Source organism: Ambystoma mexicanum, chromosome 1p (assembly GCF_040938575.1).
Source record: "Ambystoma mexicanum isolate Mex_15411 chromosome 1p, UKY_AmexF1_1, whole genome shotgun sequence".
Lineage (NCBI taxonomy): Eukaryota > Metazoa > Chordata > Amphibia > Caudata > Ambystomatidae > Ambystoma > Ambystoma mexicanum.
Window position 1 is genome coordinate 805,439,188 of NC_090921.1, and position 141,369 is coordinate 805,580,556.

At 44.8% G+C, this 141,369-nt stretch overlaps 1 protein-coding gene across 1 annotated transcript; it reads right to left on the bottom strand.

Moving 5' to 3' along the window:
• Positions 1 to 21,318: 21,318 nt before the first annotated feature.
• LOC138581118 (uncharacterized) lies at positions 21,319 to 120,377 on the bottom strand. The gene is made up of 6 exons (XM_069652209.1): positions 120,313 to 120,377; positions 119,574 to 119,915; positions 89,961 to 90,263; positions 60,479 to 60,593; positions 58,891 to 58,943; positions 21,319 to 30,956 (listed from the first exon to the last, which is right to left on the bottom strand). Exons 1-6 carry the CDS (start codon positions 120,344 to 120,346, stop codon positions 30,925 to 30,927), a joined length of 879 nt encoding a protein of 292 aa, XP_069508310.1. The 5' UTR covers positions 120,347 to 120,377; the 3' UTR covers positions 21,319 to 30,924.
• Positions 120,378 to 141,369: the final 20,992 nt, after the last annotated feature.

Below are 141,369 nucleotides of genomic sequence, written 5' to 3' on the forward strand. Positions count from 1 at the left end.
TTTCCAAATTTCTTCCCGAGAGGGGGAACTGCTCTTCCATGAGGCACGATTTTTCAGCTCCCGAGTCCACCATAAAGATGAACTGTTTGTTGCCTATCTCCGCCCCCACTAGTGGTTCCTCTTCTGCACGTAGGATAATGGATAGGACTGGACATGCAAGTGCTGTCTGTGGGCTGTCCTAATCTGCATATGTCTCTGTTCCTGGAACAGAGAATACATTGTCCCCCTCCACTGCTACACCGGGGAAAGGTGCCGGTGCACCGGTGCACCATTTACAGATGTTGCAAAGATATTCTTGTTAGCATTGCCCATAGTGTTCTGTCTTGCCGTTTGTTATGGCGTACCTCTCTGCTGTGGTTGTGGTTGAGGCGGCTGTCTTTGTTGGATTTGGGGCTTTTTATAGCATTGCTCGTTCTGCCCACTCCCTCCCATCGGTAACCCATAAGGACTGTCTGGGTGTGGGTGTCCATACTGCTGTTCGTTTCCCATAGGGGGCTGTCCTTGGTAATACCCCATTGGCCTCATCCTGCATTCTCGTGAATAATGGCCCCATCTTCCTCAGTTCCAACATGACCCTTACGGACCTCCCCTCATCCCAGGACCTCCAAGCCCTCTGTTTCCCATTCCTCCGAACCCCCCTCTTGGTCCTCTGTACCCACCTCGTCCTCTTGTAGGCCTCCCTTGCCATTGGGGCCCTCAGTACTGTTCCTCTCCGTCCCACTGTTCCTGTCCATTTGCTGTCCAGGTTGCGGCCATCCTTGCTGGTGTATTTCCTCCCCCGTCTTCTCCTTAACCCTGTCTGTCCGTTGATGATGTGGCATACAGCGCCGCAACCTTCACTAATTTATTTTGTACTAACTTTGCCTCGTCTGCCAACCTTCACTGAACTATCTCTTTTTCTCTTTCTTTGATCCTCCTACAATGGTGTACAATTATGCTCTGAATCTCAGGCCAGCCCTTGGCTTCTATCCCAGCTATTTTATCCAAGGCCTTCTGTACCTCCTTCGGGAGGACCTTTTTTATTATAAAGTAGAACAAGGCGGTGGATTGGTCCCACGCCGTACCCGTTTCACTTCTCCACAGGTCTTGCACACGGAGGATGAATTGAGAAGGCTCCTCCTCCTCTCCCATAGTGCATTGCATCACTAAGTGTAAATCTGGAGTGTCTGGAAAAGTTCTCCGCAATGCATCCCATACTTGCGCTCTAACATTATTAAATTCTGACCCATCATGGTGGTCGCAATTCGTTGTTCCTCCCGGGAACCCCGCCTTCACCCACACTGCGTCTGCTTGGTCACCAAAAGCGGACACCAGCAAACTTTTCATGTCCCCTATAGCTAAGGGCAACCCTGCTGTATGTTTTTCAAAACCGTGCATCCACTTCCCCGCCCCACCCGAAAGTGGAGGGAGAGGTTTCAACAAGTTATTTTTGTCCATCTGAGCCCATGGTATATAGTGGGGCCTTCCTGCTCCCTTGTGTATCAGAAGCATTTGTAGCTTTGCTTTTCCTCCTTTCTTACTTACCGTTCCCTTCTTTGTTTTACTTACCAGCATGTTCCCTACTCTTTGTCTTAACCTCCCTTGCCACCTTGGTGCAGCCCTTTCGTCCTCTTGGTCGAAGTGGAATGGCAGCGGAGATCCCGCCGCTGCCGCTCCTTCTTCATATTCATCTAAATCACTCCATACATCCTCTACCTCGTCCTCTGACTCCCTTTCTCCTTGCCCCTCCCCTCTCTGGCTATCTGGGGTTGCAGGTCATATTATTCTTACAGGTTTGCCATTTAAATGGAACAGGAACTCACCTGATTGCCACTCTTGTTCCTGGCCTTTTGGGATTTGCGCCGGCGGTGGCGGGGATGGTGGGCATCCCCCTGCAACGCTTGCCGGAGGTGTGAGGTCAACTGTTGTTAATTGTAATATTTCCCCTCCCCCTGGCAACATCTGGCCCTTATCACACAACTCACTTAAACGTGTTATCTCCATCTGTGTGTGTGCAAGCTGTCTGTCTAAGTCCCCTGTTAACCGCGCTAAATTCACTGGAGGGGCACTGGAGGGGCACTGGTTGGTCCGTATAGCCCTCCCGTTTCATATGGAGGTGGGGCGGGTACTGAATGTGGTGCATTCTGGCACATACAGTGGCTCACTATATCCTACTGCAGGCCTTGTCAATAATGGGTAGATTTTCGTGGGGTCATTCTTTGTTGTGGTCGTCGTACATTCCCCCCATCACTTCCCTCCAGTGTCTTCTCTTTCTCAATTACTGTGTCTTTACTTACCTCACTGCTAGGTGTTACCTCTTCGAACATTCGCCACAAATATAGCACCTCCCTTTTGTTCTGCAACTGCTTTCCCCTGTATTTCGTTAGCAGGATATTAGATCCACTACCCTCTTATCAAATGACCCTCCCTCCAGCCATATAGGCTGTACACTGTCTCCTTTTATTTCCACCACCCATTGATCATGATACTTTTGAATTTTTTCACTATACAGAGGGAGATGTTGACAAATATGTGCTAATGGTGTGATCCCTCCCATAATTATGTATCTTTTGTTCTTACGATGTTCACCTCCTTTTCTCAGTACAAATACACACTGTAGATTACTTCTCGTTAACCTTATTTAACTCTCAACATCAGCAAGTTTCAACAACCTTTGTACTTACACCCTTTTCTTGGAACCACAAATTATTTTTCAACATAGAACAGTGATAATTTACCGATATTTCAATTATCTTACACATATACATAAATACTTACTGACAAACAACATGTAACACTTAGACACATTGAACATGAAACACAAACTACCTTTCAGTTTGTCCCCCCTCTTTTCAATTACTTTAGTTTATTGTCCCTCACTCCTATTATCTCATGCACTCCCCACCTCTGAGCCCCCTCAGGCTACCTCTCCAAGACCTCTGCTCACACAGAAAAAGAATAATCTAAATTAATACTCCGAGTCTACTAAATATACGAGACTCCTACTTTTTTTTTCTCTTTATCTTCACTTGTTTCCTGCACTGGACGAGACAATGCTTCTACCCCATTCGGGCTAGGATCCCTTACTCTTCTTTTACCTCTTTTTACCACAAAACCTAATGGCCATATAAAGGATAGATAAGAAAAAGCCTCAGTGACATTGACAGACCCTGAACTCTACCCTACCTTTTCATTGTCCCCCACTCCTTAATCTTTTCCTCTTTCCCCAAACCTTTTTCCTCCCTTGACAGTCTTGCAACCCCAACTCACGTGTTCAGTCGGGTGGTCCGAGAGCCACCGTTCACGGTCTATCCACAGTCTGGTCTGCACCCCAAGCAAGCCATGGCCCGCCTTGACGAGCAGTTTTTAGTTGGGTATTTGGCAAACGGCAACCCTTGCACCCTCTCGTTTGTGCACACAAACTGGTCAACCGCAGAGGCGATGGTTTCGATGGGGGGCGTACCGGATCTCGCTGCACGGCACAGGGCCTCGGGGCACCTGTCCCAATCACTTCGCGGGGGTCACCAAATGTAAAGGCCCATCCCGTCTTAAACGTGCTATGCAAAGAAATAAGACACACCCCAACAGGGATTGAGACTAAGAGAATAGGCTGCAAGAGTTAGTTGTCTTTTATGTAAAATTGGCATCCAGTGCCAAACTCGCAGACCTCACAGCGAAAGTAACCACCTTAGAAGACCGCATGGAGGGAGTTGAAAACAACCAACCCTCCACAGCGCTCCTGAAAATCCAAATGGAGGCAAGGTTCTTGGAGGTACAATGGCGTGAGGAGGAATTGCGATTCAAGGTGGACGACATGGAGAACAGAGGAGAAACAATCTACGCATCTTCGGCCTGGTGGAATCTGAAGGAGAAAGCCAAATGGGATTAGAAGGCAAGGTACAAGACATCATACGGATAATCTTGGGGCCCGATGCAGACAGAGAGATCAAACTGGACAGAGTTCATCGTGCTGGGGGGGCAAGGGCCCCCACTCGGTGCTGGCACGATTACATTACTACAAAAATAAGGCTAAAATCTTGGACAAAGCCAGGACTCTTGGGCGCATACAATATGGGGACTCCAAGGTAGCCATTTTTCAAGATCTCTCGGCTCTTACCCTCCTAATGAGGAAAAAGTGTGGTAATCTCACCAGATGGCTTCAGGTGAAAGGGGTCAGGTATTTCTGGGGTCACCCCTTCTAACTGGAGTTTGAATGGAAAGGAGAGAAGCACCATCTGGTGTCTGAGGAAGACATTCAGAGGACGAGGGAGGACCTGGTGAATGATCGGGCCGGCTCTTCAGGCGGCCGTGAGGGAGACGCTCGGGAATCGGTCCGTGCCCCCAGTGGCCCAGACATGTTCAGAGGCAAAGCAAAGGTGAAGGGACCCGCAAATTTAAAAAAACTAGACATCCCTCATCGACATCCGAGGGACACCATAAGTGACTCAGAAACTATTCCCTACTGAAGGAGCAATGCTTCTCTGAGTTTGGTGACAACGCATGAGGGCACTGGAGATGTCGAGGCTACAAGCCTCAAGGCACAGTGACCAAGCGCCATGTTGGTGCCATGTTTGGCCTCTGAAGTTGAGGGGCCGGTTTGTTGACTTCCACCGGTTGTTAAGTTGTTGAAAAGGCAAGTTAAATTATATGGGTGGAGGAAACAAGTAAGAAGTGAAAAGACCCATTTGGGGACCCCAATGCTAATGGTAAAGGGGGGACAGAAACGTTCTGACACAAAGACAGAGATGGAAATACCTTTAATTGAATCACCCGGGGCTGGGACAGAGTCCTTGATGGTTCATTGACTAGTCCTAATGAGTGTGGGGCGACGTGAACGAACGCCTTGAAAATGGGAATGGGAGGGAGGGAACAGTGGACAGGGAGGGGGTGGGCTAGGGTAAGAGGGGAGGGGAAAGGGGGGGGAATTCTTACAATTAAGGGAAAGGGAAATAGCCAGATCGAGCCGTGGTCTTTAGCATTACAATGGGCCCGGGACCGGAAACACACAGAGGCACATAAGGACATGAGATTAAAGAAAATGGTTGAAGGAAGGATAGGCACACTGAATGATAAGTGCTTAAATTCTCTGAACAAGAGATCCTTGACTAGCAACATGTTCCGCAAACAAAGGCTGATTGTCATCTTCCTGCAGGAAACCCACTACAAACAGGGGAAGGAATCGGCGATAAAGGTGAAGGACATTGGGAGTCATTTCTGGGCCTCTGTAACGCTCACCTGACTCCCACGGAGGCGCTGGTCTAGTCTGGGTTGCTGTGGCCTCTTCGAGCGTGATGCGCAGAACTCGGAACACCGACTGAACAGGACCCTCAAATCTTGCTTGTCTGGCCCGTAGGAATATCCTTCTGCAGATGAGAAAGGGGATTAACAGTCTGCAGAATAGTGTGCTTGCTCCCCCCATCCCCCCTTTGTTCTTCTCTAACTTCCTCCAAAATCCCCGGTTGAAGCTCACCTTATGGTTTGAAAGGATGAACTCTCGATCCTGCTTCTGGTGCAGGGGCGCATGTTAGTCCAGTTACTTCACTGGTTTTCAGAATGGCGCTGGCAAAATCCACTTGACTTTTCCGAGCGGAACGCCGTAAGTATGAAGATTACAAAAGTTCAAGTGTTTAGCCTCCTTTTCTGTTGCCTTCCTAACCTGTGATCTGTCCTTTATTTCAGGTGCAGAATGAAGGCGATGCGTTGAGGGATTGAATTGCCGATGGTAAACTCAGGTGAGTTAGCGATGGATGTCTTTATATTCCTCCAGTAATGTCTTTTGTCTTTTGTCCTTTCCCCATAGGGGCCGGGGTGCGGTACCTGCCAACGAAGCGGCGCCAACCCGAAATGAGGAATGGTCCACCAACAGAAGACCGGTAAGTGTTATGGCAGAAAATTAGGCTTTCCTCATATGTTCCTTCTGCTCACCTTTTGTCTCTTCTTCTCTCCCCTAGGCGCAGAGATGTGGCAACCGGTGCAGACAGTCGCGGTGGAGCCAGAAGAACTTCCGAGGACAGGTGAGTGAAGCGCGGCGCTGCAGCGAGCAACGCAGTGCTTTTAAATGAAAGTCTTTTCTCAGGAACAGGAACGCTGGCGTGAAGATTCCGGATGCAGGTAAGAAGTTTGATAAAATTCTTGGTTTTCACCTTTCTCTTCTCTTCTTTCCTTACAGGTGTTCCAGGATCGAGGCGGGCGTGGCTGGAGACCAGATGCAGGAGCAGACACGGTGAGCGTTCAGCTGCTTGGATGCAGAACAACGCGAAGCGTGAGCTACTGTCTGGGCGTGGCTTAAATAGCCCCCGAAGTAGTTCCAGGTAAGTATCCTTCCCTGGCAACGCCCGAGTGGCAAAATAGTCCCAATGAAAAAATAGTCCCTTTCAGGTCTCAGGGAGGCCTGAATCTTGCAGCATGGTCTGCATCAGGTAAGGGCACAAAACACCTTCCTTTATGAGCCTGGCGCCTATGGCGCCAGGACTGATGTCCAACATGAGCCTGGCGCCAACGGCGCCAGGACAGAGTCCAAAGAGCCCCTATAAGGGGCCGCTGGGCTTTTACCCGGGGGCATGATGCCTGCTCCCGGGGGTGCTGGGCCTGGCCTGGTGCTCCGGGGGTAGGCATCATGACAGCCTCTTATAGAAGTACTAAGAAGGAAGCGGTGGGCATCCTACTGAGCAAAACATTCCACCTCATGGAAATAGAAACCAAAAGGGGCTTTGGAGGGCGATTCCCGGGGGTTAAGGGTACCTGCAAGGGTGAATGAATTACACTGGCCACCCTATATGCTCCAAATTCAGGCCAGATACGGTTCCTAACTCAAATCTTCAGGGTAATGGATGAGTGGGTTGAGGGGGCCATGATACTGGGTGGCGACTTCAACCTCATAATGGATCCACGACTGGACTGGTGGTCAGCCAAAGGTGCGGGGACAAAGGGAAACACTAAGGACAATTTGGCACTACAGACTCTCCTGAAGGAACATTATTGGGCGGATGTATGTCGTAGAGCATGGCCAGCCCCAGGGGGATACACTTTATTTTCACCCCCACACCACACATACACAAGGATTGACTTGCTACTGATCTCCGAGGAGGGGGGAGGGATCGTTGAGCTCCTCTAAGTCGAAGCAATAACGTGGTCAGACCACGAGTTACTGGTGGCAAACTGGTCACTCCCGATTTCCCCGAGGTCATCCCGGTGGTACTGCAACGATACGCTCTTGAGGGGCCTGGTCTTTCGGGAGTTCCTAAGGAAGGAAATGACGGCCTACTTTGAAACGAATGATAACGGGGAGACAGACATGGTAATGGTGTGGGAAGCTGCAAAAGCCACCTTCCGGGGGCTCCTGATAGCGGAGGGCTCTAGACGCTAGCGAGAAAAAGGCCTTATCGAAAGTAAGATCCGAACAGAGTTAAAGGCCCTGAGAGCTAGGCTCACCCTCGATGGGGGGGATCGGGAAGCCCTCCTGGTGGAAATGCAGGAAAAAAGACAGGTATTACACACAGTCCTAATAGGGGAGGTATTTAAAAAGATGAGATATATGAGACAAAGATACTACGAACAGGGGGATAAGGTGGGGACTCTCTTAGCACATAGGGCAAGGGGATATAGAATGGACAGAAGGGTGGGTTCTTTTAGGGACAAAGGGGGTAACGTATGCAGAAAAAAGGAGTAAATAGCGGAATGCTTCGCCGACTTCTAGAGGGAACTTTACACCAAACAGGAGGACGAGTCACTGGAGGAGGTTCAGGCTTACCTAACCGATCACCCCCTACCCCGACTCACCAAGGCCGAAATTGAGGCCCTTGAGGGGGAAATATCAGAGGAAGAGGTGGAGGCCGCCATTAAGAAGTTGAAAGCGGGAAAATCCCCGGGAGGAGACGGCTACACGACAGATTTCTATAAACAGTGTCAATCCATCTGGGTGAAGCCACTGGCCAAGTTGTTCAATCAAATTAGACATCGAGACTCAATCCCACCGACGTTCTTACAGGCTCTTATTACTGTAATACCCAAACCAGGTAGAGATCCGACAGACTGCGGCTCATATAGGCCCATCTCCCTCCTGAATCTAGTTGCTAAAATCTTAACCAGAATCCTGGCGATTAGCCGAGAGAGATGCCTCCCCCGCCTAGTTCAGCCAGATCAGGCGGGATTCATCCTGAACAGACAAGGCTGGGACAATATGCGGAAGACCCTCCATGTGCTTAGTTCGAGAGTGGTCCGAGACGAGGGGGCCCTCTTGTTGGCCCTCGAAGCAGAGAAAGCCTTCGACAGGGTCAACTGGGCTTTTATGGGGGAGGTCTTCTCGTCAATGGGGATGGGCCCAAGGTGTCTAGGCTGGATATCGGCTCTATACACCACCCCCTCAGCTGCGGTGGTTGTAAATGGGGCGGAATCAAGGACCTCTCCCCTGGGGAGGGGCATGAGGCAGGGATGTCCCCTACCCCCGTAATATACGCAATGGTCATGGAACCCTGGGCAATTTCAGTTTGAAAAGATGAGGGAATTACTGGAGTACAGGTAGGGGACACACACTGCAAGATCAGCCTATTTGCCGATGAGGCACTACTTTATATTACAAGACCTTCCCAGACGGTCTCCAGGGTCCTCCAGGGCCTGGCACACTATGGAAAACTCTCTGCGTTCAAAGTGAGCTTTGGTAAATCAGTGGCGTTCATCAGCGGTAATCTACCAGACCCAGAGATAGACTACGTGGGAGGGCTCCCCTTCCGGTTGCAGAGGGATGGGTTCCGATACTTGGGGGTTCAGGTGACACACAGCCTTGACAACCTCTTCCCGGGTAACTTCCTCCCTCTCTGGTTGAAAATCAAGAGAGACATAGAAAGATAGTCTAGATCGAGTCTCTCCTGATGGCTCGTCTTAACCTGGTAAAAATGGTGGCTCTCCCCAAGATCCTTTTCCTGTTCCAAATGCTCCCGGTGCAGGTACCCAAGACATTCCTCCCGGAAACAAAACGAGTCCTCCTGAGATTTCTCTGGGCGGGTAAAAAACACAGGATCCCGTACGAGGTACTAACCAAGCCCAAGGAAGACGGAGTGGTGCGATACCCAGACTTAAAGACATATTTTAGGGCCAGGGATGGAAAAGCAGTGGGTGGCAATGGACAACCTAATCCTCGCCCCTGTCACATTAGATGAATGGCTATGGGTCCCAAGGGCGCACATCCCCAGAAGTGTCCTGCACCACCCGGTGCTGAAGGTCCTGTGGCCACAATGGAAAGAAGGGGGCTACTATCGATGGCTCGCCGAATATGCATACAATAATTCAGTACACTCTGGAACTGGACAAAGCCCCTTTTATATCTCATATGGGCACAATCCTCGAACCTCAGACCTTGACTCACCCCAACACTTAGAAATGCCCGCAGTGGTCCATCTGCACGCTACGATTACACAAGCCTTTAAGGAAGCAACTACACATTTAAAACAGGCGAAAGAAAAATACAAGAAAGATACTGATCGGCATAGAAGTGATACTCCACAATACCAGATAGGGGACCAAGTATGGTTAGCCACAAAACATATACCTCTAAAGGGAACACGGACCTTTAACCCCAGATATTTGGGACCTTACTCTATTAAGGCCATTATCAACCCGGTGGCTGTCAAGTTGGACTTACCTGCTAATATGCGAATTCACCCCGTCTTTCATGTGTCACTTTTGAAGCCAGTGCAACCAGGGACAAGACTAACCAAGCCACCAGACCCTATCCTTGTAGACGGAGAACCCGAATTTGAAGTTAAGAACATCCTGGAGGGGGGCGTGGCTTGGCGCCGATGGCGAGCGGTAGCTGATCCGCCGAGCTCCGGCCGAGACGCCGTTTCCTGATCCTTTTTCTCCGGCTCGCGTGCGACCCCGACTTCTGAAAAGGAACGAGCGGTTGGGCGAAGCAGCCCTGCACCTGAATAGTTGCTGGGCCCACCAAATTGGACCCCCCTGAGACTCCGGTGGCCCTGAATCGGTTCTCCCCCCCTCCCGTTCTTACTGGATCCAAGATGGCGCCCCGCACAGCATAGCGGTGCCTGCGAGGGGTACCCCCTCCCCCAACGGATTCCAGGGCCCGGCGGGGAGAGGCAGCAGCAAAAGAGAGGCTCCGCTCTTCTAGAGACCACCTCTACGGACCACACCATCACACACGGGGGCAGACCACAGCTCACGGCCCGATATTTGGCCAGGTGAAGGGCCCCACCAGTGATCTCACAAGTGAACTAACTTTTGAGGCCTAAAACACCCGCAACCATCGCCCCAAGATGGCCGCCAAGAACAAGACCAGAGCCGCCACCATGGACTCCTTTGTTTCCACCAGGGCGAAGACCCCCACTCAATCCAAGGCCAGCTCCTCTGAAGTTGCCCAGTCGAGCGAAGAGGTGGCGGCCGATAACCACTCTCAGATACTTGATGCTATAGCCTCGCTAAAGACGCATATAGACTCCAAGATCGACGAATTCAAAGTCGATATTCAACTGATCCGCCAAGACGCTCGCAACTTAACGGAGAGGGTCGCGACCGTTGAACAGTCGGCAGAGGAAGCCTCCACGGCCATCACAGCCATAAAGTCCGAAGTTGTCCTCCTGAAGAGGAAAGTCACCTTTTTGGAGGAAAAGGCGGAGGAGGCCGAAGGTCGGGCCAGACGGAGCAACATCAGGATCCTGGGGGTCCCGGAGGGGAACGAGGGAGTAAATACCACATCCTTCGTCGAAACCCTTCTGCTACAAGAAATAGGGGCCGGCAAATTGACCCAGGGATTCTCTGTCGAAAGGGCCCACAGATCCCTTCAGAGGCGCCCTCCCCCCGGATCGCACCCCAGACCCATAATCGCTAAGATACTGAACTTTCAGGACAGAGAAACTATCTTACGGCGATCCAGGGAGGGGGGCCCCATCGAGCGAGGAGACTCCAAAATCTCCATTTATCCGGACTACACGCAGAAGGTACAAAGAGAGCGGAACTCATTTGTCCCGATAAAAGCCCGGCTCCGACAACTGAACCTAAAATATAGACTACTTTATCCATCGCGCCTAAGGGTTGTCTACAAGGAGAGAGTGGTATTTCTCGAGAACCCAGATGCGGCCAACATGTGGCTTGAGGATAATAACCTGGCGGATGGCAAGGACAACTCACAGACTGAGACCTAACCCCCCAGCGACCCCCATGTAAGAAACATCGCACGTGAGACCGGAATACAGAAGATAATCCAACTACAGTTTTTTCACTTGGAAACGGCCTCGTTCGGCTCTGCCGCCAGGCCCTTGCCCCACCCCCAGCGTAGTATTTACCCGGTCTGGGCACCCGCCTGACCCAGCTCGCGCCCGACTCCCGGATGGGCTCCGACGGCTCGAGAGCGCCTGAGCACCGCGACAATGTTGTAGTTGCTGGGCGCACCAGTTTAAGTTTTGTTGTTAGTTTTATTAGTTGTACAGTCTTCATGCCTCTTTTGCCAACGCAGACCGAGATGGGTCTGGGACATGACACCGATGAACGAGATGCAGTGGTATCCCCCCTGCAGCCCACCCGAACAAGACTAAAGTGGAGTCGGACCCCAGAGTCCCACACCAAATCTGAAACTCGAACCGGATGGCGGCACAGCTTACTGTAATGACCTGGAATGTGCGGGGCATGGGCTCATACCTCAGGCGCAATCGTATACAGTCCTACCTCAGGAGGAAGAAAATCTCCATTGCACTCCTTCAAGAGACTCACCTCACGACGGAGGCCATGTCTAAAATTGCAGACCGATGGGCTGGGACTGTTAGAGGGTCCCCCTACTCTAAATACGCCAGAGGGGTGCTAATATGGATAAGCCCGGACGTCCCCTTCCAGATTGAGGGAAGTGAACAAGATAAAGAAGGGAGATTCACAGCGATTTGGGGCACATTGGAACAAACCCCAGTCTGCTTCATCAACTCTTACTTCCCTCATCACGGGATATCGGCGTACCTCGCCACATTGATAACGAAGCTGACTCGGTACCGGGACCGCACCTTCATATGGGGAGGGGACTTCAACTGTGTTGCTGACACGAGTGCAGACAGATCGCTGCCCCCCCCACGCCCGAGCAGCCTCACATCCGGTGCCTTGAGGGAAACTCTGGAGCAACTCAACTTAGTGGACATCTGGAGGGAACACCATCCGACCGACAGGTCCTACTCCCACTACTCAGCTCCACACGGAGTTCACACAAGAATTGACTATCTGTTCATCAATAAGGAACTTACCCCACACATAGCAACCACAGAATACCTGGGGCGGACGATCTCCGACCACTCCCCACTGACCATGTTATGGCAAATGAGAGGCCCCAGACCCCCGATCCCCATGTGGAGGATGCCGACCGCGGCACTTGCGGACCTCGAGTTCAGGGAAACCCTTGCCGAAAAATTGGAAGAATACTTGGAGAACAACATCGGTTCGGTCCCCTCCTGGGGCACATTATGGGAAGCAATGAAGGTGGTGACCAGAGGCGAAATCATATCGAGAGCCGGCGGAACTCGCAGGCAGTTGCGGAGAACCCTGGAAGCACAGGAAGCTGAGATCTCCCGACTGGAGTCCACATGCGACAACTCTATGGAGACAGAGACCAAGCTGAAGGAAGCCCGCACAGAATGTCAGCAGGCATGGGAAAGACTGGAAAAATTTGATTTCGCCACGCACACCGCCAGATCTCATAAAGAATCGGACAAACCGGGAAGACTACTAGCATGGCTCTGCAAACGGGAACACCCCAAACATCTCCCAGTGGAGATACGGGACGCTAATGGGTCATCCCACTCGACTCAGCTAGGGATCAATGAAGCCTTTGCTAAATTCTACACAGAACTGTATACCCACAAGACCCAGATTCCTGCTGCAGACATCATAGACACACTCGAGGAGATAGAACTTCCCCACATTTCGCTCGAGCAGAGAGAGGAGCTGGAAACCGAGATCACTCTTGAGGACGTTCAAGGGGCAATCAGGTCCCTCTCCAACAACAAAGCCCCTGGCAGTGACGGCCTCCCACCTGAGTTCTATAAAGCGTATGAGTCCATCCTTGCCCCAGTTCTCCACGAGGTCTACCAGGAGGCACACACGGATGGGATTCTCCCCAACACCATGAAGGAAACCATAATAGTCCCCATGCTCAAGCCACACAAATCGCCCACCGATTGTGAGTCCTATCGCCCTCTGGCTATGCTAAACTACGATGCCAAGATCCTCACATCCATATTGGCCCGCAAGCTAGCCAGGGTGGTGGGTTCCATCGTTCACGAAGATCAGAACGGATTCGTTCCTGGGCGCAACACCACTGCTAACCTCCGGAGGTTGCAGCATGTAATGGCCGAAACATATGACAGGGACGAGGACCTGGCGGTGTTGTCGCTCGACGCCATCAAGGCCTTCGACTCCATATACTGGGAGTGGATCAGGGAGGTCCTGAGAAGATTTGGCTTTGGAGGGGGCTTCATCAGGTGGGTTGAGGTCCTCTACAATTCCCCGACGGCGAGAGTAAGAACGGGAAGAGTGGTTTCAGCGGCTTGGGATATACAAAGGGGAACAAGGCAGGGCTGCCCGTTATCACCCATGCTTTACATACTGGGCCTGGAACCGATTGCATTATACTTCAGGCAGCAGCTTTTCGATGCTGGCATTAAGGTGGGCAATGCACACCACATAATATCCTTGTATGCAGACGACGTCCTTCTTTACCTAAGCTCCCCCGAAGTTAACGCGCCAACCGCGTTGGAGATACTGGACAACTATGCGAAGTACTCAGGGATCCGCTTTAGTAGGAATAAGTCCTCTGCCTTCCCCTTGGCGGGCTTACGCAACATTCCGGAAAACAATCTCCCAGAGATAGGAATAAGCTGGCAACTGGTCCAGTTCCGTTATTTGGGGATCAACATAAACCACACCCCGCTACTCATGCATGAACACAACACCGAGGCCGCCATCACGAGTCTCCGAAGTTCTATAAAGTTTTGGTCCAAGCTCCCATTGGCCATGGTGGGCAGGGCAGCGATTGTCAAGATGATCGTACTCCCCCGATTCCTGTATTTCTTCGTAAACATTTGCCATTACATTAGACCGTCCTTCTTCAAGAAGCTGGAGGCCATCATCAGGGACTTCCTTTGGGGCCCACACAGGCATAAACTGTCGCTGTCCGTCCTCTCTCTCCCACACAAAGAAGGCGGAATAAAGTTGCCGGATCTCCAGTTGTACTACCTGGCTGCCCAGCTGAGTCACATAACGAGATGGCTCTCGGATGAGCCTTCAGCAGAGACCGAACTGCTGAGGCAACCCTTGGACAATGTGATCCCCAAGGAGATCCTATGGCACCCTACATGGCAACCCCCGGTCCCCTCCATGGTGATTGACCTGGGAAGAAAGATATGGGCCAGGTCCTGCTGCATCAGGCGAATACGACACCCATACTCTCCGGACAATCCCATCCTAGCAGACACCTGTCGAACGGCTGCAGACATCTCTACGGCAAGGAGGTGGGAAGAGGCCGGCATTTACACATGGAGCGACATGTATGAGGAGGGAGAATTCAGGGATTTCGAATCTCTTAAGGCTGCCGATGGAATTCCCCCGGGCCAGTTCCTCTGGTACCATCGCCTCAAACAAACTGCTAAGAAACAATGGACCGGATGGCCGGAGGAGCCCTCCCCTGACCCTCTGCTACAAGAGATGCATGACCTCTCGGACGGCTGGAGACCTGTCTCCAGGCTTTACAGCAGACTATGTGATAAAACCAACCCTAAATGCGAAGATCTGAGGACAAAATGGGAGGCGGACCTTGAGACCCCGATTTCAGATAAAGAATGGGAAAGAGCGCTGATATTTCCCAAAAAAGTATCCAGGAACACCAGGTTTGGCCAGATCCAATTGAACGTTCTCTACAGGACATACATGACCCCACATAGGGTTGCCTCCTTCAATAAGACATCCTCCCCTGCATGCCCCTGGTGCGGGAATGATAAAGCAGATGTGATTCACATGTTCTGGACCTGCACCAAGGCGATGGCACTGTGGTCCAAGGCCAAACAGACCTGCATGGACGCCGGAATGACAAGATACGAATGGACTCCTGGCGAGTGCCTCCTGGGGACCTACCCCAGACCTAGCAAATCCAAGCACGCTGTTAAATTAATGGACATATCATGTATCCTGGCTAAAAGAACAATAGCGATGGCCTGGAAGACGCCGTCGGGCCCCAGGCAAGAGAGATGGCTCAAAGAACTCGAGAGATGGACAACAGCTGAAACCAGGGCCTGGCAGGAAGGAATCACGAACAGTGGCGAAACCGAAGGTGGCACTTTGGAATCATGGAAGGCCCTCCTCAGAGACATACGCTTCAGCGCTGACTACAAACCCCCCTGAAGTCCCACACCACTGCATTGACACTGCTCGGATGCCGGCATTGGTGGAACCACCCCTGTGTTTGACCCCTCTTGCTTCCTGAAACTTTGGGTCATTGCCCCTAACCCACCCGTCCACTGTAAGTTTGCTACAACATGAAGACTGTTGTTGATTTGTTCGTTCCCCTCCCCTTGTTTCCCCCTCACCGTCTCCTCCCCAGTTCAAACCAATGTTGATTTCTTGTTGTATTGCACGTCTTCTTTTTCTTTTTTCTATCAAAACCAATAAAATACGTTTTAAAAAAAAGAACATCCTGGACTCCAAGCTGATAAAGTAAAAACTCTTTTATTTAATCGACTGGAAAGGTTACGGACCACAGGAAAGGTCATGGGAACCTAGTGACCATGTTCATTCATCCCGATTGGTGAAAAAATTACACCGAAATTTCCCAGACAAACCGAAACCACAGGGAAGAACGACTTTAGGAGGGGCCTTGGGGGGGAGTGCTGTCATGATGCCTACCCCCGGGGACCCAGACCACGTCCAGCAACCCCGGAAGCAGGCATCAAGTTATCCTAAGCAAGCCCAACAACCCCTACTTGGGGCTATTGTGTCCAGTCCTGGCGCCTATGGTGCCAGGCTCATATGGAGAGTCAGTCCTGATGCCATAGGCGCCAGGCTCATAGATTAAAACTTACCTGATGCAGACCATGCTGCAAACTTACCTGATGCAGACCATCCTGCAAGAGCTCCAAGCCAAAAGAGGCTTGGAAGGGACTACTTTACTTAGGGACTATTTTTTACTCGGGCGGGGCTGGGGAGGAATACTTACCTGGGACTACTTTGGAGGCTATTTAAACCATGCCCGAAGAGCAGCACACGCTTCACGTTATTCTGCATCCAGCAGCGTAACGCTCACTGTGCCTGCAAGTCTGCATCCAGCCTTCTGCCACGCCCGCCTCGAGTTTGGAGCTCCTAGAAAAAGGGAGAAAAAAGGAGAAAGGGTTAGAACAAGAGCAATACCTTTAATCCTTACCTGAATTCCCGATCCATCGTGCCTTCGAGCTGGAAGAAAGAAGTTATTCTATGCGCGTCGCCTCGCCTGCTGCAGCACCGCGCTGAACTCGCCGGCCTTCGCAGCATCTTCACATTCCACCGCATCCTCCTGCATGTTCCCGCCGCACTCCGGCACCTAAGGAGAAGACAAGAACAGCAAGGTGAGCCAAGGGAATACACAGAGGAATATTAGTTACTATTCCTCTTCACCGGTCGGCGCAGCTTCCACTGCATCTTCGCCGAACCCCGGGCCCTAAGGGGAAACAAAAGGACAGCAAGGTGAAACAAAGGGACTAACAAGGGGAACCCTCCTCACCACAATAGACTTACCTGATTTTACCGCCGCAGGTATTATACCCCAAGACTTCATACTTTCTCTCAGCGCCTGAATAAGGGAGAAAGCAACAGGTTACATATTGACATTATTTTATCAAACTGTGTTGGAAAATACAAATCCTTACCAGAATACTATCGGTTGCCACAAGGAACTCTTCATTAGGGTCAAGCTGCAACCTGCAAGGAATCGGACAAGAGTGAAAGTCAGGCATTTGAACTCTTACCAACTTTATACTTATGGCGTCTTGCCGAGAATCTCGGAGTCAATATTGTTCTGGAACTCACCAATTCCTTCGAGCCAGTGAAGCAACTGGTTATCAACGCGCCCCTGCGCTCAATGCAGGATGGAGAGCTCATCTTTTCAAACCATCAGGTGAGACTATAAGAGGGGACATCAAAGGCGATCTGTGGGGAGAACAGCGGGGGAGGGGGGATTTACGCTCAACTCCACGGGTGTTTAATTCCCTTTCTCCATTTGCAGAAGAATATTCCTACGGGCCAAGCAAACGAAGCTAGGTGTGCAAGTCCAGTCCGTCATCTTGGCCCTACGCGTCACATTGGTGGAGACCGCAGCTGTCCAGTTCCGATCGACGCCTCTGTGGGAGCCAGGTGAGCGTAACAGAGAGTTGCTGTATGCTAGTGGCAGAGGTGTTGAGGTACGCCAGGTGTTTCAGTGTGGACGGCTATATGCGCTGCTAGACCGGATGAGCATAGCCATAACTGCATCGTACAGTGCATGGATGCTTGGCCATGCCTGCGGCCTGTGTCCACAGACTTGGTGTAAGGTATAAGTCCTGTAGTCTTCAATGTTGTTCGGCTGCATCAATCGTTGTCCCATGTGGACGGCATGGTCTCATTATTCATGGTCTCTCTGGTGCGAGAGTCTGAGCGGTGCGGGCGAGTGAATTTACAGCGGTGTGCCACAGCAAGACTGGCAGATACGAACACACCAGCACCATAGTTTCTTAGATCATGGGAGAGGGGCCTATGTTTAGCAAAGTTGCAGGTCTAATAGGCTGTTATATGTGGGATAGAACTAGATTTGGGAGTTCTGTATAGTGGGACAGAGGCCTGAATCTCACAATACAATTTGGGTATGGGAGAACAGACCTAGATTTGAGGGTCTTGTACAATGGGAGACAGGCCTAGGTTCCACATACAGTAGGTTTCACAGTACAGTAGGCTGATATGGTCTAGGTTTCACAATACAGTAGGTTTTACAATATTATAGGCAGATATGGTGGATACACCTAGATTTGCGAGCCCTCTATAGTAGGAGAGAGGCCTAGGATTCACAATACAATTTGGGTAATGGGGAACACACCTAGAATTAAGAGTCCTGTACAGTGGGAGAGAGGCGTAGGTTTCACAATACAGTGGGTTACGCAGTATAATAGGCAGATAAGGTGGAGACACCTAGATTTTAGAACCCTGCGTGGTAGGAGAGAGGCCTAGGTTTCAAATACAATTTGGGTATGGGAGACACACCTGGTTTGAGAGTCCTGTATAGTAGGAGAGAGGCCTCGTTTCAAAGTACAATTTGGATATGGGAGACACACCTGGCTTTGAGAGTCCTGTATAGTAGGAGAGAGGCCTACGTTTCATAATCATGGATGAATTCTGGTCTAGTATAGTTTCCATTAGAGCAATAGCATTTATGAATGTAATTCATCAACTTTGGAAGCAGATAATATTGAAACGGCTGTCAATTGAAATTAGTGATTAACACTCAATTTTAATTGAGGCATTTATTGATGAGCAAGGGAAAATGTTCTGCAGAATTGTGATTATGTTCAGGTATTATGACAAATGTAATGACTAATGTAATAAATGATTTATATTTCTAATGTGCAGAAGGTTGATTAACTAAAAATCCATAATCAAATTAAAAAAAGCATGACGTTGTTTTATAGTGGCAATATTAGCATATATTTTGGAGACCGAAATTATCGAAATGTGCATGGAAATGCTCCTATATACCTTTGGTCACAGGTTTCTATTGGATATTTTCATGTGTAATCCTACAGAACTCAGTGTTAATTATATGACTTTATACCCATTTGTTCTAAAAATCTGTGCCCTAAAATTTACAATTTTAACCCATTATTTTAAAACATTTCTCGTCAGGAGAACCTCCTCCTCATAAACCACTTTGGTTGGTTTGCCCGGTCACTCAGGCCAATTCAGGGCAAGGATCAGTCCCCCCACGACTTCCAAAATTCAACAACTGACTCTCTACATTACACACTCACACACCCACTGAAAAAGTGCTAATGGGTGCCCGAAAGTGGACTTAGCCATGGGGAGGGGAGGCAGGAACGTACAAAAACTTCAAGGACCACATTGATACCCTGGCGCCTGCTCTGGCTGTCTTCTGCAACCATTCCTTTGCCTTCAATCCCTTGTGCACCCTGTTCTTAAGAAACTCTCAGCGGACCTCTCCTGCCCAGCTAACTATCGCTCGATCTCCCTCGCTCCTTTCCTTGGCAAACTCCTGGAAAAGCTGGCCATCTGCCAGCTTAATCTTCACACTGAATTTGTTGGTTGTTTTCATGACCATCAGTCTTGCTTCAGATCTGATAGAAGCACGGAAACTGCTCTCCCAAACATCTGTGAAGACCTGCTCTCCAACCTCGATTCCAATACCCCCTGTTTCCTCATCTTACTTGATCTCTCTTCTGCCTGTGACATGGTCAACCATGCCATCATGCTCAACTGTCTTCGTGATAACCTAGGTATCACCGATCATGCCCTGGCTTGGCTGAACTCTTTCCTCTCTGATTGACACTCCCAGGTCCAACTTGGGTCCTTCCTCTCCTCTATCTCTCTCTTTACCTGTGGTGTTCCCCAGGGGTCTAACCTCTCTCCCTGTCTGTTCAACCAATAGCTGGCACTTCTTGCTCACTGGATTGCCGCTTTCTGTCCCATCTTTCAGTGCTATGCGGATGACACTCAGCTAATTTTCAGGCTCCCTTCTGCCACCTCTTCTCCTTCTATCATTTCTGACTGTCTGTCTGCTAACCAGCAGTGGTGTGATATGATATGATATATGATTTGCTGCCAATGATCTCTGCCTTAATGCCAGTAAGACTGAGATTCTCCTCATTGGCACACATGCTCCCTCCTTTCCTGTCACTCACTGGCTGGCCTCTTTTGGCCCTCTTCCTGCTCCCACCTGTGGGGCTAAAAATCTCTGGTTCATCTTCGACTCCGCACTCACCTTCTCTCCTCACATCTCTGACGTCTCTAAGAAGTCACACTACCAGCTGCACCTCTGCAAAGGTATTCTTCCTTTCCTCTCCTTCCCCCAGAAGCTCACTTTCTCCAGAGCTCTAGTTCTCTCTAGGCTGGGCTACTGCAAAAGCCTCTTTCTAAATCTGCTTGCCTCTACTCTCTGCCCTCTGCAACTCATCCAAAACAGGACTGCGAGAGTTGTCCTTGGCCTCAAGCCCAGGGATCGTATCCCTCCAGGACTGATATCCCTGCACTGGATCCCAGGGGCGGCGAGGATTAAGTTCAAAACCCTCTGCATTGTCCACAAGGACATGTGGGGCCTTGGGCCTCAATATCTTCAACTTTCTCTTTATAAATATATTCCTTCTCTAGCTCTATGCTCATCCGCCTCCAACTCCGTCAGGGCCAGTCACTTCTCCAAGCAAAGAGTTGGTGGTAGATCTCTTTCGTCGGCTGGAGCCACCCTCTAGAACAGCCTCCCTGCCTCTTTGAAACTTGAGAAGAACCGTCTCTGGTTCCGGAAGCACCTCAAGACCTTCCTCTTTGCGTCTGATTTCTCTCTTCCTCTCTCCTGCTTAACTCCTGGCTGAAACTGAAACTGCACTGGTCACCTGGCAACCATCTGATCTTGGGCACAGGTCCCCTCCCCACCAGATGTATACCTGCACTGCCCCCCTGGAAACCTTTGCACTCTGGGACTGTTTCTGTATCCCTACAGTCCCCTATCAGCACCTGACACTTGATGTCTGCACTTTTTATTTATTGGTTTTTATTTATTTTTACTGTTGATCCCATGTACTGCACTGCCCCCTTGGATATGCAGAAAAAGGATGGTTTCCAATTTTGCACTCAGGTAAATGAACTGACCAGGACTCACAGTTGAGGGAAATATGTTGGCATTGTGATCCAGATCCATATCTGTAGATATATAATAGCTTGCACTTCATATGCAGGCAATTTTTTTTAAATCTATATGAATCAGAAAACGCATGTAACTACCAGGTGTGAATGCGTTTGTGAATCAAGGCCTTCCAGGCATCCGAAGGCTGTTTCACGGCACCCCGGAAGGCCAGAAAAAAAGGGGCCGATTCACAAAGAAGTTTCCATGAGAAACTGCCTTAGACTCGACCTACTCCTACCGAAGGCTAGGTGAGTCATAAAAAGGATGTAATATTATTAATTCTGGCTTGCATCTGAATTACACTCATATCTAAAGGTATGTAATACGTGTGTTGATATCTAAGCAAGCACAAAGCATATGCCCAGCATTAGGCCTGTTTTATAGGTATATAGCGGCCCCACAACAAGTTGTACGTCAACTGAGCTGAGATTAAATAGACCATTAACCTTTGCTATATTACTTTATTTAACGTATTACGCATTCCAACAGCCAGCATGTTCCAGTTGTACACTTTAAGAAAAACGTTTTACATTTCAAGAAAAACCTTTAAATATCTTTTATATAGCCACTTTTATAATGTCTTCATTCCACAAAACATTTTCAGATCAAACAGTTTATTCTGAACATTATTGATTCCCTAAATGCAGTTAATATTGTTTTCAAATAGTATCTCAAAGAATATTAGATTCATACGTCACATAGACGAGTAATCCAAAGAATGTTGAGATATCACACGGGTAATCCCAAGAAAGCTAAGATATCACTTTGCACATATTACACTGGTAATCCAAAGAATGCTCAGATATCACTATTCACATATCTTTTTTTAAATTTTATTTTTATTGTAGCTTTAGTTTTACAAGGAGACAACACACCTTTTCGCTACATTACCTCAATACATTTCATCTAAACCTCATTAATACTAAGTACACTTCATAAGAGACAATACGCAGGTAATCAGCTCCCATTCATGTAGAACAAATTCATTTCTCCACGAGAATTGTGCCCATGAAATTAATTAATACACAAGTTGCAAGCACATTTTGTCCATTTACTAAAAAGAGCCACCACTCATCCATGTTTCCATTTACTGGCGTGTATTTCTGTAGATGTGTGGAACGATGAGATGTTATTTTTCCACATTCTACTACTGTCAAGGATGGCACTCTGTCAAGAGTGTCACCGGGCACCCAGGTAGGTTTTGGGTGGCTGTGCTGATGTAAGGTGACAGATAATCACACACAGCTGAAAGCTCAACAAGAAAGAAGAATAGGTAACAGTAGCTAAAAAACAAAAGGGGCAGAGAATACAAAGGTAAAAACAAACTGGATTCCATCTTTGGGTGTATGCAGAAATGGGAAAGAGTGTTCCACGGACCTTTGGAAACTCCAGCCTTCTGCACAGATTGCTATTACAAGAGCCCACTCTGTATGCTCATGGCTGGGAACAACAGCTGTGGGTGTCTGTACAGAAACAGTATAACTGAAATGGATAACTTAAGGGAGGACCAAAGACTCAGGGAAGAGAAGGACAGGGATCAAGAACAGGGGGTTGCAAACACAGAGGAGAGTAAGGGAGCAGTCGCCAGGAAACAGAGGGGCTGCAAACAAGGAAGCAGGTGCAGTAACGGATGGCAAAAGGTGCAGGCAGACTGTTGTGGACTGCAGAGGACTGTAGTAGGCTGCAAGGCAGGGAGTCCAGAGGAGCAGGTCAGCAAGGAGTGAGCCCACAGAAGCAGGGCAGCGAGGCAGGGAGTCCAGAGGACCAGGGCTGAAAGCAGAAGAGTGTAGCAGGCTGCAAGGCAGGGAGCCCAGAGGAGCAGGGCAGCAAGGAGTGAGCCCACAGGAGCAGGGCAGCGAGGCAGGGAGCCTAGAGGACCAGGGCTGAAGGCAGAAGAGTGTAGCAGGCTGCAAGGCAGGGAGCCCAGCGGAGCAGGGCAGCAAGGAGCGCTGGAATCAGAAGCAGGATAATACGGCAACAGGAACAGCATTCAAATCATGGCTAAAGGCAAAAAAGGTGCTGGGGGAACTCTTAATGCAAGAGACTGAGCTCCTGCAGGCAGCTGCTTAAATACAGCCCTTCCCTGTACTGAGGCAGGCTAATTGGCAGCACCTGGACAGCACACCTGAAGGTAATCTTCCTCCTCCCTCTCTGGTCCTGAGAAGGTGGAAGCAGCACTGATCGCTCGGGCTTCTGGGGATTGTGGTTCCAATACTGATGAATGGGAATAGCCAGGAATTGATAACTGTAGCAAGGTGCATTATGGTACATGTAGTTAACTGAATTAAATAAGAAAGTACCAAATTCGTGCAAATGGAAATTAAGGACCAAAGTGTGAATAGGGGTTGTTCAAAGAGTATTATGAAGATAAATGAGTTCCAAATAGTCCATGATGGTTGCCAATGTGTGCGCCAGTGGCACAGGCATGACAACTACTAAATGTTTAACCGATTCCACTGCGCTTTTACACAGTATCTGCATTGATTGTTTAGTGTTTTTTGTCATGTTTCAAAACCCTAATTTCATTGGTTTTATAAAGGTTTAAAAGTTGTCTTAGAAACTGGTCTCTGTGGTACCGGGATGGACATTTTGCCAAATATTTCTGGATCACATCTAATCCATACGAAATGTGGACGGTATCCAGTGTAGTCACCATTTTGTCTCTTCTTTCGATGTTTATTATCCAATTCCATTACCTCTGTTTTTTCTTTGCTATTTGAGGTGTTGCTAGTACTGTCTCTAATGCCACATCAGCTTCTTTCAAAATATTTAGCAATTTAAGCTCCCAGATTGATATAATTTCTGGAACCGCTTTATTATTTTCTGTTTTTAAGATCTCATAGGGTGTCGAAGTTATTGTTAGTCGCATTTTCCGCCATGTCATAATGGATTTCCACAGAACTGTTCCATACAGTGATTCAATTTCTATCTCGAATCGAATTGCTATCATTGACACACTTTTCGGAATTCTCACCACCTTCCACCAGAATTGCCCCTCAAGTTGACATCATAAGTTTGCGTTGATATTCCAGCCAGCTTGGCTTCCAAAAGTTATTGAGGGCACTACTTTTTGTAAATAGAGAGATCGTATTGTAATTAATGAAAAATTTCCATATGTGGTATGTAATTTTGCACCTTGTAGTACAAACATTTGCATTCGAGTGGACAGAGCTTGGGTCCAACTCCATTCTCTAATCGAGGTGTTGAACAGCACCCCCAAATAATGTATACAGTTAGTATCTTCTAACTGTTTGCCTCCGGCTGACCACTTAAAAGTCTTCTCGCATTTCTGGGTCTTTGGACCGAAAGACATGATCTTGGATTTCTCCACATTCATTTTCAGGTCATTGATTTCTAAATAACCATAGAGAGCAGTCACGAGTCTCTGAAGCCCAATTTGAGTAGAGTCGATGAGTACAATATCATCGGCATAAATGGTGTAACTGAGGTTATGGTCATTTATTTGTGGTGGAAAGCATCTCGTGTGTTTCAATGCATTTGGCAAATCTGCAATATACAATTTGAACAATAGAGCTGCCAACGGACGGCCCTGCTTCACTCCTTTCTTTGTTTGTATTTCATCCGTTAAATTGCCTTGGTCATTAAAACGGACTTGAATTGAGGTGTTAGAGTATAGAGCTATCAATGGGGACAGAAGCTCATTTAGACAACATCAGTTTTGTAGTTTACCCCATAGCAGATGTCAGTTTATGCAGTCGAAAGCTTGTTTTAAGTTTATGAAGGCGAGGAATAGCTTTTTTCGCCCCTTCAAAGCCTCCAACTTTAATATATTTAGGAGAAGCAAACTGAGTTCCACACCAACTCCTATTGTAAACTCTGTCTCACGGCAGTCCACGATCTTCGCATTTATAGCCCATATTGTTAATTTTTCTTGTAAGAAAGTTGCAAAGATCTTTCCTGTGATGTCGAGGAGGGGAATCGGCCGGTAGTTTCTTGGATCAGCACGATTGCCCTCCTTAAATACCGGGACCACTACCGCACCTCTCCTCTCCGAGTGCATTTTTAGCAATTAGGCCCAACATATTTTTCGCTCTTTCTTGGTCTCGGAGCAATCCAAAGGATTTCTTCCAGTTTCAATATTGCTGGTGTCTCTTTTTTATTTTCAAAGCCGGATTAGGTCGGCGTGATTTTTAAATTAAATTCACGTCCTTCGTCAAAGCTTTTCTTGTTTGTGTTCTTCATTGTAGCATTTGCAATTAGCTTGATTTACTTTAAATTGCAACAATAGCGGGGAGTAATTAACTTCTGATTGTGAAACTCCATTTGTGAACAGATTTGAAGTCAACACTTTTATTTCTTTCGCTTGAATCCGTAATCTGTTTGCTCCGCTGTTGATGATCACTTTTTCAAGATATCTTAATGGGACCTTTCCAATGTTCCACTGCCAGGTTACAACTAGAGCATAATGATCATTTTTCGTTGTTTCAATTGTTTTTATATTTTCTATTTTATTTATTAAGTTACGAGATGCCCAGATGTAATCTAGAGTTTTCCTATTTGTGCCATGATGCCAGGTGTCAGCAGCTAGTATGTCACCTCGAGTGCAGCCATTTAGCATTTCACAATCTCTGCTTAATAACTCACTTTCCCACCTTTGACCTTTATCCTCTCTCAACACTGGTTGGTTCTTTATATCCTTGTTTAAAAGGTCTTTGTTTTCGTCAACCAGGAGTAATTTAGATCACCACAAATAATTACTCCTAAATTGTTAAACTTTAATAGGTAATCATCAATTAATCATCAATTATTGAGTTCACTGCCATGATAGATTTTCCTGTGGAGATCATTGCTGAGTTCCAATATGTATTTATAATCAATAGCTGTTGAGGTCTGCTGTCTATTCCATCAGTATATTGTAGGATTGTTGCTTGTACAAACAAGTTTGGATTTTCCGAGCTGAGCACCTCCCAATTGCTTTTATGTTGGATCATTGTTATGTGACCAGAAAAAGGACGACCAAATCGATTTTTCCCCGCAGCATTCAAATACACCGAGTACCTGTCTTGTACTGGGACCTCCCTCAGCCAGGTTTCTTGTAAACAGATTATAAAGTTTTTGCTGATTTGTTCACAGCCCTCCTCAAATAGATGGGCAAAACCCCTGGTGTTCCATGAGATCAGGGTGTATTTGAAGTCAGTTTCCTTTTGTGTATGCTACTGGTGCATTCCACAATGTTTTTGAGCTGCACACGGACTACTGTCTTGTCTCACCAATTTCTTATTATTGTTTGGCGATGACAGATTTGCTTTAAAGTGGGCCCATAGCTCTTTTCGTCTTTTCTCATTCGTATCCTCAGTGGCTGATGCCGTCATTGCGAGATCTTGTGTTCGTTCTGACTCAGTGTAAGCTTTTATTTTAAATCCATAAAATAACAGCTCTTCTTTTGCATCGGATAAGGACTTTGCAATTAGTTTTGACTCTGTGTGTAGAATCACCCCCGAGTGACTCTCTGAGACATATTCAACAATTGAAATGTCTGCTGATCTTATAGTCCGAAGTGATGGAATTGTGTGAAGTAAGGTCATTATGTTACTTCTATTTAAATTCACTTAGTTTTTTTCCTTCAAGATATTTTCTAATTGCAATTTCCAGCTGGTTAGTATTGTAGGATTGTTTGTATGCCGACCCACTTTCTTCAAATCTTGTTCTGCTTTCAGTGATTGTGCTTTGGTTTGTTTTGGATTTAATTTTAGGGCAGACATACTTCCCTTTTGATTAACCCCAGTGCTGTGTTCTGGTTGCAACTTCGGATTTAATTCCTTGCCGCTGGTCAGTATCTTTTGCGTCCACTGTTTGCTTTCAGGGTTGCATCACTGTCCAAGCCTCCTCATCTTTTATGATTATTTAAGTCAGATTGGGTGGCATTCACACTTGACTCAAGTGCTGAGCGTTTTGATCCAGTAGTCTTATCCGCTCGCCCCTCCTCTTCTTCAATTGAGTATGTTGAAAATTCACAGGGGTCAATTACTGATATTAAACTGGTGTCCTCTGCCTCTTCAATTTCAACTCTTGCCCGATTGTTTGGATTTGTAACATCCATTGTTTTTGATTTGTTTTTGATTTGTCTGATTGCTTCATTCCAGAGCTTTTTTCCTGTCTTAATTCATTGTCTTTTCGTTCAAACAATCCTATTCTCTGAGGCGTAGACAAGTTTCTAATTAATTTTTTTGCTTCATTTGAGCGTGTTTTTTTTTAAATTACTTTTTGGGTCTTCCATTTTGTTTGACCTTTGTCTTTTGCTTGTTTTTTAGAACTAGATTTGTTCGCCGCTGGAAAAGTTTTTGCCATGTTGGTGAAGATTCCAAAGGATGTTTTCCGAGCAACGTTGGGATTCTCAATTTGTTGTCTGATCCGAACATCGGAATCCACCACTGTCAATACTCCACTAGGTACAGTTTGCGTCGGCTGTTTTTCTTTTTGTCTTTCAGCCTCCAGTTTCTCAATTTGTAATGAGGACACTTTTTCTCCATTTAACTGTTGATTTGCTGTCTTGGGCCCAAGTTGAGCTTGTGACGTGTTTACCAGAATTATTTCCTCGCCAACCTTCTCGCTCACTGGCCTTATCATTGTTATTTCTTGTCCATTTCTGCCGCCGTTGCCTTTTTTATATGCAGTATTGTTTGAGGTCATGCCAGCTGCCATGACTGTATCACCTGGGACCTTTGAGCATTCTAACTGACAGCATCTTTTTTCACCATTGTTTCGGGCATCTCTTGATGTATTGGTGTTATGCCTCATCCGTTTTGTACATTCGATTACTGCCTCAATAAGGTCTGTTTTTTCTGCCTATTCGTGCCGCACTAAATCACTTAAACGTGATTGCCACTTCATTAACCTTTCTGCCTCATAATCAAGCCTTTGATTTATTTGCTTTGTGAATTTTTCTAGATCTTGTTATTTATTTATTACTACCGCCAGTAATGTGCCTTGATCTTTTACGGCCTCATTGAGTGACTCATATAGCTTCGTGAACGCGATGAGAGCTATTAAAGTAGCCACTAGCACGTTGTTATGTATTTGGATGCCTGCAGCAATCGATACGCTTCCTCGATTGTTTGACTCATTTTCAGTCCCCCCTTGTTTCGCTGTGGAGTGTCTTGCTGGTGTTATACATTCTTTTGACCAACAGGCATGATGTATGTCTCTCCCATTTACTGTTTCCCTCTGGCTCTTCTTTATCAAAATGACCATTTGTCATTTCTCTGTGTATTGTTTGAGGCAACTTTGTTGTTGGCGTTATCCCACACGGAGTACTTGTCATTGCTGCTCGACTTTCTTGTTCAGGATGCATGACTACTTTACCTTTTTCCACAATGTTTGCCGGTCTGTGTATGAAGCTATCATTCAGCCGCTCTTTCATCAATAGAAAATCCGCTTTCAACCTTTCTGTTAAGCGCGCTTTGCACGCCGCATCTTCATTGAAAGGAGTTTCCTTTTCATGTCTTTGTCGTGCTTCCAAGCTGGGCATTTGTACGGTAGCAATTTTCGGATTCTCTGGTGATTCTCCATCACCACCTAAATTTATGATGTTCTTGGCCGTGTTTACCATTGAGCTCACCTTCGTTCCCGATGGCATGATGTTTTCACATTCAGGCTTGTTTTTTCCATAGTTACTAATTTTGATGTATTGTCAAAGCTCTCCTCATTGCCTGCACCCCTTTGGGAACAAGCACTTTCCGCTGTCTCATATCCGACTGGAGTTCACATTGTGTGGTTTGCTTTGGCGCCATTGAACCTCGCAGTGGAAATAGATATTTTGCCGGCTTGCATGTCAAACCATTGACTCCTTTCTCTTCTGTTTGGCCTGAAGCTTGTTGTTCCTCATTGCAAGTGTCATTCTGTAAAGCAAGCTCAAATGGCATCCGCATTGCTAATAGGTCAGAATCCGTTATATCAAACTGCGGAGCCCCAATCTCCCCAAGAGAGATACACGCTGTGACAGTTCCAGCTTCGCGACATGCTATTTGCAAAGGCATTGCATCACCACCAACATTCTGTTCAGCTTCGCTTTGCTTTATGCTTTCACTTTTACTTAGACTTGCTAATGCTAAGGACGCTAATGACGGAGAATTTCTTTTTGGTGTGTCGGACGATAATATACAAAACATCACATGGTGTGCTTACCTCCACAGGGGGCAATGATTTGTGTCTCGTAAGCGCCCCGGGAGCGAACAAAGGGCCACCATTTTGCTGTAGTTTGTTGTAGTTTAAGTCCTTTAAGTCGTTTGCTGGTAAGCTTTGGAGCGTTTTGAGCGGCCTGGAGCGACTGAAGCAGACTGAAAACTGTGTTTGAACTCCACACCGCACTCTGCACTCACAATGACCTTTTAAAGGCGTTCCTTACAATTAAAGAAACAGTGTTCTTTATAGACCAAGTGTAGCTGCAGCTCCTCTCACAGGGAAATCACCAGGCACGCTGAAGCAGACTGAACTCTGCTTCCGAACTCCACGCCGCGCTCCGCGCTCACAATGACCTTTTAAAGGCGTTCCTTACAATTAAGGAAACAGTGTTCTTTAGAGACCAAGTGTAGCTGCAGCTCCTCTCACAGGGAAATCACCAGACACGCTGAAGCATACTGAACTCTGCGTCCGATCTCTGCGCCTTCACATATCACACGGGCAATCCAAAGAATGCTCAGATATCACTTTTCACATGGGACAATATTAAAAAAGAATTGGCAATATCCATTATGAGTCATGTAAAATCTTCATATCTCAACACGTTTAGTGAGTGCCTCCCACCACTTGTTTATTAAATGTATTTGCTTTTTCTAGAGCAACGCGTTAGATAAAAAGCTATTGTTTTATCTGCAAGCATAACATGTGTTCTTTCGGTGAAGCATGTCTTGGTGTGGCAAGGGGCTGGATTCAGGGCCTTTCGGGTGATTCTGCTAGGTGAGAGGTGTGTGACAAGCACTGTCCTGTGCAGCAGGTAAAAGTGCCAATTCAATGAGACTTGTACAAGAAGGATGGGTGGGACTGGGAGCTCCTTTCTCCAGTGCCCATTGTTAAGTTTTGAATTGACAGCGTATTAGCGTCTGTGAATATCCTTATGTAGCGCGTCTCTTTCAGTGAACAGATGAGTAGCAATGCCACAGGGGAACCATATAAGGCATCTTCACACCAATGAAATGTGACCTGCTTATTGGGGCCTGGTGAACGGATCAGGCTTTTTGTTTTTAATGTTACTGCTCTTTCAACGGACAGTGAATATCATAGCTGATAACATAGCCTGGACACCCCCCATTGGGAACATTCTCCCCATTTTTTTGATGTAATGGAAGGAGCCTATTTTGCCCCAATCTTGACAGTGCATTCCTTTCATACATCTCATAAAACCATAGGAGAGACCTTTTACTAAACAACACAGACATCTATCTTAATGCAAATCTAGTACACATACAAAAACAATGTATGTCATCATTCACACCCGTGTTCAAAAAGCGATATCTGAGGCTAATTAATACGTTTTTACGAATATGATAATACTTTAAAAGATTTTTTATTAAAATGATCCCTTTTTAAAATTTTAAAGAATGTTTTCAAAATGTTTTAGATATATGATAAATTGTTGTACTAGATATATGTAAAAAATGTATTTTGTAAAAGTTCAACATGTGAACTAAATACAAGTAAACTATTATTAAGATAAAAGTTATATCTGGCTAAGTATTACAGATTTTAATTTAAAACAGATATTTGAGAGTATAACTTTCTTGTGTGTCTCCCTTCTGCAGGCATGAGGATAAAGATATATCTGTCTGTATAATCTTATGGATGTAGCTTGCTTTATAGATCACCCTGTGCACCCGGTTTACAGCTCTTAGCATCAAAGCAAAACCAATGCTAAACTCCTGGATGACCGAAGTTATGGAAAATCCTAAAACTCAGTCTTTAAATGACGTCATGTTTGTGACTTTTATGTCCTTTTGCTCTTCTTGCAGGAGGAGGTTCCAGTAATGAAATTATGCAGATGGCAAGTCATATTTTCCTGTCCCCGGTCCCTCTGCTTCTTTCTGCTCTTAAGATTCTCGAGGTCAAAATGGAGGCGTGCGCAGACGATATCTCCCTGTGTACAAAAGTTATTGAAATAGTGCATGTTATTTCATAAAGCATGAGCAAGTGAAATATTCAAACAATGGATTCATAGCAAGAAATGACACGCAGTGCTGTGATTCCTTAATTAGTGCAAATCCAAAATGTACCATGCGGGTTCCTAGACCACTTCACATCCAGAGAGCATGCTGTGACATTAATTTAAAAAGCTTGGGACAGAAAACCACAAAATAGAAGCAAGAAGTAATCAAGTTGAAGTCAATGTAGAAGAAGAATGTTTTGGAGGATGGTGGTAAAACCCTGGAAGGTTGATTCCATTCAGTTCTTTGGGATAAATGTGGCTTGATGGGGGCCTGTATGTTGGTCCAAGGGTTTTAAAAACTGGGGTGAATTGTGAGATATGCTTAAACTGCTCAGCCATGTCTCATTAAACTTGCATTATTTCTGTGTAGCAATCCTCACTATGTGTTCCTGGGTGAAAACAAGTTATACAGTTGGAACTTCCCTATATAAATCAGAAATGTGCGTGTTAGGGAGAATTCTCTGTTAAGGCTAATTTCCCAAACCTAGTGAGTCCCCAAGCAGCTTTGCTGGATTTTTGGGGTTTTTTTATTTCTCCTGCTAAGAGTGAGACTCTTTTTCTCCCACTCTTAGACATGATTTGAGATATCCTTTGACTTTGTAATGTGTTTTATGGGCTGTGGGGTCTTTTACTCCATAGGGTTTCATGTGGTTTTTGGTATGTGTGTTACACAGCACCCTCAGTGCAGTAACACAGGGGTGTCATAGTGACCCCCAAACATAGACTCCGTACCCTGGGCCCGACTACTGTCTCCCAGGGCATGTAAAGTCACCATTGACTTTACTAGTCTTAAATTGTGAACAGAACCAGTACAAACCATCACATTGTGGAAGTACTGGTAGGGGTAATTAGATTGCCCCTGCATCTGTTTTTCGAGGGGGCACTGTGCAGTCCCCCCTCGTCGAGTTTCTGGCTGGTGGCAGTGGTTACCACGCCAAATATTCCACCGGAATAGTTCCTATGGGATTTTCCCATTCATTTAAAACGCACCACTTTTTTGGTGCAATGTTAAAGATACCGCTGGGTTATTTATTTAATATTTATTCCCTGGTTGGGTCTTTTTGCCAGGACTCGGTTTTAAAATGGCATTTGTGTTCGCCTCTGTAACTCCAACCCAAGTTGAGCCCTTTGTTCCACTTTTTGGCAGGCTTCTACACAGAAGCCTCCAAAAGTGGTGCCACTCTGTCTGGGTCTACAGGATGTGTGGGAAGGGGGTTTAGGCACCCTGGACTGAGTTGCCTCTGCAACTCAAGTCGCACTCTTGTGTGAGTGGCCCAGTGGTGAGCCGCCCGGCTCACCACTTAACATGGTTGAGTGACAGCTAGGACTGATGAATGGGGATTTTCTGCATAAAAGCAGGGCTTTGGGGACTGGAACTTCAGTAGTCGCCACAGGACCAAAGAATCCGAAGAGGGAGAAGCTGAGCCGACCTGCAACAATGACACCACCGGTGGAGCCCTGCTGAACCGTCTCACCACTTCCCAACGACAGAGAAGATCTTCATCCCGGAGAGTCTTCTTCCTCTGAGCTGGTGGGGATAACCAGTTTGCCCTCTTTTCGCCTTCCTGGATCGTTTTGTGGTCAAATCGCCCGTGCCAAGCACCCCGGCGGCCGGATAGCCACGCTTCACCACTACCGCAAATAAAAGGGTAGTACCTTTTAACCGGGAAACTCTGCGGCTGGTTTCTTCCCTGGCAGTGCAACGACCTCCAGCTTTCCTCCACGTTGAGATCTTCTCTTCCCCTGGATGAAGCACTGACTTGCGCCCGCTGCCAGGAACAACTGCCCCCGCTGGAGCTTTCTCACCATTTCAGGTACTGTGACCCGCCTGGTCTCCCTTGCAACAGACTGTTCAAGGTGTCCAGTAAATCCTTGACTCTCTATCCTGGGGTGACTTGGGACCTGCTAACTAACTTTTTCTGAACTGATCCAACCCTTTCTGAACTATGTGCAAAGACTTTTTAAAGTATTATTCAACTGTGTGATTTGGACACATTCCGCCTTGCTCTCTCCAAGAGTGGGCCTGGCCTATGAACTTTCTTGCTCTAACAGTAGACTCTGCCTTGTCTGACTTGCTGTGGTTCTTTTTAAAGTGTTGGTATTGTGTACTTTCCTAATTCTGCCTTTTTCCTCCCTTTTTAACTAACTTATTGGAGTGCCATCTTAGGTTAAGCGCTCACCTCTGTGTGCAAATAAGTGGTGTTTTAACTAAGACTTGTTCAATAAGTAATCAGGGATGTATATATATTGATAGTGACAGTGTTTGAACTTGCTTGCCATATTAGTGTTAGTGTATTTTACAAGTGTATTTTTAAATAAATAATTATATACTTTTATACCAACGCTCTGGTCAGTGTTTACTTGTGCTACTGTATCTCTGTACCTATTTTATACTCTATATACTGTCTAACTCTTCTTGAGAGAAGTCTGGCCGCTCAGCCACAGCTACCAGGTAAATCTGTGTGGTACAGACTGCTACCAATTGGGTTTACTGCCAACACCTGTAGACCTAAGCCTTTTGCAGTGGTCCCTAAGGGAACTGCACAAGTTTCTGCCTAACAGTGCAGTAGGGGGCCCTTGTTGTGGACATTGTACATGAAATGTGTCTATCAGTTTAGTCATGCAGACGAATTGAAGCTATGAACCAACACATAGAATTCCAAGCCTGTATGCCTTTCTATCGGTGTTCCTAAAATGTTCATTTTAAAATGATAGATTTAGCATTTTTGTTGTAAGTGAAAAAAGTCTGTGAGCTGTTAGATCTGCTCAAACCTACTCATAAGTAGATCTCTGTCATGCAGGATAATCAAGGTATTCACGTATATTTAAAATAATTTACCTCCTAAAAGATTCCATACGGTTTCTGACCTGCAAACCTCAGCTCGCACCGAACACAGGTCCCAAAGTGCACTGCACTGCTCTTTAGTTTGGGCAATTCAGTGACGCGTGCGGCACCTAGAAGTCTAAACTATTGCAATAGAGTACAGAAAGGGAGGAATGGCATATGAGGAGGGACAGAGAGGATTGACATATGAGGAGGGACACACAGTCTATAGGTGTTGTTTTGTTATGAGCCTACCCATTGACTTTCCAAGGGCCATGGTAATCTCTGTGGCCACTCCCACCCATTCCAACCTCTCCCTGCCTAAGACCTCTCCTCATGGGAACTCTTTGAGCTCGCTTTAATTAAGCCTTACCATCAGACTTTGCACTAGAAGTGCCTGATAGGTTTTTTCAAAGCAGTCGTCCGAGAGTTAGTCAACCTCATTACAACGTTGCCGGTGCAGTATTTACATGGCAATATTACCGAATACCGGCACATTTTCACAACGGCAAAGCACAAGTATTCCGGTGAAGTGGCCGGAATGACCTCCAGCTAACAGCTGGAGGTTATTCTGCCTCCTTACTGGCAAAAATAGCCATCAAACTCCTCAATGGAGTCATATGGCACTCGGAATCTGCTGGACATTACACCGGACCAGGTGCCGGTAACACTATTATCGTTTGGCGGTATCCTGGTGATACCAGCAAACTCATAATAAGGTCCAATGACTTTGTTGTAGTTTTAAACACGCTGCAACATCTTACTAGGACTGCCTTCAGCCACTCAATTTCTAAGCACTCTGCATGTCCTTGTTATGTTATGTTATTCATATTTATAATGCGCACGGTTACCCGAAGGCATCTTGGCGCAAGGAAATTCACAGCAACACAACAGCACACCAGGGACTAGCAAAAGAGCAGAGTTTTAAGTAGACAGTGAAAATGCAGCTGATTCGTAGTCTGTCTTAGAGTTAGAGGAAGATGATTCCATAGCTTACTGGCAGCCACCGAAAAGGCTCGACCGCCAATTCTTTGGAAGCGGAATCTGGGAGACATGAACAGACAGTCGCTGAGAACATGAGGTGTGAATTTGTCCCACAGAAAATCAGTCTCAGCTCGGTAGTAGGACCCATAGCAATTTAAAGACAATTCTGTGTTTTTACCAGCAGCCAGAGCAATGAACACAGCACTGGGCTGATATGAGAACCATAGGGAAAGGCTGTGGCTATCCGGGCCGCCAAATTCTGAATTAACTGAAGATGGTTAATTACGCCAGAGGGCTGGGCCAAAAAAAGGGCATTACAATAGTCCAGTGTGCTAGAAATAAGAGAGGACACAACTGGAGGGCGAAAGGCAACGGGGAGAAAAGGCAGAACCCTCCGAAGAACCCTCAGTAAAAAGTGACCGGTCTTATAGACAGCACTGACCTGAGATGCCATGGATAAAGAAGCGGATAGATAAACCCCAAGATTTTTCAACACAGTCACAGGAAACTCGCCCAGTGAAGGTGGCCAGAAGGCCGAGGACCACGAGCCGGACCCGGAAGAGATCCCCACGACCAGGACCTCCGTCTTGTCCCTGTTGAGTTTGAGCCAATTGGCGCTCATCCAGTCTCCCACAGCTGCCAGGCAGTCACAAAGGTGAGAGGACACCTCCCCCTGGTCTAAAAGGACCAGGATCCGAGCGTCGTCTGCATAACAGTAACAGCTGAAGGCGTGAGAGAGGATGAATTAATCAATGGATGCACATAGGTGTTAAATAACATCGGGGACAATGCAGAGCCCTGGGGGCGCCACAAGAATGAGAAGAAAGAAAGGGAGGTAAAGATACTGATTGTCCCCTGTCAATCAAAAAAGAAGTAAACCACGCCAGGACAGGACATAAAATGTCAATGGAGGCCAGGCGGGATATGAGTATGGGTGGTCGACAGTATGGAAGGCCGCTGATAGATTGGATAAAATCAGGGCCCCCACACCACCTCTGTCAATCAGCCTGGCCATATCCTTCACTGAAGTCCTGTTAAAAACCCCAATTAACCAGGGCTGGACAAGCATCGGCTGTATGGAATGGAAGTTTCACAGGGAAGTTCAGCCTCCATCATCCCTGCTTCCATTTTTCGGCCCATTCTTACACATTATACAGGGGGGGCATCTGTAAATGATGGCTGTGGGCCCTCTTACCTACAGCTGTGAAAACCTACTTGTATATGATCATAATGAAAAGGTATTTATCTGGTGTAGTCTTAGGATTTAAAATGCAAAAGGGCAGTTGAAAAATAGTCCCAGGAGCACATATCTGATCACAAAATCCATGTATCATAAGGAATGGGTAGGGTGAATTCAGAGCAACCTAGGTAAAGGACTTCTGTTAGGGTAGGCAGCTGCAGGGTGCACAGATCATAATTGGAGAATATGTTTCCTAATGCAAATTGAATGAGTGATTTCCCTGGTTTTAGCTTTAAGGTTGGATAGTTTGATGAGTTCCACTGTTGAACTTTATTAATTTCCCAGCATATTAGATACCCCACTCCAAGGAACTAAAAGAAGGGTGAAACATCTTTGATTATTGAACAGTTTTTGGAAAGGTCTGTCTTTGGCCAACAGTGTACAATTAAAGTGCACCTGCCTTCAATTTGTGAGGACTAATGCTTCTTTATGGCATATAGGCATACCTTCCACTACACCTTGTGACCTCATCCTGTGGCAAACCATAGATGTTGCAATATAGCGGATGGTAACACTACAGATTATCAGTGGACAAGTAAACTGGCCTCTGCATAGTAAAACAAAGAAAGGCAGCCATCATGGAAGTTTTAACCCCCAAATGACCACTTAAGAAAAAATAATAAGCTTTCTTGTCAAATTCGAAGGGGACCCCAAAAAAGTGTAGAGTCCCATTCGAACTGGATAGCTTGAAAGGGCCTGGTGCCAGGCCTGATTCGGAATCACCCTATTATCTCATTTAATAATCTTCAGACTCTGATTTCCAGAGTCTGGCAATTCATGATTCACGGACCCGGACCCAGAATCCCTAGGCTTCCTCTGGGTCAGAGTCATGTCCCATTATCACCATGTGAGTAACCTCACCAGGATGCTTGCCTGGAGACTGAGCATAACAAGTTTCTGGAAGTATTTCTAATTTTTGAAGTACAGTCGTGGCTGTTGCTGCTGCAGTAGAATCTCTATGGGCCAGGCAGACCCCTTCCTTAAAGCCTGCCCTCACTCCCTTTACCCTTCCCTGCACTGAGCAACAGGAGGCCTGGCGCTGGGGATGTGCAGCAGACAGACACTGTGTTTGTTACAAATTCTAGTCCGGTGAAATCTGTGCACATTGCATTTAATGCAGGCTTCAGTTTGACATTGGCACCACAATTCCTTCTGCCAGGAACTTTCCTCATTTCTCATATATTTTGGCTTTTTTTCAGTGGCTAATGTGCTTTTTTTGCAAGGGTACAGATAGAGAGTAGGGTTTGTCTATTTAGGGCAGGCAGACTGGATGTTCCGCTTCTTATATAGAATCCGCTGAGTGGTTTACCTTTCAATGGCCTATCATTTTGGACATGCCAAAATACTCCATTTTGATGCTAATGTGGTTTAGACGTTCCCCAATTCTGTGAGCATATGTTATTATATCACATGTTTATTTACGGGGCTTCATGCTTGAACCCTCCCACGTCTAAGTACTGTAACAACGGTGGAATTACTATGAAATGTAATGGCACTGAATGTATTGACCTAAGGAGGACTAAGGGCTGATTATGCACTGCAAGATTTGAACTTGGAAAGTGCAGGTAGGCACATGTCACAGCTGAGCATTTAACTCACTGAGCTATACGCTTAGTGCAGATAAAAAGAATCATGTATCATATTTGCCTGCACCCTCTCCTGACCCATGTTCCCTCCAGTCCTTTTTCAGTGGAAAATATAACATTGTTACTATCACATTTTAACAAGTGTGCCATGTCATATTTGTCCTGCTTCTAGGCACTGTAAAAGAAAGTGAAATACTAGATGTTATGCACATGTAAGGAGAAATGCCTAAATGTTAGCATCAATAATTCCATTCAGAGGCTCAGAAAAATGTCATAGGGCCTCATTACGAATGTGGCGGTAAGGCAACAACCGCGCCGGTAGTGCTAACGGCGCCGTAGTTACCATACCGCCACATTACGAGTTCTGCTTGCGGGTGCCGCTCTGCACACCTTGTCAAACTGTGCTGGTGCAACCATGCTCCGCACCCCCATCTGCCCTATGGGGCAGAAAGGGGATCGGGAGCCCGGCCATACCGGCACCCGCGAATGGGAATTACCAGCCCATTAAATTCATAATGGCCGGTAGCGAGTTTGGCGGTAGCCGTGCCCTTATTAAGGGCACGGCTACCGCCAAACTCGTAATGAGGCCCATAGTCTTAAATCAGTGTTGTCAGTGTTGATGTAAATGTGACTGCTGTGATTCGTACTAAACTTCAAACATTCCTCTACAAAAATCATATCCCACGCAGTTTATTTGCTTCATGAGATATGTGCTAATCTAATTAGTTTAGGCTATAAGGTGGCACTTGCGTCACCTATAAGCTGTACAGATGGGGAAAAATGCATATGAGGAGGGACCCACAGCTTGTAGGTATTGTTTCGTTATTTGCCCACCCTTTGACTTCCCATGGCCATGTCTATCCCTTTTCCCACACAGTTCATACCCCTCCCTGCCCAAAACACCTTTGTGCTTGCTTTAATCAAGCCTTACCATCAAACTTTGCAGTTGGAGTGCCTGCCAGTGTTTCTGCAAAGCATTCTTTTGAGAGTTGATGACTATATTGGGGCTGTAAATGGGCTTTTGATGAAATAAAAATGTATTTACCAGGTCTGCCTTCAGCATCTCAATTTATAAGCACTGTGTGTGTCCTTCACTGAAGTCCTGTTAAAAACAAGCATTGGCAAAGCCAACAATGCTGGCTTGTGTATACATATTAGGCCTATGCCAGGCACAGTGATTAAATGACTCACCCACAGATCATGATGACCAACCTCTAGATTTTCCTTTGTTGACATCTGTTCCTGAGCCATAAGATCCGGCTGGGTTTGCATCTTAGCCCACCCACCTATTAATAATGTCACAAAGGAAGGGCAATCCTAGAAACATTATTTTCAGTTCTACGAGCTCCTACATTGACTTTCTCTACCATGCCTACACACTTGGACTAACTTAGATGCACAAAGGCCCTTTATACCTACCTCCCTCTGGCACATTCACTCTTTCATACTCTAAGGTCTTCTGTTGCCATGCTGGGACATTATAAACCTCCCATGATATAGTCAGTCAGTCAAGGATAGGGATGCTCTATCATCCTCGCAGATCACACTTTGGTGACAAGGGATGGAAACATAAGAAAGAGGGGAAACACATTGGCAAAGGAGGAGCTAAACCCAGATGCTACGGCTAATGCAGAGTTTTATAGGAAGAAAGATTTAATTGGTGCATTCTTCCATCACGTTTTCCCATTCATATTTTTTATTATTTCTGATACAGGATGCATTCAAGGCGAAACTGAAAATCACAATTCTGTGAGCATGGCAGTAAACCCTAGAAACCCAAATGATTAGCTCCTAGGCGCCAGACCTACAGATACAAAAGGCAGTGATCGGTGTACTGTATCAAGCAGAAGGAGGAGGAGGTTCCCTATGAGCACCCCGAAATGAATAAAGAGAAATAGAGCAAGTGCTTCTCCAATACCCACACCTGGAACCCAAGGACCTCATAACGTTAGAGTCCAGATGATTCACAGGAACAATAACCTGGGAGTAACAGGAGAGGATACTTCTTCCCAAATTGAGGTTACAACAGAAAGTGGGGGTACACGTGAGGATGAGACACAAAGGTACTGGGATGGCACAGCAATTGAGCCAATTCAAGATAGATCCTTGCTATGTACAACAACTCACCAGAAAGTTTCAAATAACAGAAAAAGAAGATCAACTCAATCAGGCTTTTCACTGGAAATCCTGGCAACTTTGAAAGTATTCTGGGAGGATTCCCAGAAGAATCAATATATGATGAATATGATGAATATCTTCGATCAGGACACAGTTTTGAGGGAACACATTTCCAAAACAAGCACGGACTGGGAAGAGTACCAGCAATGCATTGAGGGAGATAGAGGACATGACCACAAGCCACATGTCCACTATGTTTAAACCACAAGAAAACATGTGGATTTACAGACAAGGTTAAGGACTTGGAAAACCATAATAGGTGAAATAAGGTATGGCTGTGTGGAATTAAAGCAGTCATCTAAACAGGCAATCCTAGATCCTTAATGGTATTGCACCTGAAAGGCAACTTCCCAGAATAGACACATTGACACTTTGATAACGAAGTGCAAGAGATTGCATGATCAGATCTAGGAAAACAGATGTGCTAACAAGAGAAGACCCTCTGGGATTTGTTTTAAGGCTTTTGAGATCATTTATTTCGAAAGATGACACATATTAAACAAGAGATGGTTGAGGTGCCAAAATGTTTCTAAAGATCTGATTTTTCTGGAGAAACGGTATTGAGTGACTTAACATCTCCAGGAAATATGTTCAGTCATTTATGAAGGATTAGGTGACTCTCAAAATCAAAAGGTGATGCCAAGCAGTATTTTTAAGTTAGGCAGGCAGGGTAGAGGAACAGATTATGGAGGACACATTTGGTGTCTTCCCACCTTAAGGGAGGGGGGGACGAATTGGAAGAGGGATGGGTATATCTGAAAGTCTCCTTAATCAGCAATTTCGGGATTGAGGGGAAGCAACAATGAACCAAAAAACTGCTGAGAAGGTGGTACATTGAGGGAACCACTCTAGGGGAGCAGTAGTGCATCCACCTGGACTGCTGTCGTAAACAGACATTTAGAGTTGGGGCACAGTGAAGGGAGGTGGTAGGAGTGGCATGGGTATGGGGTGGTTGGGCAACTAGAAAAAGAGATCAAAGGTTGCCAAATGGAACCAAACAGCCCGAACTCTATGGGCCTCCTTACAAGTGTTCTGGTCCAGAAAAAATGATGGGAATAATTCTGGTAATTCCGGATCTGGCACTCTTAAAGTTTGCCAGGGTGGGGGGGCTTGGATCTACTGCAGGCCTTAACCAGTGATTCAGACAGTCCCACCGCATGGAGTCCTAAGGGAGTGAATGGGAATTTACCTGCTGTCCACCACCAGTCATTTGCCCGGTAGTACCGGGAATATCAGGTGGCAGAGACAGTAAGGGCAGTTTGCCCGTATCCTGTCGACAATACCGGTGGGAAACCGGCAAACTCTTAATGAGGGCCTATGTAAAGAAAGTAGAAAAAAAGATAAAATAGAAAGAGAAAAAATTGGTAGCATGGAAAATGAACGGTCGAAAATCAAATACAAGGAGAAATCTGTAATATTGTATGAAATAGGGAACAAATGGTTGACAGAGTATGAATTCAGGAAATACAAGTAAAAGTAGAACACCTTTTAGTAATAGATGTTGAGATTATGGTTGCCAAGACAGTTGACATTACCACAGCGGATGTTACAAATATAGCAAGACTAGAGTCACTGATTGAGGGAGGGGAAGGATTAATGGTAATCATTATTTTTTGTATGCCAAGTACAGATAGTCCTATACATATGCAACAACCCATTAAAAACATGCCACACATTTCAGGTAAACGTAAACAAATACTACTGTTCTCATAAAGCCAGAACACAACTGATGAGAGGGCAAGAGCTGTGCTGAAAACTATGATCATGGATCTACAGCTGGTCGACCAACAGACAGTTGTCCACCCCAAAGAAAATAAGTACACTCTTTTTCTAACAGATAATATATATACACCAGAAAAGGTTTGTGATTGAGAACATAGGTGGCTCTCCAAACACTACTCAATAAGCTGTTTGCCCAACAATACAAATTCTGCAGAAAGGGGATAATGGATTTTTGCCAGAAATGTAACCATGGACCAAAAATGTAAAACAATCTTGGCCTGAAAGTTTGAGGATTACATTGAGTTTAATAGGATTTTTTGGGAGGAAATTATAATGTGGGTCAAAGTCAATACGGAAATTAGAAGCTAGATCATTCCTTATTGTATGCACAGGAAATATAACACTATAGATGGAAGGATGTATTGAAAATGAGACACAAAGAGAAGATACAGAATCAGAACGAGTATGCCATGGGGTCAAGAAGTAGCCATAATGGACTGTCCACTCTAGTGATAAATAGGTGCTAGTCAGTGGACACACGTCCAAATAATTATCTATTTTGACAAGAGAGGAAAAAACCTATCACTACAAATTGATAGTAGAGGAGCAACAAATATAAGAGAAATTAGAACCCATTGCACTGGGCTAATTGCTCATAACTGTGAGGAGATATTTTCAGAAACTTTGGAAGTATGACAAATATCTGCATAAGTACGGTCTTACACAACTTGTGACTGAAATCACAGAGTATACAATGAGTCTAAAACCCATGAGAAAACCACAAAATAGCACCCTTGCAGGTCAATCTACTCTTTGGGCAATGCAGAGTTGGTAAAAGTGTCTAGTAAGGATGGTCGTCCTACTGAATCGCATGAGCTGTTTAAATTACTTAGATTATTTAGATGAGAAATTCCATCAATGTAGGTTTGTAATGAGATCCTATGGCTTGGAAAATACGAAACTCATAACAAGATGCTATAATATAACTATATCAAAAAAAGTTAAGAATTTGGGGAGATGTGAGTCTATGGGCAATTTAAATCCTGAATATGGACACAAATGTCAAAAGGGTTTTCTCCTGTGACACCAGAATGTGTACAACAAAGGTTCACATTAGGAGGAGGTATAACAGAGCGCACACACAGTTAACTATTTTGTCCATTTATTTTATTTTTTATTTGTGTTTTGATTTCCAACTACAATAGAAAGAAATCTTGTACAATTACATACAAAATAATATAAAAACATGCAATTTTCATAAAATAATAAAATTATACCAAAATGGCACAAGTGGTCTATACAAGGGGAGAAAGACAAAATTGTTAAGGTATGTCTTACAGATCTTTCATTACCCCTATCTCCTACTTTATACATATGTTTCCAGAGCCTATCAACAGGTTTGTCGGAGAAAGAGGGAGACAAGGAGAAGGTGTTACCTCCAGCTAGCTTAGAAGCTATCATTTTATTTCCTCTTCTTCTCCCCCAATTTCACCTAGTTTCTCCACAATTTTGAAGAGCAGATCACATAAGGCTACAATACGGCTCTGTACTTGACCCCCCATCAGACTGACCCAACAAGCCTCTGTACCCTGTACCATGCCCAAAAATCTCTTCCGATCTTCCTCAAGCACTGTACAATCTAGGACCAAATGCTGTGCCCACCACATAACCTACAGCTCTGATCTGTTGTTAAGCCATACCAGCTACTCACCCTCTCGAGTGTTGGGAGTTAGTTCATTCAGAACCGAAGGTATAAGAACCTTCTTTTAGAACATGGAAAAATAAGTATGTACCTCGGAATTTGGTCTCTCCTGTATATAAGTATTGCATATTCCTTATAGAGGCTTGTTTTAGTCATGTCTGCTGATGTTTTACCCCAGTCGTAGTCAAACAACTTTCATTTTATTTTCAACTGGTTTACAAGCAGCTCTTCTACTGTTGAGCCTATTTCCAAGAGATGTTTGGACATCTCTGCCTTCATTCTGGTGACAGAGTCTCCAGAGGTTTGTGTCTGTTCTAGCCCCGATTTCTCATACAGCAAATGAGCTGGAGGATTTAGGAACTTTGCATAGGTTGTTAGTTTCCTCCAGTCAGCCCTGTAGCAAGTGAAACTAATCCAAACTCGTGACGTATGATTGAGATGGGTATTGATTTTGCTAACCGTTTCTTTCCAAAATTTACCTTGGAATGTGTTTAGGTTCTGACTCAAATCACTAAGGTTTATATCCAACCCATACAGAATCGTCAGCTCCACCGGCATCTGATAGAACTGTATAAGTGGTAGCAATGAATAACCACATAGCTGAGCTTGTACCCGCCTCATTTTAGTAAGAAGAGGGCCATATCTAGAGTTCAAATAATTCACTCCTCCCACTTTCGATGTTGAATTTAGTACCTCGTATCCCAGATATGTTAAAGCAGAAACCCTCTCTAGAGTCTCATCACCTACTTTCCAAATCATACTTTTGGGTCTTTGTCAATATGGCTGACAAATGATCCCTCTCATTGCCAGTGCCCTGTGTAGATGCTGATAAGGCATTTGAAAAGGATAAGAGGTATTTTCTTTGGGCTACAATGGGTAACGTGAAGAAGTGAAGATTTTGTGGAGATTCTTAATAAGATATCCAAGCATTCAATTTCCCCATTATTCTCACTATATTTAGAAACTTTAGCATGGGCGATAAGAGTTATGAATGAACTAATAGGATGTTGTCATATACATTTCAAAATGTAATTCCTTTGCTATAGTATACAGATGACCTACTCTTTTTGTTCCATGACCGTGTACATTCTTAGTATTTTAAAGCCCAGATGATATCATCATTTCCAGGATGTCAGGATAGTCAAAAACAGGAAGTGATGTCATTTGACCTGACCCCGAAGTGACATCATGGGAAGCGATAGAAAATGACCGTTCACCCCTTTAATGAGTCTAGCCATTATTGTATAGAATTCCAGAAGGACAAATTGTTTATTATTCCTATTCTTTCTTATTTAGGGTCACTGCTCAAAGTGTAACACTTGTGGATCCCTCTGTCTTTTTTAAGAGGCTTCAACATAAATTCCAGCCACTCCAGAAAAAAAAATCCACAAGGCACTGGCGACAGCCCAGGAGCTTCAATGTAAAAAAAGAAAAACAAAAAGAAAAAAAAACGTTTTTTCCTTTTTATAGGGGTAGCAAGGGAGACCAGAGGAGTACCAAGGGAGACCTCAGGGGTCACACTTGCAACCCCTGATGACCCCCAAATGACATCCCTGACTAAAACTTCTTACATACAATGAAATCAAGCACAGCAGACATTATCCCTGAGCCTCATCGAACTGCATTGGCTTCCACTGCAAGCAAGCACCACCTTGAAATCCTGCTGCATCATCTACAAGGACATCACCGTCAAGTCGCCAAGCTACCTCACTAAGAGGCTCAGCATCTCTGGAGTCATATGATCCACCAGAAGCCAGAAACATGTGCAGATTTAAACTCTGCCAGTGTCAAGTGCCTTCATGTTTATAGATACCATAACCATGAATGTTAAACAATAGCGAGTTTCCCGACAATTAACCTACGCAGACCCGCTAGTGAAAAATGTGACTAGGATCAGTGCCCTAGAATTTGTCTGTTGTTCTAATTCCCTTAAGCTTCTTGTGCTTGCTTTAGTGTTAATTAAGATACACTTACTTTAGCCATACCGGGATCATGTAATAATCCCGGTACTGTTAATTAATTATAACAGCAATTGGCTAGACATTTGGACAATGTTCCTTATTGTCCTTCTTTCTCTTTCCTTTTTTCTAGGTAACACGTGGAAACTCAAGGTGTTGCGTCATTGACGCGCCAATTACTCAACATTATCAGCCCTTGGTGCTGGTGTGTTCCTTTGCTTTTCGCATTTATGCTGATTGTCAAAATTTTTGAATTTAAGAAGCCATTAGATGGGATGTAAATTTGTTGTGAAGCAGTCTTGTTGATGCTTTCTGCTCTTTACAGTGTATATTGGACTATTTGACTACCCTGGACAGTACCCTGATGCATTTCTCTTCACTTACTGTTCACTTTTGTTGTTTGTTGGAAAGAAACATGTTGGATGAGTTATGTTGAGAGTATGTGTATGAAGTGGTTATGGTGAGAGTGAGTAAAATGTTTATGTAAAACCCTGTTTTTAAACAAATTGTGTATTTGCACAAGCATACAACACTTTCTTTTGACACCACAGTCATTAGAGGGCGGCTCATTTGGTGAGCCCTGTGTACCAACTATACTACGTCTTTGTTTTAGTCTAACACTGTTGTTTACTGTCTTTTGGATTAATATGTGTTCCTCTGTACATTAATAAAGATTGTATATTTATATATTTTTTTAAGAACTTGTTGTACTGCCTGATGATTTAATGCAATAGGAGGCAGTCTCCTTTACAAGCATTTTGGTTTTTTTCTGCGGTGTTACCTATTCAAATTGGAGATTGATACCCATCTAACCCTAATGTGTTGTACTAAAGGTTGTTGACCTTTTTGAGGGTAGGTTAGGAGTGGTCCCTTCTTCCCCGCTACCTCTCTGTTGTGTTGTTGGCAGTAACGAACAAACCAGAAGATGTGTTCTCTGTCTATGACCCTAAACTCTGGAACCTCTTCCCGTTCAACACCAGACTTGCCCCCTTACTTCTTAATTTAAGGAAGGAGCTCAAGACCCTCTTCTTAAAATAATGTCTCCTACTTAACACCTGGGACCACACACCCTATGCTTCCTACCTAACCTGACACTGGGCAATCTGCTTCTCCCATGTCCTGCCTTGGTTGCTCGTAGAATGATTGCTGCCTAAATGGCCACCCTCCACTATCCCCATTATTAGCTCCCAGTTATCTTGCATTGATCCTTTACGATTTGTTTCCCTCACTGTTCACTTCTGCCTGTGACTTATTAAGCACTGCATTGCTTTCTAAAGCTAGGTCCATGCTCAATGAAAATAATAATAATAATAATAATAATAATAATAATAATAATAATAATAATAATAATAATAATAATAATAATAATAATAAATGTTTAAGCCAAACCGGTGGATGTGATTGTAAAAATGGATAATGGAAAAGCAGTCTTGGTAGCAAGGTAAGGCATGGAGTTGAGAGGGTTGAGCAATGTTAATACCATTCAGGTTGTCTTCTTCAAAAGACTGTTGGGACTTCCCTGTGCAGGTTCCTAATTTCAAGTCCATCTTGAGTTAGGCTGGGATTTTATTAGTGACATCATTTTGGCACAGCCTTTATTTCATTGGTTGAGACTTTGAAGTAAAGTTAAAGCCGAACTAACTCACCAGCTGATCAGATAACTGGTCTTCAAAGATTCAAACCTGAGGGTTCCCTGGCTGGTGTGTGTCAGAGCTAAACTGGTGCAAATAAATGCACCCGAACTTTCTTATTCATCAGACATTCTGCCTGCCAACGTGTTCAGTGCTGTAAAAGCTAGGTTCCGGTCACACGTTGTGGAGAAAAGGGATTCCTTGGAGACGATGAAGCCTTCGAACAGGAGACATGAGATTGTTGTGGCTCCAGGTCTTCAAATGCATTTGTTATGGGCAGTGCATCCCTCCCTGTGCACTTTGATAACAAGGGCACATTTTAACTGTCTTCCTTGAGATTTCTGGTGGTGGTCTCGAAATGTGACAATGAAAATCAGTCTTGGCTCTTGGGAGATGCTCCTAGGGAGGATCTTGCTAATTTCTTGCTATTTTGTCTGGCTTTCTCAGAATTAGGAGCAAAAATGTTGAGGCCACACTTGCACAAATTGTGTTTTTTACATTATAGACCTGCACTGCTTTACCTGCTTTGTGTTGATTCTCCTTGAGTGATTTGGGCACTTGTGTCATTTCTGAGGCATGCTTTGTACATAAGTAAATGTCTGCTGAAATATTAGTAATTTGGCTTGTTCATTTTTATTGTTTTTTTTGGTTTTATCTGGCTTATAATATTTTGTAACTATGTATGTGTTGTGGGATTTATGGAAATATTTGTGTCATTTCAGAAATAAACTTATAATAATAATAATAATAATAATAATAATAATAATAATAATAATAATAATAGAGGAACCTGATAGACCTATTTAGGAATCCATATTGGAGGGCATTGGGATATAATGTTTATGGAAAATCATTAAAAGGCGATATTGGTGAATTATTAAAAGGCGATATTGGTGAATAAAAGGGGTTTGGATTTATTGGTAAAATTATGTCTTTCTATAATAGGTAGAATCAAAAATGTGAAAATAGTAACATTATTGCTATATCTGTTTCTTGCATACCACTAGGATTCACTTTGAAACTACAGCCTTAGTACATTTATTTGGGACAGTAAAATATGCAGGCAGTCATGTTAGTTTCTTACAAGACCAAAGAAGGATTGGAGTTTTTCTATCCCCTATTGTAGAGATTATTATAAGGATGCCATGACAAAAACTATGGATACATGAATTAATTCACAATTAGAGAAGTCTTTATATTCATTTCACAAAGATATGGTCTCATAACACTCATAACTAGGTCATAAACCAAGATGTCTAGGAAGAGGTCAAAAGGAAATCATATGCTTTAGGTTGTTATGGATTGTCTAAGCATCTGCAGGTGATACGAGGAATAGGCTGAGCAGAAAAAAGGAGCTCGATATCAAACACCTACTTCTCACCTCTTTATTTCAGTGGATTAACCCTACACAAAGGTTTATTCAAAATGTGAGAAGGTTAGGAGACTTAATCAGAAATGGTAACGTAAAGTCCTATGAATATTTAAGAAGAGTATGCTACCTTTGAAGTTATCATATTTCCAGTATTTAAGAATCTGAGTTTTTAGTCAGAAATTGACTTTCCAGTATTAAGATGAAGTTTTTCACATGAAACTAACGCATATTTTTCAGGGTACGATTAATGAACACCACACTTCTAAGTAATACAGTATCCCCATTGGGGTAGAGAGTAGAACTGCAACAAACCCATCCAGCATAGGCAGCGAGACAGAGAGACACATTTTTCAAATTCAGGTTTAAACCGCATGTTCCAAAATGTGCATAAAACTCTGATTGAAATTGCCAGTCAGTAATTACTTTATTCGGCCGTCGGCCATAAAAGTACAGTTTCATTAAAGCATGAACATTAAAATCGTACAGTCTACATTCAAATATTCAGCCATTATGATCAGTAGGTAGTCAGACATAGCAACAGGGGCTCTCTCCTACTTTGGATAGCCACCCCTAAAAAGTGAAAATGTAGCGTCTTTGGAATATGCCATAACATAGATTGAATGAATCCTGGTGCTTTGACTCTAAGCATTTTTTGCTATAAAGTGCTGATGCTTAATGTGCAAGTAGGCGGAAAACAAACAATTGATTGAAAATGCATTTATCTAGGCACATTATCTTATAAATATCCATCTCCATTAAAAACTGAAGGGTGTGGCTAAAAATAAAAGAGACAAGAAGGCTGTATTTCCCATTTAACCTATCTTAGTAAAATGTGATGTACTGCATCTATACTAGTCAAGGATAGTATGAAATCAGAAATGGCCATAGGTCAGAGGATGGTGAAATTTCTACAGGTTATGATCACAGGAGGGAAGGTTTTACAATGAAGAACACATTCATTTTTTAAGCTTCCACTGTGGTTGGACTATATTTTCTTAGAAAGCAGCATATAGAAAATGATGTGCATTATGGTCAAAGAGAAATGAATTAATTATGAAGTAAAGTATTTGACTTGTGATACATGGAATACTTGACAATGATAAAATAAAATAAAAGGAACATCAACAAGATCAAATATTAATAATATACAGGAAAGCATTGATATGAGCAAAAAAGTTAAGAATAAGGTTGAAATTTGGTCAAATATATAAATATGCACTCAACAGAGAATAAAAAACACTAGCCTTCAAAGTGTTTCACTGTAGTTCCTCATGCAATGAATGTAGTTGGAGATACTTTAATGTGGCTCATTGCTCTACTTGAGATCTGATTTTCTTCAGTCACTTGCAGTCCGTTAAGGTCCCAGGCACGGTGATCAGTCAAAATCTCGAGAAAAAAAAATTTGAATGCCAAAATGTCGAAAAAAAGTCTAAAAAAAAAAAGTCGAATTACTCTTTTTTTTAATTTTATATTTATTTTGGGGTCCGGGATAAAAAAAATGGGTAAAAAAACAAAAAAAGGGGGCGAATAAAAAACGGCAGTAAAAAATTGCGACTTTTTTTTCAAGATTTTTTTTCCGAGATTTTGACTTTCGAGATTTTGACTTTCGACTTTTTGACTATAAACCCCCAGGCACTGATGGGTTAATAGTTGAGTTCAACTGGATTTAGAATCTTGTCCTTCATTAACACTTCGCCTTACATACAAACAGCGAAGGTGTGTTCTATAAATGCAACAAACAACATCCATGTAGTCTTCAACATCATCAACATTTATTAGAACCATAAGGCGATAGAAACTACTTTTTTTATCGACCAAATAACCACAGTAATAGACGGTATACTTGAATCTGAGGCGTATCCAAATTTGATTATCTGTGGTGACCTAAACATCGATTGCACGAAGTACATAAACAAGAAGAGCAGGACTGTGGGATTCACAGCCTCTGAAGATGCGATAACAAAATGTTGCCAAGAAATGGAAGTAAGAAATCTGTTAATGATGAACGGTAACGTGAGAGGAGATATTCCAGCTAATCCAACATTGAGAAGGAAGAACAAACACTCCGTGTTGGATTTTATATTTGTGTCAGAGGCCGTTTCTACACGAGTATCTCGTTTCGAGATCAAACCAATGGCTTACAATGATCATGACATGGTGAAATTGACCATAAATAGTCAAAACACAACACAAAATTCTGTTTGGGCATACAATGTGTTAGTTCGCTCTAACAGAATCCGCTTGGAGCTTGCTGATGTAAACGATCTTGTGACAACCCTAAATGAAGCTGCTAACGAAATTGAATATCGTCAATTTCTAACAAATTTTACAGAACATAACCAAGCTTTAAAACACAATCGATTTGCACACAAACATAGCTTCGATTTACAACTCCAACAGCGGAAAAGACTGATGCGACAAGAGCTCCGTAGGGTATCGAAAGAACAACATGTACTCTCTGTGCTCATCTCGAAGAAAAAAACGATTAAACAAGCATTCAGAAACTGGCGCAAACTTCACAAAGCGACAATGCTACAGACAGACTCGGAAAAAATGTTGGCTAACCTGTCAAATAAAAATTCAGCGGCCTTCTGGAAGATTATAAACAATAAATTCGCCCCTCAAGTCTCTCTGCAGGCAAACCAAATTTCCGAAGCATCGTGGTCTGCTTACTTTATCGGAATGTTTAATGCGGAAGGCTGTACGAAAGACATCTATAAATCAGATCTGGCAAAATGGGACTTACACTTTGAGCGGCAAGACATCCTAGCCGTAATTCAAAAAGCAAAAGCTTCTAGAGCCCCAGGGCCTGACGGGCTCACAAACTATACTATTAAGCAAAATCCAGAGGCGTGGGCTGACTTCTGCACGACTCTCTTCCAAAGAATAACTGACAAATGTAGGACACCCTTGTCTTGGAAGAATGCCATCATAGTGCCGATTTTTAAAAAGGGCAACAGTGCAAACCCCGGGGATTATAGACCAATTGCTCTGCTGGATGTGATAGGGAAAATCTATGCAACACTATTGCAACAGAAACTACTTAAGTGGGCTGTCGACAGTGAGCATATTGACCCCAGACGAGCAGGGTTTGTAAAGGGTGTGGGGTGCAGTCTTAATTTGTTAATTCTAAATCTATTCAAGATGGAAGCGATAAAACGGAACTCCAAAATACACCTAGCCCTCACAGACTTCTCTCGCGCTTTTGATAGCGTCGACCGAGGAATCCTCTGGAAAAAACTAAGAGAATGGAAGTGTCCAACGAGCCTGGTCGAAGCCATCAGAGACTTGCACTCAAATACAAACATCAGAATCATGCTCGATCGACAGGGGACTCTATCTCAGCCCATAGAAACCTTTAAAGGTGTAAAACAGGGCTGCCAGCTTGCAGCAACCAGCTTCAACCTTTTTGTATCGGATGTTGGGAAAGTTTTTAGTGAAGTTTCTTGTTTCCCCCAAAAATGAATGGCACTCACATAAGCTGGCTTGTATATGCCGACGATTTGATACTACTAGATATGACAGCTATTGGTCTGCAACGCAAACGATGCCCTAGAAGTATATGTCCGGAATAATGGCCTTCAAATCAACAAACAAAAATGTGAGATCCTAACGCTCCAAAATTTACGCTCTGCGAAAAAAAATCCGAAGAAACAAGCCTGGTTTCTCGAAAAAACAAAAATCTGCACTGTATGTGATACAAGATACTTAGGCATGCAAATAAGTGCTAACTTAGATGATTCGCCATGGGCTGAAACTGCTAAAGCTAAATGTCGTCAACTAGCGTGAAAAGCTGCGACTTTAAATCGACAATACGGCAAATTCTCTTTAAAACCTGTTGTGTCATTTTATCAACAAAGAGTGGTGCCAGCATTAATCTACGGAGGTGAAAATGCCTTAGGATGCTCGCATCAGCTTTGGAAAACCCTTGAAAATATCTTTTGGGTCAGAGTGTTACAACTACCTCGGGGAACTTCAACCGCCCGCATCCGATATGAATTAGGGTTAATATCTGTGCATGCTAGAGTTTGCTGGAACATCCTATGCCTCTTTAAGAAATGTAAAGTTGTGAACCCAGCTCTTCAGTTCGAAATACTAAATCCCTACAAAGCGATAGTTGGTTCGACCTTAGGAATGTGGATGGAATACTGCCACGAGATAATGGAATCCTATGACATCAAACTAACCACACTTTTAGAGAATCCGACTGTAGCAAAAAAAAGAGTGTGGTCATGGGATTGGCATCGAACTTGCAAACTTAGATCAATCTGCCGACTAATGGCTGACGTTCCAGGAGAAGCGAGGGAATATCTACAGGACTACCTAGCCAAATTTCTGGATGCGCTTTCAAGATCTTTATACTTGAGATTCAGACTGAATCTAATAAACACTAAAGGACGCCAAGATCTATTTAATGGGAGAACGATCTCATCCTGTCGTTTTTGCAAATCGGCTAACGAAACACTGAAACATCTAACGCTGTTTTGCCCATATCTACGTACTTTGAGATCCCGGGCCTTTGGGTCGATATTTGAGAAATTCTATACACTAAGTGCGGACGATTGGTGGCATCGGATGTTTGAGGGAAGAGACCAAAAACGTATGTTTGCCTTAGTGGTGTTTCTTAAGGACCTGGAATTAAGGCTAAAAGAATCCGGAACACCTACTCAAATAACTGTAAACTGTTTGCCAACCTCCAAAGACCCAAAGTCACTCTTGTCGGATCAAGCTCACTAGGTTCTGGTGGATGTCCTTTAGGATCGGTACTATAAAGAGCGATATTTTTGGGGAGGCTGGGATGTCTTGATGAACTTCTTACTCAATTTGGACAGTGCTTCGATGCTTGTACTGTTCTTTTCTGTCTCTTTTTGTGTTTCTGATTTGGTTTTCTTTTTAAAGGTTTGTAAAAACCGTATAAATATTAAAAAAAAAAAAAAAAAAAAATAGTTGAGTTCTTCAAAATGTTTGCCACAGAGTTCCTGTCTAGAAATTTAGAAGATTGTAAAGAACATGTAGACAGAAACCAGGGAGAGAGACTTTCCAGAGGCCATGATCCTACTCATTCCAAAAGAGATGGGGACCTTGAAATTTAAAACTAGGTCCCCAATTTCTTTCTTAATGTTAAATCTAAACTATTTGCAAAACTGCTTGCATGGAACTATTCTTACTAAAACAAATTAATCACGTAGTGTCCTTTGGTTTTGCAACACATGTAGAATGCTACATTCTCACATGCTGGCACTAATTCCAAAACACTCAGCCACTTATCCAGAAAGATTTTGTGGGAAAGGCATAAAGGCTTTACATGTAACAACTGTTTGCCTGTTAGCCATTGTTAGGACTTCAAGCAGCTGTAATGGCATCTCCACTTGTTTTCCAAATGTGAACTCGGTCGCTCTGTTTTAAAGTTGTTGCAACTGGCTCAGCTAGTATTTTGACTGGCTAAGGTAGAGTATGTTTTTGTCATCGGGTTAGCTAAGGACATGAGCTTATAGTAGCACAATGTTCTGCTTCATTCTGCAACGGAAGCTCGACTCAACCTAAATATCAGGAAAACCAGGCACCTCCTTCCTTTCAACACCGCCAATTATCCCCTAACCACTCTTGTCTTCTCTAAACTGGATTACGGTGCCACCATCCTCTCTGGTCTCCCCAGCGATGCTTTCTGTCCTCTTCACAAGATCATTACCTTTGTTAACAGGACTCTGTTGTACAGAGTGTGAGTAGGTATCCAGCATTTGGGCTGCCAACTTTTAACAGTAGCACAGGTCTGTACGTTGATACGTGCATCCATTGGTTTTAGTCCATAGTGAGGTGTTGTCGAAGTAGTCATGTTTTATGAACTTGGAGAATTGTGGGGGCATTCCGAACCGACACCGGGATCGAGTTCCAGAGGATGGGTGCGTGACAAAATAAGGATTGTTTGCAGGTCCTCTCTTTGTGAACGAGTTGTGATTCATGCCGTTTGGTTGATTTGCTGCACGAGGAGCGTGTGCCACCAGATATGTGGAGCTTAGCCACCAGGTAAGCTGGTGGGCTACGCCTGACTACTTTGTGGATGATACATGCAGTCTTGAATAGTATCCTGGCCTGGGAGGAAGCCAATGTAGTTCGCATAACATTAGGGTGATTTGATCAAATTTCCATGCACCCATAAAAAGATGAGCTCTAGCGTGGTGGACTGCATTTAGGGGAGCCAAGTGAGCAGCTGGGAGCCATGTCAGAGAGCATTTCCCCCATCGATGTGCGAGACCACAAGGGCCTGCACTATGGTCTGGAAGTCCTACGGCAGGATAAATGGTTTGATTTTTCAAAGGGTGGAGCTTCAAAGCCATGCTTTTTGGGGCTTCTTGCCGAGGTGTTTCTGGAAGGACAGGCTGCTGTCAATAGTGAAGCATATGGGTTTTGCTGACTCTGAACGTTTTGGGTCAAATCCTTCTAGGAGCATTCCATTGAGCAACTGTTGGACAAATTATTGTTCAGCAGGCGGACTGATGAGGACGAATTCAGTCTTGGATGGGTTTAGTTTTTGGTAGGCAGTCGACATACAGGACTGGATGATGACTAGGTAATCGCAGAGATGAGTGATGTCCTGCACGCTACCTACTCACATGATCAACTGAATATTGTCTGCGTATTGGTGGATGGCTAAATTAGGATCTTTGAGGAGAGTGCTCAGAGGCTCCATGTAAATGTTAAAAAGGATTGGTGAGAGGATTGAGACTTGGGGAACTCCACAGGAGACCTGGAGTTGGTTAGAATGCAACAAGTTCATCTGGACGGCCTAGTGATTACATGAGAGGTAGGAGGTATGGACATTCAGGACAGTGCTAGAGAATCCCATCCTGTTGACAAGGAGGCTGTGGCAGCTGACAGTGTTGAATGCAGCTGAGAGGTCAAGGAGAGTAAGGAGGCATAAGTCACCCTTATCCATGATTTGAAGGGCATCATCCACGATCTGGATGGTGGCTCTCTCAATGCTACACTTGCAGTGGAACCCTGACTGATTGTCATTTAGGAGGAGTTGTTTAATTCTGGTGAGTGGTTGTGTGGCGACTACATTTTTCAAGATTGTGCCAATAAACAGGAGGTTCGTAATGAGCTGGTAGTTGGCCAGGTTGTCTGGACCTTGGGGGTTCAGTGAGGATTTGGTACAGGGATCTTCAATATATACATGGAGCCTCTGGGAGCTCTCCTAGCTACACACAACATCCACATCCACCAATACACCAATGACCCACCTCAAGATTGACTCCATCAAGGACATCCATAGGCTCAAAATCTGCTAATCCAGTCTTGGATGTCCAGTGCATACTTGAAGCTCAACCACTTCAAGACCGAATTCCTACTCCTCAACAACAACACTGAACACCCAGACATACAGACCTGGCTATCAGCCATGAACTCTGGGGGCTTCACACCTGAGCTCAGCTCCTGCGCCAAGTCCCTCGGGTTCCACATCGAGAAACAGCTCTCCTTCAAGACACACATAGCTAAGAAAACTCAGACAGCTTGGTATCAGCTTTCCCTCCTGCCCATAGTCAAGCCTTCCTCCCTTCGGACACCTTTAGATCCACCGTTCAAGCACTGGTCCTATGATCCTATCCCACCTGGATGGGGGCAATGCATTCCTTGAAGTCCTCCAGTCGTCCTTCCTTGTGCCCCTGAGAAGAGTCCTACATGCAGCCACAGGACTCATCAAGGATCTTCGCAGATACGACCATATCGCCCCGCCCCTCATCGACCTTCACTGGCTCCCACTGCACGTACACTGGATGAGCTGCAGGTTCTCAAGAACTAGAAATGGACAGAGAGATGGGTCTCTGTACCTATGTATAGCAAGACTCTCCTAGGACAGCTTTTAGTATGCTGCATAATCTGTGGATACCAAGCACCCTCATCGCAGAGGTAAGGACACAGCAGATGCTGCAGCAGGGAGCTAATATGATGAACTGAAAAAGATCAGGAGTATGTAGCAAGGTACTACCTGACCGACAGCGCAAGACACAGTGGCCTGAATAATACCTGCTCTCTAACAGGTTGAAACCCAACAGCAATATTGCCTGTCAAACGTTACCAGCTTCCATCTTAATCACATAGAAAGGAAAATGCAGTGGTAGACACAACCTGGTCAAAGAAACAAACTTCTGCATTTTTTAAATCCAGCCATCTGATTTCACAAGTTGGTAGGCGTTCAATTCTGTTATATCTAACTGTTGCTTTCGTGTCCGTTTGTGGAAAATATGCGACCTCAGGCATGAAGCATGTTTCCGATAATGCAGCACTGCATCAGTGATACAATTTGAACTCAAGCCACAGCGTGAAAAACGTGACCAAATAACTGTTGCTGGCCTTCACCGGCGTCCGCAGAGAGGTGGTTCTCACACATCTCTCTCCGGCCACGAGCGCTGGCGCTGCTGTGGTTACTGGCACGCGCCTGCCTTATGTCTTTCTTTGGGCAAATATGATGCTCGTAGACATTTGTGGTTGTCTCTGTAAAATTGCATGGGAGGGGGTGAGCGGAAAGATGGGTGAATTCACATCAACCCTGCCATCAGCACAACCTCAAAAGAATGCCAGCACAAGGCCTTGGCAGAATCCTTTTGCAAATATTGTGAACAATATTTGCAGTCATCGAGTGAAAAGCAGAGGTGGTCTCAGTATTGACATGCAGCATTAAATGAAAGGGCGACGCAGTCTTATTTGCAAGAACACAGGCCGCATTGAACATTCCCTGGCCATAACGCATAAGAATTATAAAATGAGAAAACGCTTAACAAGTACATTTCAAGCAGGCTCCGATTGGCCTGTAAGGCAACAGGGCAATGCCCGAATTGCATGCCCAACATGCTAGCGTGGGCCAACTCTTTTGGTCAAAATGAGGAAAGTATTTTATCCAGAGTGGACCACTTTCATTAGTTAGTTCACTCTGCGGCGAGTAGTTTTGAGCAGCGTTACTGAACAGATGTCCTTTAAATCCCTGAATTTGAAACACATTTTACCAAGAAAATCCCCCTTACGTATTGCTCAAAGAGTGCATCACAAAAGGAATGCACTGCTATTTTCCAGTGTGGGACACTTTTTCATTGGGCCCCGGGACAGTTTTATGCCCCAGTCCGACCCTGAAGGGGGGCCAATTAAGCCGGCTGTGGGCCAAGTGCTCATGTGTAGAGCTTCAGGGAACTTTCTAGAATCTGCATGCCGGTGTGCTGATGCTCGAATTCTGGGAGAACCCTTCTGCCCTCCACCCTTACAGAGTTCATAGAACGGACTAACATGTGTTTGCTTAATAGTAATATCAGTTCTTTATCATGCAGTTAAAATAGTCAATAAAAGCTGAAACCTCCCCTGGTCCGCGGGAGCATGCAAATGAACACGCTCAAATAAATGAATATATCTCCCTTCTTTTATTGGACCTCCTGCCCTAGCTCATATGCATATTGCAGAGGCCCACTATGCAGTGACATTCTGGCTACATCACTGCCAGGACTGTAGACATGAAGCAGCATTGCCACCCGCCATGTGTGTTGTGCTGTAGACGTGAAGCCTTGTTGCCACCCGCCATGTGTGTTCCACTGTCGTCATGAAGCTGTGTTGCCACCCGCCATGTGTGTTGCACTGTAGACATGAAGCCGTGTTGCCACTCGCCATTTGTGTTGCACTGTAGAGATGAAGCCTTGTTGCCACTCGCCATGTGTGTTGCACTGTAGACGTGAAGCCTTTTTGCCACCCGCCATGTGTGTTGCACTGTAGACATGAATCCGTGTTGCCACCCACCATGTGTGTTGCTCTGTAGAGATGAAGCTGTGTTGCACCCACCATGTGTGTTGCACTGTAGACATGAAGCCGTGTTGCCACCCGCCATGTGTGTTGTGCTGTAGACGTGAAGCCTTGTTGCCACCCGCCATGTGTGTTCCACTGTCGTCATGAAGCTGTGTTGCCACCCGCCATGTGTGTTGCACTGTAGACATGAAGCCGTGTTGCCACTCGCCATTTGTGTTGCACTGTAGAGATGAAGCCTTGTTGCCACTCGCCATGTGTGTTGCACTGTAGACGTGAAGCCTTGTTGCCACCCGCCATGTGTGTTGCACTGTAGACATGAATCCGTGTTGCCACCCACCATGTGTGTTGCTCTGTAGAGATGAAGCTGTGTTGCACCCACCATGTGTGTTGCACTGTAGACATGAAGCCGTGTTGCCACTCGCCATGTGTGTTGCACTGTAGACGTGAAGACTTGTTGCCACTCGCCATGTGTGTTGCACTGTAGACGTGAAGCCTTGTTGCCACCTGCCATGTGTTGCACTGTAGACATGAAGCCGTGTTGCCACCCACCATGTGTGTTGCTCTGTAGAGATGAAGCTGTGTTGCCACCCACCATGTGTGATGCACTGTAGACATGAAGCCGTGTTGCCACCCGCCAAATGTGTTGCTCTGTGGAGGTGAAGCCATGTTGCCACCCGCCATGTGTGTTGCACTGTAGACGTGAAGCTGTTTTGCCACCCGCCATGCATGTTGCACTGTAGAGATGAAGCCGTGTTGCCAGCCGCCATGTGTGTTGCACTGTACACGTGAAGCCGTGTTGCCACCCGCCATGCATGTTGCACTGTAGAGATGAAGCCGTGTTGCCTTCTGCCAATGGGAAGGTCTGCTTTGGTATTTATCTCTTACCTGGGCGCTCCTTGCGCCCGTCACCGGAGCCACCGAACTTTTTCGCTGGGTTCCTGAAACAGATAAACATTAATGATATGTGACCCCTTAAGTCCATGTCTGATATATTTCCCACTTGAAATAATTGTAAATGAATTGGAACTTTTAAGACAAATGCACAGCACTGATACACTTAGCAAAGGCAGGAACGTAACACCCTTGTTCCTATTTTCTTTTCTTGCTGAGATGTCAAAACTGGACATAGAAATAGAATATTCCCCAGGAAGCTTTCTTTACACAGGACAAACAAAAAGGTTAACAAACTACAAAGAGTGGGGAACCAGAAGGCGAAAATGTATTATGGGACATTAGGGACATAGTCTAGTATTGTCAGCACAGGGTTTTCTTCCCAGAACCGAGTATATCGTGAGCTGAAAAGAATTTCATACCATTAAAAACACATATCACTAAGTGAATGGCATGTACCATGTGCTTTAAATATTAAAATATACTACAATTCGGCTATCATATAATGAACGTTTTCATAGGTAGATATTGAAACCACTAATTCAGAGTAAAAACAATATTTTGAATTCTGATATGTTTATGTTCATGGGAAATTATTATACATAATAACATGTAATTCACCATATGATATGTGTGATGTTGGCTGGTTGGTCGCCTGCGACTTTTCTATGTGTAACGCAAGGCAAGACCATGCTAGAAATATGTAATTACTAGTAAAGATGGCCCACCCCCTGCTGGGTCCAGCGTGTGTTAGGGTTGTGTGGGGGATGGTAGCCTGACTTAACATGAAACGGTTTTGTGATTCGACAAACTTTACATCCCCCGAAATTCAAGAGTTTACTTAAACTAGTGGGATTAAAAGTGAGTCAAGTGGGATTAAAAGCAACCAAGTTCTCCCTCATAGTCAGTCATTCATGCCCACTGCAATTTCCGGGTTACTCTGAAGTGGCCATGAGGCAGCAGGCTGCCGCTACATCACACCAATGGCAGGAATACATGGCATTAAAGAGCACTCCCATACTACCTCCCCATAGCGCTCCTCAACGATTGTTGCTCCCTCGAGTGGAGACATGAGCAGAAGGCGTGGCCATGCAACTACTTACTGTTTCCCCCTTCAAAAAAAGAAACAGAACGATGCCAATGCCTGGAAACAGTGGCACTTTAAACTTAGCTTTGCCATCAAAAGACACACCACCCTCAAATATTTTCAGCAAAGATCCTTTCCATGGTCTTTTGGGGAGTTTTCAGTGTAACCCAGTTGACATGCTGAGAGCAGTGATACCCTAGAGCTAATTGGCAATGAATTCCTTTGTTATGTTGACAAAGACAACTTACCAAAAAACATGCACTTGCTATAGTAAAGAAAAATCCCTAAAATATTTAGAAAAATCCCATAGAAAAATGTATTCACGCATCTGACTTCCTTGGAGAGAAGTTGGGCATTGTTAACCGACAGACCGACAAGCCTTTTAACAAAAAAAAAAACAGTCTGCCTTTGTTATTTTGTCTCCAAACCCATCCCTAAATAAAATGTCCCACTCCCCTCAGCTTCCCACCATTGCCCTCAGTGGAGATGCAGTACCTTTTGTCAGCGCTCCGGCAAACCCTATACAGGGTCAATGACAGAGTCAGCAGCAGGAGGAGGGTTCGAGTCACGAGAAGAGCCACACAGCCAATGACATCACCAGATGGGGCAGCTGAAGAGAGGACATAGAAGAAATATTAAACAACGTACATACAAAGGCATGAATGCACACATACATGAACAGACGCATGCAAGAGTGCACCACCCACCCGTCTTATTCTGATACATATCCTCCCCCACCCGTTTACTGCCAACTCAAATATACCCTCTTCAGAAACAGACATGGTGACACCATGAATCATCTCCAGTGCATACATGGTGGTGTCCAATCCCGGCCACTGAGCGTCACACTGGTGTCTATCGGGAAGGTACACAATATGCACATGATGCTTGACCAAAATTTCACATTTTAGCTGCAGGTGTTACTTGTCCACAAAACTATCAAAACAAGATGGCAAAGCACAAATAATTTTTGTCAACCGAACAATAATGAATTCTTATACGATCTATGATACACACAGGAATTGATTGCTACTAATGTCTGCATACAAGCCTTTGTCTGGAGATGATCAAATGGCGGCAATTCCTGCAAAGGAGGGTGATACTGCAAACTTTCTAAGCCTAGGCACTATTTGCAACCGGTTAGCCATCGGCTTACTAACTGCCTGTTGAGTGGGAAAGAATGACTCTAGCAGCCTCTGCCTGCAGTACCCCTGGAGCCATGTAGGAGCTGCAACAGTCTGTACGTTATTGGAAGTTATGTATTAATGTATTAACGTTGGTGTTTTAAATCATCTTAAGATTGTTTATGATGAGCTCTTGATAAAATACTGTTTTTAATCCATTCATCACAGGTTAGGTCAATTTTTTCAGGACTTTTCAACCTACTATGTCGGTCTGGTAAAGATAACCGCGTTTTTCAAGTAACCTTTCTTTTTGATAATAACATATGCACATTCAGGATGTTGGCGTCTTTGTGGCTATTCTCTGCAAAGATATAAGTATGGGGAATGGTATTAGCCTATTTGACCTAAAACATTTGACCTTTTTACCAAAATGACCTTTTCTGAGTGGTCCAAATTGACCTTTTTTGCATCCGGTCCAAATTGACCTTTTTGTTTTAGGTCAAATAGAGTAATACCTACTTACCTGAACATGAGGTGCAAAGGTTGCGGGGGTATCCCCCGCTCCTCATGTTCATGTAAGTAGGTCAAAAAGGGTTTGCAGGGTTGTTCCCTGCATCCTTAACAATGGAGGTTAATTTGGTCAAAAGGTCAAATGTTTTTAGGTCAAATTGCCGAGGTCAGTTTGCAAAAGGTCAAATCTACCCAAACCTGGGTAATGATTCTGGTGGCCTCCCAGGGTTGTATCTCTGGGCATAGCCACTGCACACAGCTCCTCACAAGGCATGTTTACACTGGATGATAATAGAGTGGGAGTATCCTTAAAAGTGAGGTATACTCTGAAATGTAAACATCATGGATAACTACTTAATTTTAAAATGTGGCCTGCAGTTGGAACTTAGTTCAGTTAAACAAAGATGATCTTCATAAATAATCATGAACAAAATGAAAGGCAAATTTGCTTGCAACGCTATTGTAGCTTTGTTAAGGATTTAATTTTGCATTTATATTATTTTCTCATGCAGCTGAAAAGATACAAGAGAGCAATTAAGAGACAGTAGAACGCAAGCTCCTTACATTTATTCATTGGAAGATTACAAAACGACAAGTGAAATCTATAGGGGTAGGTACAAGAGAGCATACACAATGTGTTGCAGTATATAAATGTAAGGTGTGCCATATGACATGCAATGCAAGAGATGACTTCTATTGCTCATCATTTTTTGGTTTTTATACAATCTTTAGACCAATATATTTTTCATTTTGCTCTTAACGTCCAATCAATTAGCCTTGAAAAAGAGCCATGATGCATTTCAACGCATGTCGGCACTAAGTGTATTAAGAGAAAAGGAAGTACTGACATTGAGGACACATCAGAAACTAAATGAAGCATTACAACCTACTGTCTAAAATAAATTGATCACATATGAACTTGTTCAAATTATCTAAGGAAAACATGTATTTTAAATGAATATGACCAGTTGGATCTGTCTGTATTTACTCTTGAATACCTATGTAATTGGACATTGAAAAGTTAGGCGCTCCTACAACACAGCTGAATATAATCCGTTTGTTAATGCTAAATGTTTTTGAGGATAGGTTGCTGTCTTAAAAAAAAATCAACAGTAGGGCGTAGCCTTTAGAGCACCTTAATTATAACATTTCACTATAACAATTAGCGCAGCGTTCAGGCTTTGCAACATACAGCTCAAAAAAGAATTTGCCATTTCATTTGTTAAATTTTTAAAGAAGAATATTGAGGGTTGTTAGTGCTTGATTAGTTAGTGGAAAGGCAAGAGCCCTTGTCTGGGGGACATGATGTAATATTTATTTCCGAAAGAATAAGTGGTTTAATATAAAGTGATACATTCTGAGATTAGAGTAATTCCTTTGAATCATCACTCTTCCTGCACTACAGAGCTTTGTTGTGTATCTGCTGTGGGTGGGAGATGTATTGATTGTGGATCTGTTTCCCCTCCTTGTAGAGTGGAATATTTGAAGACCTTATGCCATGTAGGGATGAAAAGAGACAAATAGTAGGACTGTGATGTCTTTGCCTAATTTGATGCAGTAGTAGCTATCCAATAAAACTGTCTAAGTTTGATTTATTAGAGGATACTGATTGTGAGCATCTAAAATCAAAGCTAAATTAAGCCCTTAAAGAGTGGGACTACCAGGTAGTGCTTGATTCCATTTCAGACGTAAACGTATGTTCTGCGTAAGGTTCAGATTGATGGACCTGCTCAGTGGGCTCCCTTTGAGTGAGGTCAGTGTTCAGTGAACAATGCTTTCAGCATTCTGAAGGTAATATATACCAAGAGCACAGGTAAATCAGTATTACAGAGGCACAGTCATGTCAGCATTCAATGGAGAAAGTGATGTCATTATTTCGCTAGTAGCATAGACATGCTGACTGACAGGAGAGGACTAATTTCCTGCTTGTCAGTGTGTTTACATTGATGAGAGGATGGAGGGGCATTCGGTCCTCCTTGTGGTGGTGATTTCTCATGTGGCGGGTGCATGCAGGTAAGGTAAGTATCTTTTTAATGTAATGCGTATGTATGTGTGCGTGTATGAATTGTATGCATGTTTATATGTATACACATATGTTGGTTGTTTGTTTTTATGAATGTGTGTATGCAAGAGTTGTATGAATGCGCAGGTGAAAGAATTTGTGTGTGTGTTTGTGTGTTAGCCCCCACTCCTATTTTAGGGGTGGGGGTTGCTGAGGGCAAAACATTCTTTTTTACTTTAGCCTTAATGCACAGCACCCTGCATCAAGGTTAAAGCAAACATGGTAAGTGAACTGTTATTATGTGGCAAGACTGGCATTGAATGTAGGCCAGTGTAGCCACGTAATAACACTTATCTTTCTTTTACCATTGGTGCACTATTACTGTACATCAAGGGTAAATCAAACATGAAACATGTTTGTAAATGTTATTGAGTGGCTAGACTGGCGAATGAAGGCCTGTGACTGCACTTCTCATGTTTACCAGGTCACAATAAGAAAGTATATGCAGACTGGCACCACTAACATAAGACATACTAGCCAGTAATAGCACTTATCATGTTTACTTCCCTTAATGCAGAGAAACTGTGCATCAAGAGTAGAACAACCCTATGTTTTATTACCTGCCTAAACTGGCCTACATTCAATGTAGTTCAATGTAGAAAAATCTAGCCAGGTTATAATATTTATCATGTTTGTGTTACCTTTGAATAACAGCAATTGTGCACCAAGGGTAAAGCAAACATGAGTGTTATGTGGGCCTTTGTTAACACTTGTCATGTTTGGTTTAGCCTTGATGCACAGTAACTGTGCATCAAAGTTAAAGCAACCATGATCATTGTTTTAACCTGGCTAAACTGGACTACATGTGTAGGCCAGTAAACACACTTTTATGTGGATACACTATCCTACATTGAATGTGTCCCAGTGTAGCTATATAATAACACTTATCTTTGCTTTGCTTTACCCATGATGCACAGTTACTTTGCATCAATGGCAAAGCAAACATGAGAAGTGGTATTACCTGGCTAGACTGTCCTGCATTGAACATAGGCCAGTCTAGCCAGCTAATAACATGTATCTTTGCTTTACCACTGAGGCACATCTATTGTACCTCAAGGTTTAAACAAACATGATATGTGTTGCTACCTGGATAGAATGTCCCACAATGAATATAGGTCAGTCTAGCCATGTGATAACACTAATCTTGGCGTTACCCTTGAGGCACAGTTACAGTGCCTCAAGAGTAAAGCAAACATGATATGGTAATACTGCCATATATTGGTGCAGCATGCATGCATGTATATGGGCACAGCCAGCATGAAAACATATTATATACTGGCATATCTTGTGGGCAAAGGCATAATGAAAATGCTTTGGAAAATGTTCTCTTCCTGTGCTTGGTCACTCCTGCATTTTAGACACATACATATATGCCCCTTGTAAGGAAACCATTGTATCAACAGTAAGACGACAGACACAAGTGATTGTAGTTCAAAGGTGTTTATTGAACTTCAATTGGGTTTGAAAAACGCCTAACTTATCCTAAATCTAAAGATGGGAGCAAGCTACGACCATCAAATAATGATAACGCAGTCCTATTAGAGTCTTGTCAAAATAAAAGGGCCTATACTAATAAACATATTGCCAATCCTTATTTCTATATACAAAAAGGGTGGGAAACAATATTATGCAAAAGAAAAGTGTTCAAGAAATGATATGTCAGTATATTTGAGCCGTTGGCTACCCTTCCCCACGTTTCGTTTTCAGCATGGGACAAGGCCACACATTCAAGCCTAGCACACGCACTCTCGTCTCTAGCACGAGGATGCAGTTCAAAACCTCAGCATCAGAGCCTTCTGTGCCAAAGTCTCTTTGCCATTCAAATTCTCTTATTTCAGAGAGCCTGATGCGACACAACAAACATGTACAATTTCTCGGGTGATTTACTGTTCACCCTGGGTACCCTTCCGCCGGGCTCAGACCCACTTTAACATAAGTTCTTGCCCCACGTTGTACAGCACGTGGGTGATGTGGAACACTTGGCGTAGAGATATACTTTAACCATGCAAATACACCTTAAGCTGTCTACCAGAGCTCTCCTGGCCTTTCAGCATTCAGCCATCAGTTCAGGAGGCTTGACCTCTCTGGTTTAACTTCCCCCAAGTCCGATCAACCTGCCTCGGTTTTACATAGTTTACACACAAAAGTTCCTTAATAAATGTTTGTTCTTCAATTAAAGGTTCCCCTCGATCAGGCCCAAATCTTCCTCATTTCACTTCCAGGGGTTCCCTTCCCCTAGCTTTCTTGACCTTTTTATAGGACTTCCCTCTGTGGGGTTTGAGTCCCCTCTTTGCATCAAAAAATGAAAACTTTCGACTGTGCGCAGGATTTTGCATCACCCGTCGCAAGACCACTTTGATTCACAATATATTAAATGCAAAGCCTTTTGGTACTTTTAGTTTTAATAAAGCAAAGTTCACATTCAATGTTGCAAGCACTTTTTCCGCATACCCAATCCTCCCTACCCCGTCCCACTTACCTTGAGCTTCCTTATTCCTCACTGGTGCTGGGAACAGTAGTGTCCTAGCGCATTCAGGACTCGAGTACGGCTGCCATGGAGACTTCTCGCCAATGCATGGCAGCCATCTTTTGTGTAGATTTTTTTGACAGGAAGCTTATCGGCACCATTGTTTCCAGATCAGCAAACTAAGGGTTTGCCTACCGGAGTCGCCGTGCCCGACAGGTCTGATCCTGCCAGGCACAGTGGCCATGGTAGGCAGACCTGTCACGGAAGCACCAGCACCATTGCTTAACAATGGTGCAGGTGCTTCCGTGGTCCTCATTCCTATAGAGTGGATTTATAATTTGCCAGCACCTGACTTTCCGGGCCGCCGGCATTGCAATCTCCCGGTTGCACCGGAAAGTCAGGCGCTGGTAAATAATTACTGGTCCGACGACAACCTGCGGGTAGCACCCGCATGGTTACCGCCGGACCCGTAATGAGGCCCAATGTCCATTTCTTATGCTGTCCACATTTAAATCAATGTGCAGATTCTTCATCCAACGAGACTTCATGCAGCCATAAGTTTTGAAAAAAATCAGTGATTTTTTTCTAACAGCCGAACATCTACAACATTCACCCTACCATGTTAAATCTCATTTTTCAGCATCTCGCATCTTTTAAGAAGATTGCTAACGTAAAATGCCTCCTCTTGAGAGCTTTTAAGAGGTTGGGTTTTGACTCCTGGTGCCAAATGCCCTTGTGTTTTCATCATGAAATTTGTTTTCTTGTTTAGGGTACAAATGAGAGGATTGAGATGATTTTCTAGGCGCTCAATGGCTTTAAACCCAGAACTTTGATATAGATTGAAGATTTTAAGATATAATTGTTTATTGATGAAGACTTGCCATATAGAAAAGTAAGAGAGGGTTGGTTGTCTTCAGTAAAATGGCAAAAGTCCTGCATTCCTAGTGTTGTCTCCTCCATATCAATTTTAAAACCTAAAGCTTTTGCATTAAGTAACCCAGCAAATGGGCAAATGGATGTGTGTCAAATTATAGACTGCCAAGTGCTCGACCACTCAAGGGGCTGAACACAACTGCTCACCCCCCAACTGCTCACCCCTAATTACAGCCTATGGGCAATTGCATATTGGTCGACCCCAGGAGGTCAACATATACCACTGCTCATCTCTTCTCATCTATGCTAAGTCCTACAGCTCCCCTTACACCCTTTCCCTCTCCCATATACTCGTCCTGTTCTCTCTTATTCAGGAGGGCCCACCACCCCATTTACCCCCTCACTCCACACAGGCTCCTTCACTACCCCTATGCTACACCACTGCTTCTATCTTACCAACCCGATATACCCCTAGTCTTACCTCCCGCTTTCTGGGAAAAAGGGCTTGAGCTTTTGAAGGAGGGAAAGTTTGGTACCAATCAGTTTCTGTCATCCTTGCTATGTACTCCTTGACAGAGAGGTGTCTACCAGTGTAGAACCGAAGGGACTAGGCAAAAGTGGTCAGTTGGGGGTGTGAAGACCTCACTGTTCATACTGGCGAGCCAGGTCTGGATGTCAGGGTACTCAGTGTTGTTGGTCAACAGTTGTTAATTTTTCTCGGAGGGGTTGAGCTTTAGGTAAGCACTGGGCATCCAGGAGAGGATCAATGTGAGGCAGACCTTGAGCATGTGCAAGTCTTCGATGGAGTATATCCTGAGGTAGATCTGCATATTGGTGAATGTGGATGTTTTGTGAAGGCCAACAGTGAGAGGATAGACCCTTGTAGGACTCCACTGGGGAGTTGGTGATCTGGAGGAACCCATTTAGACGAAATGGCAGCAGTTAGCAAGATGGGATTTGAACTAGTTGAGGACAGTTTTGATGATCCTCATGCAGTGATGTAGAATGTTGTGGAGTGTCTACTGCTCTACTGTGTTGAAGACTGCTGGCAGGTCGAGGAGAAGCATGAGGCGAGGATGACCATTGCCAAGGATGTTAAGGGCATTGCCAATCACCTTGAAGGCAGCCGTTTCCGTGCTGCATTTGGGTCTGAAGTCAGATGGGTAGGGCTGAAGGTGGTTGTTTGCATCAATGTGTTGGAGGAGTTGTATGGTTACTGCTTTCTCAAGGATCTACCTAAGAAGGGAAGATAGGTGATGAGGCAGTAGTTATTAATGTTGTCAGGGTCCAGTGTTGGTTTCTTGAGAAATGGGATGATTTGCCTGGTTCTGAAGGTTGAGGGAAGGTGCATTGAATGAGGGAGCTGTTGATGATTGCCAATTAAGGGCATTGCCAGATGGTCCTACAAGTTTAGAGGGGTTGAAGAGCTCTGACACAAGAGGTGATGATGAGGTCAAGGAGATTACATTACCCGTGCATTGGGTCTTTCATTTTCTGTGTAAGTTTCAGAGTGTTGTGAAGGCAGTGGAGATATTCCTTCATGGACTTGGTTTGTGGGTTGCCAGGGATGTCATATCTAGCTTCAGTTGCAATGGTCTTAAGTACGGAGGCATGGAGAATTTAATCCGCACTGGATGTGCTCTTGAAGGATGCTAGGGTGGCATCAGGTCTTCAATGGTGAGTGTCTTGGAAGTTGTACAGGTTATGATTGTTTTGCGAGAAGGGATGTGAGGTATGCTGTCAGTTTTGGTGCTGGTGTCTATGTGCTGCTGGATCATGCTTATGTTGTTGATGAAGAAAGAGTTGACTGTGAATTGGACAAATGTTTGAAGCAATGCTTGATGACTTTAAAAAGGGTTTAGCTTTGGTTGTTGGTCTTGGCTTTAGTGTTGTGGTAGTAGCTGGCCTTGGCAGTGGTGATCAGTTGTTTGTTTGGAATTCCTGAGGCAGGCAGAGCGCTGATGCGCTGCAGGTTTGTCGCCAAGTCTTTTTTTGTTTTCTGATTGTTCTTATTGTTGATTTCAAGTTCTTGAGTGTACCCAGGTAAAAAAGATATACGTTTGTAGGTATGTTGTTTCACCAGGGCATGGTGGTTGATGTTGATTGTGAGGGTTGTGAGGAATTGCCATCTGGCCAGGGTGCAGGAGCCCTAGCTTATTTGATTGTCATTAGTTAATATAATAATGTGGATAAATCCATCTCTGAAAGGCAAATCTGCTGATCTATGCCAAAGGTATAGCATGTACCTGTGTCCTGCTGCATCAGTACCCTGATCTGCAGCACTCGCTTTATCAGTGGCACAGAGCAAGTTCAGAGGACACAAGGGCCCATTTGTTTCTGAAAAACAGGGACTGCATTTAAGATGTACACCCATGTAACAAACCCTGGAATTAAATGTGCACTGTCCTGGAGGAAGATACATCTTTAGATAAGCCATACCTGATTTCTTTTTTGTATTGCATATGCTTCAATAGAAAACATTTAAAATTGTATAAAACACAGCAAAGTTATTTCAACACAATATCACAAAGCTCATAAAATAATGTTTAAATACTTTGATAAAATAGCACTCATAGGGCCTCATTACGACCCAGGCGGTAAGTTACCGCCTGGGCCGTGACTTTACCACCATGGCGTAAACTACGTTTACGCCATGGTGGTTGGCGGACTTACCGCCCCATTCCGACCTTGGCGGGGCGGTAAGTCCCCAATCCCCATTTACCCTTCCCCATTCCCATTTTTGCCCCATAGGGCATAATGGGAGTGGGGAAGGCGTTAATTACGCCACCTTAAATTACGGTGGCGTAATTAACTCCATGGTCCCTTAGCGCCATGGATTTTAACACCTGCTAAAAGCAGGTGTTAAATCCGCCATGGCGCTAAGGGACCTCGTACTCAGGCGGTAAGGGTCGGCGCTGTTTACGGCGCCGTAAACCCCTTACCGCCTAGGTCGTAATGAGGCCCATAGTGTTAAAACAATAACTAAAATGCATCATTACACCAAGCGCCATCCCATAATTGTAAAAGCTGACAATCCCATACTAACAGTTTTGTCCGACGTCTACCCTCTAGGGAAAAAATCACGACAATTAAGAAATCTCACCAAGGCAAGCGTAAGCGTTATAGATCTACAACCCAGCATATTACACCATAGGTTCTCATAATCTACATATGGCAGATTATTTACAAATGTGCCGAAATGGTTAATTCGCAAAGGCAATAGCAAGGGGCAATATAATAACAGATGTGGAAGATTCTCATTAGTAAACAATCCGCACAAAGCCAGCTCCTGCGTGTTCCGACTGAAGAGGCACACTATTTCATTTGTTAAAACTACATTAAAACGGAACCGCATAAAATTCTTTCTAAAAATTATGTCCGGGAATTTCATCAAATAAGGTTCCATAACCCTCCCCCTCTTATGACCTAAAATAAGGTGTGCATATAAAACGTATCACCCTGCATGCCTATCCAATCTCTTAGCAAGGTGGACTGCTTAATTTTCATGGGATTTTCAAGTAACATCGCCGCTGTCACCTCCATCTCCCTGAGCTGGCTTTTACAATATTCTGGAGAAAAAAAACAAAGAGGAGCCCCCACATTCGCTAACCCTAATCTGCCAAGATCAACATATAATAAAGAGGAAGGGGATCTTAAGAACTTGTGGTAAAGAGCCAGCTAGTTCCACAAACCCCTACTGCATAGGGATTGAAGTCCCAACTCTTGACGTATTACCTCAATCAGGACACAGGCTGGGATGAAATACACAACCCGCCTCCAAATGACTGCTTTTAAAGAGTCCAACTCCTCCATCAGCCAGATTGGAAGAACTTCCAGCGATAGAGGAGTTTAGACACCACCTTCCCAATAAAATATTTCAAAGCAGGAATCGAGGAAATTGTGCCATATTTGGCATCTATCTTTACCATCTGAGTGGCTAGTCTCCTGGCTTTACGTATAAAATGGTCACGATAAAAAGACTTAATCTTATCAGTAATTTCCAGTCAAGTTTTATTAAGAAACCATGCAACCTTACATTTCTTCACTTTGCGACAGAACTTCATTAATAGTGTTTTAGTGGGGTTAATTTGCAAAGTATTACTCTCCATATAAAGTGCAAATGTGGAGATTAATTGCTGTAGGCCAATGGGCATATGATCAAGCAGAATAAAATAATTGTTGTATGCCATCCGTGATAATCAAACCTCACCCACCTTGGGGGAATAAATGTTGTTTTTTCGATAAGGTAATGCCGATATCAGTCACCTATAAATTATTTAGGCAGTGGGCCAAAATGCACCCTTGCCAGAGACCATTATTAGTTTCAACCTTCCTAGATAACACACCCTCACTACTGAGTCCTGAATTATGCTATGGCAAATGGAATTTCTCATAATTGTTAAAGCCACAACAGTTTGATATCACACATATGTCAGTCCTCTGAGCCTAGCTCAGCTGTGAAGGGATTATGTGTATTCTTCCGAAACAGGCTTTCTTTGCTACTGCTAGCAGAACTGTAGCCTTGGGGATTGCCTCTTTGTGTTCCCTTGTGAGGGCAGGTAACACCCTCCCCAGATATTATATGATACGATGAGTCATTTATAACGTGCCTGGACACAAGTGTTTCGGAGAGACAGCCACTCCACAGGAAGCTGTTCTGGGAACATGAATAAAATGTCACACCCATTCACAACAAGAGAATCCTCACACCAGAGTGCTGCATATCTAAAGGCCTTTGATTCTTTTGAGAGCAGAGGGCATCATGGTTAGTGTAGACAGAGGGAGCTCTTTGCACCTATAGGAAGGTTCCACCATCTTATTCTCTCTGCCCCTTTCTTTCAGATCTTTCCCCTCTACTTCATGTAGCACAGATCACTTTAGGTGTGATATCCGAAGGCATAGTTCACTGGTTCCAAGAACTGTATTTGTGCCCCTAAAGCAGTCTAGCTTTAGTGCAGTCACCTGAGGGATTTGGCCTTCAGAAGAAGGTGTCTCCCACTTCTTCTAAGATTGACTTTTGAACAAACACCTAAGAAGACTTTTGTTGGACCTCTGTTGGAGGAGTTGACTTTGCATATCCCTCCACTGAGTGTCCAAGGCAGAGTCAAGCAATGTTCCCTTCCCATCCGCAGGGTACATTGGGGGTAAAGCTGCTGCTGAAACAAGAAGTCTCTGCCAGTCACACCGCTGCACAAGACCTTGTTGTGGTGAAGGACCCCTGACAGTGTTCACCAGCCTTGATGGGAGCCCGGGAAAAAGGACTGCACTTATCCCTGACACCCCAAAGTGCGACTCATAGCATCCTGAGAGCCAGTACAGCCAAGAACCCTAAAATATGATTCCCCATGAGCCCTGTGTTTCATCACATCTAACCAATCGAACTGTCATCAAACCGGGTTAACTGCATCTCAAATCAGCAGAACCTTCCAGAGCTGCCTTTGTCACTAGCTAACCTCTTTGAATCTAACTGCACCTTCACACCTGATTGCTGCTGCACAGCGCTAGCTGAGCTCGTTGTTGCCTTGGTTTGAACTACAAGCTCTTTGTTGCATCTAACGCCTTCAAACTGCCACTCGTCCAACCAGCATTTTAGCTGCCATTCGTCATTGCTAGTGAAACTAACACTAGTAGATCCTTCAGCCCTGAACATCAGACGCTACGTAGAACTGAACCAGTGCTCCATTCGCCAGTGCCTTCATCCCCTACTCAACCATCAAATCAACACTGGCGGGGCCCTCACGGACTGCCACTCCTCAAGCACTTCATCAAACTGATCCTGCAGATACCACATCCTTTATACAGCCTCTATGAATTAACCCTCAAACCGTCCCTGGTGGCCTCACAATATGCACTTCTTCAAGCATCGTCTTTGAACTGAAATGAATTTTTTTATGACCCTGCTCGCCATCGCTCTACTTCTAGAACAATGCAACCACCAAACTCAAACAACCTCAAAGCCCCATGAACAGCACCAAAAAGCCTGGTTTGCCGTAGTCCAGCCACCAACAATATACTATCGACCCATAACTGCCCCTTGGTATATTTTGGGCCAAAGAGACTGGCAGGTCACGTGTGCACCTTTCTTTTCAAGATATATTCTTTTAAACGAACATTCTGGTCCTTGAAATTGCCTTTCTCACATGTATTCACATCCAGAGGTCTGCATACTCTCTTGCTGCATATTCTCTGTACTTTCCACAGGGGTGTGTTTTTGAACAGTTTTTCTATTTAATTTTCTTGCAGATGGTGTATTTACTTGCAGTATATATATTTGACAGGACGTTGATTGGACAGTCCCTTTATTTTGGATTGTTATACTTTGCTGTTTGCGTTGCTACTGGATCACAGTCACACCCTTCTTGAGAGTATAGCCTTCTCTTCTCCCACGTTACCACAAATAGCGAAAGAAGTATATCTCTTAACTGTGTCTGTTTTGTCTGTATGAATCGGATCACTGTTGGTTTGTAGAATAATGAGGGCTGAGTAGGTGGTTTATTCACTACTCATCTCTATATTCCTACAGAGCAGAGTACATATGTCACACTGATGGCAGCTGTGGGATTTGAGACAGACTGTGCCTACAGCTTAGTCAGCCAAAATAAAACTGTGCAGTTAACGTTAGAGCAGTGTAGTTTCCCAGTAGTCCCACCAGTCTCAGGCCTCAGCCAGATCCCAAGCTTCTGTGAAATCCATGGTCCTCAGTAGGTCCCGAGTCCTGGAGGGGGCTTAAGTAAAAGAGAATCCCTTCTAGAGGGGAGAAGGTTAGCTTTGGAGGACCAGAACAGCTGGTCAAGAGGCAGAAACAAATGTCAGACACGGCTCTAACAGAGCAGAAAAAGAGGGCTGAAAGAGAAGAAAAAAAGACTGAACAGAAAATGGGGGAAACAGAGGGATCTGATCCCTCTGGAGAAGCACAAACATCAACTGGATAACCAGCGGGAAAGCAAAACTTCCAGTGGGATCTGAAGTACCTCCAGTGGTAGTTCTTCAGGAAAGCCTAGGCACCACAAGGACTTGATCCAAAGTAATGAGTAGCAGAGAAATATTTTCAACTGGTTTGAACAACTGGAGCTGGCATTCCACCTCCAGGTAGTGGAGGAGGAGTTGTTGGGTGCAGCCCTCACGAACCGTCTATTGACAGTTGAAACAGATGGCATTATTTAGTTTGCTTCTGAGGAAAGGTCCATCTATACCAAGATGAAGGACGCCAACCTTAGGAAGTTCTGCAAGACCAGATTACAATTTCTCAAGAGATTTAGAGATCTCACCAAGAAAGGGAGTCAAGCTTTTCATGCATTTGCACATCAGTCCCTGAAATATCTGAGTGGAGGGGGACAGGTAACAGAGTTGACACATTAGTGGGCATGTTTAATTTTATTGCATGTGATAATAATTCTTAAACAATGCGAGATGGAGTTACACCAGCTTTTAGGGGACAAGACTATCACAGACCCTAGGGAGCTTACAAAAGCAGCCAACCAGTATGTTAGTACTCACGCCCAGAACAAAGCTGTAGTCACAGCATCCAAGTCAAATGACAAGAGCATAGATAAAAGAAAACCAAAGCGTGGCAAGGACAAAGGTTCCCACCTGCCTGCTAAAAAATGGCCCCATATATCTGAGGGGAAGTCCCTGCCATCTACATTTTCTGCTCACACAGAAAGAAAAAATTGAGGGCATCCCTAGCACTGGGGTGCCCACATTCACAGCCCCACAGTGTTGCTTTACGTGAAGTGACCATAGACATAGAAAGGGATATCCTGCCTGCAAAGGTAGATCTAAGTTGGCTGCAGTTAGCGCTACACCCATGAAGTAGGAAGAAGAGGAGTTTGTAAGTGTGGGTGTTTTAGATGATGAATTCCCACTAGGCAAGCTGCTGGCTGAATATACTCTAGTATCTCTGAGCAGGATAGGTAGTAGGTCCCCAACCGAGGCCCCAGTTCCCGCTAGCACAGTGATCTTCTTTGACCATGCCTTCATAAATGGGAGTATCACCAACATCCAATGACGGTAGGTGGCAGCGGACCAGATCCTTCCTGGACCTCCCACAATAGTTAGGTGGATTGATGGCCTTAACGGATACCCTCTGGCTATCATGGAGTTCAGTGGGAGAGGGGAAACCTCTCAACTTTGTGTCACTGTCAAGGACACAATTCCGGTGTGCTGTCTGTTAGGGAATGGAAAGTCTGACAGTGAAATCATGGTTGCAATCATGAGATCTAGGGCCAAGAAAGCAGCAAGGGTAGCCACCCTTGTGACCATGGGTCAGGGGGTGCTTCCGGTTGAAGATGGTGAAAGACCGGCACTACAGGAACTATCTAGTGAAGATACAGAGCCCACAGAGGCACCTTGTCCTGCTGGAGAGTGTCTAGTGCCCGCTGAGGTGCCTACTGCAGTGGCACCAAATTCAGTGACCCCAGGGTTGCCTACTGGTGTACCAGTCACGTCTTCTGTGAGCACTACTAACTATAATGATAGGTTGGAGATGTAAAACCTGTGCGATACACGTCTCACTCAGTTAGTAATCTTCTATGTAGATGGATCTAAAATAAAATATAAATGGTGGATGCATAGATACTTAATGCATCTAAAATGCGCACAAATGATGATCCCGTACAGTGCTGGTTCAGAAAGTGGTCTGACTGGCCCTAACGTCTTGTGAGAGTTGCCATAGAATCCCTCATTTTCATCCCTGCCAGGGTACAGTCTGAGCGAGTCACATCAGAGAAGCCAGACATGCCCCATGTTGAACATTTAAGATTTAATAAAATGAACCAGCACTTTATTGAGGAAGTCTATGGCTAGACATCTAGCCATAGACAATACACCAGCTCTATTTATGAAGACATGTCTGCTTCAAGTCACACGCTGAGAAATACAGCAGTATTTTTTAGTGGGGCCTGTGGTTGTAAAATGGATAGTTCTAGTAATTGACTATTGGGGGACAACATGGTATGGTATGGTATTGTTTATTTGTAAAGCACCCATACACAAGGCAAGTGTTGCAAAGCGCTCAAGGATGGAGGGAAAAAGGGGAAAAACAACAGTCATTCAGAGCCCTTGAATTTCAGAATGATACAAATGTACACTAAGCAGAGAAAGTGCATGGCACAAGTGCATAAGTACAATTAAAAGTGTGGGTGACAGCAAATAGGTCTGATGACGATTCTGCAGTTTTTCCAAGTTCTTTGAGGCGTGACCATGCAAGGGAAAAGCAGGTAGACGATCTTCAGGGCATGGTACATTCAGATCATGCAGTGCGCAGACAGGTGCAGGAGAGGGGACAAGTGCAGGGGGCAGGGGCTGCGTACCAAGTGAGCCCAGTCAGTAAGAGCTGGGGTAAGTGCTGAGGGATGCCACTCTCATGGGTCAATTGACCAAGTGCAGTAACGATGAGGCAAGTGCAAGGCCCGGAGGCAAGTGCAAGAGGACAGGTGAGGGAGCCAGGGACCTGTGAAACTCTGAGGTACACCAGGCGGCCAGTAAGCGGGCTGTGCGGAGAAAGGAGGGAGAGAGGGATAGGGTGGAGAGAGAGGTTAGCAGGGTAGAGGGAGAGAGAAGAGCAATGTCTTAAGTAGTTTCCAGAACTTAAGGAGATAGGTCTCAAGGCGGAGGGTGGCAGGGAGGCTATTCTAGAGGGAGGCCCCTGCAGAGGATAAAGATCTCCCTCCAAATCTCTGCTTGGAGAACCGGTGCACTCGCAGAAGGTTGGAGGTAGATGAGCGGAGGGCTTGGGTAGGACAGTATTTAGGATAGGCAGGTGCTAGGCCCCAGAAAGACTTGTGGATAATGCATAGGGTCTTGAACTTGATCCTTGCAGCCACGGGGAGCCAGCGGAGGGCTTTCAGTGCCGGAGAGATGTGGTCCCTGGGCTTGAGGCCAAGGATAAGTCTTGCGGTTCTGTTCTGGATGAGTTGCAGAGGGCACAGAGCAGAGGCAGGGAGGTTGAGAAAGAGGCTGTTGCAGTAGTCCAGCCTTGAGAGAACCAGGGCTCTGGAGACAGTGACCCGCTGGTGGAAGGCGAGAAAAGGAAGAGTATCTCTGAGGAGGTGCAGCTGGTAGTTGGACTTTTTAGAGTTGTCCCAGATGTGAGTGGAGAAGTAGAGAGTGGAGTCAAAGAGTGGAGTTTTGCCACGCAGGTGGGTGCAGGAACAGGACCAAGGGAGGCCGGCCGGAGTGAGAGTGGGAACACGAGAGCAGGAGTCTCAATGCAAACGATCTCAGTCTTACTGGCGTTGAGGCAGAGGTTGTTTGCAGCACACCATGACTGAATTGCGGACAGACAGTCAGATATGAGTGAGAAAGAGGAGGTGGCCGAGGGTAGCCTGAAAGAGGGTTGCATGTCATCCGCATAACACTGGAAGTTAGAGATGAAAGTGTCAATCACATGTGGCAGGGCAGCAATGTAGACATTGAAGAACCAGGGGATAGGTTAGAAGCCTGGGGAATGCCATGGTTAAAAGAGTGATAGTAGAGAGAAAGGACCCAAGTTCCGCTTGGGATGGGTGGTCGGAAAGGAAGGATGTTAACCACGCCAGATCCTGACCTGTGATTCCCATGGTGTCACGGAGACGTGCGATCAAGATGTTGTGGTTTACCATGTCAAAGGCAGAGGATAGGTCAAGAAGAATGAGGACAGAGGGAGTGTTAGTGTCGAGATTTGAGAGCAGGTCTTCACGGGTGCTCAGAAGAGCAGTTTTCGTGTCTCTGGATGCTCGAAAGCCAGACTGATGGTCGTGGAAGCAACCAGTAGATTCAGTGTGGAGGGTAAGCTGAGAGACAGCCAGCTTCTCCAGGAGTTTGCTCAGGAAAGGAGTGATAGAGATAGGGTGATATTTTGCCGGAATGGAGGGGTCAGCAGATGGTTTCTTAAGTAGAGGATGCTCAAGGGAGTGCTTAAGAGAGGTTCGGAAGACTCCAGCAGTAAAGGAGAGATTGCAGAGGTCAGCCAAGGCTGGAACACAAGAGTCAATGTTATTCTTAAGGGTTTTGGAGGGGCAGGGGTCACCTGTTTGGATGAAGCCTTCATAGACCGGACCTGTCTGGCGACCTCATCAGGAGTGAAGGGAGTGAGAGAAGTCGTGAAGGGAGGCTCCAGAGGTGTTGGTGTATGATGTGGTGTGGAAGAGAGAGAGGAAAGGATGTCTTGGGTTTTTGCAGTGAAATGTGCAGCCGGGGCTGAGCAAAGATCCTGGGTGGGTGTGGCCGAGGAGGAGGCTGCTGCAGGATTGGCCTGTTCCTTACAGACTTTGATAAATTCAGGGGTGTTGTTTGATGCCGCAGAGATGTAGGCTTGAATAAATACTCTTTTCTTGGAGTGGATGCAGAGTCGATATTGCCTTTGAAGGAGGTGGCACCCGACGAATTCCATTTTCGCTAAGTTGCCCTACACTTGCATTTAAGGGCAGCCAGATCGGAGTCGTACCAAAAGTTGCACTTTTTGCAAGGCTTCAGTCTGACACTCATGACAGAGGCAAGAGTATCAAGAGTGTTGGAGATTGTTAGCGGGGGCTGTGTCAGGGTGAGAGGCAGCTGCAGGCCTAGGAGGGGGAGAGTAGATGGAGACAAAGGCAGCCGCTGTCACTCTTTTCATGGGACTGGTGACATTGAAACTGAGTAGCCGTGTCAGGTGTGCCAATTCAAGCAGAGAGGAAAGCTTCAAGTGTGAAGAGAGAAGAGAGTGGTCCATCCAAGAGAGAGAGGTAGAGAGAGGGATAGAGAGAGGGATGTCATTAGAGATGAGAGCATCCAACATGTGGCCCGCTGTGTGCGTGGGGCCAGAGGGTAAGATGGGGAGGGAGAGAGAATTGCATAGGTTGCAGAAAGATCCTGAGGAGTCAGGAGAGTCCAGATGGATGTTGAGATCACCCATCAGGAGGAGTTGGAAGCAGTAGGAAAGTAGAAAGGAGGCCAGGTCACCCCATTCCGAGAGGAAGAGAGTGGACTGTCCTGGTGGCCGATAGAAGGTGGCCACAAGGAGAGAAGATTTAGGAGAGAGTAGGAGCCTGCCGACTGGGCCCTCGAAGGAGGAGTAGGCCTGAGTAGGGATGATGGAAACATGTTTCCATTCTGGGAAGATCAGCGCCACACCACCTCCTGTCCTTTTAGGCCTGGGCACAGAGAGGATATTGTATCCTTCACAGAAGAGTGTGTCCAAGCTTGTGCCAGAGCTGTCCTTAAACCACGTCTCTGTGATGGTGAGCACATCAAGATCCATGAGTTTGGTGAGGTTGCAGATGTCAGACGAGTGTTTGACAGCAGAGCGAGAGTTAAGCATGGCAATAAGGAGCAGCTTGGCATCTTTGATGGTCTTCTGCGGGGGACCAGGGGACGGTGGTCCCACCTGTGGGTGGCAAAAGAGCCAGAGTGATAGTAGTGGGTGGCAGAGGCGCCAAGACCGACAAGGGAGCCGGGACAATGAGAAAAGTCAGGGCCACCTGTGTAGAGGAGGAGGTAGGCGCAGCCAGCCGGCAAGGGAGCCAGTGCAGAGGAGGAGGAGGGCACAGCAGGCAAGGGAGCCCATTCAGAGGAGGAGGAAGGCACAGCGGGCAAAGGAGAGTGTGCAGAGGAGGAAGAAGGCACAGCAGGCAAGGGAGCCTGTGCTGAGGGAGAGGTAAGGTTTGAGAGGCGAGGTAGGAGCCTGTCAAAGAGAAGAAAGTTGGGTTGAGGACCCTGAACCATGATGGTTCCATTCCGATTGACATTAATGATGACCCTGGCAATGGTGAAGAGGTCAGGGAGAACCACCCATCGGGTGCCAACATTAATGGGAGAAGAGGTGATAGGAGAGAGAAAGGTGACCATGTAACGAGTCCATAGGTCGGGTGAGGTAACGACAAAGAGGATGTCTGTAAGAGTCTCTGTGGCGGAAGCTGTGACATAGGTGTCTGCAATAGGAAGGCCTGTATTGGAGCCAAGTCTGTCCTTCTTAAGTTTCTTCCAGACAGATTAAGTGATAGGAGAGGGGTAGGAAATAGAGAAGCAGTTAGAAAAGATAGGAGAGATAGATAGCGACATAGTTAGCTGCAGTGGTGAGGAGGACAATTACCAGGCTGATGTACTGAGCCACAATGGGGTGGGGGGTAACAAAAGGGGTGGGGGACAAACACAAGGGGTGGGGTACAGAGGGTAGGGGTGCAGGCACTGAATACAAGGTAGGACGTGCAAGAAGTGTAATGCTGGATGTAACCACAGCAAATGCTTTCTTTTAAAAAACAAGAAGGTAGTGAGTAACAGTTGTGCACCCTGCTAAATTCGATTTTCGTGAAAAAGCAGAAAAAACACAATGCAGCATGTGCACACAGCCAAGTTCGACTTAAGGGAAAAGCAGAAAAAACACAATGCAGAATGTCCACACGGAAAAGTTCGATATTACCAAAAATCAGAATAAACACAATGCAGCATGTGCACACAGCCAAGTTCGATTTTTTTCAAGAGGTATTGTGAGTGGGTGTACAGGTGAGGCGGAGTGGAGGGTGGAATAGTCAAATGTGTGGTAGAAGAGAGAGTCCACCTATGGTTGTGGAGGCTGACCTTTAGGGAAATAGAAGATGGTCACTGGTATTCAGTGGACCCAGAATGCATGGTTTTGCTGCTCAGCCTCCATATGTTCATTTTTGATGGGCGTGGGGGCAAAGGAGACCCCGGACACGGCCAGGCGGATATGTCAATTATGTGGCCAAGTCACAGGGCTGGTTGCGCAGAATACTGAGAGACACTTATTGCAAGTCCAAGATGGAACGATAATATCAATGTTCAACAAGCCCAAAAGGGGAGCTACGGGGCGTTCAACCCTCCGTGGATCCGCCGCACAGATTAAGGAAAAGCTAAACAAAATAAATCAATATCGCAATGTTGACTGATTCATTTCCAGCTATGGTGCTGCTTCTAGTAAATCCCAGAAAGTAGGGTGTTGAAGTCTGGCAAGGGAGCTCAAAGGCCATGGCCCACAGTTGCTCCCTCGCGAGTGAAATGAGAATAGAGACAGACAGGCAAAATAATCAAATAGTTCGATGTTTAGATACTCTATCTGACCGTGGTCATTCTTCTCAGCCTCTCAGCATCCAGCAGTCCACAAAACGATTTATGCTGGGCTCCAGGATATGTAGCAACGCCTCCGGAGATTGGTAAAGGAGCCATGCCCTGTGTTCACAGCGGGACAGTGCCTGTAGCTGCTTGCTCGCTCCACCAACACGGAACGCTTTGCCCAAAACACTCTGCACAAGCGCTTCACGCTGGGCTCCGGGATTTGTAGCAATGCATCCAAAGTTTGGTAAAGGAGCCATGCACTGTGTTCTCAGAGGGACAGTGCCTGTAGCTGCTCGCTCGCTCGCTCACTGCCAGTCAGCAGTCGATTCATCACATTTCTTCAGAGCTCTGTTTTTTCAGTGCAGTGCACAGAGTTCTACTCTGTAATTTAATGGGTAGTATCTAGTTCCCAGTAGTGGGACAGTCTTATGCCAGAGATGGCAACAAAATCACTCTAAGTGTCAGAGGTGGTTTAAGGGTTTTATTGATGTCTTTGTAGGCCCTAAGACCATCCCTCTCTCTCTCTTGTTTTATGCCGAACCTCCATCCTAACCCAGTTATCCATGACCCCCCGCTAGGCAGATACAGAAGATTTAACCCTACTGTGTACCTCTGTCTTCAGCTAGGAGTGATACCTTAAAGGTGAAACGCCTCATCTCTCTAAACTCCCTCAGGGACTTCCTAACTTTTACTAAAGTATAAAGTGGTTAGTGTCCTACCAGAATTTGGGATTGTGCCTAACAAATATCCAGCTTGAGTCAGACTTTGCCTAAAATGCCCATGCTCACCCTCACCCTTTCCTACTCTTTTCTCCACTCCACCTCACTCCTTTCTCCAATCTATTGTCCCTTCAATATTCATACTCCTCCTACCTCTTAACTCCACCCTTTGATGTTACTCCTCCTTCTAGCACTCTACCACTTCCTTCTTCGCATTCCCTCTCCCCCTCCACATTACTACTCCCTGCGAAGCCACTGCTCCTTCCTCCAAACCGCTACTTCTCTCTTCAAACCACTACTTATCCCTCCAAACTACTACTCCTCTCTCCAAACCTCTACTACTCTATCCAAACCACTACTCTCCCAGCAGACCACTACTCCTCCCCCAAAACCACTCAAACACCCTCCTTTCACTCAGTACATCCACATCACAACCACTAATAACACTGATACTTCTAAACACACTTGCCACCCAAACTTACACTCAGACAGCAGTACCATTTCCCCTCTCTAGCTAATACCTCACCTTCTCTGAAAGTCACCTTGCCATTCTGTGGCTCCTTCCTCCTTTCTGATGGACTCTTGGTCTTCCTCCATATCCAATGCGGACCCTATCCAAATAACTCATGTTTTTTTTATTTCCTGTTTCTCCCTTATATTCTCCCTTCCTCCTGAGATTGGTCCTCTTTCTCTGGTCAATCTGGTCCTGCCTTTCCTACCCAGCGCTTGTGTGCATGAAGCGAAAAGTCAAAAGTAGTGGGATAATCCCCGACCATTTCTCTTGTGCAGGCTTTCCATGCAGCGGCTATCAAAGCCCACTAAGGTAAATTCTCCTGTTTGGGATACGGGGCTCTGTTTCGAGCATCGAGGTAAGTTTAATGTGGGATGGTGGACTCTTCTCCTTTAGTTTCTGGTGCGCTAAAGGGTTTATGTCTCATTGTGCAGGCTTGCCAGAGCCTTTTGGCGGCCCAGCGATGATTTCCAATTGGCTGCATAGACATGCAACTCCTTCCTGCTCCTCTCTCTGTCTCAGCCATAGGCAGGTGAATCTGGTGGTGAACATCTGCAGGGTCAGGACTTCTCAGATGTAGGTTTCTGTCTCTGTGTGGCTGAGAGGTTTCGATTTTCCCATCATGAATGTGGAGTGCTGGATCTGGCTTCTCTCGCTGATGTTTCTTTTTGACTTCTGGAAAGGTTGAGCTGCCTTCACATGAAATAATGAGACACTGGCAAGTATCTGATATTTGAGTCAAGGCTTGAGAAAAAGGAAAAAGGTGGTTTGCACAGAAACATGCCTGCAAACTGGGGGTAAAAGGAGGAGGGACTTGTGAGACTCTGCACTGTCCCCTGCCTTCAGATTTAGGGCTTGCTATAAATCTCTCCATAAACCTGATGCCAGGGGTTCTTACCTTCTTTTGACAAGGCCAAGGTAGTTACCTTGTCACACATATCATGACAAGCTTCTATTAGCGTTTGTGCTACTACTGTTCTGTTCTTAAGTCACTGATTCAAGGTCCTGCTGCTACTATTATAAAACCACTGTCGTGAAGGGGATAGGTACTTTGAGCCCGGGGCTTAGTTTGTAAAAGATTAAGTGCCAAGGCCCAAATAATTTCTAGCACTCCTGTGACACTGCAGGTGGGCAGTTCCCCACCACTGCTGCCACCAGTGTCGACATATTTGGGGTTACACTACAGCTCGCACCTGCTCATTGTGGGTGATCGATACACTGATTATCACCACTTCATAATTAAAGTCAGTCTGAGACAACAAGTGCAGGGGCTCAAAAATTAGTGCCCGGGATGAGCCCTGGCAAACACCCCCACAAATTAAGCACTGGTTGAGCCATAAACATGAGCATTTTTTGTTGTTCACCCAACTACCTTCGAAATCTCAACATGAGAATGATGCATGAAACAACCATACATACCATGTTTTCAGGGTCTTCCTGGTCATAGTGAATACAGATATAAACTGGAGTAAAAAAAACTGACCAGAAAGAGAAGAAAGAGGAGGAGGAAGATGCAGAGATAGCAGCATTCAAGGAGAGGTCTACAAGGGTGGCAAGAAGGGGCCGAGAAAGTGTGGAAGCCCCTTGCAAGTGTATGAGATAGAGTTGAAGGGACATATGGAATGCAAGTATGTTGGTGGTGCTATGGGGGTCAGCCGCATGACTTTCTCATGGTTTGACAGAGGAAAAGAAGGAGAAGGAGTGGAAGCAACAGGATGTACAGGGTGGGTGAGGGATGTAAAGATTGAGAATGATGCTAAATGGTTGGGTTCCAGGAGGAGTGTGACAAGAGATGTGAGAAGCCAAAAGGGGATGTGGGAGGGTTAGTCAATGTAAAATTATGGAATACTTGTAAATCTTTGTCCCTTGCTCACTTTAATGGGGTATGTTGGGGTGATGGTCACACAGGTAAGCCAAGCCTTGAGAGCATTTTGGGCTGTACTGTATTGCAGCTCCTACCAGCTGAACGCCACTACACAATGCTATTATTAAATGTCTGCCTCCTCGTGTTCCATCTACTGCTGCCCCTTCATCTCTGCTTCCTCATCTCCCATCTGATAATGACCATTCTTCTCTGCATTCTCCTGTTCCACCTCTTAATGGCCCTTCATCTATGCCAAGGGCGCAACTAGCTGGGGGGGGGGATAAGAGTGTCTTGACCCCCTCAAAATACTGACCAATACCTTTTCCCCCTTGCCCCCAAACATTCCATCCAAATCACGTTTCTAATGTTTGTATGACAAAAAATACAATGTCTGAAGCTTAGGCAGGATGGCCAAACAACATAGCCGAATGCAAAACCTGTCTAAAAAAGAATATATGCTGCAAGGTTTGCAGACATGTTACTGTTATGGTGAGTGTTGTCACAAACATAATGTACACTGGGGTTGATGCTCATTTCCTGCTCAGAAGGATATCACAGCAAATCACGAGTACAGACATATTTGTCAAACACAACCTTTTGTCATTCTGATGCTCCTAGAATTCTCTTTGATTTTATGCAAAGCAGCACGATGCTATTTGTCCCTCTCCCCTCTCTCATATGTGATCTATTTACAGAATCAGCATAATGTACATACTGGGGCTCACTTTAAAAGGTTAGGACCCAAAAGGCTTATGCTAATCTTTACATTTGTTTTACCTCTTGCAGGCAGAGTGGGAGACAGGAGGGAGGATACGTTTATTCCTCCCCATGCATACTCCACCTACAAAGCCCCCTATTTTTCCCCCAGCACGAGATTTTCATGCAGGCATCGAACGAATGGATTCCTATGGCATCTGTGGAAGTTTACACATGCTAAAATCAGGCGGATCCCATGGGAATATTTTGTAAATGTAATCTGCAAAGTGTGATTTGCAGATGGCTTTTACATCTTTTCCAGAAAAGGTAGAGTACAATGAAAGCGTAAAGTTGATTTTGCCTGTTGCTCTTTCTTTTTTCACGCTGTTTTGTAAAAATGTAAAATTGCACACGGGGGACAAAACAGCACATTAGTGCTAATGGTGGTGGGTCCCTGCATGCAATTACTGCTTACAATAAAATTAGCTGACTTATTTAATTATTGTACTGAGTATGAGTGTTTTCTCTACAGACAGTGATTTATTTACAAACTGGGCCAGAGAGATGTATTGACTATGTGCAGACATGATGCAATTCAGACCACCTGATACCATGCACAGTGACCCAAAATACATGTTTGCAGGATCTCATGATTTGCCCCCCCCCCCCTTTACCCTTTTAGGCAGCACTCATCACTCTGCCCCCTTTAATTTCACAACAGGCGGATCTTTTCATGTGTAACCCCAGAGAACCAGTTGTAAATTGAACGGCTTTTTACCCACCTTTTCTAAAGAAATGGTGCTGTAAAATGTGCCATTTCAACACATTACTTTAAAAAAAGTCATCGGGTGAAACCTCCCTAAATTGCTTAGGGATCCCTCACTATTCACCTGCCACTACTGACCTTGAATTGTTTGCAATTCAAGCGCCCCCTCAGGTTCTTCCTCCCTTCTCCCTGCAACAAAAGCTCCCGCTACCACTACCATTGGCATACCCATAATAATATTACTGGCTGTGCACAGTGGTGCTGGTATGTTTCGATGCCGGTGGACAGGCATTGCCCCCTCTACACTGTGTGAAAGAGGTCATGTTTGATTCAAAATGATACTTACATATTTCACCTAGTGCCGCACACTGCACGTCACTGCGGCAGCATGATCATGTATTGCACATGCATGATGGCCCAAGCCAGCTTGGGGTCTGTGGCGCAGCATGTGCTTGTTTGTGGAGCTTGAGGTCCCCTTGGTAGGGCTCACTAGCACATGCTTAATTTTATGTTATGCCACTGACACACAGAGTTTAATCTTGATTGGAGTGCTGCTCTGGCATAGAGATAACACTGCCATGATGATGAGATCATCCAAATCTGCTCATCTTTTTTTCAACGAGCTGCTGCATATATTGGACTTCTGGGGCCAGATTACAGAAACTTTGCACTGATGAAAGTGCAAAATTGCATTGTATTAGCACTAGGCCAAAGAGTGCCCTATTTTTAAAAAACACTACACATATTAGCAAACTATTGCACCAAGGCAAGTGCAGTTTGGCATGATAAAAGCCCCTGGGCAAAAATTGCCCTAGGGCAAACAAGATACATTTTCACTGCACTATTGTAACAGGGCAAACTTTGCCCTAGTGCTAATACAGAAAGGCATTAACACTAGGGCAAATGTTGCCCTGGTGAAAACACGCATTAAAAAATGTATCTTTTTTACACAAGGCCAATTTCTGCCCTGGTGCTTATAGCATGGCAAACTGCACTTGCCATGGAGAAAGAGTTTTCTTACATGTCCCAGTGTTTAGAAAAGTAGGGCTACGTTGCCCTAGTGCTAATACCGTGCAACTTTGCACTTGCACTGGTGCAATGTTTCTGTAACCCGGCCCCAGATAACGCTATTACTAAGGCCTCAACTGTTACTTTACAAACTCAACACACAGCATGCTGCGCAGATTCCTGCTGTGGCGCCACCTGACCCCGGGTAAAATTGATACAAAGGTTTCTGAGCTGGGAAGACTCGGCCAGCGAGGCCTGTTGGCACGCTGCAAGCGGCTTGTTAGCCACAGCGCAAGGCCGCTAAGCCTGAGAACGAGGCTCTGACAGACATTAGATACAGGTAGAAGAGAGAAAAGCCAACCATGGCCACTGCCCACCCAAATCACATCATCCCATTGAAAGAACATCATCGTTAATGCTGAACCCTACAAAACACTGCCTATGTAGAGGTGCCCTCCCACTCGGAAAGTGTTCAGGGAAAACAATTGTTTTTGGGCTCCTCACAAGACCATGTTCTTCACTGCAGTGTAAGTTTCTTTATTTTCACTCCACGTTTTTCTCCCATTGTCTCCCAAACCCATACCCCACGAAATGCTCACAGCCTCAATGAGAGCTCAGGTAATAATCAAGGCATTAAGGATAATAAATTGCTGTGTAATTAGACCCTAACTGCTCAACTAGATTGGACTGGGGATGTGCATGCAGAGTTTTGCTGATGGATCAATGGAAGGGGGATAATATGTGTTTGTATAGCTCTTACTGACACAGTTTTACATTTGAATGGCAGGTTCTCTGCCCTTGTCCTGCTCCCCAGAACCAATTCTTTCTACAGGAATAGGGTTCATTGCCTGTTGGCGAATCCCATTAAAGCCCATCCTTTCTACAGTTAACAGACTGTTTGTCCATGGGTGTATCCCCAGAACCTTATTTCCCACAAGGGAAAATGTGTTTTTGTCTCTCAGAAGATTCCCCAAATCCACCCTTCCTAGAGGGGACAGATTGTCTATCTCCCTAGAAATTCATAGAGCCCTCCATCCTTCATCAAGTAGCAGGTCACACTTGGTTCCTGGGGCTGGTGAAACCCCCTGTACCCATTATTTCAACAGGTAAATGTGTTTCCAATCCTTCCTTTGAGCAAGGCAATACCCAGACATGTGGTGTTTCATCCTTGGGACAATGGACAGAATGTATACTTTTTAGCGGTGAAATGTTGTTTAGTCCAGGTGACAAAGCCCACAATCCATCTGCCCCTACAAGTGAAAGGTAGTTTGTCCATGAGCAAATCTCCAGATTCCATAGCATAAAAAGGCAGTTCTCTTTCCATTGGCAAAGTCCATGGGTGTTGATAAATCCCCTTTGCTCATGCTTTCCAAAAAAGCTTCTGAATAGGCAGTCCTCAGCGAGTACAGCTGTCTTACAGGAGACAGGTGATTTGTTCCTTCCTGTAGCTGCAGAAAGTATCATGCAGAAGGAATTTGACTTAGCAGTTCAGGCTGGACTGCCCTTTTTGGTGGTGGGACCAAGCCTGGTTTGCATATGGTCTTCACCCTTTCTGTAATGGCTTGGCAGGCTAAAGATCAATAGTTTGAAGGGCTCCCCAGAGCTGCGCCAGAGGTTATGATTAATTTGAAACCTTCCAGCCATCGCCTTTTGTTTTGCTTTAGTCACCCAGAGTGAGACGGGTGTGTCCAGACGTGGGTCTCGAGCCTGCTGGGCCAAGAACCCCAAGATACTCCTCAATGATTATGCCCAGTGAGGCCAAAACATGTCTGGGGATGCTTGTGGTCTGGTGCAAAAGGGATGTGACTGAGCCGTTTGGGCTGGACAGCACCTTTTCGGGTGGGACCAAGCCTGATTTAGATATGGTCTTTCCCCATTCTGAAATGGCTTGGCAGGCTAAAGGAGCTTTGGGGAGTTGCCTAGACCTGCGCCAGAAGTTATGATTAATTCAAAACCTCCAGCCATAACCTTTTGTTTTGCTTTTGTTTTGCTGCAGAATGCAACTATTTTGTCCTTGCACACAGATGATTTACTCTGCAATATTTACTACACAGTAATTTTGCAAAGTAATGCTGCTGAACTGCTCAAACAATGCAATCCTAAACGTACGTCTGGCAACATTAGTCCCCCTAATATTTCAGAAGCGATTGCTCCCCTAATCTGAGCCCCTTCATGCTCCACCTCCTGATACACCACCTGCTTCTGACTATCCTCGTCACGCAGAGATGAGATGCTCCCAAGAAATCCACTTGTTATATAACAGTTATGAGGAGCCACTAAGGGAACGTTTCATAGAATTCCTAGTGGGTTACTCTTTTTGGTTTTTTTGGGTGGTGTAAGGGAAAGGGATTCAGAAAACAACAATCTCAAAGGTACTCACAAAGGTGGAAGGAAGAAAGGGAACAGAAAGGGAGACAAACATCGGATAATCCGAATGGGATTTGCAAAGGATTTCTTAAAGAGGAAGTGTCACAAAGCAGAACATGCAACTAAATGTCACAAACCGGGAATGAACTGTGTAAAATGCACACACACATTCTCTCAGTGTCTAGAGCACATGCTCCCCCACTCACACCAGGTGTGGATGAGATCTGTTGCCCCGCATAACCGACAGAGAACCAGGACCTAGGAATTTTATCAGCCCATGAAACTGCCGCAGATAATCGGGGGCACTCATTGGCCGGCTAAATATCTGAGACCATTAAGTGGTTCTGATTGGCCCCCCAATGCTCATCTAGCACACATCTCTAGCAAGGTTTCGGGCTTAGTTTCCGGTTGCTGACCAGGACTGCCTAAAAAAGGTGAAATCTGGTTCATTCTTGGATGCCAGTTACTTCTTTTCAGAATCAGCAGCGTCAGGAAGAGGTGGGTCCAGAATAAAAATAATTGCTTAAAAAGATGATACATAAAGCTCTGCTTGGGAGAGGGTGGACTCCCAAACCCTGTGCCCACCCAAACGCCCAGTGGGGCTGGCTGCATTATCCAATTTAGCCTAAATATGACGTAACACAAGATATGTATGTAGATATTTTAAAGTGTTTTAAATAGCCCCACAATTATTGCTCAGATGCTAACTATAAGCACTTGTGGACTGTGCCTTTAAGAAGAGAAAGGGAGTCGGTAGGAAAATGGGGAAATAGATTTGTATCAGCACACGGACAAATAAAAGCTAAAAGTGGAATTTGTATCGATGGGAAGGATAAAAAGTGGAATACTGCAATAAAGAGTTAGCAAAAATGGAGGGTAGGTGGTGTTATCACTAGGAAAATAGTGGTGCTATGCAGCGAAAGTGAGTCTCCCTCATTTTATCTAAGCGCACTTTCTTCGGACAGGCTACAACATCGCTTACCTTTGTAGGCCAGGCTGCTCTTCACCCCTCTGTGGGATGAGTTGAATTGGGACTCGCAGGTGATCTCTCCTCTGGTCCAGGTCTCCATGGGTAGGACAATGTGGCTTATGAACGTCAAGGTTCCACCTCTTCCTCTGATTGCACTCATCAGCCCCTGCTGTGGGGTCCCAGAAATGTTCCAGGACACCCAGACCTGCCCAGAAACAGCCCTGACCACACAGGCCAGAGGGACAGTGCCCCCAGGAACATCCAGCCGTGGTGGGAGTGTCACAAGCAGCACTGACGTCCTTTCCGTGTAACTGTCTGAGAAGGAAAACAGGCAACAACAACTCTTAATACATGTATATGGCACGTACAGATGTTTAAACATTGCACATTTCCTAAGAAGAGCAACAACCATTATTAGAAAAGACAAACATGATAGTTCAACTATGCTAATCTTCTTAAGCTTTTCGTTGCAGAAGGGGATCAAGAAATGGAGGGACAGCAACCTTTGCTTGCCTGTCACACAACAAGCACACACAAACACAGGGAATGTGTTCACTCTGATGTAATGTGAGATCTGTGAGCAATGCATACAATATATGTGCTTGGATATGTTGCAACACAAAGCTAATTTAGCAGAGCACTTCACAAGGAACATTTATTGTAGCAGAAGCATCTCAAACATGAATGCTCAGGGGCAACGTGCTCGCCTTGGAAGCAAGACGACACGGAGCAACACAGGTTCGATCCCCAGGTCAGCCGTTAGAAAGCTCTGGGTATTAAGCACGTTATAAAAATATCATATTATATCAAAAATGAGGTGCTGCCAATGGAACAGCCTTTTGGGGGGAGTTTGGGTTGCTATCTGGTTACATTGTTTAGGATATGAAGGGACTTAAGTGGTGTCATTGCGACAATACCAGATGGCACACTATACAGATGTATTTCCAATTATAGATTTGTAAGGTTTGAGGCACAAAAATAAAATAATTTTCCCAGAAACATGTATTTTTTTTTAATGTAGTGTCAGATCTAGGATTAAATCAACATCTCCAGCAAATTCCAGCGTCAGTAACTCCCGCTAGATCACATTTCCCCAACAAAGGAGTGGGTGGACTCCCAGAGAAATAACATGTGTAAAAGTAAGGATACTTGGACTCCTCAATTCGACACTCTGCCCCATTTCCGTGCCTTTCCAAGGTGCAGCACGGGAGCAAAGCCGCGTTTGCAGCTCTGCTTTGCTTGCCTTCTTTGTCTTGGAAGAGCACCTGATTGTATGCCTGCATGGCATTTTCATGCCTGCATGGGATGTTCATGCCTGCATGGCATTTTCATGCCTGCATAAAACAAAGGGATTCCTATGAATATGCCTCACATTTACACCTGGTAAGTAGCAGAGAGATTTCATAGGAATCCATAATAAAACACCGCCTGCAAAGCGTTTGCCTGCAGCATCTTAGTTTTCACAAAAGAGAGTAAAGTGAGTAGAAAAGGGGATTTCATCTTGATTTACTCTTCAAGAATGCAATCTGCTTTGTCAGTGAATACAAGTGCATGCAGGAGTCCCAATAGCATGAAGTGCACACGTTGGCTGTCCCGTGCAATTTTGCATTTTTTACAAAACTAGACCTAAGTGTTTTTGTTTTGTTGATGCTGTGGAATGAATCAAAGTTATGTCCTGTTAGTTTTAGCTCACAAGTGGTGCTATGAAAGAAACAACTTGCTGGGAGAGAGCACATTTTGTGGGTTTTTGTCTCTGTTCTCTGCACATCAATATATCTGAATCAAAGTTCCTATAAATGAAATGTGTTCTCTTTGTCATTGTTAGTGATGTGATTGCCACTCATTCTGAAAATTCCAGGGAACAGATTTTGGGGCCTAATTCGATATGCATACATGCAGCTCTGTGTGTGAGCAGACAGGATTCACTAGGCTCCATCCACTTGCTGATTCAATGATGCAGGGCAGTGAATGCAGCACGTGCTGAAAGATTGCCCAGTAGATGGCGTATTGAAAATGCCTTCTACTAGCACTCAAAATTCAATGGTTCCCTCCAAACAAACATACTGTCCCTCACACATCAAACACGTCTGCAAACCATAACTATCCCTACAAATAACCTGCACTTTCACGTACATCCTTTGCAAACACTCCCACACTCTGCACATGGCACTCTGCAAAGCCCATACATCCACTGACCGCATACTTGCACCTTCACATTGCACATACAGTCACTACTACACATACACACACCAATATGTTTCCTGCACACACACTCACAGTTGGCACATGCACAACACATACCATGAACACCCTCACACTGCAAATACATCTACACTCACACACTATCATATTGCACATAGGCAAATCAAATGCACCCTCCCACTGCAAATGCACACTCACCATGCAACATGCACATTCATGCAACACATACACACTCCCACTGCAGTTACACCCGGAGAGTGCTCATGCACACATTCACTCAGATACACACACACACACTTACACACACTGCACAAATGTCCACACTCTGTCCATACGCGTGTTCATTGTGCATATGCATACACTGCACATAAATATTCATAATGAATATATATCCACAAAATCTTCATTCACCCATACGCTGTTCATACTCCTGTACAATGCCCCTCCATATACACAAAGACACACACACAGAATTGCACGCTGCAGATATTCCCACAAACGGCACATATATCCACAACCTGTCAATATAGCTACATATGGTGCATATACCCCGAAACTGCACATATACTTGCACACTTCACATACACCTACACTATGGACATGACTACACTATCAACGTGGCAACAAATTAGCTATACACCGATGCACACTGTCTATACACTGACAAAGTACCCATATGCCTACGCATTCAGCATACACACACATACTGCAAATATACTGTCATGATGTGCAGACATTTTAGTTGCAGGGACGTTAAGGTGAGAGCTTAATGCAACAAAACCCTGGAAATTCAGCTAAAGCCACCTTAACTTTGCACCCCCTGTTGCGCAGACTATGACCACAATGATGACACCACAGATCACATCACTGATGACATTACTAATTACATTACAACAGTAACTCATAGATGTTGGCCTTTACCAGTGGATTCAGCTTTCAACAGTGTCCACTGTATATTATATACTTTTTTATTTTTTTTTATTTTTTTTATTTTTATTAGGTTATATTACAACCCTTTAAAAAAAGAAACAAAAGCAAGCCAGGCCAAAGTTTCTACATTCATCTCAAATCAGTGCCAGCCCTCGTCTCTAAATCTATTCCCCATGACATGGCCTCTGGAGCGGACGTCAAAACGTCCCAGCGATCCGATCCACCGAGACATCATGTAGATGATCTTTTATGACACGAAGGAAAGAAACCAGGGCATATATATTATATACACTGCACAGGCAGTAGACATAGACTTTAGCACAATACTAGCCAGTGGCCTGAATGTTTGACTATGTCCACTATATATTCTAACATATAAATGGACGACTAGCCATGGCATTTGACCATGAGCAGATTGTGCATCTTTTGGCCATGTGTACTGTATATTTTAAAATACTAACATGGTCTAAGCAATGGCCTTAGACCGTGCCCACTGTATATTATATACACTAACCAGCCACTAGCCATGATCTTCAACACAATACTAGCCAGTGGCCACAACCATTGACTGTGCCGACTATATATTCTGGCATAGTAATGGGCACTAGCTATGGCATTTAGCCATGGCCACTGACTACAGCTTTCAACGTTGCCCGCTGTATATTTTAAAACAGTGGTTGGCTACTTGGCATGGCAGTTAACCATGCACATTGGTATTTTTGAACACTAACTGGCCACTAGCTATGGCCTTTGGTGCTGACCAGTGACCCCAGCCTTTGTCATGGCCAAGTCCATGGCCTAAATTGTTATGAAGGTAATCAAAGTTTTCATGAGTTAACTTATAAATGATGTTATGTCTAATTTCATTGATGAATTAATCAGTTGTATACAATGCAATTACTGTTGTCACCAGTGATGGTATCAGTGATGTTATTTGTAACGTCATCATTGCTCTCATAAAACATGTAATTAGTGATGCCATCAGTGATGTGATCTGTGATGTCATCATTGTGGTCATAGTCTGCACAACAGGGGGCATGAAGTTAAGGAGACTTCAGCTGAATTTCCAGGGTTTTGTTGCATTAGGTTTTAACCTTAACGTCCCTGCGACTCAAGATTTTTCCATGAATATTATATATATATATTCAAGAAAAAACTTTAGTTCAAGTGCAGTTAAGGTGAGTAAACTAAACGTGATGAAACGCTTGAAATTCACTGCATTGGGAAACTCAGGACTGGCTTAACTCGGCGCATGCCATTTATCTCCCCCATAACGCCATATCCTCCCATAATACCATTTTCTCTGATGCCCCCATCACCACCAAAACCATGTAATGCATAAAAGGATCAGAATGGACACTTTTGTGCATAACATTTTGTTCAGTCGAGGTATGAGCCACTACTGTACAAAATCCATTTCCACCTTCAGGTTGATGGTGGAAATGAGTGAAAAATGTGTTTTAAGAATACATTTTTCTCACCCCAGAGGAAGCAGTATTTGTAAAATACCTCCAGACTATTTTAAAAATACCAACCCTGCTGGTGGTAAACTCTGAATTGGGCAGAGTTCTAGAAATACAGCTTGCGGCAGTAGAAATTTTCTACAGCGGTATTTCATAAAATAATCTGACAAATTATAAATGACCCCCTTAGTTTGTAGTTTAGTGATAATTAATACCTCATTGCTACATCTTTCTGTGCAGGGTTTTCAACTGTGACCAAGAGTGTGTACCACAAACATAACCAGAATATAGCCAATCCAAAATCCATTTGTGCTAATAAATTCTCTTGGCGAAGAACAAGGCAAGTGCCCCCCATCTACATGGATGCCGAGCAAGCCGCGCAGCAATCGTTTCCTTCTAGACAGGTAGGATTATGAAATATTTCTCTTTTTAAATTATTTTTTTGTGTGCATATTGCACCTATGGTCTAGGGAGCAACAACCCAGTTAGCCGAGCATAGGGGGCGCCTGCCACCTTGGCCCCCACCAGGCATTGTTATGCCACAACTGGGAAACGTTATTGCAGTGGGGTAGTGATGTGTCCTCCCATTATAGATGAGATAGGGTTTCCCTTCTAGACTGCAACAGTTTCATTATGTGCAGGGTTTTCTGTAAATAATTCAGGTGTCCATGTGTTATACATTCAACTAGAAACAGGGACATGTGCACGTAGGTGGATTTCTGTTAAGACTTATCTGGTTCTGGTTCCCATTTTACACTAGTCAGCAGCCATTTTACACTTCCTGTCCCTCTTTTTTACACTCGGTCTGAGTTAAGCTGCTACCTTCATAAGGGAAACATGCCAGCCATTTCTGATTGCTTTGAAATTCTGGAAGCTACAGTTGCTTGTACTTAATAAGTTAGTGCACATTTCCAGTGTATTCCCGGATGTGATTGCAATGATATTGTTAGTAGCAGTAGTGTAGCCTGCGCACATTCATATAAAGATACCACCAAGTGCCCTGGAACGGCTACAGTTTACATTTCTTTGCTTTCATTTTTAAAATTTTCTTGTGATCATAGACTGTGGAGCCTCACCTACTCCATAGGCATCATCGTTTTACTGTGTGTTACACAGCACCTTCAGTGCAGTGACACGGGGTTGTCTTTCAGACTTCCCAACTCAGACTCCATTTTCTGGGACTGACTACTGTCTCCCAGAACATGTAAAGTTGCCATTGACTTTATTAGTCTTGTAAATCCACAGACCTAGGACAAACATAGGTTGCAATTGTTTAAATGTCATAGTTTTGAACTTAGAATCAGTGTTCTAGCTGCATGTGTAAACATTGTAAGTTTGGGTTGAATGTAGAAAAATGGGAACTAAAGTGACATTTAGCTGAATTCTGCCTGACAACTACCCCCAACAGGAGTTGAACGGGCTCAACAACTCTTCCCAGGCCTGGCTGCATCCTGCTGCCCCCACCAAAGGGAGATGACACCTCTCTGATTGAATTAGGGGAATGGTACCTGGGGACTACAGGAAACTAAACAAAGCCCTGTCCTGGACTCAGGCAAATGTTATATTGGGGGGGGGTCGTAAAATGGCTTCCTCTTGGGAGAAACTGGGAGGGGCAGTGCCTGTGAGAGCCAGCTGAGCTTGGGGGAAGTGGATAAACCAGTTATTCCACCATGTGATGTGGGAAGCCACACCCCTTTTTGACCAGGGCATAATTTTAAAAAGATAGATAACTCATAGTGCAGACTGGTCAAAATTATATAAATAATATCATTATTCTTGGGATTTTTCCGTGCACATTTTAAGAGGTGTTAGGACCCTGTGGTGTATTCTGGGGAGTTGCTAGCGGAAAATAGGGTCTTACTCCAAATGTCTGCATGTTAAAAATCTGACACTTCATCAATTAATGTCCATACTCCTGGCGCACATTTGTGTAATTTTCGATAAATGTCTGATATTGGTAAACCGACCAAAAAGCGCAAAATGTTGTCTTTTCTGAATCCCAGCTCGCAGGAACATGGGGCTTGAACAGAGACCTGTCTTAATTCATCTGTAATATGTACATGTAATGTCAACCACTTGTGTATCTGGGAAATATGTATTTGAATCAAATATAGATTTGTGGGCAAATTGAACAGGGGAGGATCCTCTGACCCATAAACAGACCTCATCATGATGACAATCCATTTCCTTCCCCCAATCATGGGAGAGGGGAGAATTGGGCCAATGACAAGTAGAGAGGGGCAGGCTCAGTTATGCCACGCACACACCCACTTTCTAAACACATAAAAGCAGACAGTGCAGGACAGGTGGGGACATTCACTTTCTTGCGGGACGCTTTGCCGGGAGACTCCAGACTTCAAATCCATCAACCTCCAGAGACCAGAGATCCAGAGAGACCAGAGATCCAGAGAGACCAGAGATCCAGAGAGACCAGAACTGTGCAGTGCTGAGAGCAGAACCAGAGACCAGACCGCTGTGAAGAACCGCTAGCAGAAGTCCAGCCAATCCTGACCCGATCGGTGACGAAGCCATTCCTGTCCAAAAGATAGTGTGAGTACTCTAGGACTGTGCCAGACTAATCACTTAGTTTTAAATAATCTAATTAAAACTATTTTAACCTATTTAGAACTACCACATAGGAATCGTGTGTGTCATTCTGTCCTTTTTAAAGCTGAAAACTGTCACCTGTCATTTTGAACTTTTAAATTTCAAATCCGAAAAACTACCTTCTCAAAATCGTCCGTATCACCGGAACCGAGATTTAACTTTCATCTTAAAGCTAAGATTCTAGGCTTTCCAACGAACCTAGAACCGACTTCCTACTCTTTATAAGGCCTCCGTAATTACGCTCGACGCACGCGATTAAATTTGCCGCGATTTGACATTTTGCACAATTTCAGCCACGTGTATAAATCAGCAGCTCCTTGCTTTCCTTTGCTAAAATTCATTTTAACCTGCTAGTTACTCATAGAGCATTGCTAAAGTGAGCCTGAACTAATATAAACTAGATATCACCCACAATGAACCTATAGAGGGAATTAAAAGCATTTGTAGCACATTTCTCACTTCATTGTCATCACATTCAAAGCATTTTGGGCCTGTGTTTCAAACTTCTACCTGTTTTCCTCTAAGCTTGCTGGGGGGGAGCTGAATTTCGTATTGTATTTGATTGCATTCCTGAGAACTGTGTGCTCCTCTTTCCATCTCCTTATATTGCATAAAGGGGGGGAGTGAATTGTCAAGGAAAAGTGATTACATTGTCTTTTGTTGAACCCATATCAAGTTATTTTCTGTACTGCATGTCATTCATCATTGTATTGTCCTTGAAGCCATAAAAGCATTCTCAGCTATTTTATCCTCTCTATATCACTTCTAAGCCATCAAAAAGAGTGTACCACTGTAATATTATCCATTGTTGATCATTATCATCCTCACAAGTGTGCTATGAAATATTAATCTACTATAAAAGTGTGATATATATACTGTCTAATTTTTCAAATAAAACCTTTTAATTTGCCAAACTAACCAACTTCTTGGCTCAGTGGGGTCAGGGGGATTCTAAGAGAGGGGTGTGATATAAGGGTTGTCATCCAGAGTACATGAACTGGACATAAAAATATATCAATAAGGGTTTCCATCAGCATCCCAGACTAGGCATTGACTTCGCTGTAGTGTTGAATTGAATCCTTTTACAGAGTAGGGGCTCGTAGCCGGGGATTCTGGATTAGATTTACCACTTGTGCAGCTTAATACAGTGTGCCAACTGACCGCAGACACACATCCGGTTAGATCACCACGCTGTTTTACACTGTGAAAGCACTCCTCAAAGGAACGCTCTAAGGAAACGGTCTGTTTTGCAAAATAAAATACAAATTCTGTAAGTCAGGAAGGAACTCAAATCTCCAGAATGATGACACTGGTAGACATCAAAATAGCTAGAGAGCACTTCTTACATAAGCTATTTGTGAGAGGTGAGTGGACTCATCAGGACCAAACGGTCTGGTTGCAGGCGATCACACAACAGGTCACTACAACTGGGTCAGATATGTGGAGAGATCAGGGTCCCTTACATGTGGCCCTGAATGAACTATATATGGCCCCTAAGGCCAAGCATGAGCACAACAAGATTGCCAGGGTAGCGGCATATTTATATTTACATATGGGAGCCATGCAGGACAAATGTGCTGAAGGCCAAGAACTGGCAAATAGGCAACAGATGGCGTTAGAAAAGGCCCAATCTGACCTGGTCTCTTCTGAGCAGAGGCTGCACAGGAGCCAGGAGTCAGAAAACGAGAGCAGACAATACATCATTAAAATAAAGGAGGATATGGATATCCTGCAACAGGAAAAGGCTGACCAGGATACCAGAATTCTGGCTTTGCAGAAGGAGCACCAAGACAGTTTGGACTCCTGACTGCAGAGCCAGAAAAAGCTGGAGCAACAGATAGATTTCAACAGGGCATGCACAAAGCAGGTAGCCACCCTGAAAAGCCAATTGGATAGAGAAAAAGAGGAGAGCAATAAACTGATTCTGAAAGACCTGGCCACCCAGACAGAATTTCAGGAAGAGCGCCAGAAATCTGGTGCCTTTCAAAGGCAGAGGGACGACATGGCGGCACAGATGCAGGCTCTTAGTCAGGAAAGGGACACCTTAGGCCAGGAAGTCTGCCAATTAAAAGAAAAAATTGAAGAAAATCACCTGACCCTCCAGGGGCTGGGTGACCTCCAAAAAGAGCATCACGACTAGCTAGAGCACACCAAGAGGGTGGAAGATGCTCTGGCAAGAAAGGAGCAGGCCAGTAGGGATGGGACTCAGGAGGTAACCCTCCTGCAGCAAAGACTGGCCCAGTTTTCCAGGACCAATCAGGAGGCACAGAGAGAGAATGAGGCTCTCTATCAGCACAATGATAGGCTCCAGCAACAGGTAGCTATGCAGGAGATACTGATAGAGTCTAGTAAGGCCTTAACTGAGGAACTGAAAGCGCAGGCTCTTGCCTTGCAACAGGGAGCAGGGGCTGACAGAGATGAAGTTCGCTGGGAAAGGGAAACACCTGAGCATAACCTCAGAAGCCCTAGTACCAGAGGCCTTCATCTCTCTCAGTCCCTGGACTCTGCCACCCCCATGTCCCCTGGCGCACATGAGCACAGGGCCACAGAGATGGCAGATTACTATCCAGCCAAAAGTATGGGGCTCATAGGCCAGTACCACCCATGAATGGAGGGGCGGGCATCCGGGTATGGGCACCCAAGCACAATGCAATTTAGAGGGGAACCCCAGGAGAGTAGGCCCATTAAGGGCATCCTGAAAACCTCTGCCCAGTTAGGTCAGTGGGGGGTACCCATCAAATCCTGGCAGCAAGGAGGGATCTGAAGACTCCTCTGAGCGTTACAGGACACAGGAGACCAGGTCCCCACATTCTGCCAGCCATTCCCAGACTCGCAGAATCCGGGAAAAACTGGAAGATCAGACGGGCACCTCTGGGAGCAGTGCTTCGGAGTCAGAGGATGAATGGACCAGGGTTACCCGAACCAAAAAGGCCAATAAGGCAAAAAGGGCCTTGCTTAAGGACCCATTGAAACAAATAAAGGCAATAAGGAGTGTCATCACGCCTTATCATAAGAACGCCAAGTATTCTGTTTGGGAACACTTGGAGCTCTATGAGCAAATGATGGAGACTTTCCATTTCAGGGACAGCAGTAGCTGCATCCAGTACGTCAAATGGACATTCTCCCCAAAATACGCCAGTTTCTTTGCAGGGCTGGAGGACCAAAACCATTCAAGATGGTCCGCATTTAGGGCGGCCATCTTGAAACATTTTTCTGTTCATAGAAATCCTCAAGAGGCTCGCAAGGTAGCCTACAATTTGCAATGTGGGGAGGATCAGGCCCCACAAGAATTCATGCAAGAATTGAAGCGTACCTTTGCGCAGACCACCAGAAGGGTGCGCACGTACAGCAGAGAATTTGTCAATACTTTTTTCCAACCCTTGCCCAAATACATCATGACCCAGCTAGTGAGAGATTTTCACGAGAAGAGGTCACTAGACTGGGTCATTGAACAGGCTACCCGGATCTATGAGGTGCAGAAGCCCATAGAAAATAAAAGTAATGCGCAGAAAACCCCCAAAACCAACAGCACCCCTGCTGCTGCCAAGGTGGCACAGGTAAAGGTTGCCCCCGTTTTAGATTTGGAGATGGGGGGCCTAAAAACCTGCCTGCACCAAATAATTCACAGCCCAGAAGGCCCTCGGGCCAGTCACAGACAGGGAGTCGAGGAGGTAGTCCCACAAATGGGGTCCCCCGCTCCCCTGATTATGTAAGTCCCCGCTACAAGGGAAACCGACCCATCCTGGGTTATGTGTGGACTCCTCCAGCCCAAGGGGGGGAATCCAGCCACGCACCTGACCCAGGGAGCCTCCCTCCTAACTTCCCACAGGAGGGCAGAAATTCCCCAAACACTGGGCAGAACTTCTTTCCCAGGTATCCACCCAATTTCCAACCCCAAAATCATCCATCCTTCTTTCCCCAATTCCCTGAGCCCAGACCACCTAATCCAGGAGAGGGGAGGCCAAGGATGGAGGGGTACCCAAATCTTCCCAATGCGGGGTATTACCAGAGAAGCGATAGCTACCCTTCCCGGGATCAGCCCAGGGGAAAAAATAGAGCCCCGTATCAGCCTGAGCGGGTTTCAAAACTTGAGCGCCAGGTCCAAAATATGGCACAGGATCTGGGTCACATACTGAGGGCTCAACAGAACCCTCAGATGAGCATGCCACCGCAGAATGTCCCAAATTCTGGGCCTGGTGCTCCAGAACAATGACGGGGCAGGACCCCGATAACCCACCGGTTCCCTGGGAGGAGGCACAAGGGGAAGGGGGGTGTAAAGCCTTGTAGGAAGCTTCCTTCCCAACTTGTAAATAGCCCCTGGAAAACCAGGAACCGGGAACAAAATCTCCTACCCCTGAAAGTCTGCCACCGAAGGAGCAGAGAGGAGGTAGGAGAAACAAAGGACCCAAACAGACCCATTTTGTGGAGGAGGTACAGGTCTTCCAATTTGAGGGAGAGGGATCCTCGGAGGACGCTGGGAGTTCCCCCATCTCTTTCAGAGATGGGGAACTCCTCCCAAGGAAAAATGGGTCCCAAGAGATTCCAATCCAGACTGGGTAGATGTGAGGATTGAGCTGTCGCCACCCATCATTCTATCCCAGAACCAACAAAACCAAAAACCCCTGCTTCAAACCCATCCTGGTGACTGCCTCCCAAAAGGCAGGGGCGGCCCAGAACCGGAACCAGGGGAACCTAAAACTGAATCAACAGACTGGATAGATGTGGGAATTGAGCTGTCGCCACCCATCATTCTATCCCAGAACCAACAATACCAAAATCCCATGGGTCAAACCCATCCTGATGACTGCCTCCAAAAAGGGGGGGGGGGGGGGCGGCCCAGAACCCAAAACCATTTCCAGTTGCCAACTTTTTCTTTTAGATTACCCAGGCTCTTCACAGAATTCTGCCCAAATCTCTTCTCTCGCCATGTCCAAAACCATAAAATTAGCCCAACAGTTGTCCAAAATTGTGCAGTATCTGTGCCCCCTTGAGGAGAAGGAGGGAAGATACTATGCCCCGGTACAAGTACAGGGGCAGGGTACAATTTTGGCACTGGTGGACACTAGATCCCAAGCTACCCTTCTGTCCAAAAGGGCCTTTGATGAACTAAATGCAGGAAGGGGGGAGAATTACCGTATTCCTCTCACCTCTCTTCCTGGACAACTGCAGAACTTTGACGGGAAGGAAATTCCTGTTGAGGGGACTGCAGATTTGGACATCAAAATTGGGCGACACAAGGTGAACCACCCGGTCATAGTAGTGACTCCAGAGGGCACCCCTTGTTTACTAGGGAACGACCTCCTGAGAAGGTTGTCACCCCTAATAGATTGTGTAAACAAGGTCCTCTGGACCCAGACTAGCCGACCAATAAAATTAAAACAGAGTATCAACCATGTTAGTTTAAAAGGCACCTGCCACATGGTTGAACAAAAATCTGACCAAGTAGAATTTCACTTCCAGAACAACCAAATTCCAGACGTGACAGTAATAGCAGTAGAGCAACAGACTGGTGGTGGGGGGTCCTCTCTATTTCTGAAAATCAACCTTCCTTCCAGTTTAAGGTGGTATTCCACACTGGAAGGAAACACTCTGAAATTCTTTACCAATCCACAATCCTATAGTCCAGAAAGATGTGAAATCAACTCAGAGCCTGGCTGATATTCAGCAAATTGGAGATCAGTTGTTCATCCCTGTTCAGTTAAATGATGGGAAGGACTCTGTTCTCGCTCGAGTGTGTGTGAACAACGGTAAGAGCTTCATCAGCGAAGCCATGTTCCGCCAACTCCCAAAAGATCCAGCCATTCCCACATTCAAACTGATAGACAAATGGGAAATGGACCTGGAAGCACCTAATTCCAAACATCTCCTGCTAAGCAGGTGTATGCTCAAAATCTCCATTGGCAACAAGAGCATAGTCCATAATTGTTGGGTCGTGCGAGACGTCAATGCCGCCTTTTACTTAGGCAGTGACATTCTCAATCGCTTCGCCATTAGTTTGGACCTAATAAACTTTAAAGCTTGGTCCCGATTAGCGGATAATCCCATGGGCTTTGATGATCCAGAAAAAGCATTTAGGTCAGCTCAATTGCTACCTTATGCAGTTGAAATTCAGATTAAAGAGGAAGTCACCATCCCGGAAAGGACCCAACAATTCTCCCTGGAAGTGAAAGTTAAAAGAGGACAAAAATTGAAAAACCATGATGCTTATATTCATCTAAATGCTGCTCTCAAACACCAAGGGTTATGGGTAAATACAAAATCATTAGTCTACATAGAACATGACACCATTCCAATAGAGGTGGATAACAGCGACTTACAGAGTATTACTCTAGCCGCAGGCACCATCATTGGAATGGCCGTTGATGACCGACATTTCTCCATTGATTTAGGAAATGAACTGTTAGGACCGATCCCCAAGGACTGTTTTGACAGTGAGGACAATACAACACCAGACAGGATTTTCACCCGGCATGGGGGGAACTTTGCCCTTATGGTAAGGAAGATGTGACTTGTGACTTCAGAGGGGATGAGGTGATTTTCCAGGTCCATGAGGGCTGCCTTTCCCACCTGAAGCCTCCGGTCCAAATCAGCACTCTGACCAGGGACTTCTCCACCCAGCTGGAGGAGGCCGCTGAGATAGCAAAACCAGAAGTCTTTCCAGGCTTCAGGCAGATGGTGGAAGAGAGAGTCAACCTAGCTGATGCCTGTGTGACTCTGGAACAGAAGCAAAAGTTGAAACAAGTTTTCTTGGATTTCCAAGATCTCTTTGCGGTAGACTCATATGACTGTGGTCGCACCGACATCCACACAACAACAATTCCCATGGACCCTGGCATGACTCCAGTGTTTGTGAAGCAATATCGTTTGCCTCTCGCATCCATGGAGTCCCTTACTGAAATAATTAAGAACCTTGAGTCCCGGGGAATAATCCGTCCAGTACACAGCACCTTCAATAATCCGGTGCTGGGAATATTGAAGCCAAACAGCCAGTGGAGACTCTGCGCCGACCTTAGGGAGCTCAACAAACGGGTCCATACTTCCTGATGGCCTCTGCCCTACATTGACCAAGGGCTGGCCCAGATTCAGGGGTCACAGGTATTCACTGCAATAGACCTGACCAATGGATACTGGACCGTGCCTGTCAGTAGGGAGGACCAATACAAACTGGCTTTTACCTTTGGGGGCCAGCAGTACACATGGACCCGGACTCCCTTCGGATACCTCAACTCCGGCAATTAATTCAACATTTTCCTACATAAGGCCATGCCCGACCTGGGTGCGAGGGGTAACCTGACTTATGTAGATGATGTCCTCATCAAAAGTTCATCTGTGGAGGAACACATAGCGGAGATCCGTTATGTTCTGATGCAGTTGAGGGCCGCCGGAGCAAAACTTTCCTTTCAGAAAGCACAGTGGTGTAGAACCTGTGTTAATTTCTTGGGGCATGAGATTACTCCTCAGGGTCTCTGTCCCCAGGAAAAGAAAGTGGAAGCACTCCAGAAACTGAAGGATCCCACAACTCTGCAGGAACTAAGGAGCCTCCTTGGACTGACTAATTACAGTAGAAAGTTCATTGAGGGCTACGCAGAGATCACTAGACCCCTGATTCATCTCTTGAAGGGGGGGTCAAGTGGGAATGGGGTCCAGAACAATCTGAGGCAGTAAGACAACTCAAGAGAAGCCTCTCACAAGCGCCTTGCCTAGCTTACCCTGTCAGAAACAAGGAATTCTTCCTGGAGACAGGGTTCTCTAATACGTGCTTGACGGCAGTATTATACCAAAAGCATGACAAGGCCAATAAAGTAATCTCCTATGCAAGCAAAACTTTATCCTCTGTGGAGGAAAAATTCAATGATTGTGAGAAGGCACTCCTGGCAATGGTGTGGGCATTGAAGAATTACCGCCCGTTCATCCAGGGGGAGCACATCATAGTGGAGACTCCACACCAGCCTCTGCAATACCTCCAAAGTGACAGAATCTGGGCCGGAAATGTGAGTAATTCCCGAATTACTTCCTGGATTCTGTCAATGCAAGCTTTCCTGTAGAGGTCAGATATGGCCAAAACAAGAAGAGTCCCCTCGCGCAAGGTCTGGCTGACTTGCATGATTGTGGCAGAGAAAACTGTCTCGAGGACGAAAGTCTAAAAATCAAGGACAACATGGAGGCATACCTTAATTCCCCACACAAAGTCTTTGAAGAAGACAAGTGTGAGGGAATGCCCACTGTCTATGTGGATGGATGCTCTTACCATGTTGACAACAACGGGGAGAAAGAACTGGTGGCCGGCGTAGGGAATGCATGGGTGAATGAGTCCCCAGAACCCTCCGCTGGATACAAAATTGGTCCCCGAAGTAGTCAGGTGGCAGAATTGATGGCTGTGCATCAGGCCATCCTCACTGCTGTCCAACATCAACTCCACAAACTGGTCATAATCACAGATTCGGATTATGTCTGGAACGGGTTCATGGAGCACCTGGTTAATTGGAAAACCAGAGGCATGTTATGTGCTAATAACAAACCCCTGAAACATGGGAAGCTAAACCAAAATATTGATGATCTGGTCACATCGAATGGGATGACCATCTACTGGAAAAAGATCAAGGGTCATTCCAAAGTAGAGGGACCAGACAAAACTGGAAATGATTTAGCTGATCAGCTGGCCAAAACCGGGGCCATCCAAGGGGATCTAATAGAAATAGAGTCCCTGTTGGGGGAAATTCACGTCACTGCTATCACTAGGTCTCAGACAAACGCTCACAATGATCTTTCAACTGCACAATGGAGTAAGGAGACCCCTGATGCTGATTTGATTACTGCTCAGAAAGGGGATCCAATAATTGGTAAGTTTTACCAACACATTGAGGACCCTGAGAACTTTCCCCTGATGGATACCGATTACATTGGGAAAGAGGACCTAAGAGTTTTGATGAAATGTCCAAAAAGGTTCAGAATCCAAGACGGTTTGTTGGTAAGGAAATCCCGGGCTGGCCATGATCAGTGGGTGGTTCCTACCTCATTCCGAAGCCTGATGTTAAGTCACCCCCATGATGCAGCCACCGCCGGTCATAGGGGGTTTCACACAACACTTGAGATCTTAAGAGAGATTGCATACTGGCCACACATGGGGCAGGACCTCGACCAATACTTGAAGGGGTGTCTTGTGTGTGCACAGTTTCAGCCATCATCCCTCACACACCGTGCGCCTCTCCAAAAGAGGGGGATGACACTGCCATGGTCAGATTTGCAAATCGACTTTGTAGGCCCTGTAATTCGCTCGTCTAGAGGAAACAAGTACATGTTGACCGTTACATGCTTGTTTACCAAGTGGGTGGAATGTCTCCCGGCCCCAAACTGCAAGGCACAAACAGCAGCTGCCCTGATGATTAACCACATCTTTTCCCGTTTTGGTCTACCTCAAAGGATTGAGTCACACAGGGGTAGCCACTTCACCAGTGAAGTAATGATAAAGATGTGGGAGATACTGGGGGTCAAAAGGAAGCTACATATTGCTTACAGGCCAGCTTCTTCGGGGGCATTAGAACGCTAGAACCGGACAATTGTGAGCATATTAAAATGTTTGTGGCAGATTCTGGGCCAAGTTGGGATATCCGATTACCTCTGGTCCTAATGGCCATCAGATCTACCCCTTCATCTGCAATTAAAATGTCACCATTTGAGTTGATGACCGGACGCAAGATGGTGCTTTTCCAGCATTTGCTCTACAGGACCCAAGAGCAGACGTTGATAAATGCCTCCACAACTCATGAGTATGTGGAGAATTTAAGGAAACACCTTCAACATGCTTTTTCCTATGCTCAGCGGAATCTAGAAAGATCAACTGATAGCATGAAAACCCACTACGACCTGAAAACCACCATGAAAGTATACGAGGTGGGGGACCGGGTCTATCTATACAATTTCCAAAGGAACCAGGCCAAACAGCAAAAATCTTTGCCTACATGGAAGGGACCGCTTGAAATTATAGACAAGATCACCCCTGTAGCGTATAAGATCCGCATCCCTAAAGGTAGTCTGGCGGAAGGGGAAGACAAGTGGGTACATATAAATCAGCTAAAGTGTTGCCATCCCAGGCACACTCTGCAGCAACTGGAGGAGTCCTCTGCAATACCAGAGGGGACCGCTCCAGATTGATTCAGTTCCCATCCTAACATATCCCACATATAGTCTCTAAAATATTATGATTGGGAAAAAAAAATGTTTCATGATGATATGTTGTTTTTCAAAATAAGAATGCTATGATCTATTCTCGTGATTTATAAAATGTATATGTCGCCCCACTATATCAATAGTGGTGGAAAAATGTCTATGAATAGGTATTGCTGCTTTTGCTTTGTCGTCCTAGGAGAAAGAAAACTGGAGACTGGCCAAGGAGGACGACCGGGGACCGGGAGCAAAGATCCGAGGGGCCCGGGGTACCGCCCAATATTCCCATCAGGACTGGCGAGGAGAACCGATCGATGAAACTGGGTGGAGGAAAAGATGCAGAACTGTGCCATCTACAGAATTGGGAGAAGATGATGCGGACATACCAGCGTGTGGATCAAAACATTCTTTGCACCCGACTCCCCCTCGACTCAAATCAAAGTGCAGTCGGGCGGGGGGGTTTGTCAAGGGTTTTGAACCATGTTGAATTATTAGACGGGGTAGATGTGGGGATGAGCTGTCGCCACCCATCATTCTATCCCAGAACAAAACTAAATCAATAGACTGGGTGGATGTGGGGATGAGCTGTCACCGCCCATCATTCCATCCCAGAACCAGGAAAAACGTGCGGTTGTGCGCATCACCAAAATGGTTGTCTAACCTGCCACCCACCAGTGCCAGCATGATGGACCAGAAGCGCCAGGGGTGAAAGGTGGTGTCAAAGGAAAAATACAGTGTTGTTAGACCAAAAGCGCCTTAAAATCACCTTTGTTTTCCTGAATGCAAGCTCAAAGTGCCTATTTCGAACATTGCAGGATATTCAAAAATCTTACTGAACACCAGCAGACATCTGGCAGAATGAAGTGTTGTGTGCATACAAAATCTGGGAAGATGAAGAGCTCAAAACAATGTTTATAACAAAACTGGCTGAGCTGTGGATGTCAGCAGCTTAATTGAAATTGGATTTAAAACCACTAAAATCGAAATGTGTAAATTAAATGAGTGACCTACTTGTGAGTGTCACATAGGTTGCAATTGTTTAAATGTCATAGTTTTGAACTTAGAATCAGTGTTCTAGCTGCATGTGTAAAAATTGTAAGTTTGGTTTGAATGTAGAAAAATGGGAACTAAAGTGACATTTAGCTGAATTCTGCCTGACAACTACCCCCAACAGGAGTTGAACGGGCTCAACAACTCTTCCAGGCCTGGCTGCATCCTGCTGCCCCCACCAAAAGGAGGTGACACCTCTCTGATTGAATTAAGGGAGTGGTACCTGGGGACTACAGGAAACTAAACAAAGCCCTGTCCTGGACTCAGGCAAATGTTATATTGGGGGGGGTCTTAAAATGGCTTCCTCTTGGGAGAAACTGGGAGGGGCAGTGCCTGTGAGAGCCAGCTGAGCATGGGGGAAGTGGATAAACCAGTTATTCCACCATGTGATGTGGGAAGCCACACCCCTTTTTGACCAGGGCATAATTTTAAAAAGATAGATAACTCATAGTGCAGACTGGTCAAAATTATATAAATGATATCATTATTCTTGGGATTTTTCCGTGCACATTTTAAGAGGTGTTAGGACCCTGTGGTGTATTCTGGTGGGTTGCTAGTGGAAAATAGGGTCTTACTCCAAATGTCTGCATGTTAAAAATCTGACACTTCATCAATTAATGTCCATACTCCTTGCGCACATTTGTGTAATTTTTGGTAAATGTCTGATATTGGTCAACCGACCAAAAAGCGCAAAATGTTGTCATTTCTGAATCCCAGCTCGCAGGAACATGGGGCTTGAACAGAGACCTGTCTTAATTCATCTGTAATATGTACATGTAATGTCAACCACTTGTGTATCTGGGAAATATGTATTTGAATCAAATATAGATTTGTGGACAAATTGACCAGGGGAGGATCCTCTGACCCATAAACAGACCTCATCATGATGACAATCCATTTCCTTCCCCCAATCATGGGAGAGGGGAGAATTGGGCCAATGACAAGTAGAGAGGGGCAGGCTCAGTTATGCCACGCACACACCCACTTTCTAAACACATAAAAGCAGACAGTGCAGGACAGGTTGGGACATTCACTTTCCACTTTCTTGCGGGACGCTTTGCCGGGAGACTCCAGACTTCAAATCCATCAACCTCCAGAGACCAGAGATCCAGAGAGACCAGAGATCCAGAGAGACTAGAGATCCAGAGAGACCAGAACTGTGCAGTGCTGAGAACAGAACTAGAGACCAGACCGCTGTGAAGAACCGCTAGCAGAAGTCCAGCCAATCCTGACCCGATCGGTGACGAAGCCATTCCTGTCCAAAAGATAGTGTGAGTACTCTAGGACTGTGCCAGACTAATCTCTTATTTTGAAATAATCTAATTAAAACTATTTTAACCTATTTATAACTACCTCATAGGGATCCTGTGTGTCATTCTGTCCTTTTTAAAGCTGAAAACTGTCACCTGTCATTTTGAACTTTTAAATTTCAAATCCGAAAAACTACCTTCACAAAATCGTCCGTATCACCAGAACCGAGATTTAACTTTCATCTTAAAGCTAAGATTCTAGGCTTTCCAAAGAACCTAGAACCGACTTCCTACTCCTTATAGGGCCTCTGTAATTACGCTCGACGCGCGCAATTAAATTTGCCGTGATTTGACATTTTGCACAATTTCAGCCACGTGTAAAAATCAGCAGCTCCTTGCTTTCCTTTGCTAAAATTCGTTTTAACCTGCTAGTTACTCATAGAGCATTGCTAAAGTGAGCCTGAACTAATATAAACTAGATATCACCCACCCTGAACCTACAGAGGGAATTAAAAGCATTTGTAGCACATTTCTCACTTCATTGTCATCACATTCAAAGCATTTTGGGCCTGTGTTTCAAACTTCTACCTGTTTTCCTCTAAGCTTGCTGGGGGAGCTGAATTTCGTATTGTATTTGATTGCATTCCTGAGAACTGTGTGCTCCTCTTTCCATCTCCTTATATTGCATAAAGGGGGGGAGTGAATTGTCAAGGAAAAGTGATTACATTGTCTTTTGTTGAATTATCAAGTTATTTTCTGTACTGCATGTCATTCATCATTGCATTGTCCTTGAAGCCATTAAAGCATTCTCAGCTATTTTATCCTCTCTATATCACTTCTAAGCCATCAAAAAGAGTGATCCATTGTTGATCATTATCATCCTCACAACCTACTTCTTGGCTCAGTGGGGTCAGGAGGATTCTAAGAGAGGGGTGTGATTTAAGGGTTGTCATCCAGAGTACATGAACTGGGCATAAAAATATATCAATAAGGGTTTCCATCAGCATCCCAGACTAGGCATTGACTTAGCTGTAGTGTTGAATTGAATCGGCTTACAGGTTTAATCTGTTGAATGAATTAAATGCGGTAATTAATTGTTCCTCTGATGGAGTGCGTTTGACGATTTCGCCAAAGCAACTTTCTGTCTCTCAATTCTTGACTAGACCTTTGCCGCTGGAATTTAGTGATGTTCCGGAGTGTTTATGGGCAGTTTATGACAATGATGTTGGTGTTTTGCAAATTGAGCCTGTTAAGATTGTTTTGAAACATGGAGTGAAGCTGCCGCGCATTCGGCAGTATAAGATTTCAGCTGATGGGGAGCAAGCTTTGAAATGCATCGTCTCTGATTTTGTACATCGAGGGGTGATTGAGGAAATTGCAGGTAGTTTATGCAATAGTCCGATCTTGCCCGTATACAAAAAAGGCGATAATGCAATTCCTTTTCGTTTCATAATTGATGTACGTGCCATCAATAAGATCGTCGCTCCACAATTTCCAATTGTGCCTGATGTGACGACGATACTGACTATGATTCCGGCTTCAGCTACTCATTTCAGTGTTGTGGATCTAAAGAATGCTTTCTTTAATATTCCTATACACAAGGACAGTAGATATTTGTTCGCGTTCACCTTAGGGGGACGTTTCTTCACATTTACCCGTGCACCACAGGGTTACATGGAAAGTCCTAGCATCTACAGTAGGGCTCTGAAAGAACAACTCGATACCCTTGAGTTGCCCTCTACTTGTACACTGCTTCAATATGCTGATGACTTGCTTTTAGCTGCCGACTCAGAAAGCGCTTGTAAGGAGGGCACTGAGGGCACTGTGTTGTTGCTTATTCACCTGGCTAAACATAGACATAAAGCTTCGCTTAAGAAATTTCAATGCTGTCAAAGGAGGGAAGAAGATTGACCACTGAATGGATAAAACGCATTTCTAGTACGTCTGTCCCAAATATGCAGAAAGAAGTTAGAGCCTTCATAGGAATGGCTTCTTACTGTAGGCAGTGGATCCCCAATTTCTCATTAACGATTAAGCTGATGTTGGCTCTGACGAAGAAGGGCATTTCTTCGCCATTGCCATGGAACATGGAGCACCAGCGTGCATTTGATTTGCTCAAGACTGCATTGTGCTCAGCACCGGTTTTGGGCACACCAAATTATGAAAAGGCCTTTGTGTTGTTTTTGCATGAATGTGATGGATGTGCTTTGGCTGTGTTAACGCAGGAACATGGAGGGAAGAATAGGCCATGCGGTTACTTTTCTTCCGCCCTTGATCCTGTAGCATGCACTTTGCCAAGATGTTTGCGAGCTGTCGCTGCTGCTGCTGCGTCTGTAAAACAGAGTGAGGGAATGGTCCTAGGCCATGCTTTAACCCTGATGGTACCTCCTTCTATAGATGTTCTACTGAACAGAACTCAAACACAGCACCTCACTTCCACACGATTGACAAGATATGAATTGATCTTGTTTGCACCACACATACAAATTAAGAGGTGTTGTGTTCTTAATCCGGCTGAACTCTTACCTTTCCAGCAAGGTACTGCTTGCAGTGACGAAGAGTCACATGACTGTCTTTACACTACCGAAAAAGAGACAAAGGGTGGAATTGATCTAAAAGATACTCCTTTGAACAATCTGCAATGGGAGCTGTTTTGCGATGGCTCCTGCTTCAAACTTCCGGATGGTACAACGACAGCTGCTTATACAATCACTACATTGAGCACGGTCGTGGAAACCAAGAGAATCACGTATAACTCTGTGCAGGCCGCAGAGATTATAGCATTGACCCGAGCTTGCAAACTTTCCGAAGGGCTTACCGTGAATATATACACTGACAGTCAGTATGCCTTTGGGGTGTTTCACAAATTTGGGAGACTTTGGTCAGAAAGAGGGTTCTTAGCTTCACGTGGTACAAAGTTCCAGCATGGCTCCCTGATAGTACGGCTACTCTCAGCGCTTGCACTCCCTACTCAATTAGCTATTGTAAAATGCGCAGCATATCAAAGGATTGTAGATGATATAGGAAAAGGGAATGCTTTTGCTGACCAGATAGCTAAACAGATTGCCACTGATCTCTCTTTAGACATATATACTTCAAGGGAAGCCACAAATGCCTGTACTATGGATGAGGATATCGTCTCTGTGAGGGATATCCAAGCCGATGCCACATTGGAAGAGTCTAAAAAGTGGGCTGAGGGCTTGGGGAAACTTGATGATGATGGGTGTTGGGTAGACAGAGTTGAAGGGAAATGGCTACTTCTTGACGCATACATTATGATGATGGTTGTTATGGCTCATGGTCCTACACATATATGTGCCCGCAAGATTACAAAAATGTTGGAAAATGTATGGGTGAATGACAAAATCTCTAAGGTAGCTGAACGTTTTGTCCAAAACTGCATGATCTATTTACAGCATAATGTGGGAAAGGGAACGCCAACGCTCAGGGGAAGTTTTGGTCCACCTTCTGTCCCCTTCGAGGTTATACACTTTGATTTTTTTGCAATGGAATGATGTAATAACTTGAAGTACGTGTTAGTGTGTTAGTTGTCATTTGTGCTTTCAGCAAATGGGTTGAGGCTTTTCCTGTTAAAGACGCTACAGCCATGACTACTGCAAAGACTATGTTAAAAGATTATTTCCCTAGGTTCGGGCTGCCTTTAGCCATCTGGTCGGACAATGGTCCACATTTTATCGCTGCTGTAATTCTGCAGATATGCGCGGGATTACAGATCGATAAACGGTTCAATTCGGCCAGACACGCTCAGAGTTCCGGACTAGTAGAAAGACACAACAGCATCATCAAAAACAAGCTTGCTAAAACGTGTGTCGGCACCAAACTAAAATGGCCGGACGCCTTACCGATTGTGTTGTTATCCATGCGTACAGCCCCTCAAACTGAGACTGGGCTCTCTCCCTTTGTTATGTTATGTTATTAACACTTATAAAGCGCACGGTCGCCTGAAGGCATCATGGTGCTATAAAGGAGAACTGCTTAGCCAAGGAGAAACCAACAGAAGGTCCAGAATTAGAATATATTAGTTTTCAAAGCTCTTCTAAAACAGAGGTGGTCAGCAGTGGCCTTGAGTGACGGAGGGAGATTGTTCCAGAGTTTAGCCGCAGCGATAGAGAAGGCTCTGCCACCGAGCCTATCCCGGTTAGATCTAGGAACAATAAGAAGATTAGAAGTGGCAGAGCGGGGGTTCCGATCCGGAACGTATCGGGTGAATTTAGACTGCAAAAATGTGGCTCCCTGACCATGAATTGCCCGATGGACAATGCACAGTGATTTAAAATGAATTAGCTGATTCACCGGAAGCCAATGAAGTTGGTGAAGTACTGGCGTGATGTGGACGCCATAGGGAAAGCCAGTGGCTAGCCTAGCTGCAAGGTTCTGCATACGCTGAAGACGGTGTATAAGACCGATAGGTTGTGACAGATACAGCGAATTGCAATAATCCAATCGTGAGAGGACTAGCACGGCCACCACAGGGGGGCGGAAAGCTTCAGGAATCATAGGCATGGCCCTCTTAAGAACCCGGATCTGGTGGTGGGTGGACTGGCACACGGCCGTGACCTGGCTAGCCATAGACAGAGAGGCGGAAAGGATAACTCCTAAATTCTTTACTTTACTGACTGGAGCGGGTAGAGGGCCAAGGGAAGGGGGCCAAAAGGCAGAGGTCCACAGTAAGGGATTGGGAGGGCATCCTACGAGCAGTACCTCCGTCTTATCACCATTTAACTTTAGCCAATTCTGATCCATCCAGATCCCGACTGCCTTTAGGCAATCATGGAGGCAGACTGAGACCTCGGTCTGATCCTGATCCAGTCAGATCAGGATTTGTGTGTCATCCGTGTATGGGTAACAATTAAGCCCATAAAAACAGATGAGACAAATCAAGGCCCAGATGTATATATTAAACAGAATCGGCGATAGAGAGGATCCCTGAGGGACACCGCAGGGAAGAGAACAGGAAGAAGAGAGAAATGGTGGCATAGCGAGGGTCTGTGTGCGATCTGAAAGAAAAGAGATAAACCAGGCAAGAACAGAACCGGATATCCCAATCTGTGAAAGGCGAGAGAGAAGGATGGCGTGGTGCACTGTGTCAAAAGCGGCGGAGAGATCTAACAAGATCAGAGCCCCAGCTCCGCCTGCATCGACAAGTCTGGACATGTCATCTTGTACAGAGACAAGGACACTTTCCGTACCTCTCCCTGGCCTAAAACCTGCCTGAGCATGATTAAAAATGTTTGAGGATTCCAAAAAGGAGGGCAAGAGAGGTGTAACCAAGGATTCCAGAAGTTTAGACAGGAAAGGAAGCAAAGAAATAGGGCGAAACTTAGCAGGAATAGTAGGGTCCAGGAAAGGCTTCTTAAGGAGGGGAATGACCCTTGCGGATTTAAATTCCGCAGGAACCAGCCCAGACTGACAGGAATTATTTATTGCCATTGTGATATCAGTCAAGATGTCAGGTGCAATCGTCTTCATAACAGCGGCAGGAATGGAATCCTCCGGAGAGGAAGATTTGATCTTTAAAATGGCTGTCAGAACTCTGCTTCGGTGAACGAGGGGAAAGAAGGCCAACTAGCAAGGGTGTCAGTAGAAAGGGCATGTCCTTTGAGGTGGTTATGAGGAGGCCTGCTAATATCTGGAACCATCCGAAAAGTCGTTCACTGCGAAATGTGGAAAATGTGCTTCTTTCAGATTACTGTAGCCAGTTGACTAAAAACCTGTATTTGATTTATCACCAGGTGTGAGAGGCTTTACCTGTACGATACGAGGGCCCTGGTCACAGCATACGGCCCGGTGACTCGGTTCTCACAAAAGCATTTGAGCGATCCTCTTGCCTTGCACCTCAGTGGCGGGGCCCCTTCCAAGTCCTGCTGGTCACGCAGACGGCGGTGCAGCTGGCTGGCCGGAAAAATTGGATCCATGCAACGCACACCAAGAAGATTCCACACCCAGTGCCATACGATACAGAAGAAACGGAACCCCTCATCAGTACTGCAATCAATGATCCCGAAGCAGTAAATAGCATCGAGAGTGCGTCGGAGACTCTCCCTGAGCCTATGGGGCCTGGGGAAACAGCCATTTTGCCTCCACACTCTCCAACAGGTTTTTTTCCGGAAGCTGTTGTTCCGGATCTTGCATCCTCTCTTGTTCTTGATACGTCGCTTCCAACGGGAAGTGACGACACGTTGTTCTCAGATCACTCAGTACCAGGAAGCACGAGGTACAATCTGCGACCTAGGAAATAGACCTACTGCACGGTTCGGCTGTGCGATCGAGGATAATCAGCAAGGGCTTGCCTTTTTGGCCGGATCTATTGTCAATACAGGGATTCTGTTGGCTGTGGTTTGTGGAAGGACTAAGAAGACGCTCGGCCTGAAGGTCGCCAGCTAAAAACATTGGCGTGTTCGTTTGAAGATTACAATCCCTGCCACAGCTACCGCTTGTACAGGACTAATAAGTGAACGTGTGACCAGCTACGAAAAAGGACAGTCTGCAACATGGGCCCCGAATACGTATTGCTGTTTGTTGATAATGTTAATTGGTTTTATAATAGTCATTGTTTTAGGCTTCTGGTATCTAGAGGAAGTACATCCGTTCGAGAATTTGTTACCGACTGAAAATGTACGTACTGTTTCTACTCCTTTTGTGCATCTGCACACTCTATCTCCTAGGGATTCTCAGCATAGACAGAGATATCACAACAATATGCTGTTACTCATCATGAATGCTACACATGCCATCTTTAATAGGTCAAACTGTTGAGTTTGCTTGCATTTGCCGCAACATGGGGATAAGGGGCTAGGTTGGTATATTCATCCTTTACCTTTGACAACTGCATGTTATGCTTCTCTTAGAGCACTATTCTTTGGTCGCTGGAATGATAGCATCTCAGGGAACTTCGATGGGACTAATTTGAATCAGTTTGAAAAACGTGTTTTGACTCCCTTGGGATGCTCATTTTTTGCAAATAGGAGTAAGCTCAACGTTGCTTCTATTAGGCCTTCGGATAGACTGTCTCGTCCTTTCCAATCTTTGATTTCCTTTCAAATGGCTCCTATAGGCAATAAGGATGCCACGCCTCCTTCTTACACTGTTAACCATAGCCCTGATTCAGTTTCTTTCTGCATACAGAGGAATGGTACTCAGTCATTGGGTGATTTTAAAGGTTGTGCCAACGTTACGAATTTGACTGGGGAAGACCTTTGTATGTAGGCAAACCTATCTACTTTGTTTGCGGTAATGTAGCATTTCCATGGTTACCCAGGTATTGGCAGGAAACTTGTTATTTAGGGATCTTGTTACCCGGGGTATTCATAGCCAGTACTGTAGAGGTTTCAAAGTCTCATCCACGGCGGGACGAGAATGGTGACACTACAGCACAAGTTCTGGGAGACGTAGTGAAATCTTTTGTGCCATTTTGGGGACAAATAATGAACTCAGAGGATATCAGGAGACTAGCGAGAGTACTGGAGAGAACCATCAACCGGACCACTGACATACTCTATAATATGACTCTAGAACAGAATGCAATAAGGTTAGTAGCACTTCAGAACCGGATGGCATTAGATGTCATCCTAGCTGAACGTGGAGGGGTATGTAAATTAGTGGGGTCCGCTTACTGTGTTTTTGTGCCAGATTCCTCCCCAACTATCTTCAAGGCAATACAGAATCTGCATGTCCTAAGTTCAGAAGTGCATGTTTCCGAGGGAAACTGGGATCTTAGCGCTTGGTTCTGGGACTTCTTGCGATCTTGGGGTTGGAAGCTACTCTCGGTCTTGCTGATAATTTTGGGAATTCTGTTGTTCCTTTGTTGCTGTATACAGTGTCTTCCTGGTATATGTTCGATGCTAGGGGGATGTTGCGCACAGGCGATGGGTACGTTAGGACGCAAGGTATACGCCCCAGACAAAAACTCCAATTAATATGTTCTGAAAGAAATTCTGGTAATCGATCTAATGGCGATTGATATCTCTGATGGTGATTCAGGGTGTATGGACATTGAGACGTGGAATTAGAAGTAGTTTAGCGCTTGGCATAGGCCAAAAGGAGGGTTTGCCGAACGGGAAATCGTATTATACCCTCTAGATCATATGTATATATATTGGCCTAGGCCAAGTCGCTGTGCGAGGAAATCCCCGTTGCAAGGTCCTGACCTTAGATGTGTGTAAGCCGCCATTTTAGGTTCATCCGCCATTTTAGATTCTCTCTCTAAAGTCACCCTGTGTTCTAAGATGGTGGACAGTGTTGTTTTGAATTTAACATGGCCGTCTTGACCTCTGTGTACAAGTTAATGTGTAAACTGCCTGCAGGCCAAATGTTAGGGTAATGTACTGAGACCTTGTCCTTCGTTGACCTGTGTATAAAGGATTACCTGTACCAACAAGACTAATCCATGAACATACATTGTGCACAATACTGTTCGAGCATCCAATGTGAACACTTGTTTGACTATATTGTTTAAGATATATGTGAAAGATCAATGTGAAATCCGAAGACACACTGTTGCCATTGTAACTTGTTGACAAATATGTTAAGGATAACCCCTAAATGTATAGCTGCATAAATTAGGGGGCAAACTTGGCATGAACCTCTAGCCCATGGAAATGGTTAACCCGCAAGTGAGTTAAACATCAGATAACATATTGAATAAAAGGCACGACTATTCTGATGTACAGTCCCACTCACTTCCCACACCGAACGGGCTGGTATGCACTGTGGTGAACTGAGGGCCTGATAGCTATCCGATACTCTGTTTCTTTGAAAACTGTTCAGTTACTTTGAATAAAGATCTGTGTATCTTTATAACCTGCGTTTGGTGTATTTCTTTTTGAAGGTACTCAGCCTCGATATCTTCTTTTTGCTTTCACAAAATGAGCCCCTGCATTGACTCTTTCTTCCCAATCCACAATCCGTTCTAAACAATGTCCTGTCCCTCGTAAAAGAGGCAGGGACCCTAAAATAAGCACCTTCCTATGGAACCCCGCAGCACCCATGTCTGCAGAGCTGCCCTGGTAGATGGATCCCACCACTCTCTTCCCGCACTACCACCATCATGAGGATGGGAGGTCCTGCATGGGAATTTATTAAAATCAATGTCCATCAAGCGGAAGAGGTACACACCAAATACATAGGAAAACTTAAACATCTGTTTACTGCATCAAATATTGTGAGAAACCAAATTGAAGGGCATTTAAATAAATTAATAACAGCCTGTGAAGCTAGCGCGTGATAAAGCATTTAGTAGACCTCTTGTGAGGACGATCGTCATCAGCCTGCAGTTAAAGTCTGAAGTATGACCGTTGTTGAAACCTCTACAGCAGTGGTTGGGTCGCCCGCTTGAGAGTGAAGTGAGACAGGCATGGTCTTGGCTCTGCTGACGTTGTGCCAAGTGGTGTTTTGAGAAGAAGAAAATGTTAATTTTATCCATGTGTATATGACATATTTGAATCATGGATGTTCTAGCACAGTGTATTTGGATATGCAATGGAAATGTGGTTGAGGTGTAACGTGTGATTAGAGAAGACCAAGAGGGCGGTCAAAGTAAGCATGGGTTTCCAGTTGTGCCATGATTGTAGTCCATGGGTAGTGCTGGCCTACTGCACTGGCAAGTTTGCAACATTGTCGAAATGGTGTCCAATTGAGCCCAATAGTGACTTTATATCAGGGGACATAGAGACATTCATTTGGATAATTTAGCACAGGCAATGAAAAATATTGTGCTTGCAATTGTCTTTTTTCTGTACTTATGCTTAATTCAAATATGAATCCAGCAGAAATTCAATAATTACAATTTACGGTACAGGTGTGTCACACTTACTTCTTCTTTTAAAAAACATGTTCTTGTATAGCTTCTATCGCTTCCATCTCGTGCAAATCTGCATGTTATGGTCCATAGCCATTCTAGATCAGTGTGATTTGTCGCATTTCTTTACAAAGGGTCTTACCTCCGACAATGAGTGTGACGTCACTGGAGAAATGCAGCGTCTTGTCAGTTGAGTAGGTGCAGTAATACACGCCGGCATCGTGCCGCTGTACACTGTGGATTCCTAGTGTCGGGCGGCACTGTTCAAGTCTGCAATGATACTTGAAATCAACGTTCTCAGTGGCGCAGGACTTAATAAGCGTAACGTCTTCCTCGATTCCCCTCCAGAACCAACGCACATGGCGCCGCCTATCGCAGGCTTCCCCGGATAATACACAGGAGATGATGGCTGTTTCATTAACGCTAACAACGAGGGGCTGCTCCGTCTGATGCAGGTGCAGCTGAGCCCCCACCACTGCAATGACTAAAAAAAAACACAAAGTTTAGTGGCAGCACACCTGCAGCGGAATCAACGAAGTCGCCCCATAACTCGGGTGCCACGCTAGGAGTTTGCGTGTCGGCAAAGAGCAGAGAACGATTATTTAAAAATCTGAATTTTACTGTATCGTTATTCCTCGTCATTCACAATCCATCGTGTGCAGTCGCATGTCAGAGCATACACAGAGTCATTAACATAAAATAGCATTGCATGTTCATCTATGTCTCTTCAGCAACATAACGAATTGTGATCGTATTAGAAAAACAAGAAAACACGGCATTTTCCTATGAAAGAAGTAGCAACACAAGCCTTCGATAATCATCCTTCCAGAATCGTCTTTAAGTTGGTTCTGTTGCCTTGGTATTGGTGGATTGTGTTTTACCTTTTGAGAAGAGGATGAAATATCCGACGAACATCTCTGCTCTGAAGCAAGTGGAGTTATCAGCTCGAGATCCTGCAGCAAGTGAAGGGGAAGTTGACGAAGGTCTTCTGCTGTTCCTTAGGCCCCACCCACTGAGGGCAATGAGGGGTGTGTGGCATATAACTGTGGTCACATGGTCTGTTGCTGAAATGGTTTCCACCAATGAGGTGCAGTCTCATCCATATTTATAGTGAGCAATATTAAGAAAGGCTGATTCTGGTATGTGTACTGGATGCTCCAAATGCATACATTACCTCCACACCCCTCTTCCTTGTCCGAGTTCTTATGCTATGGAGGACAGCCACCTTGCGGTAGAGCCCTTTTCCACACATACTTTTTTTCCTGAACTCCCCCCTTTCTCATCCCAGCGTATTCAACCTCTTAGCTTGCCCGGCACACTCCTGTTTTTTTCTTCTGTCATTCTAGACAGTGAATACCACAAAGGCCTGCTGGGCCTGCCTCCCTATTTCCCATTTTCCCACACTAGTGGGCTTCAAGACATTGCCATCTGCACCCTTGAAAATCTTCGGATGGATCTTCTCCAGTCCCTGTTCGGCTTGGGCTGCAGTGCAGCTCAGTGCTTTAGTAGATGGTCCACTGGTGATCCCCTATGTCAGGAGTTGGGCCCAAGACCAGGGGATCGTGGGGTGCTACTAGGGGAACTGCACCCCCCCTTTTAGGTGTGACCTGGGGTACCATGAGGTGGATAGGGGACATGTCAGTGAATTTAGAACAGGAGCACCTTTTCTCGTGATCCAGATGCCTGGCACATTATGTGAGGGTCACTAGAGGTTGCAGCTGCTACACCTGGATCTTCTTTTGGTACCGCTGTCACTGCCATTGCTCCACTACCTCAAATGTTGCAGGGAGAGTGTCAGAAATATAAAGTAGGCACAACAAAAGCTGTATTTGTTTTTGGTTGCACAGTGTTAGGCCACTGTACTGTTGCACCTTGAAACATCTTTTGTGTCATATGGATTTACAGTAATGGTCACAAACCAAATAACCGGATAGACTCAAGGAATAATGCAAAGTACTTCTTTATTCATATTTTAACAAAGCAAGGTCAACTGGCAGACATCATACTGATGCTTGCACTCTCACAAACAGGTTTGATTGCATGGAGGTCTTATATGTCAATATGTATCATCTAAGACGTCATTCCACATGGCAAAATACAAAGCATCTCAAGGGTAGGGACTGGTGAAGGGAACATATCTGCTTATAGAACATATAAGAATTATTGCATCATTGGGTACCACTTGTCTGTAGAGCACGCCTCGAACTACCTCTAAATGCATATAGTACTTGATTATAGCGGACAAAATATCAGTGGACTGGCTCCTGCAACATTACATGTCAGGTTGTCCCCCTACCCCACTGCTCCGTTGGCATACTCTCCCAACCTTGGATTTTTGTCTCTTTTAGCAGCATGTACATGAAACGAAACCTAGGTGTTTGAATCCCGTCAGACTACTCCCTGTTTTCCCAATTAGTCTATCATCTGGCATCGGTAGGCAATCAGCCAAAGTCTTCCATTTGTAGTTGGCCTTGTTGCTGCTCGCTATCCTGGAACATTTAAGGGAGTGTGAGCACACCACTATCTTAGCTTAAGGCTCTAATGAATGGTCTTTGTTTTCAACTTCTGGGTCACCTGTGAAAAGACCACAAATGTGTCAGTTTCAGCCTTCCATTTACTGCTCGTTGATTTAATTATGCGGGGTGCAGTTGCTCCTTTTGGGCTCTAGAGACTTGCTCACTATATCTCATGTGAACTTTGTACAGTTTTAATTGACCAACAGTTTGGCTCTCACAGATGTTTTCGTCTTCCTTCTATGAAAAATGTTCCACATTCAGAGCTTATCCATGTACTTCCCTTGTGCTCTGTGCTTATCCTTTATAAATAGAATCTTTGCTTTGGGCCAACCTTGACTCATCATCGGCTCTTTGACTCATCATCGGCTCTGCGCACAAAACTGTTTTCCTGCATCTCCTGATTCTTACAGCCTCAGCCTGTCTCTGAGGTAGCTCGGTTAAATTCTATGCGAGCCAACGCCCATTTTCCCAATATGGCCATTCTTGCCACATTATATATTCCTGTATAGCAAGCTTCTATACATTGTCTTTCTACCTTGTGTTACTGCGTATTTACAGATTTTGGTCAGTAAGTGACTTCATCTTCTTTTAGATCCATGATTACTTTAGCTTTAGGTTTCTGTTACTCTCAGTGCTTCAGTTACATCGTTAATTAGTTTTTTCATATTGTTTCAACATTGGTTCAAACATCGTCTTCATAACATCACTTTGTACTCGTCCGATTTCACTTTAACATCCATCCATGATATTCATCAATGCAGTCTGACATCTTGGCAGGCGACATCCTTCCACGTAGCATTCTCACATGCAACATCCTTCCACACTTTGAGTCCGAGGATACATTCTTTATGGTTGTCTGAGCACATAACGTCTCTCATACACTTAATGAGGTATAGGAACCATGCAGGGGGTCCGATTTATGGCTCTTCTCTGACTATTCCAATACAACAGTGCTGTAATTTTCCTGCTCCTCTAAATTCCCCCCTTTGATTGAAATTCCTGATCACATTCTCTTATTCCATGGTCTTTATCGCCTCTTCCTCATTTGCTAACATCTTTTCTTCATCCTCCTTCTTTTTTCAGATCCAAATGTTTGTCACCCCCCTCAGGTGGCCTGCATTATTTATGTGTTCTTCCACACTCCAGGTCATATGACAGTATTCTACAGATGGTGAACAGAATAGCAATGTCCTACATATCTTTTCCGATCCTTGGGGTAGTGAAACCTGGTTCCTGGAGGTGCAAGGGTGCTTTTCTGTATATTCTCATTGGTACTGGCTCAATTTTGCATCTGCTCACCCATTCCAGCGTCGATTTCAGTCATTATCTTCATCCCAATAGCTTTTTCATTGTCCCAGGATGATCCTTATTAGAGACAGAATCCTAGCAACACGAACACTAGTATTAGTCCAAGCATTTTGAAAGCATTTGTGTGAAGAGTTGACAACATGGTTTTTGTTTCTGTCACGGTTCCATTCTCTTCATCATGGGCAGGTGTACATTTACAGCAAGAAGGTGCACAAACCTCCTTCCATTGCTGTAATCAAGTCCAGGACATACCTGTTCTGGAGGGCCATAAGCCTTATCACCCTCATTTCCTCTTGAATTGCATTCAATCCTTTTATTGTCGTGTTTATTGTTTGCAGCAGATCCCACCTGGTTATTTGTAACCAATTGGCATTCATAGCAGCCTGGAGTCCTGGCAGGAATATAGATATAAATATGACTGTTGTCTTGCTAAACAGTTCATGTTCATCTGGAATGTCGTAAAATGCATCTTCTGATTTTGCTGAAGAATAATTCTCTCTCTTTTGTCAGTGTTTGTTAAATGATCTTCTCTTCCTCAGGTGTGCATCCATTTTCAGGAAATGTATTGTCTGCATGTCTCTTTGTGGTACTACCAAACCTGGTGTACTTATTACCAATGAGCACACTCCTCCCCACTTTGCTGGTAACTTCATATATGCTCTGGATCCACAGGCTCAATAGTGTGTAAGGGTAGCCCAACTTTACAGGGTACCCCTTAATTATAAGGGTACCCCCTAATCACGCTCACACCAGAGTAAATGCACCCCTCTAGGGAAGGAAGGCCAAGAGTCTTATCTTGCAAAGATAACAAGTTTATTCTTTACAGAAATGAGGATGGGGAAAAGAACTCTGTTCCCTGAATGGCCTTCTGTCCCTCTTCCATTCCAAGCTCCTACAAACTGGAGCCAAACAGGAGCTTATATACTGTTAACTTGCTGTAGTGGCATCTCTGGACATGGGCATGGCTCCATCCCACACTGTCTTGTTTCCATACAAGGGATGCTGCAAAGTCTTCCTTCCTTCATGATCAGTGCTTCCTGTTTAGGACATACTACCTTACATATTGCTAGTCTGTGCAAGAATATACTATATCTTCATTTTTCCTTCATTTTGCTAATTATGAACTTTTATATATAAACACATTTTCCCTGCATTCTCTCCATACTTCACTCATTATACTCATACTTTTATCTGGTCTTATAATCTCTTTAAACCTGGTTCCATAATTCTGTATGTCATGCTTTGAGCATGTTGAAATCCCATTTTAGCATATATGGGCTTTTGACAGACAGCAAACAGCTGCTGTGTTACTTTGTGTGCTCTGTCAGCTAGCCTCAGTGACACAACACCGCATGAGCCCTGCAATCCATTTTTAGCGCAGGCCAAATTCCTTTTGGCATCGAGCCTCCTTCTGTCGTGCGTTGAGAAAAACTAAATAGAATTTAACATTTTACAAATGTATTCAGTAATAGTTATTTGCACCTTATATTTAAATAATAACTGTCTTCTTTTAGTCCCATTTCGCCCATGTCTGTGTGATTATATTTGCATGTAAAAAAGCTTTCTCAGTGCTCTAGTGCGTAGAAACAGTCAAAAGAAGGCTTGACTAATTCTGAAGCACTTGGGAACGAAGGAAGGCGCTGAAAGGGGCCCCTAGGGGACCCTGACGTCTATGGAAACAAGTCGGGACACAAGAGAGTGAATTACGTACATCAGTTACATATATACAAAATGCATATCAAACAATCAGCTATGACATGTTTAACACCCCCCTTTATTGGGTTTCTTTGAACTTGGTGTGATGATGGACATCTCCGACCACTATGACACCTTCAAACATCTATTCTAGTAACAATTTGCAATTTGTGAGTGCGAAGGCATCTTTCGGTTATTGAATAGAACACAGCGCTTCTGTTCTTGGAAGCAAACTACATACGGGGGGAGTTGCATTCCAGACCTTGCTATCTATCAGGTGCTATTCGCGTCTTGGGAGCCGACGTGCTCTAGCGGGCTCAGCAAAGGAGGGCCGTTAGAAAAGCATAATTCAAGCCTTTAGCGGTATTATTCTAACATATTCTACCATATAACGAGACTGGCTGGCAGCTGTGAAATGATTAAATGCCCTGCAGCTCTGCTTTAAGGCTACATTCGGGAGGGAGCCGGGCATTCTTCCTGGCGCTGCCTACATTTGTGTTTCAGCAAACTCTTGTTATCCTCACAGCCCTGCGGCCTTGTACTTTTCACATACAGACAACAATGTTCTACAGTCGAGCAGTGTAAGCGGAAAATATACTGCGAAGCAGTAGGAACAGAAAGCAATGAGCAATGGTTAGAAAACAAAATGGCGATTCTTGTTACATCAAAATGGCTGTTCATTGGCAAACTCGAAAACCTATATTCTGTCGTATCGTGCATGAGACGGTTGGTCCACAGCCACCAAAATGTGTTTGCGGTCTCAAAGTAGAGGTATCCGTATTTCTAGACTGACAAACCCTCCTTTGGCCGTATGCCAAACGTCTCATCTATTTATTGAAACCTCCTCTAGTGATGATGAATCTGAAGTACTTATGTCTGAGTCTTGCATGCTATCGTGGACATCATTGTCTTCATCAATATCTATTGCCATCAACTTTTTTACTGCTCTCATCTCATTTGGGTCTGGGCTAGTTCGATCATGAGGTTGTTTTTTCTTTGTTATCATATGCATGCATCCTTCCGTACATCCCTCAGTTACCTCTGCGCAAACTATGGGTAAACAATGTATACAACAACAGCACGTTAGGAATATTCCGAACACCACTACTAATATTGAGATCAACTTCCATCCCCAAGATTGTAGTATTCCCCAAAACCAAGATCCTATTCCCCAGCTCCCTTCTCCAATGGGGAGTTCAGAACTTAGAACGTGCATTGTCTTTATTGCTTCAAAGATCGTGGGGGAATAGTCATCGACATAAACGCAACATGCTGATCCCACTATTTTGCAAATTCCCCCACGATCAACCAGGATTACATCGAGAGCCATTCTATTTTGCAGCATCATTAACCTTATTCCTCTTTCTTCCAACGTCATGTTAAATAATATATCTGTTGTCGTGTTTATTGTATTCTTTAGGATTGTGGACAGTTGCCTTATATTATAGGAGTTCACTATCTGTCCTAAGAATGGAATGAATGATTTTGCTACATCAGTTGCTATTAAAACACCTTTGTCAGTCCTTTTGACTCTAGTTTTGGATAATCTGGCCATGGCGGCTGTTTCTAAGTGGAATACTCCTGGGAACAGTAGCCCCAGGTAACATGTACGTCCCCAATTTCTGGGCAACCAAGGGTATGCTTTCTCTCCACATATAAAATAAACTGGATCACCTACGTATACTGGTTCTATTTCCCATTTTAGTACCACTCTATTCATACAACCAGTATATGTTCGGACTGAAAAAGAGCCTTTCTTTTTCAGACAAAAAGAGACAGTTCTTGGGCTATAATTCACCATGTAAGATGGGGGAATTGCATCTTTGTCCCCTTCTGTTCTTACACGAAACGTCATTACAGATGATTTTTCTGGCGGGGACAATCTATCTCGTCTATTTTGTCGTGTTATCTTCCCTGTACTTTTCCTCGTGGGCTCTGGGGCTATTACTTGTGCTTTATGGAAAATGGAACAACCCACAGGCTTCATTATTATCTCCTCAAACTCATTCATGTTGGTTCTGTCTAATTGACCCGTATTACTCTCATTCCATTTCCCATAGAACATTGCACCTAAAGATGCACTACATGCAGAACTTAATGGTAATGGCTGCACAGACCACCCTATTCCTTTTCCGGCATGCTGTGGTAAATGGGCACATACCCAGCAGTTTGTTTTCTTCAGGATTGCATGTGTCATGTTCATTATCAGCAGTAAGGTGTTATATCCAAAACCTTCCTTGTGTTTTTCTTCCATTGGGGGTAGGGTATAAGTGATCACCTGAACCGGGCTCTCAGTAGTGGATATATTGATTATTGGTAAAAACATTTCTAATGGGTGTACTGTTTCTACCCACCATAATATTAGGGCTGTCGATATTGGTGCTACCATGCTCATAAAGCACATTATTATCGTTAGTGCCAGCATACAATTTGTTTTACCATGCGTTTTTCTTAAACTTATAGTCTTTATAACAGACTCATTCTCAGCAGTGGTGGTGCAGGAGGAGGCTGGAACTGGTCCCGGCATGTTTCTCGTCGTCCTTCTTCTTTTTTATCACAGCTCGTTGTGGATATCTTTCTTCGTCGCGCTTGCTCTGATGTTAACAAGTTCAATGGAATTGTCACAGTTCAGTTTTGCCTGTCCTTTTTAGCCTGGATTCGATTATTTGTTTTTAGGCGAGATCACTTGTCCCTTCTTATACTGCTCAGAGGACCTTTGATCAGTTATCACCTCAGTATCATGTGCGCCCAGCTTGTCCGCTCTGGTTTCGGACACATGTACTGTTAATCAGTTATCTCACTTGCCATAGTACCATGTGCGCCCAGCTTATCCGCTCTGGTTCCGGACACATGTACTTTTTATGATCGCACCGAGGAGCTGCGAGTCTTGAATTGTCCAATTTGCACAATTCTCACGCTTCTCTCCTCTACACCTCTGGTTCCTTCTCCATCCATGAGCTGAACCAGAGGTTGACATAAACACCAAAAAAGACTGCGGATCACTTTGTCTTCCGAGGCCGCAGGTTGCATTGCCTTGCTCCTGGTATCGTATGATCCGTGAACAGTGCCGGTGAACTTTCAGATTCAGGCTTGAAGTCAGCCTGTGGCGCTACTGCAGGTGCTAGTGTGCGCCGCGCCAATGATGCAGATCCGTTTTTTGGCGTGCTGGCAAGTGCTGGTGGGCGCCAAAGGGGTACACGGTTTGGTTTTGCTGGTATCTGCAAGGCAGATTTCACGTCGGTCAGCAGTGATGTCGATTCTGCTGGGCAACGTTGGGACAATCTTTGCCCTTCCCCCTTTTTGGCAATTGTCTCAGGCTTTGTTTCGAGTTTCACTTCTCATTTTGGTAGATTAGGTGGCTGCTCACTGGCAACAGTTTCTTTTGTTTCTGGGACTGCTGTCTCTTTCCAGTCATCAGTGTCAGGCAAGACTTTCAATGCAGTTGGCATGGGTGGCATGGATCCACGACTTCCTTCCATCCACCCGTATTGCCGTCTGCGTCGCCAAAAGTACTTGATGGGGCCCGTGCCACCTGGGTGCTAATGATGACTTTCTTTCAAAGTTTTTTAGCAGCACCCAGTCTCCTGGCTCCAGCGCGTGCCCCAGACCGGTGTATAATGCCTCCTGCACCTGCTGATTAATCAAACGCAATTTCTGCATTAAAAGGCCACAATAAGTACTAAGCACAGGATGTTCTATCTCACTAAGTCGTTTTGGCTGAGGTGCGCACCAAACATTTACGATTTCGTACGGGGAGAGCCCAGTTTTAGCCTGTACAGATGTACGCATGCATAATAGTGATATTGGTAATGCATCCACCCAACTCAACTTGCTTCCCGCACAAATCTTGCTAATCTTTGATTTAAGAATCCCGTTGTGCCTCTCCACAAGACCGGCAGAACTCGGATGCCTTGAACTATGGAATCTCTTATCAATCTGGAGACCAGCACATATCTGTAATACCACTGCACCCAGAAAATGCGGTCCGTTATCAGACCATAGGACCCGGGGCAAGCCAAATCTGGAAAAATACTCCTTCAACATTACTTTTGCCGTACTCATTGCTGTGCAATCTTTCAAAGGATATGCCTCCACCCACTTACTGAATGCACAGATCACCACCAAGACGTATTTTAAGTTTTGGCACCGCTCCATCTCTATGAAATCAAAATGAACTACCTCAAACGGCATGGAGGGCGGGCCAAAACTGCCTGTTGGAGTCACTGTTCCCTTTCCTACATTGTGTTGTAAACACGTGATACAGTTCTGCACCAACCTCTCTGCATTCTTTTTTATGTTTATATTCTGCCATACTGTAGAAAGGTGCTGTATCATTTTCTTGGAACAGATGTGCATAGGGCTGTGGGCCATTGTGACCATTGCAGTCACATACGAATTTGGCAACATCCAGTTTCTAGTTCCCTTGTCCACCCAACAACCCTCCAAATCCAACTCAGCAGATCCCTCTGCCCATCCCTGTATTTCATCGGCCGTAGCCTCGGCCTGCATTTCTTTGACAGTCGCAACTCCATCTTCTATCATACAGGGTACTTCCTCTGTCTGAACCGTCATCATCTTGGTATTCAAATCAGTGGCAGTTTGTTTCGCAATTCTGCCTGCAAATGCGTTTCCCTCTCCTATTTTGCATGGTACTTTTTTATGTGCCTCGCATTTCACTATTGCTAGGCGCTTTGGAAACGTGAGTGCAGACAGCAATCGTACAATCAAAGGGCCATGTTGAATTCTGGCACCATGTGATGTCAGAAACCCTCTCTCAGCCCAGAGTCGACCAAAGTTATGAACCACTCCAAAAGCATACTGACTATCAGTATATATATTCACATTCAAATTTTCAGAAATCTCGCAGGCTCTGGTCAATGCTATTATTTCCACGGCTTGTGCTGAATTATAGGGGATTCTTTTACTTTCTACAACACTCTCTAGGGTAGTGATAGCGTATGCAGCAGTTGTTGTGCCATCTGGTAATTTAAAACATGAGCCGTCACAAAATAACTCTCCATCCGGCTCTTTTTGTGGAATATCACTTAAATCAACTCTTCCCTTGGTTTCTTCCTCAGTGACCATTAAGCAATCGTGGGGGGGTGATTCATTCTTCCCAATTTCTTTTAAGGTCAGTGGCATTAATTCTGCAGGATTCAAAGCGCTACACCTCATAATTTGGATATGGGGCGCGAACAAGATGATCTCATATCTTGTCAATCTAGTAGAGGTGAGGTGTTGCGTCTGTGTCCTATTTAATAGAACGTCTATGGCATGTGGCACCATCAGAATTAAAGTGTGTCCCAATACCATCCCTTCCGTTTGTTTCACTGACGCAGCAGCCGCCGCGACAGATCGCAAACATCGTGGTAGTGAGCGCGTTACACGGTCCAGCGCAGAGGAAAAATAGCCGCACGGCCTATTTCTTCCACCTTGTTCCTGTGTCAAAACCACCAATGCACATCCTTCACTTTCACACACATATAGTCTAAAAATGTTCTCATAGTTCGGTGTACCCAAAACTGGAGCCGAGCATAATGCAGTTTTCAATCCATCAAATGCTCTCTGACATTCCTCATCCCACTGCAAAGGCATAACCGCATCCTTTCTAGTTAAATTCACTAATGGTTTCACAATTAACGCAAAATTACCAATCCATTGTCGGCAATGTGAAGCCATACCTATTATGGCTCTGACTCCTTTTTGTGTCTTTGGAATAGGCATACAAGAAATACTTTCTATGCGTTCTGGCGTTAGTCTTCTCCCTCCTTTCGAAAGTAGGTAGCCCAAATAAGCCACCTCCTTTCGATTATACTGAAATTTCTTCAAACTAGCTTTATGGCCATGTGCCGCTAGGTGTGACAGTAATAATACAGTGCTTTCTTTACAAATCTCCTCTGTGTCTGCAGCTAGCAATAAATCGTCTATGTGTTGCAAAAGTACACAACCCATGGGTTATTCCAGCATGTCTAGCTGTTCTTTTAATGCTCTACTGTAAATACTTGGACTTTCCGTATAACCTTGCGGAATCCGCGTAAATGTAAATGATCGTCCTCCTAATGTGAACGCGAACAAATATGTACTGTCCTTGTCCACTGGAATACTAAAGAGTGTGTTTTTCAAATCTATTACACTAAAATATTCTGCTGAAACAGGTATCATTGTCAATGTTGTAGTGACGTCTGGCACTAGAGGAAATTGCGGATCTACTACCTTATTCAGTGCGCGTAGATCAATTATGAAACGGTATGGTACCTCATTACCTCCTTTTTTATAATCCTTTCTCACCTTCAACCGAAATTTTGTATTGGGGTATTCGTGGTAGGGTAACACCTTCTTTCAAAATAATCTTTACTGGCCATATACAGGTTGGTACTTTACTTAGTTCCCCTGGTAACGCTTCAGGCATGAATTCTGACACAGGGGCATCGTGTGGCCATATCGTTAGAAACACTCCGTCTGCCGTGCAATGAATAACAGAACCTAGTTTTTTCAACAAACTTAATCCCAACAAATTTTCTCCACAATTTTCTGTTAGAAGGAAAGGACAATGTTCGGTAAATGGTCCTATGGTAACTGGGATTGGTTTGGACACTGGGTTTATGACTGGTGTACCTGCGAACCCTACAGAAATATTCTTTTGCCCTGACAGTGGTATATTCGAAACCAAGTGATGGTCTATTGAACACTTATGTGCTCCTGTATCTACAAGAAAGCGGTGCTCCTCATTCCCGACTCTCATTTCTACGTAGGGTCCTCTCTGATTCACGGGAATAGACACTGGTTCCCGACCCCTGTCCTGTGCTGTCCTATTGGGGAAATAACACATAGTCCGATGTGTAATCATTACTATTACTGTAAAACGTGTTTGGCTGTGTATCAAAAACATTTCCACTCTTCCCTCTATTTCCCCCACTTTCCATATTGTTGATTTTGCTGTCCCTGACTCTGGTTTGGGGCATTTTGGTTTTGGCCTTGGTTTTGATTACCTCTGTTATTATGATGCTGCTGCATACTATTCCTATTTGGTCCATTTGCTCCTGGGTGTCATCTATGCTGTCTCCTCTGACCAGACCCATTTCTATCCTGTAGATGCGGGCATTGCGCTCGCCAATGTCCTTCCTCTTTACAATATGCACACTGATTCGGCCCCACTGTTCCCCCATGCATATTCGAACTACTCCTTCCTTGTGCGTTCCCTCGCCCTCTATAATGTCCTACTACTTGCTGCATTAATACTCGTGTCTTTAGATTTACCCTATCTCTCTCTTCTTTTTCTTTTCCTGCAGTCACTCTGCGCTCATTATATTGGGCCATATGCAGTACTTCGCCCAACGTTTTTGCTTGCCATGCACTCTCTGATGTCATTATTAGATCCTGAATTGGATGTTTTAACCCCCTCACATATTTGTCAACAAATAACCTCTTTCCTGCTTCTGAACCCACATCCTGCCCACTGAAGTCTGTGAATACTTCTTCAAATCTATTAAAATAATCTGTAGCCAACTCATCTTTGCCTTGCACAAATGCAGTCAATTTGTCCCATTGGATTCTTTTCTCTGGGACAATTGTTTGTAACTTCTGTACTATACGTGCTGGTAACGCCGCCAGGTTCGCTCCTGGTGTCCCTCCAACCGCTTTATTTCTATCTTCTATTATCAAGTCCGCCCATGTGGCGCCAAAGGCTGTTGTGTCATCTGCCTTCCTTATTTGTTTCCATATGTCTGCTGGCAGGATCACCGGGAATATTAGGTCTATATCACCCATGGTAAGCACGGATGATTGTAGGCAGGACTCTACTTCCTTGTAAAACCCTGCAGGATTCTTTCGTATATCAGGAATCGTCTGCTTTATGTTGTTCACCTCCTGTCTGGAAAAGGGGACATGCACATATTAGGCGGTGTAATGGGCTGGTGTCACCTGCGCCGCTGCACCGCCCACTGCGGGAACCTCCACTTTGGGCACAAAGGTAGGTGGGACCTCTCTCATAGGAAATGCCCCACTTACCGTCCCTCCCCCTTTTCTTAGATGTAACAATATTCCCAGATCCAACGATAGGGCTGTTTCTCCTGTCCCTCGCTCTAGTGCTCTTCTATATACTGCCATTATTTCGGGCGGGCTGGCCTTATCGTTTTTTATATCTTTATCTAATAAATGTTCAACCATCGATTGTAGCGCTTTTCTTTTCATAGGCATGGAATATTCATCTAATATCTTGTGTATCTCCACTGTGGGAATACTAGGATCTGACATCCATCTAAACGCTTCTCGCATACATACTTTTAACTTGTCGCCCCTTTGTACTGACGACATCGAATGTCATTGTTGTATATATGGCTCTACAGTTTCCTTCCTATTTCTCCCGATATCTCTACTCCTGTAACCAGGTGCAGTAAACATTTCGGCATAGTCATTATCTAATTCATATTTAAGCTCAAAAAGTCTATACACATGTTCTCTCACTTCTTCATCCCTCTCCCTACAGCGTGCTAATGCATTCAAATCTAACAATTACTGCGGTGGTAATTTCCCAATTAGCTGTTTCCATTTCTCCACCAAATATTCACCCATGCATTCCAACACTACCTGTCTTTCGTTGCTTATTACGGAAGTCATATATCGAAGTCAATGTTGCCGCCCCATCATTCCCGTCTATATACATTCTGCCTGTTGCTGCAATTCCACCTTCCTTTCTTTGCTGATTGCGCTGCGGGTTACCCTCGTGCACCCCCTTTGGTCAGTCCCGCCTCTTGCCTGCAGTTTCAACTTCAACCCCGGGAGGAACGGACAGTACTGAGTCTGTGTCTAAGGCGGGAGGTGCGGATGGGACAATGGGAACAGGGAGTGTCTGTTGTGGGCCTGGTTGGGTAATAGGAAGTGTTACGTGCGCAGTCTGTGGCTGTGGGAGGGCTTGAGCCACCGGAGGGGGAGCTTGGGCTACGGGCGGGGTCTGGGATATAGCTACTGATGTGTCTGGTCTTACTTCTGATCTTGGGCCTTGTTTTGTATGGGTCAATATATTTTCTATCAATTCATCTGCTATGTGTAATTCCCGCTGCGGGTATATCTTTTCTATATTCAACTGGTCACGCCTGCCTGCCCTTCTTAGACTCTCAGTCCACTCCTCCTCTTCTTTTTCTTCCGCTACCTCACCTTTTGATTTATGCCTGCGCGCATGCTTTGCTCTGCTTTTAAATCGGAGCATTGCTTCCTTTCTCCAGTCTTTAATAGTCTCAAATGCTGCAGGACGCGCTTTCTTTCTTATCAACACCCTTTCCAAGTTATCTATCCTCGCCATCTCAAAACTACCATTAATCGGCCACTAATGGTCTTGTTGCTTTCTGGTTTGCCTATGCCAAGTCTCACAGAATATTATCGCACCCACTCCATACTTCACATACATCTCATACGCCGGCGTTCCCCCAGGTGGTACAATTTGGCCATCTTCCAAAGATTGTCTACCACAGTGGGAAAACCCCACTAGGGTGGACAATACCCCAGGCATGTTTCAACCTTCCCCCTGGTTAATCAACCTTACCTAGGGTGTTTGATTTTGCAAAGTCAACTCTCAACCAATATCAGGATGCTTTGAATCGGGGAATGACTCACCTGATAAATCAAGTCGTCTATATACTGACGCACCAAAGGATGTCGTGTCTGCGTTTCTTGGCTTTCGCCTCGTTTCGGGACCCTCGCCTCCTTGTTCTCTAGCCAGGCATGTCGATCAGGGATCAGATGTGTGCAGATCTGCAAAGGAGTCTCTCATCACTTTTACAGGGCGCCCTGAACACCTCTTGATCCCGGCTCGATCATCCCGTCCTCGCTGTTCTCTGCCTTTCTCAATTACAACGTTACGCGAAGGAACACGTGGGGAAGGGTCCCTATTCGGGTGCCATCTTGAAAGGGGCCCCTAGGGGACCCTGACGTCTATGGAAACAAGGCAGGTCACCACACACGATAGAGACGCCAGACACGAGGTTGTATTCCCAAAGCTAGGGTTTTATTGCAAAGCAAAAGTCTCAGTTGGCCAACTCGGTCTCACGCCCCGCGACGTGTATCTCTAGACCTCGAGGGACGCAAGAGAGTGTATTATGTACATCAGTTACATATATACAAAATGCATATCAAACAATCAGCTATGACATGTTTAACACCGCCCTTTATTGGGTTTCTTTGAACTTGGTGTGATGATGGACATCTCCGACCACTATGACACCTTCAAACATCTATTCTAGTAACAATTTGCAATTTGTGAGTGCGAAGGCATCTTTCGGTTATTGAATAGAAAACAGCGCTTCTGTTCTTGGAAGCGAACTACATACGGGGGGGGAGTTGCATTCCGGACCTTGCTATCTATCAGGTGCTATTCGCGTCCTGGGAGCCGACATGCTCTAGTTGGCTCAGCAAAGGGGGGCCATTAGAAAAGCATAATTCAAGCCTTTAGCGTTATTATTCTAACATATTCTACCATATAACGAGACTGGCTGGCAGCTGTGAAATGATTAAATGCCCTGCAGCTCTGCTTCAAGGCTACATTTGGGAGGGAGCCGGGCATTCTTCCTGGCGCTGCCTACGCTTGTGTTTCAGCGAACTCTTGTTATCCTCATGGCCCTGCGGCCTTGTCCTTTTCACATACAGACAACAATGTTCCACAGTCGAGCAGTGTAAGCGGAAAATATACTGCGAAGCAATAGGAACAGAAAGCAATGAGCAATGGTTAGAAAACAAAATGGCGATTCTTGTTACATCAAAATGGCCGTTCATTGGCAAACTCGAAAACCTATATTCCGTCGTATCGTGCATGAGACGGTTGGTCCACGGCCACCAAAATGCAGTTGCGGTCTCAAGGTAGAAGTATCCGTATTTCTAGACTGACAGCGCTAGTTCCTTCCCAACATTCTCCCCTTTCGTTACTTCTACAGTAACAAACTCATCCCCACCCGACATATCTACAACCCCAGAAATATTAGTTTGAGTTTTGCTGTTTATTGTATGGCAAGATGTTTTAGATCCCACAATTAATATCATCATCTTTGCACTATTAGGGACTATATTAAAACAACATCGGAGACCCAATTGGCACGTGCAGAAGAGGACCAAGAAGAATACGATAACAGGCACCAGTAGTTTTACTGCTGCCCCCAGCCATGACAGGACCCAATCAAAAACAAGCGATAGCCAATCCGTGTTCTGAACTCCACCTTCATTCTTCATTTGAACACCTAGATTGTGCACCGCCTCGATGACATGGGATAGTGACCCATTCTCAGCATCATCTGGGGGTAAAAAAGTGCAGCATCTGCTTGTACCCCTTGAGCCAAAAAAAGATGAAAAGGGTGTCTCTGCTGAGCTAAAAATTCGATATTTGTCAGGTATTCCTCTGAGCAGTGTGGAAGAGTCCTTTGAGACATAGTTTGATCTCTTCTTCCCCGTTGTTGAAATCATCCTTTTTCTGGCAGCATACGAAATTCTTGTGTGATCTGCAAGTTTCTTTTTGCTTCTTTAGATGCTGGATTAGCTGGTGGTACCTCAACTGGCATTTCTTCTCCTTTCAGGTGTTCTCCCGGGATTACTAGTAGCACTGAGCGCAGGATGGCCAGTGAGCACTTGCCCCTCCAAGAGGGTGGGATGGTGCAAGTAGGTTTGTCGGCCACAAACCCATCACTGCTGCCGTACCTTTCATCATATCAGGGATCACAAGAGTGTGGTTGCACTGTGTGTTTGCGCCGACAGTAACTGTTCCTTCATTGCTAAAACAAAGCTCATGGTCTATGTCTGTATGTATTCACACTGGCTTCTCCATTGTTGCAATCCATGTCAGCCTTGTGATGTATTGTGACCATATTCGCGTACACATAGTCTATATTTGGGCTATTGCTTCTCGGCTGTACTCAAACAGCCCATCTGCCAGGCACCACAGTGCCATTTGTCGTTGACATGTGAGTAACCTCCCAAGGAAAAATATGGTACTTGTAGGCACTTGCAGTATTTTGTGCTGCCTTTGCATAACGCTGGGCCTAGATCAATGCTCCTCAACTGCACGCTGTGTGCCTGGAATGTGCCCTTTATTCTACATAGTGCAAGATGTACCAGGCATTGTGCCTCTGTAATTGGGACTGGATGTGGAACTAAAAGCTTAGGTGCCCCTGATGCGTGCGGGATAAGTGCACACACGTAACAGCTTTCATTTATAACATTTCTTTCTGCAGTGCACATATCGGAGTACCAGCTATTCAATGTTTCTTAATGCTGGATGTCAGAAATGGCATCAAAGCCCAACCCCTTATACAAATCATACGTCATTCATACTTCCCGTTTCATTTATCTAAGAAAACCTGTAGGGGTGGCCGGCAAAAAGTGAGACATTTTGTGATTGTGATTTTGTTTCATTGACATATTCATACTAGAATTATTTTCCAACTATCCACCCCACTCCCATTTATATGGCCACCCCATATAACAGACATAGCCTCATCCACTCCAACAACCATGACCAGTGTCATACAAAACAATATAATACTTAAAAAACACAATGTATAATTCCTAGAACAAATGACATTTATCTTAACCTTATCCCTACATAACAGAGAGGTTTGAACACATCGGTCATGCATCCTTGCTTATTCCTGGAGAGGAGAAAAAGGGTTATCAAGTAAGAGAGAGCGATAGAGAGAGAGAGAGAGAGAGAGAGGGAGATAGAGAGAGAGAGAGAGAGAAAGAGAGAGAGAGACAGAGACAGAGACAGAGGAACAGAGAGAGAGAGAGAGAGACAGAGAGAGAAAGAGAAAGAGAAAGCGCGTGAGAGAGAGAGAGAGAAAGAGGGAGAGGAAGAAAGAGTGAGAAGAAGAAAGAAGGAGAGGTAGAGGGAGAGGCCTTTTCCCACCAGGGCCAACTGGGTCCTGGACCTTCAAAAATTGAAAAATTGAAAAACTGAAAAAAGATTAAAAAAAATCAAAGAACAATAAAAAATGATAAAAGAAAAAAATGAAAAAAATAAAAAATAAAAATCAAGCGTGTGCCACTCCACACCACCCTGGCATGGATACTATATTTAATAATTCCCCTACTCTGTTGTTGAGCTTTGCCTTGTCTCAGGTGCTCTCGAGCATCCGAGAGATGCACCCAATATTTTAACTCCTTCACATAGACGGCGAGAGGAGTACAGAACACCACCTCATGAGGACCTTAAAACCTGGGGCTGATCAGTTCCCCGGATATTAATGGTCCAGTTGTAATATGGGCAATGATGTGTATGGAACTGTGGTCTCGCTTTCTACAGGGGTGGTCACTATTTCTCCCCCCCTTTACCGCGCACCACTACTGCCCCTGTGTGCCTCCGTCCCGTCTCTCGGTCAATTTCTGATGACCAACCAACCTATAGTATGTCTCCTTGAGTAAATGCATGAGCCGTTCATCAGAGTGGGAAAATAAATAAAACTCCTGTGTATAATCCAGAGTTGCTAAAAAAAGGGCCGTACAAATAGCTTATTTTAAGTCCTCAAATTGACACCTTATTTAGTTTCTTTTCCACTAGTTTTGCCACATCTGTTTGCCAATTCTGGGTGGTCTCCCTGTCCTGTTCCTTGATTCTCTTACAATGGTGGACTATTATACTTTGTATCTCTGCCCACCCTTTGGCTTCAACTCCGACAATTTTATCTAGTGCCTTCTGGACCTCTTTTGGTAGTCCCCTCTTTATGATAGAAAAGTGGGACAGAGTGGTCCCATTGCCCACCTGTCTGAACTCTCCACATTTCCTGTAACTTAAGAATAACCCTAACTGGGTCCTCATCATTACCCATTGTGCACTGCATTAAAGACTGTAAATCGGGGATATCTGGGTGCATCCTGCGTAGGGAATCCCATACCCTTGCCCTTACCTTATTAAAGGCTGCTCTATCATGTTCATTATCTGCAAGATTTACCCCAGGGTACCCAGTCCTTGCCCATGTGTCCCCAGCCTGGTCCCCAACTATGATGACCAGTAAACTCTTATGGTCTCCTACTGCTAAGGCTACCCCTCCTGTTTGTTTTTCAATTTCATAGATCCATTTTCCAACTGTGGCTATAAGCTGGGCGAGTGCTTTAATCACATTTTTTATCCATTTGAGGCCATGGCACATACTGTGTTATCCCTACTCCTTTATGTATAAGAGGAATCTACATATCTATTTTGTTTTCTACCCCTTTAGTATTCTTCTGATCATGTACTACCATGATTAAATCTGATCTATTTCTTGGTCTATCCCTCGTCAGTGCCTCATGGGGCTGGAACTGGTTTCTCAACGCCTCCTCTCCTTGATATCCTTCTTGCCCTGCCTCTTCATTATTTCTACCCCCTTGATCTTCCCTTTCATCGTCCCTTGTTCTACTTCTTGTACCAGGACCGCCCATACCCTTTCCGCATCATCTTTTCAACACAAACATTTCTTATTGCCCCAGGGTTGAATCTAACCAAAAAACTCCTGACTTCCAATATCCTATTTTCTGCACTGGTACCCTTATTTCTGGTGATACTTCTTCAGGTTCTTGTAACCTTACTAACCTTTCTTGCAACGCTCTTAACTCATTGTTTATCTCTGCTTGTGGACCCTCTGAGTACACTGATGCTACGGGCATGTCAGGGCTTGTGGATGGGTTATATGGAGGTGGAGGTGCAAAAGCTCTTGAGTCCCCCCCAGTTGCTAATCCCGATGAACCTGTTGTTGATACTCTCTCTACCACTGGAGGCTTATAGACTAGGTTTGTATACCCTACTGCAGGTTTAGGCGTTACGGGGTATAAGCCCTTAGATTGAATCTCTTTTTCACCTTCCTGATCTTCCATATCCTCAAACTAATGCCAGAGATCTAGAATTTCTTTTCTTTTTTGGAATGTTCTCCCTTTATATTTTGCTGCTAAAAAGATGGACATTTTTTTCTAGCATGTTTCTGTTATGGGAGCCCTGTTAATCTACTCCTTAACACATCACCTGTAATCCTATTGCATAATACATCAACAAAAGTCCTATTCCATTGACCTTGTACATCATCCACATCACCATACTATCATACATTGATACATATCTCCTTGTTGTTATGTAAGTGGCTTCAATCCAGCAATCCAACTAAGTCAATGTTTAGGATGGGATGCCCAATGGAAGCCCTTATTGATATATTTTTATGTCAACGTTTTTAAATCTGGATGATGAACCCTTATATAACGCCCCTCTCTTTGAATCCCCCTGACCTCACTGAGCCAAGAAGTAGGTTTGTTTTGCAACTTAAAAGATTTATTTGAAGAATTAAACAATATATATATCACACTTTTATGAATAAATTAATATTTGATATCACACTGATGAATATATTAGTGATCAACAATGGGTAATATTACAATAGCACACTCTCTTTAATCACTGAGGAGTTGGAATGGGAAGGATAAGGTAGCAGAGAATACTTTTATGGTTCAAGGAAATGCAATAGTGGTAAAGAATGCAACACAGAAATAAACTTGATATGGTTTCAACAAGAGATAATATGATCACTTTTTCCCTTGTGATAAGATTACTTTAGACTAAGAGATTGGTTCTGTACAGTTCTAGACTGGATACTCACTCCTAGTTTTGGAATAGAATGGACCTCATCACAGATCTGGTCAGGTTTGGGCTGCGGTTCTCTCGCTACCGGACAGGTCTCAGGCCCTCTGGGTTCTGCTCAAAGCATGACCTCTGGTCTGCTATCAGCACTGCACGGCGGTCTGGTCTCTTGAACTGGATCTGATGGGTTCTGGATACAGCTCTGCTTTCTCTGAATCTCGGTTCTGGCACAGGGTTCTGGGCTAGAAGCGAACAGCACGGCAAGGCTGTTGAATAGTTTGGTTAGGTTGCTGGATTCTGAGGCCTGCTGAGAAGAGTTCAGCTTTTGGGTTAGGCCCCTGCTTAAGGTTCTAGAGCTGGGTTCTAGAGTGTAGTGTCTGAATCTATCTGGAATCTGGAGTCTCTGGAGTCTGGAGTCTTTGTCTGGATCTGGTCTGGCAGAGCCTTCGCAGGAATCAGTGAGTAGTGGAAAGAGAAGTCCCTATCAGGGTCTCAGCAGTCACTTTTTATGTGTTTTCTAAGTGGGTGTGGAGGCTGACTTTCTATGCCCAACCCACTAAGGATCCTGATAGGTTAGAGGATTCTCCGTCCTCTGACTGGAGAAAGGAGTGGTGAGTCAGAGTGATGCTGTGTTTATGGCTCAGCTGTAATCCCTCCCATTTGGTTTCTCATAGAAAATCAATTTTTCATAACATCCAGGTTTTCCAGATACACAAGTTGTTTAGAATACATGTACACATCATAGATTAATTAAGGTACATTCTGTTCCAACTCTGATTTTCCTAAGAGCTTTAGTTCAGAAATGACAACTTATTTGCGATTTCGGTGGGTTTTGCAATATT

Coding starts and splice junctions, on each gene's coding strand:
- LOC138581118 (XM_069652209.1), bottom strand. CDS start 120,346: ATGTTCGTCGGATATTTCATCCTCTTCTCAAAAG. Junction 60,594..89,960: donor GAGCAGCCTGGCCTACAAAG/GTAAGCGATGTT, acceptor TCCTCTCTTCAG/CTGCCCCATCTGGTGATGTC. Junction 58,944..60,478: donor TGCCGGAGCGCTGACAAAAG/GTACTGCATCTC, acceptor TATCTGTTTCAG/GAACCCAGCGAAAAAGTTCG.